Consider the following 102,047-nt stretch of genomic DNA (forward strand, 5'->3'; position numbering starts at 1 on the left):
ACATTCTCTTCTCTGAGCCAAAGGACAAGATAAAACACGGGATCCATCCCTCAGCATCCATCTCACGGTCCTTTGTGCCTATTTGTACCTTGCAAACTCTGCTTACAGCATTCTGATTTTAAATGAGATCTCCATGTCCCTGTGCTGATCAAAGACGCTGCTGTGAAAACTGCACCATGTCAGCTGCAGAGGCTTCACTCCCCACAGCACAGTGCTGAATGCTGAGATATTGAAAAGCCTTTTTTTTCCAGATCTGCAACTAAAGTGGCTTTTCCTGCAGGGCACTAAAAATGGCATTAGTGATTATCATTTCAGACCTCGGCGGATTCTGTATGCAGGGGCCCGCCAGCATCCGAGTCCACATCTTTAGCCTCAGACGACAGCACATTCTGGAGCCCAGTCAGGGATTACGCTGCAGCCTCACAGCAGATGTGACATCTGGGATTACAATTAGAGTAATATCACCCATCATGTGAAAGCTTGTTATGTTAACGTAACAGGAGAGCCTCTGGTTTTCCCCCCATGTGTCACACGTGGGGCATTGTTGTTAATGGAAATGAAATAAGCTGTTTGCATTGTGCAGGACGTTGATGTAATCAGGATGATGGGGGTCTGACAGTGGATGCACACTGGGGCTTTTTTTGTTCCTTGTATTGCAAGTTTACTTTTCGATGCCCTGCTAACTTTAGAAATCAATATGCTCTGAGCTGATTTTCACTCTCATGACAATTTTCCTCTTGTGGTGTCTTCTCTTTTTACCACCCTTTCCCCCGTGCGTCCTTGTTTGTCTCCATCCAACACACCCCCTTTATTTTTCTCATGTTTTGCCTCCATTACAGGCTGTAATAGGCAGCTCCAACATTCTCTCCTCTCTAATTTTATCATCATCACTGAGTATGGTCAAAGACGTGCATCTGATGCACTGATGTCTGTTTTTTACAACCCTGTCTTCCAGAAATCACGTCTGTATACAATGAATTTGCAACAGCAAGTTAATATGTTTTGGAAGAAATGCAAACAGAGTCATTTTATTGGCAAAGTATGCACACAAAAACAAAGAATTTGACTCAGAAATAGACATCCAGGTTAAATAAGACATTTGGGTATTGTTGACCGGATTATACTTTCTATTAACATAATGGGAAAATGTTGTAAATTAACGTAACTGCCAGCTGATTTACTGATTATACTGAACATAACACTAAAATATAACCCTTGACAACATTATTTAAAGTTGCAGTGTGGAACTTTTACCCCCTGCTCTCTGGCAGTGAGAGTAATTACATAAACACAGTGGACTCTCAGTGGATTTTCCGCCATAGCTTCTGCCATATTTCTAACCGTCACTATGGTCTCTTTCTCTCCCCTTTTCCTCTTCCCCCTTTCATTCTGGTTGACTGATGTAGAACGCATCACCTCCAACAAACCAGGGCAAGCGAGTCACCTCAGATAACTCACAACAGTGTACTGCAAAATACAGAGCGCATTCACAGGCGGTGTTGCATGTGAGCGGAGTGGAGTGGTGAGAGTTTCCATCCAAAGCCGCAACAGAACAGGTCGCTCACTGCTCAGTTTCCTTTTGAAAGTGCTTAGTAAACTCCATTAAACTCCAGCTGATTTTTGAAAATTGTGTGTGCGCAATAGACAGATGCATTCTAGGTCGGACATGCTTCAAACTTGTGGTGTAACAAGCACCAGAGCAAAATTGGATTGGGTTGGGATGAAGCAAGAGACAGGGTGACGCTCAAACTTTGTAAAAAAAATCCACTCTGCACCTCCATCCTCCTCATTCTGCTCTCACTCCCTGCTCACACGTTCATTTATTTGTAAAAGTCTCACACTTCAGCTGTAAGTTGTTTTCTGACAGAATATCCAGTCTTGTTATACACAACTTGTTCAATGTTTTATTCAATCAGAAGCCAGAGCAGACTGCAGTCAATATTGGCCTTAATTAAGCATCCCTGCTATGAACCTGAAGAACTGCTTATCCTTGGCAAATCAAACAAACACTGTCGACACCTGGGGGAGCGGCGTTTGCGTCCTGTAAGATTATAAAGCCAAACACTGTTCTTTCGTCCTAAACCTAGTACGTGTTTTTGTTGCTTGAACACAACCACGTGCATTTGTTGTTGAAGGAAAAAACGTCAATTTGCGGCGTTGTACCAATGTAGTGTGTTTATTTTTAAAGAAAACATGAAAACAGACAATGCATGTAACGGGCCAAAGCTGACACAGCATCCCACAATGTCAACAACCAAAGCATCCAGGGTACCTTGCACGTCATATGTGGATGTGGAAAGTAAATATATATTTATCTGGCTTTACTTTGTGTTTGCTGCCAACAATCTGCATTAAACTGTAAAAGCATTTCACCTTGAAAAAGAGTTCAATTCCTATTGTATTTTCAGCAACAACGCAAAAGATTCATCAGAAGTACTTATGTGTTGCATGTTATGCCACAGGCTACATACAAATATTTCTCTAGATTATAAATCGTTCCAAAAAACAAATTTGTACAATATCAGTGTATTATTTATTGATACTTAAGGTGGTCTAAAATCTGTTTTTATTTCCTTTGGTTCAGGGGTTGTCAGTGGTTGACCAATGACTGTTTACATTGAGCTAAAGTGCTGATGATGACCAAAAACCCTCCTGGCTATTTTACACACAGTATGGTCTGATGGCCTGTACTTATTTATCTCATTATCTCATCTCACATAGAAATTCTAAGTTAACCACCCATAGCCATCAGGCCTCCATTAGATTTAATGAAACAATATGGGGCCCCCGCAGTGGAACATTCATTTATTATTTGTGTTAAGTCCTCTATGTTCCTGAGACATCATAGGAGCTATTCGAGGAGCTCCTTTGTGGATAACATGCTCTTCATTACAAGTGAGGAGAAGCTGTCATTAAGTCATTAATGAGGTGTGTCGCTGGCTTAGTGGTAGAGCAGGCGCCCCATGTACAAGCCTGTTGCCGCAGCGGCCCAGGTTTGACTCCAGCCTGTGGCCCTTTGCTGCATGTCACTCCCTCTCTCTCTCTCCCCCCTTCACACTTGTCTGTCCTATCAAATAAAGGCTAAAAATGCCCCCCCCCCCCAAAAAAAATTAAGTCATTAATGAGCTTCAGGCTTTTTGCCTTGAGGGTAATTTACTGACATTTCAATCAGGAGAGACTTGTTTTTTAACGTAAAAAGAATATTTATTAGCATGTGCACATAAGAATGAAAAATGTGAAACGTCTTTGGCAATTAGACCACATCGAGATGGTGTGATTTAAGGAGGGTGATGAGTCCATAGTCAAATAGGGAACACCCCCGCAGGGTCTAGACACTAGTGGTGGTAGAGGTGGTGAAGATGACGAGAAGAAGATGCTGATGATCTGGATGAGTAGAGAAAGTAGATTCATTATACCCTATTGCCACTTGATCAGTGCCTTTTATGTCTGCATATTACGCGCTAGGTATCCTGCTGCATTTGTTGTTGACCAACCTAGTCTCACTCCAAGGTCACTGAAATTCAGCATTTGGGCAGTGACTTGCAGCGTCAGACACCAATGAAAAAACCTGTGGTTTAATGTTGGTATGATATGTGGCCAGTTGCCATTATAGTTTAAAGGCGAAACAACAAACACCAACACCAGCACCCAGCAAACAACAACTTTCACACCAGGAGAACAGTTTTTGTGTCCTGTGCAGTGGCGTGCACATACTTTTTGAAGGGCAGGGGCGAAAAGAAAAAAAAGGGCACTTTAGCACGCATTTTGGCTCCCAGGAGGGCACTTTAGTGAGCGTTTTTCAACAACTGGGCCACGAGGGGGGGCAACCGCCACATATCCACCAAACGTCGATATGTGGCGAGGTCAGAGCGACAATGTGTTGTCTGGGATGGGTCATTTTACACCTGTTAAATGTATTGTGTCTTTTTAAAGTACGCTTCCATCAGACGGCGCCTGTCCACATATCATTCTGCTGTGACAGGTGTCATGTGGCTGACCGGCGGCTTATCATAACACTGTGAAAGGTCCTGGCCAGTCACATTATATGAATACAATTCTGCAATTAATGCCGTTACTTCTGGTTTAATCCATCTTATTATGTTTTGGTGAAGGAAAAATCCCAGAGGCTCCATTTGCATTGATTTTGAATGGTATCAACATATTTGACGTGTATCTCATGTGTTGTTGTGTTCTGGTTTATACCTGACATTTTTTGTACGTTATTTAAACTCCATGTCGCCAACTCCTTGTGTCAATGTGAAGAACACTGAAACTGTTGTAGCTTGTGGTTTGTTTTTGTTTGAATATATTACAGAGATGCTCACATTATGAAAATTAAAAGATGCAGAATGTGTTCTGGAACAGAACGTAGTGTCATGTTCTGTAGAACCTCTTTGTGGGGCCAGAAGTTGGTAAGTACAAGTGGAATGTTGCAACAGACAGTTTGACTACAGCAGTCAAACAGTGCAGACGGACATCACAACTTGACTCGAATTTCAAGAGAGATCCACAACACCGCGAAGATGCTCGGACAACGTATTTTTGGCCGAAAGGTTTGTCTCTATCTCTCTTTCTGTAGATCCACGGCTTTTAACGTGACCTTGTGAAATGAAAAAGTTTCCATGACTTCAGTGTGTTTTTCGATACTTGCAGTCAAATTATAGTCTATCTAGAGGTTTTTTGGTAGTCCAGCACAGATGCTAGTGTTACCCTGATTCCCTCGACAAAAGCAGAGGGGATTTTCCCCTTATATTCACTTACTACTTACTAAAGGTTTAAAATTTCACAAGAGGGATATTCACTGACATATCTTATGTCCTAGAACAAAATGTGGAAGTCTTTGGTGCAAAACCAGATTCAAAAAACTAATTGACCTCAAAACAAGGAAACCAAGTGTGCAAAAATGCAAACTCATTTTCAGGGTTTAGGACTCATTCCCAGACTACTCTATAAAGGCATTTTAATTTTCAGTCAGTGTTCATCTTATTTTTCTTCATTCTTAACAGAAGAAACAAGGATCTGTGAAGACTGTGTCTGATGAGAAGAAACAGCACTCCAGCCATCAGACAAGGTAAGGACATACACTTCAGTACAAAATACACTTCAGTGGTCTGTTTCATTTGCTGCCTTTATTAAGGGTTTAGAAGGATTTTACCAGAAATAAAGTAGTATTAATACAAGTATTTACATTTTTTAGTATGTAGTTTCTTGGTAGTAATCCAAACCTTTAAGAGTTAGTGCCAGAGCTGCAGACCTGAGATTTGAAAGCAAAATTCTCATTGTTTTTTAACTGGTAAAATCTTGGAGCGCTAAAAAAATAAAATAATAAATGTACAGGCAACATGTACAAACTGTCTGAGATTAGTGTTTTTAGTGTCAAGTGTTTAAGTTTGACGCAAATTGTTTCTGATTGTGTTAACTGTGAGAGTGATTTTTTTTCTGGAAACAATTCTTGCAAATGATTTATGATTCATTTATCTGGCCTCGAAAGCAGAAAAACTAACTGTGTCTCTCTTAACCACCAGTGGCGGTGTCCAGGATGTACCTGCTGCTCCAGGCTCAGCAAAGCCAGCTTGGGAGGACCGACAGCCAAAGAAGAAGAGCTGGTGGAATCGCCTCTTTGGTTACCTTGACGTATGTTTGACGTCAGAGTGTCAGAGCTTCACATTAATCTCATTTTAGTAGACTGTAACATTTATATTTAAACATTTTAGTTGGAAATGGCTGCGAAAAAAGAAGTTTAAAACAGTTTCCTCATAATATTGCTTTGGTTTTCACTCTACAGAAGAAAAGTGTTCCTGGTAGGAGGCCTTCAGCCCCACAGGAAAGGTAAGACCATTCAGAGTGCGTTTTTGTTTCTACAGACATGTTGTTTGCTAACTCTTTCATTTTCCCCACAAAACTCCAGAGATGAGCACAAGGACACAGCGTGTCTGTATGATTTATCTCTGTAAAATAACCAACCATGTTTCTCTTTAGACCTACTGTCACCACCTCAGACGCTCAAACTGCGTCACAAAAGGAAGCCGTGAGGAACTTTTGGCGTTGGCTGTCAATCAACGGCAGGGTATGTTTCACAGAAAAGAGCCAATGTCACCAGATATTCACCAGCCAGGACTCAGTGAGAGTACTGATATAGTTAATTGTTATGTTTGCATTATTGAACAATTCAAGTTTGTTTTTCCTCCAACAGAGAAAACGTGTCTCACCAGCCAACATCACCAACGACAAAAAGACGGACTCACCAAAGCCTGAGAGGAGGTAGTGACATTCATTCCATGCTGCTTTCAGTGTCTGTCAGGAACATAAACAGTTGATAATTTTTCTTAATTCCTCTTATATTCACTGACTAATATTCTCACATAGATAAACTTTTCCTAACATATCATATTTTTAACTATAAGTAACCTTAATGAAATCATGTTCTCCCAGTTTTTCGGTCAACTTATAAACACACACACTGCTCTGTCAGCATCTTGCTTGTTTATTAACCCTGTGTTTGTGTTTTTTTGTTTTATCTCCATAGCAATAAAACAAACAACATCAAGTGCTTCGGGTGAGTACATCTGCACATGAATCAAAGTTGTAATGAGAGATGAATCCATCAAATCAAACTGAAATACCTGTTTGTGATTGGTCAGTGAAGAATGAATACTGACGTGTGTTTTGACTCGCTGTGTTTCTGTGTCAGATTTCCAAACATTGGGCAGACCTGCTATATGAACGCAAGCCTGCAGAGTCTCCTAACATTAGAGGACTTCACTGGGGGCATCAGTCGCATGGAGAAGGTCTGGAGCTTAGTACCTGAGGCTCAACTGATGAGGTACAGCAGCCACACACACACACATTCACACTTACGTCATTCTCAAGTTTTTCCACAAACCTGAGTACCAAAATGAAACACATGCAAAAATGTCTCTTTTTTTTTCTTCTCGCCTTCTGCAGAAGCTTGATGGATGTCAGGGACGTTCATTCGTCCATAGACGCACGAGTTAAAATCCCCCTCCTGAAGTCCTTTAAGGATGTGGTCTCTGCCCAGGCACCTGAGTTCTGGGACACTCAGCAAAAGGTGAGTCAGCGGCCTTCACATTCTGTTGTTTCACCTCCTGACTGTCTGGGCTCTGTGTTTAAACTCTTCTCTGTGTATTCAGGACGCTCATGAGTTCCTGACTACAGTCCTGGAACAGATGAGAGGTCTGGCCCCTCTGCTGCAGGAGACAGCAGCTTTCATGGGCACACATTATACCTGCCCTGTAGAGGATAACCTGGTGATCACAATAGAGAACACCAGGACATGCAAAAGGTGAGACGGCACAGTTCAGGGTCACACACAGTCAGTTTTTAATGGTGTCACCTTAATGATCTGTTCTTGAATAAGCCCTGCTCTTGTCCTGTTATGAAACAAAACTGTGTTGTGACCACTGCAGCCAATATTAATGTGTATTGTCTCTAATGTGCAGCTGTGGAGCACAGTCAGTGAGACAGGAGGAATCCACAAACCTGTCTCTAGACCTCATCCCTGGAGGCTCTGTGGAGGAGATGCTCCAGGAGTACCTTAAGGTAAAATCCACAAATCCTCCTTCAGTCACATGATCACTGACTGATCTAAAACATCATGCAACAAGCACTACACACACACACACACACACACACACACACACACACACACACACTGCCTCTGTCTGAGCATGTGGACGTGTTGTAGTTGTGTTCATAACACACAGCCTGTTTTTCTGTGCTGCTCTGCAGGAGACGGAGGTGGAGTTCAGGTGTGACTGCGGAGGGAACAAGTCAAGCTGCAGATCATCCTTCCTCACTCTGCCACAGTAAGTGACATCACATCTGACATAAATGATCACCTGACCTGGGTGGTTCCCAAACTAGGGTCCACTGACCCTGAGGGACCCTTGAGAGTCAGTTGATCTCAGCGTCAGACACCGACGCACAGAGGCACCCTTTGTGGCAGTATGACACGCAGCGGGCAGCAGCAGTTTGTGACGCTGCCTGCAACAACTGTAATATAAAGGGAAAGAAAGTCTGTATAGGGCAGGCAGGAGGGGAGGTGAATGGGTCAAACAGACTCTGGACTTTCAGCTCTGAGCCAACTGTTCACTTCCAGTGTGAAACCAAAATCAGTGGAGTTATTTTGATAATAACATAGTGTGCTAGCGTGTGTAGCACGCTACACTACTGATGTATGTCACGTGACGTATGTAACATAACGACATTGGTAACGACTGAACCTATTTTAAGCCAAACCATGTTGGTTTTTGTCTAAATCTAACTTTAGTTGCCTAAACCTGAAATAGAAAGGAAGTAAACATAAAAAGGAAGTCTTTTACCTACGTTTCAAGTTTATTTTGAGAGAGAATGTATGCACGTAACGAGCAGAAACTGCACATTTCCTGTGAAAACAGAAGTGTATTTTGAAAAGACACAATGCATGTAAGGAGTGTAGATTATCGTGTCGTCCCTGAATATCCAAAGCTGACGCAGGGGGGTACCTAGGGTGTCATATTTTGAGGTGTAGGTCCACTGACAAAGCGTCAGTATCTGACGAGTTAGGATAAGAATGTGTTGCTCCACTTTGTCTTTAGGCTCAACATTAATCCTTTCATATTTTCATACCTTTTCCCTCAGAGTGCTCATCCTGCAGCTGAAGAGGTTTCGCTACTCTCCCTTCTTTGAGCTTGAGAAGGTTGATGACCCTGTCAGGCTGACAAGGGACCTGCCGGTCTCCTCCACACAGGTAAAGAAAAACAGAAACACAAAAATCAGGCTCACGTGAAAGTAAACATGTGTACAGTGTGTGCTGTTGTTTTGTGTGTGTACGTGTGAAGCTAACTCTTATGAACTGTGTTCCTTCACAGGATGGAGGCTGCTACAGCTTGGTCAGCGCCATCAGCCATTTTGGCTCCACAGAAATGGGTAAGAGAAGCACACACTGAAGGCTGAATGTGACCGTCTGTCGTCCTCTGTCATGTTGTAGATAGAAACGTTTCAGGTCCTGATGGAATTAACCAATTATAATTATTCACTTTATTTATTCTGAGTAGTTTTAGTGGAACTTTATCCTTTTCTGTGTGAAATTGATGGTTATTTTTTCCTTTTGATTGATGAATTTAGTTATTAGCACTCTGCTTTATTTGGAACTCTTTTCTGCTACGTTCTTATGTTTTATGTAAAAAACCATAAAAGTTTTAAACATCATGTCATATTCAGAATCTTTCTGATACCACTCTCTAAGTTGTAACTAATGGTTTTATGAATGGTTAAGAAATAAATAATAATGCTTTCTAGGTGAGTTATACGCTGAGCTGTCGTGATTCTGAAAAATTCCACTTAGTATGTTATCAGTTAACCTTCATAACATCAACTTTGTTTCAAGATATTAATAAAAATCTCTCTCTTAGGACACTACATCAGCCAAGGCATCCACCCAGACCACAATCCGGACAAACCAGATGATCATTGGCTCACCTACAATGATTCAATGGTCTTTAAGACGTCCGGCAAGTTAGTCTGTGAGCAGCGGAAGAGGGGTGCTTACATCCTGTTCTACAAGAGAAGTAAGAGGACAACACCGTCACATCCTTAACTCAAGTCCTGAAGAAGAGAGAGATTTTTAAATGCGCCAACATAGTGTTTATATCAAGTGTGTTCTCTTCATTCTCAGTAGTGTAACCCAACTGACGACGTGATGTCGGACTGAGTGACCTGCCACAGTCAAGACGTGATGTCGGACTAAGGGACCTGGACATAGTCAAGACGTGATGTCGGATTAAGGGACCTGGATACACCATACGGAGACAGGATGACCATCATGGAGCCAGGAGACCCGCCGCGGGACAAGGAAGGTAAGTGAGTTCCTAATCTTGTCTGTTTTCTTGGTGCAGTTGTTCAACGTGACGGTGGACAACAGATGACCAAGAAAGACGACTGGAGGATGAACGAAGAAGATGTCCCGTGGCCAGGAGCAGCTGATGGTTCCCTTGCCCTTAGGAGGATGGGCCCCCCCAGAGAGCCTGGTTCCTCCCAAGGTTTCTTCCTCTTGTGGGGAGTTTTTCCTTGCCACTGTCGCCTCACAGTCACTGGACAGCAGGACAGACCCAACTCATCTCTTCAGCATTGACACCACAGTTGTAGAGATGGTCCTGCATTGTGCCAGAGTATGGCTTGCTCTCTGGGGAGAACTACAAAAAGAAAATCAAAGAAAATAAATACTATTGGACTTTAGGATTTTGTTGGTTGTATTTTAATGTATTTGTCAGTGGGAGTTTTTATAGCTCCATAATAAAGCGCCAATTCCAAAAAAGTTGGAACACTGTGTAAAATGTAAATAATAACAATCAAATCCTTTTTGACTTATATTCAAAATGAATAAAGTCCAAAGACAAGATATGTAATGTTCATGTGGCATGTGTGCGGACCCTTAGCTAGCTAGCAAATTGACAAATGGGGATGGGAATGGGCTGTTAAATTTAAACAGTGCAAAATTCCTGAGCTCAACTTGCCTTGGAAAATTTCCAGAAAACATCCACCCCTTTGCAGCCTAGCTATTACACTATGATAAAGTAAATTCCAGCAACATTGAGCAGAGGCATTACATTATATCCCGCAGCAAGGGCTATGTATTTAACCAAAAGAGACAACTGCACCAGGAACTGTGTACTTCAGTTTAGAGGTGACAGCAGATTCAATAAAGTACTGTATTATTTACATTTTTATAGATGCTGTTCAGAATTAGTCTTATTGTGAGATGATTACAATTCATCTCCCACTGACTGGAAACCGCAGGGTTTACTTCTCAAATAACGGCAGTGTTCGCCTTCAGTGTGAAACCCCAGGGACTCGTCAAGTGCTGATTGCTTGCTTGTTATGCATAAAATAGTAGTAATAGATCTGCTATTTGGGTTCATATCAATAAATTGACCAATAGGTCTTCACACTCTTTGTACTCATTCAATTACAATTACAATTTTTATGTCTGCTAAGGCACTATCTTTAGGCTATTTTTGCAAAACTGCACACACTAACCACAAAACCTTACACCAAACTAGCAAAACATGATATATCCCTTGCAAAAGCAAGAGACTGCACACGGATGGTATTAATCAAAAACACTTGTGGCTTTTTCTGTCTGAGGGGTATAATGTTTGTGGGTATAATTGTGACGAGTGTATTTAGGGCCCAAATACAGCACTCTGGAAGTCAGCGACAGTTGTTTAACACAGGCAAATAAGAAACTTGGGCAGATGAAGACACACAGGTAACAGTTTGTTCTTCAGGCTGGAGCCCACTCACATTCTCTGGGGTTCAGGCTTGACAGTCGAACCCAGAAATGGGGCCATGAGCCCACGGACCAACACGGTTCATACTGTTGGGGGGTGACGGTACCTGAGAGGGGCAGGCAGGGGACATGGATAGAGGAGTCAAGGAATGAGAGAAAGTGGATGCAACATTTGAGGTGGAGCCCATAAACTTAAAAAATAACTGATGTAGCTACTGTTTGGTCACCTTTTGGTTTGTGGACATTTTGAAGCCTTGAGTTCAGCATTTTGCCCATCGCCATCTTGGCCATCAAGAGCCAGAAGTGACCATATTTAGACGAGAGGTTGGAGCTGTGGAGGAGTGAAGGACTGATTTGAGTCATACAGTGTTTCTCAAAGTCAAGGCAGGATCCTTGAGTGGCTAAGATTCAATTAAGATACGTCATTGAATTACACTGAAGGATTGTTGCAATGTGAAGGATCCTTCGAATTCTACCAAGGACCAAGTCCATCCTTCAGGATGCGTGTGTGTATCCTCACCCACAATTCTTTGCACACAATGTGCCTGGGCTGTTGTGGATCAGGCCACAAGACTTCATCCACATCTCTGTTTAATACTGGCCTTCAACTCCTCAAGTGTTACAGTAAAATGTTTCTTTACACGTGTAAGGTTCTAGGGCAGGGGTCGGCAACCTGCGGCTCTACTCAATTGCCTGTGATGAGTCAAAAGATGTCAGCGATATTGAGCAAGTTGCGCTACTATGCAGATATGTGAACTCTGCTGGGCCACAGGAGGAAATAATTGAGTTGATACCACTTAAAGGCCAAACACAGGGGGAGGACATCTGTGAGGCTGTGTTGGATTGTTTAAAAACCAAAGAAATAAACACCAACCACCTGGTTTCAGTGGCTACTGATGGAGAACCGAGTATGACAGGAACACAGAGGGGGTGTGTGAGTTTACTCCAGAAGTCGCTGGATAGAAAGCTGCTGACGTTTCACTGCATCCTGCATCAAGAGGCATTGTGTGCTCAAACATTCTATGCAGACTGCACAGAGGTGATGAATCTTGTCATTCAGATAGTGAACAACATAATGGCAAAAGGATTAAACCACCGACAGTTCCGTTCATTATTAGAAGAAGTTGAAAGCACATATTCCGATCTCCTGCTGCACAACAGAGTCTGGTGGCTGTCCAGAGTGCAAGATGACCGTGTTTGCCAGAGATGTACAGAGAGGTACGCTGTCTCACTTCCCCTTGTTAAGAGAGTTCAAAGAAGCACACAGTGCTCAGATAAATTATGGGCATTTACACCGTGCAATCATCACAATGCAGACTGCATTTGGGAGAAGATTCAGCGAGTTCAGAAAGGAAAAAAAACACACTATCCTTCCCCATCACTCCCCTGAGCATCGACCCGGCTCTGTTGAATATGACTGCATTTGCAAGTGTGAGTCAACCCAATCTTGAGATCGAACTGGCCAACATAGCTGACAAAGACATATGGGTGTCTAAGTTCAAAAGCTTGACAGCTGACCTTGAAGATGTTGCTCGTCAGAGGGCCAGTCTTGCTCAGGGGCGCAAATGGAGTGATATTGAAAACCTGCCCAAACTGGACAAACTTGTGTTCGAAACATGGAGTGCCATTCCCGACACTTAAATAAACATGAAGAAGTATGCGTTTGGAGTCCTGTCGATCTTTGGATCCACATACTTATGCGAGCAGATCTTCTCCAGCATGAACTTCATAAAAAGCAAATATCGGTCTCGCCTCACAGATGACAGCTTGCAGTCCTGTGTGAAGATCAAAGTGACGTCCTACACCCCCGATATGGATAAGCTGTGCAGCGAAGTTCAAGAGTAGAAATCACATTAACCAGGTGAAATAAATTATTTAATGAGCTATTATTTTGCAAATGTATATTTTTATATTGGTTCCTGAACTGATTGTGTTTTTATATTCAGGTCGACGGTTGACTGCTGTACATGACGAAGAAATAAAAGGACCACGGCACACTGAAATAGACTTACGTCATAATAAAATATAAACTGGCATTTTTTTGTTTTCCCTTTTTTAGTTAAAGCGAATATGCCGCAGCTGTATGCCTTCAGAATACTGGAGCGAGTTGATTTTTTTTAAATTCATTAATAAGGGAAGGACCAGTGTATTTTTTTTCTAGAGTTCAAAAGAATTTGGTGTTTTGCTCCGTTACACCCAGAAATAAAATGTGAGTCATTTTCTGTCTAGTTTTTGATTTCATAAATGCTATAGCATAAGTGTAATGAAACTATAAATGGTGTTATCGTCATTTTAGGGATCAAACAGAGTTTGCGGCTCTAGGTGGGTTTTATTTGGTGGGAAATGGGCTCAAATGGCTCTTTGTATGCTGAAGGTTGTCGACCCCTGTTCTAGGGTTTGCTACTGTGGGCTCCTTAGTGTACCTTCAGAATAGTATATGAGGCAGTTGTCAGTAACATGAGTAACACAGGCTTACATCTCACCCTCACTGAATTCCTCCTTATTGCTTCAATTCCCCTTTCATTGCCTACAGACATCAGTATTTGGTCTTTGGATGATATCATTCGGGAGAATAGATGATTTCTCAGTGATGTCTCACGCCACACCATTACCACACTTTCCATCAGTGCTCAAGGCCCCATTACTGTGACATTTGCTTTACACACATCTCTTTTCCAGACAGTATCCACACTTTGGCTGCAATCAGAGTGCAAGCAAAAGTGGTCTCTTTTTTTTTTTACTTATATGTAACTCAGATCAGATTTTTTTTAGAATGTGAACATCACAAACCCCACAGACTGATATTTTCTATTCTGATTTGGGCCACTCTTATATGTGGCTCTTAAACAGATACAGGTCGGATTTTTTTTTGCAGTGCAACCTCAGTCTGAAAGTCATATTAGAATTTGTGCAACTTTTACACACCTCTATAGTTTCATGCTGAGAGTCTTTTGGAGAGGTGCTGACAGATGTAGTTAAAAGCATCCTGAATTTTTGGATTAAATTGGTCTAAGTGAAGCCATTTATGTCACGATCCCACCACTCCTGGCTCCAAATCTACATCCACACACACCTCCGTACAGAAGTTGCAACCAACTGTATATTATTTGTACTTGGCCACACATGAGCACATCAGGGATGTGTCTGAATCTGAATACGTTGTCCAGAAGAAGTACAAATAAAGTGTCATTATTATCTGAGAAACAAAGTTGCCATGTTTGTGCATAATATTTTTTTAGATTGATTCGTGTCATTGTGGATGGCCACAAGATACAAAAGACCGTTCTTCTTGAAACATAGGGTTTTGATCTCAAACCAGTTGAGTGAGTGAGTTGAGATTTCTTTTTTTTTTTTTTAATGAAAATTGTAAGTAATTACTTTATTCTGTAATAGCCCCCGCTGAGTCAGGGCACAGCAGGCTGGGAGCACATTGGAGGAGGAATAGCGAGACAAAAGCCTGGTGTGGGAGCTGGATTTCTTTCAAACCCGTGCAAATTAGACATCCAAATGAAGCATAGAAAGTTTAGCTCGATTTAAAAATCTCAGTTGAAATATGACAAACACTCTGCTTTACCTTGTATTTCATTCAATATTCATCTGTTAGATGTAGCTATGGGTTTAATGGAATTTTGACTTTGCGTCCACAAACACTCTGCATATAATAGGAATATTAGGAATAAAAGTCCCCTGAAATAAGAAGAAACCCTTTGAGAAACACCCTTTAAAAAAAATAAATTTATTTATTCATTTATTGAACTATACTGACTCATTTGTATATTTAAATTTACATTTATAAACATGTATTTATTCCCTCATTTATCTACTTAAGGATTATAGCAACTCTTACCTTTCTTGCATTTCACACAGCACTTGGAAAAAATCTTAACATCCACACCTCCCGCCTCCCTCCAAAGGCCTAGTCCCCCCTCCTCCATTACATCCTCATTACGTCTATGATAGACGTAGGTGTTGGCAAGGTAACGTTAGATACACGGAAGAGGAGAGTGTAACATTACAACCAAGACAGTCAAATGCAACCCTGGAGTTTTAAAACTCAACCGGAGTCAGTGATGACTGATGATGGTGGGGGAGCGAGCGGTTACATCAGTCGAAGGCCTCCACGTGGGGAAGACAGACAGAACAGGAGAAAACTCCGAATGCAATGGTTGGTCTGAGTTTTCTTAGAACCATATGAGAATGGTATGATTATGAGTTTTTATTTCTGGTGGAATTCATTTGTTAGTGTGCCATCAGTTTATTAATAGCATTTTAACCTAAACAAAGAAAAGCATAAAATTTCCAGAAAGGTAAGTGTTGCTTTAATTTCATATATTGTAGGCCTAACTATCGGACAGAGCTGAGAGCTCTATCCCCTAACTCCCCTAACTCAGGTTGCCTGTGAATGCTTGGACTTCGGACCATAGCTTCGGATGCAGAAGAATGGTGTCCCAATGCCATATTGGCCAGATACTCTGCAAGACTGAGGTAAGGACAGTTGATTGTTTCTGGTATTCAAACTGCTTCCTTGGACGTTTTTAGGGCTGTAGTCAGCCAAAGAAAATCTTGGTCAACTGAAGTCGTACATAATCTTAAAATGATCGATTAGTCAAGGGAAAAAAAAAATCTGCACGTTATTTTTACTTCTTTGGTGGTGCGTCTGTCACTCTGCAGTTACACCTCCAAAACACTAGTCGGCGGTGGAGGACTGTGTTAAGTGTTGTAAAGTAACCATAGACTGTATAAAAATAAAAATTAAAATTAAAAAAAAAAGGAAATTAGCTAAAGAGACCAAAACCATTATTGTACCAGGCTGTAAACATGTTTATTTCTGCTTTAAAGTTGGGCATTTTAACATGGGGGTCTATGAGGATTGACTCACTTCCGGAGCCAGCCTCAAGTGGACAGTCAGTGAACTGCAGTTTTTGGCACTTCCGCATTGGCCTCACCCGTCTCCCCCGGAGGTTGGGGCTTGAAAGTAACACACATTAAACATGGCTTAATAGAGACAAATTCAAACACAAGTACACAAATCAGCTTCACTATAACTCTCAGCATTGACAGACAAACACTTGTTTTTATCTGGACACATTTCCCCCACCAATACAACATGCTAACATTATTAGCGCAAGTCTATGGCATTTTACATTGTGTAAATTAGCCTAGCTACTAGCGATCTTTCCCTCTTCTCATCTGAAGCCAGGGACAACAGCAACATTTACCAAAGGTAACGGTACATAATCTGGCTCCATTACAACTCACAAGATTAACCAACAAAACAACTGTCTTATACTAAACACGTTTTCCATGCAAATACTACATGCTAACGTTAATAGCGCCAGCCTATGGCATTTTACATGGTATACATTAGCCTAGCAACTAGAGATCTTTCCCTTGTCTCATATAAAGCCAGGGACAACAGCGACATTTAACAAAGGTAAGGGCACTCAATTTGGCTCCATTACAATTCACCGACAAAACAACTGTCACACTAAACACAGTTTCCAAACAAATACAACATGCTAACGTTATTCATTTGCATTTTACATTGTTTAAATTAGCCTAGTGACGAGTGGAGATTTCCTCTGCTCATATAAAGCCAGGATAAATCCCAAAGAAGATAGAGCACACACAAGACTTAAAATGCTATTTTAGTGGAGGCTTTACTGTCTTCACAATTTATTGTTTCTTATCTGTGAAATACAAGTAAATGCAAGCTTCGTTTCTACTGAGGGAAATGGTTTCAGTATACAGAAACTGGCGAGTTCAACGATGTGTAAACAAAGGAGGTATTTTGAAAACACCCCCATTTTCACAGGTAATTTAGCCTGTCCCTCCCGCTGCAGGAAATGATGGATTAATCCTGAAAAGCTATTGATGTATCATTTTTCTCCTTGTGAAAGTAACACGGCGATTATTCGAACAATGAGAATTTGGTCAGACAAGAGCATATCAACCAAATCATTGACCAGTCAACCAGGAGACTACAGCCCTAGACATTTTTAAGAACATTTTTATGTGTGCCTTTATATTTTTTCATGACTACATTGCATTGTTTTTTGAGTAAGTAGTATTTTAGTAAGTTAACTCATTGCTTTCTTTAGGGTCCTATCAACACCACTCGTGGGTTTTAAGTAACTATAACTATTTTAATTGTTGTAATAAATTATTCTTTTTAACTTGACTTGGACTCCTTGGTTATTTCAGTGTTGCTCTCCACCTGATTTTAAAATCTACTTGGTATACCCTACACCCCCCTTACACATGTATGCATCGTGTTCATATCTATGACGAGCTCGCTTCTTCAGCTGTCCAATTAAGAAGAAAATGAAGACACTTTCAATAAAGTGAGTGGTAAAGAAATTACTTTAATGACTTAATGTTGCACATTTTGATTGACACTATCATAAGTATAGAGTATTACTAGCCTTATCACATAAAACCACATTAGTGGTTATCACTAATATCACCTCAGTACACTCAGCTCACACTCTGTATGTAATGGATTGCCACACAGTATAAAAGATCTCTAATATATATTCATGATGCAGCATGTTTGTGTTGGCATGTGTTTTTACCTGACAACATTATACAATTAGTGGGCAATCACCTGAAGACATGCACTAATGCCATGCATATATATTCATTTTTTTTTCTCTCGGTTGTGTCATCCCTGTCACGTTCAATCATGTGTGCTGCACCTCTGTGAAACATAAAAACAGGTCAACAACTAACCAGCATTGGAAGTCCCTGTTTTTGTTTTGTTATTTACCTCATGTCACTTGTTGTGCAATTTATTCCCTTTTTTTCTTTTTCGTGGTCTGGAACAATCCGCTGTCCAATTGTTCAGAGAGCTCTCTAATCCAGTCTTAGATCTGAGTCGTGCAGCGCAGCCTAATAGGATCGTAGTATTAACCCTGATGACAATACCACCAGCTGTCGCAGGGCCCCCTGTTGGCCACCAGGAGGACTGTGTCAGTAGGGGTTGGAGAGACGGAGAGGGAGGTGACTGACAGGGAGCGAGACAGACACAGATAGACAGAGATAGAGTGTGATGCTCTTAGTCTCATGTGGAATAATCACGGGAGCAGTTTGGAGGAGGAGCACAGAAGCATCTAAAGTGCTTTATTTTTGGACGACTACCTCTTTAATTTTACTCTTCACCCCTCTCCCTTAATCAAACCCCAACTTTTTTTTTCTTTCTTTAAACTTTTTCTGTCCCATTTGTCTCTTCTCTCTCGAGCCCACCTTCGCCTCCATCAGTCTGCGTCCATCTATCTCTCCCCACCTGCTGCATCCACTTTCTTCCGGAGTGGTGGTGTCGGCAGCTCTTGGCTCTGTGCTGGTTCTATATGGCTGAATAAGTGGTTAAAAAAGGGGGGGGGGCTTGCTCTGGTGGTTTTCTCCGCGGGGGGTTCGGAAGTTGCAGTCAGGACCAGGACAAGCAGGAGGAGGAGGCGGTGGAGGAGGATGGCGGTGGCTCTGGATGAAGTGTGGGGGCGGGTGAAGAATGTCTGCAAGCAGAACGGACTGCTCATCCTGTCTGTGCTGGCCGTGGTCATTGGCTGCCTGCTGGGCTTCTTCCTCAGAGGCAAGCAGCTCTCCGAGCAGGTCAGTTGGTTCAAATGCCTGGTGGTGATTGTAACGCCTGGTCCCCCCCCCCCCAAACCTCCTCACAACACACACTATCCACCTGCCCAGCTGCCTGCCTGCCTTATCTCCCCACTCAAGTGTGTCTTAAATGCTGTGATGGATTCAGACTGCCACAGCTCCTAATACAAGAGATTACCCAATTCCCTGTTCCCTGCATCTGCCTCTTTTACTCAATTCCATGTGCTACACACCAACCCAACACTTTAACACACTCAAGCGTGAACATCTATCTTTGTGAGGACACTGTGTTGACATTTACCCTCACCTCAACCTGGACACGACTCCAACTTTAACCTTAAAACTCAATCTTAACCCCAAAATTAACCATGTGGGGACTCCATTTTGTCCCCAGGTAGGAGAAACTGCAAGTCCTCACACAGGAAGTTACGTCAAATAATAATTTGTTCACCTTATCTTTATAAACCAGCCTCTCTTTGCCTCTCTAAGCCCGTCTGATTCCACCAAAGTATAGGTTTCATCACCACGATCGGCCCTACTAGGACCATTAAGGCAAAAGACAGGACGATGTAATCAATAGTAGACTGCCCTTCGGATAGCTGGAAAAGACTTGGTTGATGGTGGCTGCTCATTCCACCTAAGAGACTCCCACAAGGTTCTTTATCTTGCTCACACTGGAATTGCAGTGTGAGCAAAACGTAGAAATACAGCGTTAAGAAGCCTCTGGGGTCGTCTGCTTTTGATGAGAGAAGAAGAAAAAAGCGCCACATGAGAATGGTAAGCTGGCTTCAAGAATGGAATTAAATTGCCTCATCTAAAAGCCAATTTGCCTGCTGCAGCAGGCACATTGTAATGGCAGAAGACGTCCCCAAGAGCAAGAGAATAGTTGTTGTTTTTTTAATGTGAAACTGTATCTTATCAGTCGCTCAGATTGCCTATAGCCTCTCAGATGGACTCCACGGAAAGGGATTGCCGGTGGGGAGATTAGTTGTCAATCACTCACAGAGACATGAAGTCAACAATTCATGTTCACTTATATAATTCACACATGACTGAATGGGAAGTGGAATTAAATAGTTGGAATTCAGAGAATGCTAAGAGGTTGCAGATGAACAGAGAAATGACATTTCTGCAGGCAACTGGATGATTATTCCTCTGAGTGCGTTGTGTTTGATAATGACTGAATTTATGGGTAGAAAGACATGAAAAAATGTTACAAAGTCGTAGCAGAGAAAGCATGTGCAAAATTAGATTCGACAGAGAAGCTGCTCTTTAAAGGGTGCTTGATCAGTACAGAAACAGGAAATGCATTTGAAACTGGATGATGAAAATATTGTCCTTTAAGAGGTGGTTGGTGTATGTGGGATTTTGTATGACGTAAGGCATGTGTAGGTATTGCCATTGATGTTTGAGCATGCCTGTGATGTCAAATGAATTTTGAGCGAGACACGGGGGGCTTCAGATGTGTGCCTTCATCCATGATCCATGTGCACTGCTCTATTTAACCTTTATTAAACCAGAAAAAACCTCTTGAGATTCAACATCTCTTTTCAAGAGTGTCCTGGCCGAGACAGCAGCCACATAAAGTTACAGACTGACAATATAGACCAAAAAATACAACATATAACTCCACATTACAAAAATGAGAACACAAAATGAGATTACTACAAAGAAAAAACAAAAAAGGACATTAATACTTTAGCAGCTGTCTGTTTAATATGGAGCGCACATCTCCTTTTTGCATGTGAGCAAACTCGCATTTATAGAAATGGAACATCGTAGTATCATTGGTATCCTTCAAGGGATAGTTCGGATCTTTAGAAGTGGGGTTGTATGACACAGAAGCTAAGCAATGCACTGCTGTGGATGGGGGCAGCAGCAAAATGTATTTTAGCTGCTTAATAAATGCCACAGTTACACAATGACACAACCAAACTAACTGTTCGAGGCAGTGGTAGACCAGCAGCTGTGTTCGGCAATGTTAAACTACTGGTTTTCTTCAATGGAGTCTGGCTTTGGTGAGAGTGTTATAATGGCTTCAGTTCCCCATCAGAAATCACTGACTGACAGCAAGGTAAAGTGGTGAAAATATTCCGAATATAGCACACATAGACTTCAACTGATATTGATTTTTTAGGTGGCTAAAATAGTTTTAGCTTCCGTGGTGGTACTCCAGCCTGCTTCTCCAAACTGGGGATGTGCCGACTGCCATCTTGGTAATAGGTCTACACCGACCATGGAGAAGTATCTCATGCAACTCCAGATGCAGATGTTTGGCATCGTGGGGCCCATAGAGCAAGTGCACTACAGGCTTGGCTCCTTTTGAGTCATTATCTCTGCTAACTTGATTGGGGAAAAAAAAGAAATGTCATCAGACTGAATGGATCAAATCTCAATAGTGAAATGAGTCATTTCACTGGGACTATGAGGCTAAAAAAATCTAAGGCTAAAATTTCTTTCACAGTGTCTATTGGAAAAAAAATTTGCTGGGCCCCATGGCATCACAGAAGAGACCCAAATGTTGTAATTTCACATTTGGTTGTATGTGAAATTGGCTTCAAAGCCTGGCGCTGTTCCTGGGGGCTTGATGTACAAATGACAACGCTAACTCGCAGGTATGATGTTTAGGATGTGAGGGGAAAATCATAGTCGTTAGCACTCATCCTCTGGGTACCACGAATGTCTTTGGACTGCAAACTTCACCCAGTAGTTGTGAAGATAATTCCATCTGGACTAAAGTGGTGGACTAACTGACACTTAGCATGACTAAATACCCTGCAGGTCCCTCCTATATCTACACACGCTCACTCCGACCTCGTCACATTTCGCCACATTGGCTTTATATTGATATGGGAAGCGAAAACAACGTTGGTGACTGTTCGACCCATCCACCACCTCTCCCACCCACTTTACTCAGACTTTTCATCCCCTAACTTACACTGTTGTCCCACTGCATTTTCCTCTGATGTGTCAGAGGTAATTAACCCTGCCAAAATACACGGGGTTGAATAAAGCTCACTTCTGTGACTTTGTGACAAACACAGTGAGCTGGGACTGTGGTCAACAAGACAATCTGCCCACACTGAGCCTGTCAAGGACGATTTTTACTCTCTCAGCAGGTGAATTACTGCCTGAGTAGTGCCTCTCAACATCCCTGACCTCGAGGTGAACAATTCGTGTTCAATTTAAAAAGTCAAACATGTGTGGTTCCCAGTTTGTTTTTTAATTACAGGTCACGGATGGTGAGAAATTCATTCCCTTGAAAAGAGGAGAATACGTCATTGTATGAGGAAGCACTGCACTACAGTGAATAGTGTTTTTCAGGGTTTTTTTTATGTAGAATAAAAAGGGTGGTAGTGGATTAGAGTCAACTGTGTGGCAGCTGGCAGGGTGAAGGTGAGGACAGTCATGTTCACGCTGCATCCATGAATGCAAAGTGAAAAGTCAGAGTGTAGGGCATAGGGGTAGGGGCGTGTATGTTACAGTGTTACACATGCTGCCATTTATACACAGCATTCATTAAATGTGCTGGCCTCTCTTTATATGCTTTTAAAAAATGTTGTCAAAGTAGTTAAAGGTGAGTATTTTTTTTCAGTGTGTAGTTTTATTTACACAGACTGACTGGACCAGGTGATTTAAATGTGCAATCAATCAGCAGAGGTTAAGCACCACAAAGTGATTTTTACTTGACATTTTCTTTCAGTTCAAGCTGACAAAAATCTTTACGTAAGTCATCAAGACAACATAACAATAAATGGCATCGTAATGACAGTAGTAGTACAAAACTGGGACTCAGTTGCAGCAGAATACACAAAACACCAAGAACAGTTTATCAAATCCAAATCTTTACGCAGGGCAGTCAGCAGAGGCAGAAAAGTAAATTCAGGGAAATCACCCAAAAACCAAAGCCTATAAATCCAAGCCGAGTCAAAAACCAAGGAATCAAACACAAGGAAAAGACTAGAAAGCATGAACACACTAAAGCGACAATGACAATCTGGCAACTAAATGGGGGAAACACTGGGCTTTACATACACATGGGTTGATTACTAACTACACACAGGTGACTGGAACAAGACACAGGTGAAACACATGAGGTTATCAACAAAGGCGGGAAAACTCAGGAAGTAAAAGAAACACTAAACACAATGAGAACACATTTCAAAATAAAACAGGAAGTGGACACAAACACATGAGCATAAACGTGACAGAATATCACAGGCGTACGTTAAAATGATTAACATGGCGAACTGAAAAAAAAAAAAACAAAGGTGCAGAGTTGAGGAAAGCAATGGTATTTAAATGGACAATTTAATTCAAAGCTAGGGGGGTTAAATTGTATCAGGTGGGCCATGGCCCCCTTAATACGACTGCTTTTCCCCCCACTTGCTCCCCCCTAGCAAAAGTAATTTGAGGCTGACATTACTGTGACATGCTCATTTTTTAAAACTGACATAGGTATCTTATCGTGGTATTTTGTTAAACTAGTCAAGTTGTAACATTCATATGGGTACAGTTTGTTGGGACAACACATTCTCACTCCAACTTCGTCACATATTGACGTTTGGTCATGGACTTTCCACGTCCAGATACAACGTGAAAGGTACCCTGGGTGTGTTGGGGGTTGACGTTCTGGGACGCTGTGTCAAGTTCTGCCTGTTGCATGCATTGTCTTCTTTCAAAATACTAAACGCACGTCGGTAAAACACCACGATTTACCTTTTTTTGCCTTTAACACCTAATGCATGTGGTTGGGTTGAGTTGTGGTTGGTTGGACCCATCCACCCTCCTTCCTGCTCACCCTATTTGGACTTTCGTCTCCTTAACTTTCATTCATGTCCTGCCAAATCCCCCCCTGATGCCACTTAGTGCCATTAAACTATAACAGCAACCGGCTGCGTATCATGCCAATGTTAAAGGACGACTTCTTCATCAGTGTCTGATGCTGCTGGATTTCGACAACTTCAGAGTGAGACCACGTTGGTTGGGAAGGGGGCTGAATGAAGCTCCAAACTTAGGCCAAAGTTGATGTGGGATCATCAGGCATTTTCAAAATGGGTTCTATGGGTACCAACAAGTCTCTGAACTTGAGGGGGCTTCTTCCCAGTAAATATTTTGTTGCTTACAATTAGTATACTCCTTCAGATTAAAGATGTGCATTTGTATTTTAACTGATAGGACAACCAGCCTATTTGAAGAACAATGGATCGCCTAACATGTAAGCATACATAACACAGGATTTTTGTGGAACTCAAAATGTAAACTGCACCGGTCTGCACATCAGATAATTAGCAACATTAACTGTAAAATAAGAAACCAAAGCATATCAGTGCGGTTCCTAAATTTTCATATTGCCTCTGGTTTTGGTGTGCCTACCCAAGATTTTCAGTGGCCCCATCTAGACACCCCTGTGGAAAATGTCTAGGGGCCAGCACACACTTGCGAAAATAGATTCAATTCAATAAGCTTTATTGGCATGACATTCCATATGTGTTGCCAAAGCACAATCACAATTTAAAAGAGTGAATCCAGAAACAATTAATGACATTAAAAGATACTTTGAAGGAGTAAACAGAAAGGCAGAGTGTGATCTGTGATGAGATGAACTTTATGTTGTGCTGTGACATGCACTGACATATCTTGCTGAATCTATGGTGCTGACGCTATTTTCTCCAAGTAGATGTTGCATTTTAGCCTGCTAACAGAGTGAGTCACAATGTTGGAGTTCACACTGAATGTTTGTAAAGAACTTTGTTCTGATGTCTTCATATGTGCGACATTGTAGCAGGAATTGTCGCTCTGTCTCTCAGAAAATTTAACAATGCGAAGTATTCAAGGGCAGATTGTCTCTTTCTTTTGTGTCCCTGTTGTCTACCAGCTCAAAACATAGTTGTCAGGTAGAAAGTTATTTTTCTCCATTGAAAAACTTATATGAGCATACCACACATCTTGCAGAAGCAGCCAGTGTGTTTGTTCCACTTTTAGCCGCTGGAGAACTCAGTGACACCTTTCAAACACACACTTTGGGGCAAATTCCCCAAAACACTGTGCAGCTTTTGTGGACACACCCGCACAAATAAAACTAAACTAAACTGTGGCGTCCTCAAAGCATCTGCAAAGGGTGAAATGCACCCTTAACTGTGCTGCTAAGAAAAACCGCCTCTGTGCTCCGCAGCTTGCATGTATTTAAATGAGATAACATGCATACATTTGACACAACATTTCCCCTTTCTATGCAAATAAATCTCATTGTATAAACAGTCCAAATCACTAAAATAAGCGCTAACAGCCACATGCAGTTACAGTGAAATTATTAATGTCTTCAGACACTTGGTGGTAACTGAAGCATGCTGACAGACTGACATATTAAATCCCAGATACAGTTTCTCAGTCATGTTGTCGTTCCTTGCCTAATGTTTTGAAGAATGCCTCTGCATGCCGTTGATTGGGACCTGTAGTTCATTGTCTGAAAATATCTTTTATTTTTCTTTCTGCTGTTCTACCTGCTGTGCTCTTGATGCAAAGGCGATAATTATACTTTGCAACATGGATAGTTGGAAAAAAGGGCAAAATGCACTCGGCTGCAAAACTTTAAGACCATGTTTGCACTTTAGTATCATCGGCTCAGAACCTTTTGTGAATCTGACCTTAGGACTGGGCAGGTAGCGGTTGCAAGTGGTGCGCAATTCATGGTGCTGTCAGCAGGCAAGTTCTCTCATCAGAATGCTATGTTCACAGACTGACAAACAACAACACAAAACATAGAAATGTACCCACACCCACTCTGCACTCCACACACACACACAAACATATTCACTCAGCCATTTGGCCTAAAAGCTCTGTCACTCCAACACAGACTCAGGAAGCTTTTATTGCTCCATCTCACTGCACAGATGTGCTGTACTTAAATTCCTATTTTTTTTTTTTTTCAAATCCAACTCTCCACCTTTGTTTTGTTTTTCAACTGGCTTTTACCCCCTCATGACGTACTGTCATCATGAAATAACATGTTTTGGTTTTGTTGGGTTTTTTTGTTTGTTTGTTTTTTTTGTTTTTTTACAAATCTTGCATCCACTTTTTAACTTTTAAAACTTTTACTTTTAACTGTGTTCAGTTAAATGCTTACTGCATTTCAGATTCATACGTCCTTCAATTCACACAAAACATCCATTGTTAAAGATATACTAAACAAGATTTTTCCTAAAAAAGAAAACAATAGACTCATACAGGAGTAATCTCTCTCCAACACATTCTCAGTCCCATCGTGTCACATACATTTGGTCATGGCCTTTCCACGTCCAGATCCGATGTGAAAGGTCCCCTGGGTGCGAAGGGTGTTCTGGGACACCTTGTCAAGTTCTGTCTGTTACATAGTACATTGTCTTCTTTCAAAATACACTTCTGTTTTCACAGGAAATTTACCGTTTACATACGGTCTCTTTCAAAATAAATGCACTACGTCGGTACAACACCCCAACTTAAAGGACAGCGTTTTTAATTAGTGTCTGTCAAGTCACTGCCCAAACACCAGATTTCCGTGACTTCGGAGTGAGACCAGGTTGCCTTCTCAGTCATCAGACCGACTAGTTGTGGTGACTGTTTATATATCAACACAGACTTTGAACTCTGCCTTATGCTTGGGATGTTTATGGACATGTACCCCCACAGCGCTCAGGTGAGGTCGGGGTGAGGTCTAATAAAAAAGGTAGCAACCAGGTGACAGACTGTATGCAGCAGCCATAAGAGACACAGCGCCACAAAAAAAGCAAACATAGCAAGGTCAAACGCCAAATAAAGGTGAATCTGGGGTTGGTTTTTACTAACACTTTCACAGGTGGGCGTGTTTACAGACAAGAAGTTATAATCCTGCATAGTACATCTTTAAGTAAATGGTAAATGGACTGCACTTGTATAGCGCTTTCTAGTCTTCCAACCAATCAAAGCGCTTTTACACTTCATCTCACATTCACCTATTCACACACTGGTGGCCGAGGCTACCATATGTAGGCTACCATACATGGTGCCACCTAAACATTCACACGCACTCACACACTGATGAAACAACCATTGGTAGCAATATATAGAGTTTTTTGGCAACTTCTTTTTGTCTATTTTCTTTTTTGTTTGGCCTCATCGTACTATTACCTTCAAAGTTGTTTTGGCGAACATGTTAGGAAAAAAGTTTCCTATTTACACACCTGGCAACATTAACCAACAGCCATCCAATATTCACTCTCCTTTGGTCTCCACCAACTCCTAAGAGGGATATCTGGCTTTTTAGCTGCTAAATGCTCCGCTATGTTTACCAGCTACAGACACCAACTGTGTCTCTCTGTCATTTTGTGCTGGGCAGATAGCGTGCATTGGAGCTTTTTCACTGCAAACTGCTGCCTGGTGTGACTGGCAACGACAGTGAGACGAGACCAGTGTGACAGAACCAAAACAGTGAAGTTGCAGGTTGAAAAATCAAAGCCAAACTCTGCAGTAGAGTAGACTCGAGTGATGATGATCTGCAAGTTCATCACTGCTGCTGTTAATTACACATAGTTATTTGCTACAAAATATTGCTCACTGCAGCTTTAAATGAAGTTGACCTCAGCAGATGGGGTTACGTCATGTGCTAACGTTATTCTAATGTCACTCATCCTCCTTTTCCAACACTCCTCTGTGTTCTGACTTCGCCATCTTGTCCCTAAGGGAACTCATTTTGACTTTTTCTGCCCATATACAGAAGCATGACCATAGCTGAGAACTTTTATGTAAGACACATTAACCCACCTTTTTACAGTAACCTTGCACTCCAATTTCAGTCCGTTTACAGGTGCTAGGGAGTACTACTGCATGAAAATTTGTAAAAAAAAAAAAAAAAGCCTTTTGTGGTTCCAAAGCAGTTTATCTAATTTAATGTCACTTGCGTCAGCATGTGTTGGAGGCTGCCGTCTACAAGTTTGAAAATGAAAAAAAATCTGTGAATGTGGAGTTAGAAAGAAGTGCACTTATCAGATCTCTAAAGCCTGTTACTCATCAGTTGCTATTAGCCACTTTGGATGACTACCAAGACTCCACTCACTGAGTCCCGAAAATTGCCATGAACTAGATAGTAAAAAATTGTCATTTTAGTGTTGCATACTGTTAGCTCTCTCAGTGACAGCTTACCAGCTCCAAACCATAGTCGGGAACACACTAGCTTACTAACACAATTTAGCTTTAGCCTATCCCTGCCAGCATGACTACAAAACACCCACGCTTGGACCAAAAGGCAGGATTTATACTTCTGCGTTGTATTGATGCCATACCTATGGCTTGGCCCTGAGTAGACATAGAGCCTACGGCGTACCCTACACCGTAGCCTGACATGAAACTCCCCAGAAATGTAACTACACGTCACTGCGACGCAGACCTCCTGTCCGTTTTTGTAAGCTGAAACCATTTGCCTCAGTGGAAACAAAGCTCTTATTTACTTTAATTTCACAGATAAGAAACAATAAATTGTGAAGACAATAAAGCCTCCACAAAAATAACATTTTAAGTCTTGTGTGTGATTTATCCTTTGGTGATTTATGTTTCAGGATTTATCCTGGCTTCATATGAGCAGTGGAAATTTCCACTCGTCACTAGGCTAATTTATACAATGTAAAAATGCCATAGACTTGTGCTAATAACGTTAGCATATTATATTTGTTTGGAAAACGTGTTTAGTATAAGACCATTTTTTCGTCGGTGAACCTGAGTTGTAATGGAGCTGAATTTTGTACCGTTACCTTTGTTAAATGTTGCTGTTGTCCATGGCTTCATATGAGTAGAGGAAAAGTTTGCTGGTCACTAGGCTAATTCATACAATATAAAATGCCATAGGCTTGTGCTAATAACGTTAGCATGTTGTATTTGTGGGGAAAATGTGTCCAGATAAAGACAAGTGTTTGTCTGTGAATGTTGCGAGTTACAGTGAAGCTGATTTGTGTACTTGTGTTTGAAATTGTCTCTATTAAGCCACGTTTAATGTGTGTTTTGAATCAGCTAAACTGTACAGCACTTCACAGAAACCTCCACCGCCAATTAGTGTATAGGAGGTGTAACTGCAAAGTGACACTGACACCACCGCAGAAGTATAAATGCTCACAACGGCATAGGCCACGTGCATAGGCCACAGCGTAGGGTCTGGTACACAAGTATAAATCCCGCTTAAGAAGTTCATGGAAACACAACGATGACTCGCTGAAAGACAGCCGGTTTTGTTGTTTGTTGGTCGCAAACAGTCATCAGCAGTTTCCCACCTTGCCTAGGAGTCACGCCGTCCACCATCTCCTTGACCACTAGATGACAAATCAGCACATACAGTATATAACATCACTTTAAAAACATTGATATAATACGTATGAAACATGCAAGTGTAATGTATTTATGGTTTGAAGAAACATACTGTATAATGCTAACTGGCAACTTTCTGGCAACTAGACTGTGCAAATTTCGTCATATATCATATCTGACACCTCTACGCAGATGATTGATTTTCACACAAGTAATTAAATCACACTTCTGTGCGGAGTTGGCATGTGCTGCATATGTGAGCATAGTTTTCTCCGGGTTCTTCAGCTTCCTCCCACAGTCCAAAGACTTGCAGGTTAGATTAACTGGTGACTCTAAATCGCCTGTAGGTGTAAATGTGAGCGTGAATGGTTTTCAGTCTCTATGTGTCAGCACTGTGATAGTCCCCAACCCCACCTGTCACCCAGTGTCAGCTGGGATAGGCTCCAGCCCCTCTACAACCCTGTACCAGGATCAGCAGCTACACATAATTACTGAATGAAAAATCAAATCAACTACATTACTCTACAATAGTAATATAACTTTTAATATAAATGTTTTATTTCACTGTAAATGTGATAGTAACCACTATCAAGGAAGTCTCTGCAAGCTGTTTGCCATGCAGTACATAAACTGACACTTGTGTATCACACTCCTCATGAAAGTATCATGGGACTGATACTTTGAAACTCTACACAGCACCATGTCTGTGAATACAGATGAGGAGACAAAGATCAGTCAATACAATGGAGAATTTTTTATCATGTTTACCTTTATTGATTTGTGATCTCGAGGAAGTCTTTGCAAGCTTTTTGCCATGTCAAACATAAACTGAAATCAGTGTGCTGCCTACAAAGCAGACTCCTGCAGAATCAATTACTTTCACACAGGAGCAGAATGTCAATATGCTGTAACTGAAACCACAGGTATTGCACACACATTGAAAAAGTTACAGGACTGAAACCTGATGAGATAGTACAGCCTAGTACAGCCTTTATGAATACAGATGAGGAGACAAAGATATCATTTAATACAATGAACAAGCGTGACTATGTGAATTGGTCCTTGCCTGATTTTGAAGCTCTCTTAAAGGGGAACTAATGTTTTTTCAACCTGGGCCCTATTTTCTGATCTACTTTTGTCTAAATGAGTGATAGGATGCTCAATATTTGACATTTCTCCAGTACGAAGCTAGGGCAGACCTGCCTGCAGCCTGTGAGCGCAAGCTTTATTAAATAATAGGGCACTCAGACCGTGTAAAACAACGTCAAAATACGTCAACTAAAAGTGTTTTTTTTCCACACAGATAGGCTCAGATTATTAGTATAATTATCCAACAACATAATGGAAAGGAGAAATGACCGTCTGTGTTTACCTTTAGCTGGATGTTCCTCTGCCTGTTGCTGCTCCCTCTCTCTCTCCTCGTCTGCTCCTCAGTTTCAATGAGCTCTGCATCTGTGTACATCCGTGTACTCCATGTTCAAAAAAATACGGGCGGTCATCAAATTCAAATGGCTCATCCAGATCCAGTCGGTCAAAATCGGGTAAAAATTCAGACATTTGTTGTGGCAAGTCAAAACACTCACTCAGAGAGTGAAAGTCTGGCTCTGAAATCTCAAGTCTCGCGAGATTCTCCGTCTTCTTTGGTGTTTTACTATACAGTCTATAGTGTTTTACAGCAGTTGGTCTCGCAAGACTTGAGTTGTTGCAGGAAGTTACCGCAGGAGCGAGCTTACAAATGCGACTGTTTGGAGTAGTCATGGCTGAATTTTTACCCGATTTTGACCATCTGGATCTGGATGAGCCATCTGAATTTGATAAGGGACAAGGGGAGAGAGGGAGCAGGCAGAGGAAGTGTTTTGACTTGCCACAACAAATATGTCCAAATCCAGCTAAAAGGTAAACACAGACATTCATTTATCCTTTCCGTTATGTTGTTGAATAATTATACTAACAATCCGAGCCTATCTGTGTTTAAAAAAAAAAATGCACTTTTAGTGGACGTATTTTGACGTTGTTTGACGCGGTCTGAGTGCCCTATTATTTAATATAGCACGTGCTCACGGGCTGCAGGCAGGTCCGCCCGAGCTTCGTACTGGAGAAATGTCAAATACTGAAAATCCTATCACTCATTTAGACAAAAGTAGATCGGAAAATAGAGCCCAGGTTGAAAAAAAACATTAGTTCCCCTTTAAGTACAAGGATGGATGAATTGGTTGGTTCTTGTCATTGTGCGAAAGTGTTCTAATATTTCCACGTTACTGTATATCTTTTTTGTATGCTGCTGTCTTGGTCAGGTCCCCCTTATAAAAGAGATTGTTGATCTCAACAGGACTTACCTGGTTAAAAATGGGTTATATAAAATTGAGCATAGCGTTAGTTCAGGCAGGACATTATGTCACGCTCAGCCTACATCCCACCTACATCAGCTGATCTCTAACAGCCCAATCAACTGATGGAGCAGCTGATCAGTGGAAGGGAGTCAGCTGATAGATCACATGATTCCTTTCTATGCAACCAATTGGTGAATCTCATTCACGGCACCCTATATAAACTGCTCTGGCCCACCTAATGTTGCTGCTTCCTCTGCAAGCCACTTTGCAACCCACCTCCACCCCAGCTCCTCCTTTTCATGTTGTGTCTGACTTATCAGTGTCATTTCTATTTGTCATTGATGCTGCTCTGTTGTGTTCCTGGGGGGTCTTTGCTAGTGCTCTCCCTGCCTTAGGCTTTCCATGTAGGCGCATGGAAGGGCAGGGAGGTTTGCTCTCTCTGCGTCAGGATTTCCTTGTTTGCACGTGGAAGGGCAGAGAGGTGTGTGGTTTCTCTGTCTTCAGGCTTTCCACATAGGCACGCAGGAGTGCGGAGAGATGTGCTCTCTCCACCTTCAGCTTTCCATGTAGGCGCGTAGAAGAGGCTTTCTGTGCAGGTCCAAGGAAAGGCAGAGAGGCCCCAGAAAGGAGCCATGCCACCAAATATAATACTGCAAATGGAAATAAAGTTTTCTTTGACTAAAGTGGTCGTGACTGAGCTTAAATAAATAAAAAACAAGCCTTGAATATGAAGAATTCTATTCAGAGTTTCTCATTTGACACATGTAGTTGTGCATCTAATAATAAGGCTATTTCATAAATTTATTTATTCAGTTTTTTTTCTTTATCCCTCAGTTGACATGTGACTTTTTTTGCTTATCACACAACACACACTTGCATTCCAGTTTAACAGTGGTAGCACAGGGTCAGCCATAACATGCTGCCTCTGGAGCAGTTTGAGGGTGTCTTGGCACCGCTTCAGCAGCCATACACAGTTCGTTTGGAGACTTGTACCGACGACCTTCCATTTCCCAAGCCAAGGCCCTAGGGAATGAGCAACTGCCTCCTGTTTTTGTGACGAGTTATGTAAATGCAATTATATAATCTAAATACACACTGCGGCTCAGTGCTGTTATTTTTAACAACAGTAAAACAATGTAATTAAATAACAAGTGAAGCTAACCGAGGTTAAAGGTAAAATCAGGACACTCTCAGTTTTGTTCTTTTGGCAGTATCTAGAATGAAGAACTGAATGTTTGTTGGCTTGAAACCAGGCTGGTGAATTTATTTATATCAGCTTGTTTCTATGAGCCCTGCAGCTGGCGAGATAAAAGGGTTACCACAGGATAGACTGTGTGTGTGTGTGTGAGTGTGTCTGTGCATGTATGTAAATTATGTTTTAGTGTGTGAGAGAGCAGATTAATAATGAGTTTGCAGCAAGTTTGTGACTTTTCTGTGAAATATTGCCACTGACACTCAGTTCATAATATTGCAAATTGCAAATTCAAGGGTATTCATCAGTGGTCCATGGGCTCAGTCACCATTGTGTTTTCTCATTCAGCAATAAATAGTGATTTTACAGACATTTACTGAAATCTTTGCGATTAATACTATAAATTGACACTGACATTGTGTCAAGTTCAAGAGTGCTGTAGCAGACGGCTGCTCCATCTCTAATCACAGTCTATTCAAACATAGTAAAACATGCAGAGACACTGACATTTATGTCAGTGATTAACTACAGCAGCTACATACATACACAGAATGGGGTGAGATGTGCCAGTTTTTACTTGAGGTGACTTTAAAGAGAGAGCATGGCAGTAATGCCGCCAACTAAAATATGTACATATATTTCAGGATGTGGGGCATCCCTGGGAACAACCACTTTGGATCTTAAATAAACTGTTTAAAAAATATGGCTTTCCAAAAAAAGTGGTCTTGTGGCACAATTTGCCCCCGATGCGGGGTGAGTGGTGCCTTGGGAGAAAATATGTTGGGGTAAATTGTGCCATTGATTATTGAAGTAAAACAGAACATTTTCATCTCATATAATGTAATGCTATATCAAAGCAAGACAAATCCAATACCATATTACTTATATATAACATCAAAGGCCAATTTTAGCAGCAGATAACATGTCGAATACATGAAAGATCTTAAGTAGGCCTACATAATATTTAACATTTTCAGAATAAAATTAAGTTAAACCTGAACAACATCAACTGCAATTCTCAGAACCAGGCGACAACACAACATGCCACTTGTCAATGCTGCAATATTCTTCAACAAGGCCTATCTAAAATGTTAAGAGTAAAATGAAATAAAAAATGAAGGCTCCAGGTCATAAATGTTAACTCCTGGCCAGTAGGGTGCAGATCCTGAGGGGGACAGGGGTCCCCCCAGTTTTATGAAAAACACAGCATTGGAGATGAAACTTTGTTTATTTTTATGAAAGCTACTCAGTGGAGCACAAAGCCAAAATCATTCAACTGCCATGTAGAAAATTACACAGATGATCAGCACTGCTTCTGCATATTTGGGCCATAGAGCAACCGCACTAGAGCCTTTTGCCAGCCATGTCAGCTGCTTCCAGTTTAACGCTCAGCTAATTGAAATGGGGAGAAATGATTTAATCATGCGGATCTTCTGAACTTTCCAAATATTATTGGACCACATGGATCAAAGCCATGGTGCAGCCTCATAGGGCTGCTAACATGGCTGTTTCATTCTCAAACAATTTGTTTTAGCTAAATTAAATGTGGGGAAATTTGAGGAAAGTAATGTTCTTCCATCAGCTTCAAATCAAAGTCCGTCAACATAATTTGAAAAGGCTAAAACTTCACAGACCTTGCAAATAATGAGACCCTTTTCTCAACCACTCACACAGACATGCAAGAAGCATATTTGCTCAGTTTCTGAAAGCGACACGTGTTACTGACAAACGGAAAAAGAAAAGGTCAAGGTTATTCTTGAAAGAGGAGAAAATGTGGACATCCAAGTCCTCTGGGAGACCGCTGCAGTAAACAAAGAGCATAAAAGCTAAAAGCAGTTTTAGACGCTTTTTGGCAGGAAGTCAGATGGCCAGAGGTCTTGGTTGCTTTTCAGTGGATCTAACACTTTTTGATAGGATGGGCATTTTTGTTTCTAAAAGTCAACTGTGTACTGAAAACCAGTGCACAACGTGTTGTCTCCTTTTTCTTAGTTTCTGTCAGAACTTTGGCTCAGCATGCAGAGTTACAACAGCCTCTTTTCAAAGTACATCCGAGTTTCTTTTACACAAGTTACAAAAACAGGCAGAAATCCAGTTTTGATACAAGCTTCTTTTTTAAAAAAATCTTTTTTTAATTGCAGCATTGTTTAAGTGATAAAAAACCCAAATCTTTCGATACATGTTTGTGAAATTGACACAAATATAATTGAATATAATTACGTTAAATGTTTAATATTGTATGTATTAATATAAGTCTCTCTCTGTCCGTCTCTCTCTATATGTATCTTTTTGTCATATGGATCACTGTACATTTACCATGTTAACCTGTCTGAGGACAGAGGGGATGTCGTATGCTGTAAAGTCCTCTGAGGCTAATTGTGATTTGTGATATTGGGCTTTATAAATAAAACTGAATTGAACTGGAGAGTGCCCAGGATTGATCTCTGTGGAACTCCACAATAGACAGTTTACAATTAAATATATATGTAGCAAATAGACCTTGCCAGGCAGTCACATGCATTTTTTTTTTTAATTTGTCTAATTATACTGTGGCACATGTTGGTTGACAACTGATATCTTGGGCATGGTCAGTCTTAAAATGGTTTTGCTAAGGTTTCCAGGTTGAACGTGTTGAACATGTTTCCTTGAAATGGTGTGAAACTGCGTACAACAGGCTTTTAGGTATGTTTTCTCTTTTTTGGTGGGTAGTCAGCAGCGATGTATACATGAACTAATATTTGGTATATCTTTACCAACTGCAATTTTTTTTCACACTTGCTTTGGTGACGTAAACGTGTTTATTTTACATACCAATAAAGCCCATTTTAATTAAATTATTGTATTAAAAGGCATTACGTCTGCATAATACAACAGGGTGTTCAACGCATCTATGTTTCTACTAAAATAGACATTTTACTACATTTTGGCAGGACTAAACACAGCCCTGTTTAATGCAGTAAAAAAAAAAAAGCAATTGAGAGGTTACACTACAGATAACAGTTAGTAGTACAAACAAGAATAATGCAGGTCACATAAGTGAGCAAAATACTTACATAACATATTTTGCTTGTTTTGCACATATAACTCTCTTTGTTTTTCTCTGCCACATTCAGGAGGTGAAGTACTTCCAGTTTCCCGGAGAGCTGTTGATGAGGATGTTGAAAATGTTAATTTTGCCCCTCGTCGTGTCCAGGTAAGAGCAGCATAGTTCCACACACACACAACCATTTGCATGCTTTATGAGCTAAATGCTGAACTTGATTAAAGAGGTACTCAATTATTTGGAAGAGTTGTTAATTTTCAGTGCAGAAATGTGCTTGACAAAGAGAGTCAGGTTTTAACAGAGAATTAAAAGGAGCAACATAAAATACAAACAGTTATATGTCTGCTTTGATATTCTTTCATCTCCATCACATGCTGCATTTATGTTTGGTAGTTTTGTTGCACTGATTTGTCTCTATACTGACATGAAATGAACCAAATTAATCTAAATTGAACTGAATTGCAAAGAGCACATACCTGCAGTCACTCTCCACCTACGTACATATAAAGTGGAGTTTGCTGCCATATGCTGCAGAATCATTTTGCCGCTGGCTGTGGTTAGAATTACTCAGATTACCATCTGAGAAATCGGGGCTGCTGAACCTGCGTGGCTCACCTTTTCTTTTGATTAGATGAAACATAAAATTTGACCAGCCTTGGAGCTATTTGAATGTTCGGTTGAGGCTGCATCAGAATGAAGTGTTTGAATTTACTTTGTAGTGACTTCAAAGAGAATTGATTATGAATGTCTGACCTCAGATATTGACTACTGCACAGCAGAGAGTGTATCCATTTGAGAAATCAGGAACCACAGTAAGACATTTCCTGAAATGAATGTGAATTAGTCTATGTCCTCCAGAGCTGCAAAGTACTTTTTTTATTGCCTCAGAGATACCTTGAAACACACCAGTTTGCGGTGCTCAATGACAAAAACAAGTCATTTACCATCTGGTGACAGCAGGTGTTTTGTACCGAGGATCTGCACTGACTGGATGAGATGTATCAACACTTAAAAGCATACTTCACCTCCTCATGACCATTTGTGTGTCAGTACTTCACCCTGTGTTGCTCTGAATTCATGACAAAGAGGCTGTTTTTATGGCATGCCCACAGTGATCATGACACTAAAAATAGAGATTATTCTTGATGACTTCAAGTCATTGGGTTCCACATTTAACAACAGCAAATCTACGTCAAAACACCTGTTAACAAACTCTCACACAAGTACTGCAGTATAATCTACGTCTCATTTATGCAGCCATATGCTCAGTACCTCCCAAACAGACAGCTCTATCCTCAGGGAACTGAACTCAAAGTGAAACTTATCTATGCTCTCTTCAAACCAGACTCCTTTGAAGAAAAAATAAATAAATTGACCGTGCTAAACACAGGAGCTGCTGTTCTTCTGTTGCCTCAATCAGTTAGTTAGGTTGTCTGTGTTGCTGTGTGGCTTTGGTGTTTTAAAGGGTTAGTTCACAGTCAACAAGGTCACACAATAACACAAACTACCGATTAAGGCAGCAGTAGACCAACGGCTCCTTTGATCAGTTTGGTGAAATCACGATTTTGTCAATGGAGTTTGGCTTTACAGAGAACATTAAAAAACGTTTACTTTTAATAAGGGCTGCCCCTAACTAAGAATTTTCCTAGTCTCCCAATAGCTGTCATTAAGGGCCATTAGTCGACTAGTCGTCCACATGTTTACAATATTAATTTAATTAATAAATTATATATTTTGGGCAGGGCAACACAATGGTTTGAGTTCAAGGTCCTAGAAAGAACAGTAGAAGTAACATTGTTAACACTGTGCTACATTACAGAGAAATACAAAATCGTACGAATGACCCCTTTTACCTCAGTTCATCAAGAAATGCCTTAAAGGCTTGCAAGTTTTCTTCACAAATTCACCATAACACAGGGTGAGTAATTGATATACACGTGAAGTTTTCATTCAAAGCAAATGGATGCAGCTTTGTTCATTGACATACATACCCCGATGTATGTCGTTGACATTAGGGTACCCTAAATCCCAATATGTATGCACTAAAACATATTTGATTCAGAGCCACAAGTTAAGTTTAGTGTTATTGGAAAGGCGTTCTGGTGAATGTAGGAAATTACTGTTGAAACGAGCACCACAACAGGGTAGTAGAGCTTTACACAAGACATAAAAAACAACACAAACAAAAGGCATTAAGACAGTACATAAAAGAAACACAAAACAATAGTAAAAAAAAAAAAAACAATTAGGATTTAAATTAGTACAACAGAGAAGACAATACAAATGTGCCTAATTTAAATAAAATGGATTAAAAAGGATTTTCAGTGCCGTGTGAGATATGAATGAATAGTTTCCCATTTAATTTAATGAGAGGAAGTGGCAAACAGCAACATTTATAAGCCTCAATTTAAAAGAACTGAGAGTTGAAGCAGACCTCAAGTACACTGAGCAGCCTGGAGGAAAATTTAATCACAAACACAAAGACATTGAATGGTCCAAATCAATTACTGCACGAGTATCTGAGCATTGGCTTTTCACTTTAAAAAAAAAATCCTCACAGTTACAGCTCTGATCTGAGTTTAAAATCATGTTTTTTTTCCATATGGTCTCATATTTTTTTTTTTATGTATAGCTGATAGGATGTGCATGACCTTATGGTGATTAATGTAGATGAAAAGCATGACCTAGATGAGAATTTTTTTTTTTTTTTTTTTTTTTTTTACTGCACCCAATTACTTTTTTCAGCACCAAGGATTAAAAACCTGTTGAACCCTCAAGTCCCCCAACTGGGGGACCTCTAGAGCTGCTAATAAAGGCCTGGTGTGTATCAATACACTGATCAGAAGAATATAGTGATGTTGCCCATCAAATTTAACAGCAGATCCTCAGCTACAAGGCTGTAAAAAAAAACTTTTTACATGCCCCAAACTCAGTTTTAACATCAACTAAATAAACAACAACAACAACTAACTCCAACAACTCCAAACAGCACCGATATCCCGACCCACTCGGTATATAACTCGGTCTAACTCGACCACATGTTATTCAGAACGCACACCATTCATCTCAAATGAAAGCTGAGACTCCACTCTTTCCACATGTATACTCCAAATCACTCTCCCTTTAACCATCACAGAGCTACAGCCCAAAGAACAACAACAGCAATCTCTTTGCCAAAATATATCTGTAATATGGCTCTTATCTTATTAATTTCGCTGTAAAATGCACATTCTGCTGTTGTTTCACGCTCCGTTCGCGTACTACCGGAAGTTGTCCGTCATTCAAATGAATCCGGGCAGAAAAAAAGGTTCCGGGGGAACAAAAACAATGACCACTCACAGCAGCCGACGTCTCCCCACAACGCGTTCTGCTGACTCTGAGTCGGTGCATATTGATCAGTTTGGAGTGGGAAATAGAGTAAAAAAAACAAAATGGACAGTTGTATGTGTATACCCTAAACATCAGTGGGGATTTATAGAAACAAAAAATGAAAGATATGGGATTGTACGTGACAAAAATCATATGCAAACATGGAGCAGTTTTGGAGAGCTCGCCTGAATTTTCTGTACTAAAACCTCTCTTATATTGTTCTGCTTCACGTTATCAGAATCAACCTTTGCAGAGTTAATGTTCACATATTGTACTATGATGTGATGGAGGTTAAGAGCTGCTGCTGCTGCATCATTCCAAAGGGATACTCATCCTAAAAATGATTTTTTTTTTTTTTTTTTTTTGTGCTGTGTGCCATCTTCATTTACTCTTCACATGTAACACATATACTGATATTTACACATCTTAATAAATCTCACAATTGTTCCCTTTACCATGACACCAAAAGTATTCAAATAGACCTTGTGGTTGCAGAGATATATTCATTTCATTATGAATATGCAATTTTCGAGCAGAGGCCTATAAAATAGACTTAGGGTTTATAAGTTAAAGAGTAATGTGTGTATGGAAGTAAACCTGTTGCCCATTTTTAGCTGTGGATGCATTCTTAGAAGCGCACAGCCTGCCAGATTCTCCAGTTTGACTATTTTAGGCCCAAAGCTCTTAGTTGCCTGCATGAGGTCAGTGATGTCCACCACACATAAAAAAAGCTCCCAAAACAAATCATACAAACGCACCGGTTACATGCAGGGCGCTTTGTGCAATAAGCTACTTACAATCTATGCAACAGCAAAGACTGGATGAGAAGTTAATCCTCCCTCCGTCACTCTATCTCTCTCTGTCTGTCGCTGTCCCCATCGCTCTGCGCTTCTGTGTCCGTCTATTGTATGTTTTTTGATTTCTGTCTTAATCTATGCTGTTTAATCACATGGCAAAGGACAGTAAGAGTCCATGTTTGTGCACTTACTTATTCATGCTCATCATGGTCCACTCCCCCAGTTTCACAGATTCAGAGCAGGAGATCACTTCAGTGCATGTTTCCTGCCAAACACGAGGCACGTGTGGGCAAGAGACATTAATTACAACTAATCTGAAACAGTGTATGCAGGCAGGGGGCCAAGCGCAGCCAAGTTAAACACACCACTTCAGCACACAGGAAGGTAAAAGCAATTAGGGCAAACATTCAACAGGCTACTGGGGCTCCTGTTGAGTCTGCAAAACACTCAATGTTCCTGGTGTATGCCTGCGACTCGATAGAGGCAATAAAGGATAATGAGTGTGGAAGGCATGGCTTGTTACTTCACAGCTGATGTGGGTGTACTAGTGTTTATCCATTCACATCCATCTGCACGGACGTGACTTAGGGAATATCTGTATATCTTTGCAACCCTCTGTAGACACGCACGTGAATCAAAACAGCAAGCACAGTCTCGGTCGATATTCTGCCTCTCTCTCCCTGTCTCTCTCCTCTGCCTTGCCAACTGATGACGGTGTATCTAGATTGGGATGCACAGACCGGCTGGTTGACTTGGTGCATGGTACAGCAGGGCTTATCTAGGGGTGAATATCCGCCCCAGCCCTATAGCCTGCCTGTCCCCATTTTTTTCCCCCCTCCCAGTGCCATCTGCGCACCAGCCAAAGCGGAAACCAGATTATCCCATGAACGCGTCATGCAGAATCAATGGCCACTCCACTTACTGCCTCCTTATGTTCCATGTTTCTTTTATTTTGGGGATTGGAATCTAAATGATGCATTACAGAGAACTAGATTTTGGAAAAACTATATGTTTATTCTTTTACTTGTGGTTTCTACTCAAAGAAAGCATTCATATTTTTGATAAAGCCCTTTAAAGCTCTTATTTACCAATGCTGTGACTGAGATCTGAAGGTCAAAGGTGAAGAGGAGTTTAATGATATGCAGCAGCAGCCACACAAACATATGGCTGATCCAATCGTATGCAGAGTTCTCATCATCTGATAGTGAGGGTTGGGAGTTGTTGCAAGTGGACCTAAAGGGGTTTAATGTGGAAATCAGTGAAGCAGGAGATGACCAAGGTGAGTGAACAGGCTCGTTCAGGATGAACTATGCCTCGCCTGGAAAGTGAGTGAGATAAGGCGGCTGGAGCAGGAGGCTGCTGAGTTTTGCAGTGAACAGTTTCCAGCAACCTTTAGTCTGTACAGGAAGTCACAGAAAAATTCACATCCCATTAGATCTGATTTCAACATTAATAATCCTCAAGGACTGTAAAATGTTCCAGATCGAGGTCGGTCATTCGTAACTGGACCAAGACCACCTCTTCAAGAAGGTCTCGGTCTGATTGTTTAGGTGCGCACCCGAGTGCGCTTGCTGTGTTCACACCTGCCCAAAAGAACCGCACTTAGGGAGCAAACAAACTTGAGTCCAATTGAACCGGTGTGAAAGCACCCATAGAATCACCAATTAGCCTAACTAGCATGACTGTGGGAGGAAGCCAGAGTACCTGGAGAAAACCCACGCTTACATGGGGAGAACATGACTTTGCACAGAAGGGCTCACTCTACCCGGGGTTCAAACCCCAACCCTGGGTTCGAATCAGGAACCCTTTTGCTGTGAAGTGACAATGCTAACCACTGCACCACCATGCCGCCTATTTAAAACAGTTAAAATACAAAAGACTACGTATAGTGATGAATGTATTTAGTCTGACTACTAGCCTCACCATCAGTAACACATGTATTCTGTTAACAGAATAAACCTATAAATCAGACAAGTAACATCTAAATCTCTGAAAGGGTGAGAGCCAGACGTTAACCGTCATGCCCTGGGTCTTGCAGTCAGTGGAGAGCAACTGCAGCGGTTGGCTCTGAAAACTGCAGTTGCCTTGATCTTGTGAGAATATCATTGTCAGATACAAATCTAACCGGCATGCATTGTGTGGCAATCACTGGTGATCAGATCTGTGCAGGCCTGGCTCATTTCTAACGAGCCTAATAGCAGGAGAACAACAGGGATCAGAGAAAATGAGTTGGCAAGCAGGCAGGAAAGCAAGTCAACAGGTTGTCTGGGGCTTAGAGAACAAACAAACACATAGCTAAATACTGAAGGTAGCTACCCAAAAAACTTGAACAGCAATCTAACAAAGAGTGAAACAAAAGCTGGGGTTGATATACTGTGGGCTGATGGACTGATTGTGGCCAGGAGTGCGGTAGGAGAGGGGATAAGCTGATTGCCAGCAGGTGTGTTGGTAGGCTGGGTCCAGGATAGCAGCAGGACAGGGATGAGACTCACACACAGGCACACGCAGATTGGGGACACGAGAGGAGTGGGTGACACGGGAAACTCAAGGCAGAGACAGGAGCACCTGTGTGGCCAGCTGTGTTCCCATAAAAGTTTCTTTATGCACATTTTAAAGTATAGCATGAGAAAAGCTGAGTGGAAACCAAACCAGTTGATGGAAACGAGCCTGATTCACATTTCATTTTCAAGATATTTCAAAAGTCCACTTTAAAATTTGCTTGACAGTTGGGGCGTCAGTAGCATAGTGGATAGTGCCGGCGCCCTATGTACAGAGGCATTGCCTTGCTGCAGCGGCTGCGGGTTCGACTCCAGCTCGCAGCCCTTTGCTGCATGTCAGTCCCTGCTCTCTCTCTCTGTCTCCCCATTTCACTCTCTGTCCTGTCAATAAAGGCAAAAAGCCCATAAAAATAATCTTTAAAAAAAAAATTTGCTTGACAGTTGAATGGAAACACGACTAATCTCTCTATGTGGCTCCATATGTGGCTTTAAGCTGAATGCTTAGTCACACACAGCGAAGAATTGGTATGGAAGATGAGTTGTGAAACAGCTATGAGTGAGCGTATCTTGCAAGTTGTGTACAAAGGTTTGAGAAATATGGATATAATAATAATAATAACAGACCCTGGAGCATGTTTTATTTACATATAAAAAGGGCATTTTGCTTTAGAATATGACAGTAAACATACAGTAATTCTTAAACCATGGGCGTTTTCTCAGGCGTTTTGATTAGTTTTCACATTCTTAGAGAAGACTGAAATTAAAATACCTGATTGACAGTCTTGAATATGGCGCACAGCATCCCCTGAGGATTAAAAAAATGATTTTGTGCATCTCAGACATTTGTACTTCTTGAAGCAGCATGTATTTTTAATTCAAATATAAGTTCACCCTGTATTCGTCTCCATTGTTTAGGGCTTTAAGATTAAAGTAAGAGGATGTTTGTCTGGTCACCGCCTAATTTCGATCCTCACACAGGAGTGGGGTGAACAAATGGCTCTGTAGTTAGATAATTCCCTGTGAATATTTATTGGACTAAAAGAAGAAAATAGAGATAAATGAGGTACTGTAATTATCTTGAGACTGTGCATAGAGCATAAATGACTGTGATAATGGCTTACCATTTTCTCTGAATGTCAGGGTGACTCAGTGGCTGCGGGGCCATGTGCTCATCAAGTCACATTGTGATGTGTAGTTGTCAGGCTATGGGAAATGTCATATTGTAGTCGTGCAGGTTATGATGTGAGCGTCTCTTCAGCTTAAGGGAGCCTAATTTGTTTTGCAGGTTCTGCTGCAAGAGGGCCTGAGTTCATTCTAGATTAATTCAAGATATTTCATCTTTCCGTGGCGCCATTTGGGAACAATGTCTCATCAACTAGTGGCAGTCAGACTGCAGTATGCATTAGAGAGTATACAACACTGAAAAGTATAAACTTACAAGTGAGATCTCATTAAAAAAGATGGTGTAACAACATTTTAATTTTAGTTCTAAAATGCTTCAACCAATGCCAGGACGCTGACATAAGTACATGGTTAGGTTTGGGCAACAAAAAACATCATGGTTTGGCTCTACGTTTATACAGGAAGCGAACGCCAGACTCCTGGGTGAAAGACCGAGGTTTGTTGATTACGTGCTAGGTATATTCCTGAATCTGCTGTTGGTGTTCCAAGATGCTTCAACCAATGCCAGGACATTCGCATGAGTACATGGTTAGGTTTAGAAAAACATCATGATTTGGCTCTACGTTTTTACAGGAAGCAAACACCAGACTCCTGGGTGACAGTCCCAAGGTTTGTTGGACCCATTCGGCACCCCTCCTTCCTACCATATAGGGACTTTCCAGCTCCTTTTATTACATCGTCACTGGCGACTGATGCCGCCCGTCTGTGTATCATACTGCAGCATCCGTCAAAAGCCTTGAGAGTTGTCTGACCAAGAAACAGTGAAGAAAATGTGGTGTAACCTGCAGGACACGTAGCTACATCCACAAGAGAAAGAAACGAGGTGCACAATATTATTTCATAAATTTAGATTAGCCTTCTTTCAACAAGTGAGATAGTAACATTCAGGTAATTATAACAATAATAACTTGAATTTATATAGCGCCTTTCAAGCTACCCAATGCCACTTTACAGAGTAAGTAAACAAAAGTAAATGAATAAATAAAATAGAAATAGAATGAAAACAGGAACAGAATTGATAATAGCAATGATTGCAGGAGATGAGTGAGCTATAGGGCAAAAGTCCTGCTGAAGAGGTGGGTTTTTGGCGGTGCACTTCTTGGAGGCCTAGTTGAGATTGATGAAACATAGAGAACACAGGGTGTTTAGTAGCACAGCACACTGTATTTTGTATCTATGTTCATTACGTTGAAATATAGAAATGTACTTTGTGTAGTTTCACAAGGTCTTTTACTGACTGCTGGGTTTGTTACTGAGTATATGATGCTATTTTTCCTGCCTTTTCTGGGAAGCAGAAACCTAGCATCAGACAGCAGTGTCAAGCAGCAGAGTCAGATAAACAAGAGGTTTATAGTGAATTGGTTTCCTTAATCTCGGTGTACAGAGAGACAGACAAACACACAGCAGTACAGCAAGGCACTGAGGATTTCGCTGATCCCTGACCCTGATGGCTGTAAAACCACAGTCACCCAAACGAAGAGCACAATACTCATCTGAGAAATCATTAAATCAATTGCTCATCAGTTCCTCAAATTATGATGTCAATTTTAGTCCTCAGTATTTTTCGCGAAGCAGCAGCTGGCCTCCCCACATCCCCACGGGACAAGATCGATACACGTCTAAAAACAAACATCATAACACTCAGCAGCCCTGACCTCCATTTGAAATAGCTGAACTGTGCTTGCAGACACTGCCTTGTATTGACTTCCTAGCAGTGAAAAGTACAGTATCCTTGTCAGCAGGGTGACAAGTGTGAAAATGATGAGAGCCATTGAGTTAACGACACACACTGACGTCCACCTGATTTCTCACAAGAGCAGCCGTGTCAATTTTCCACAAACAAATCCAATCAGTAGGGTTCCAGGTCAGGGCCTTCTCAGGGCTGCTTCAATTCACAGATTGGCAAGGGATTGATTTAGAGAGGCCTTGAAGACAAACATCCTCAGAGAAAAAAGGAAAGATGCGTTATTACAGAGTCATTATATTTCATTTTAGCCCATTAATAATTGCTTCTTGAGGCATGTTCATGAAAATTACATGTTTGTGAGCTTCTTGTTTGAAGCTTTCTTCTCTTCACCTACAGTATGCTGATTATAAAGCTGTTAACATCTAGAGACTTGAAATAATCCTGGAACATCGAATGTCATGAGAGAACATCGATGTGGCCTGTAATGATCAGAGCTGCTCAGACAAAGGCCACGGTGTCACTACCACATGTCATGGATGTCATGGATGGATAGCCCCCCCTCCAAGGAGCCTCGGCCTTCTTTTTTTCATCTGGACGAAGGATTACTGTAATGCTCTTGCTCAGCGAAGGTGCAGCAGGGAGGACTGTAAGCCCCATATGGTCCAAAAGTCCTGTGGCAGATCTGTTGTACGTGTGCTGGAATCCTCACGATAGAGGCAGTTACACATGGCAGGTGACGCACTGTAATCCCACTTTGACTCAGATATCAGAGAGAAGGACAGAGAGCTCAGTGGAGCTTTTGAGTGTCCAGTTATTCAATTTCCTGCTGTGAACAGAAGCAGAAAAGGAACAGCTCAAGTGCTTAATGTTGACCACTCAAATATGTTTCAGCATTTCTGCAAACTACGGATGCCAGTCATTTGTTTCACATCATATCAATGTTTCTACAGTGATGTTGTTCTGATTACACATTTATGACCTGAGTTTCTTATTGGTTTGTGGAGGGGATGGTTCATTGTGTGACACAAAGGTGAGTCAGCTGCCAAGCTGCAGACCCAACATATTCTCAATCTGACCTCATCACATATCGATTTTGGTCAGTCGTTTTGGTCATGAGATTTCCATGTCAATATATGACGTGCAAGGTACCTTGGGTGTGTTGGTTGTTGACGTTCTGGGACGCTATGTCAACTTCTGCCTGTTACATGCATTGTCTACTTTCAAAATACAATTCCGTTTCCACAGGAAATGTGCAGTATGCATACAGTCGCTTTCAAAATAAACACACTGCGTCAGTACAACAATGCAAATTTACATTTCTTTCTTTCAACAAACACACGTGGTTGGGTTTTGGGAAAAAGAACAGGGTTTGGCTTTATAATCATATGGGAAGAGAACACTGGCCTCCCGGGTGAAAGTTGGAGGTTGTTGGAACCATCCACCACCACTCCCACCCACCCTACTCAGGCTTAACTTTCATTGTTGTCCCCCCTGACGGCGCCAAGTGCCATTACGCAATAACTGCAACCAGCCGCGTATCATGCTGAAATACAAGTGTAGCTTTATTTGTTGATGTCTGATACTGGAAGTCAATAAGCAAGTGCTGGTTTTCGATGACTTTGGAGTGAGACCTGGTTGGCAAACCACTGTTCGAGACCAGCAAACAGCTGGTTGTTTTTTAGGCACACATTAGTGGCTTTTTCCAGCCATGATAGTGAAACCAAAACTGGATGTTTTTTAGCAACACATCCACAGCATTGCTAATTGAGATTGTGAGTCCAAACCCAGTGCTTTTTAGCGCACAATTAGCAGCATTTTCAGCTGTGATTATGGAACCAAAACTGGCTGTTTCTTAGCAAGACATCCACGGCATTTCCAGTCATTGTGCAACCAACACCGGTTGGTTTTCAGTGCAATATTGCAGCATTTCACACTGTGAATGTGCCATAAAAAAAAAACGTAAGACTTACAACCCCCGGCCATGGTCAGTGGAAGTAAGTCTCTGGCACGCCTGCTCTGTTGGGCCAGTGATGCAGAAGCAGCGCCAATCAAGTTCATACCATGGAAAAAGAGCTTTTTTTGCTTCACAGCACTGTTGAAATGTAAAGTTTTAAAATATCAGCCACATAATTACGTAAAAATGTCCATGGTTTGCAGAAACGTACAATGCCGACTTTTTTTTTTTTTTTTCGTGATTGGGTCAATCTACAACTGGTTTCCAACCTGGGAGTCAGAACCCACAGAGGGGTGCTAAAGAACATCTAAGGGATCCCCATATAATTAAAGTGATAGAAAAGATACTGTTATTTGTGACTCCTATTTCATTTGTAATTCCTTTTATGAGCCATATTTTTGTGGCGAGGGGTCACACATAGATATAACTTGATTCTAAAGCTGCTATTATCTTTTTTTGTTATTATTATTTACAGTGGATTACATGACTATTTGTAGTGACACATCCCAACTCTGCAGTTCCTCTCAGCTCTGAGCGTTGTAGTGTCTTTCAGTCCATTGTTTTGATTTCTAGACCCAGAACTTTATTGTTTATGGCTCTTCTAACTCTCACTCTGATAATATCATTTTTGGCTACAGCAGGCGATTGTTTTTCAGATTAAAGCTCTACCAACTGGTGAACACAGTAGAGCATTCAGCAGCTAAAGTGCCACATATATCCCTCAGGATATAGGGCTAAAAGGAGTGAATCACCATATTTACTAAAGAGAAGATAACATGTGAGTGTGAGACCGGAAGTGAGCTACCCGGCCACCTCTGTAAGTTTCCAGTGTGCTTGCTCAATTACCCCCACAATGCGGAAGACAGGCCTTTTTTCCCTTTTTTCGGAAGTAGGAAAGGCACAGATATAAAGAATGAAATTAATGATGGCCCAGGGTCCATGTATTGTGCATGCTTGTTCATTCTTGCACTCACTGGGACTCTTAAACAGAACAGAGCCATTGTTCCAGTCATTTGTAACACCTGTGCTTTTCTGACTATTAAAGGTCAAAATATCTGCCGTGGAAAAGGTCTATTAGGTTAATTTCATACCACAGAAACTGCTCTTTTTTATTTTCATGTGCCACACATCCGTGCTCAGAACCCATCAGCTATCATCTGACAACAACGCAGCCGAAATGACTGGCGCACGGAAGAGGAAGTCTTGCCCAGGCATGCGCTTTGTACACCAGAACCCCTGAAATGTCAACCCTTGCCTCCAGAGGCTTTATCATCGTCATAATGATAGCTGATGGGTCCCGAGATTGTGCGCGAGACGTGCAATTAGACATGAGTGAAATCATAACTGGATAATCCATCAACAGGTGTGATAGAATGAAATTGTGTTTCTATATTTCATTATAAAGCATATATTTCCCTTTCTGATAGTCAGTTTGAAAGAACGTGTGTGTGTATGATGTGTTTCAATGAGTCAGTGGGTGTGATTTAAAACAAAACAGTCTTGAAAGTATTCATTTATGCAGGCGAATAAAATACAGAACCCATTGGAATTACAAAGAGTACAGCCAAGGTAGTAAATTCAATTTTAAAACTTCACTAACTAATTTAAATGATCTGGCCTGAGATATAAAACAATGTCACATCTTGTTATATAAACTCTGAGGGTTTTATCAGGTTCATAGTTTCATCGTGCCACCTCAAAAGACAGTGCCACATGAAAACTCAAGATAAGACAGGAGAAAAAGATGACATTTGACTGTGACATTATTGTCAGATTTAAATGCACAGAGTAGGGAGGAGGAGGAGGAGGAGGAGGTCATGAGGTAAATCCCTGGAATAGCAAATGTAATTTTTTCCCTTTTTGATCTCCTGGCAGCAGTTTCTGGTTTCCCAAAGAGCTGCAGTGAAAAAAAAGTCAACTCTGCACCAAACATCTGGACATACAATTCAGTTGAAACAGTTTGTCAGCCATTTCCCAGAAGATTGATATTTTTTGGGCTGTCAGTCCATTTCAGTTTGACTTTATGTTTTTGACCTTCTGATTTTTCCTACAGACGGTCGTCTAATCCCTGACCAGCACAGGGCGAGCCCTTTAGTTATCACTGCTGCAGCTGTGCTTGTTGTTCAATATACCAATAGGGGAAAAGGTGTTTCTTTCTGGTTTTGTAATTCAGGTCACATCACAGCTCTCGGTCCAGCAAGCAAACAGACAAAGGTGGAGCACCTTTGGTTGTGAATTTCAAGAGCTTGTCTGTTTAATAGTTGGGAACAACACTGTGGGTGGAATATTTATGACATGCACTTCAGTCCATTTGCTGCAGTCGGTAAATACCTGTGATAAGAATTCAAATCGTGATGGTTGGTGACGACATCCTGGCTGACCAGCTGCACCTCCTTTTGTTCTTATACCAAAGGAATTATTGGCCCCATAATAGCCCTTGTTTATACAAACTAATGCATATAATCTAAAGACCATTTTACACTGCATGTTCAAGACAGGACTATCACGCCATCATGGCACCTCACCGTGCTGTATACGAGGTACAACTGTGAAATGGGGGGACAGAGTGGCGTTGCCTTTAATCCATCTCGGGAGGTGGTAACAATGCCGAGACAGTGTTCGTTTAAACCGGACAGTCTGCCAGGTGGGATCACAGGTGGCACAGGTGTTTGATGATGTGTTATGTATGCGACCCACTGCAGGAGATTTAAAACGTAACTGTTAGCAACCAGCAGCTGACTCAAAGACAAAGAACAGCAGCCGTAAATGTCGGCAAATTTGGAAAACAACAGGGTCCGGGAGCTCCTTACTGTCCAAGCAGAGGATGAGATCAGCTGCCATATAACAGAGAGGATAAATGATTCTTAAGCCCCGTTTCCATCGAGCAGTACTGTTCATTTTGGTATGGTTTGGTACACGTTTTTTCCATTTTCCACTGTGAAAAGATGGAACTGTTCTGTACCATCCCCATTTTTGGTCCCCCCTCTGTTGGGGTACCTAGCACACAGATCTGGTACTAAAAGGTGGAGCTGTGAACACTGCAGTCTGTTGATTGGTCAGTAGACGACGGTCACTCTGCTCAGGGCTGAGTTGTGGCTGGTTTAGAAGCTTACGTGGAGATTCTTATCACTGTAACTATAAATTGAAAGAATGTTTTGCTGCCTCTCACAGCAGCTGGAGTCGGAGAAAAAATAACTTAAGTCACTGAGCCGACTGCCGGTGACTTTTAAGGACTTTTAAGTGAGTGCTGGACGGAGCAGTGAGTGTCAACATTCCTGCCCACATTTAAGTGTTTGTAGTGGAAATGCTAGGGTCTAGGTACCATGTCTGAAGGGTCACTTTTGGTTCCAAAGGTACCATACCAAAAGTGTTTGGTGGAAACGGGGCTTGAGTGGCATGTTAATGCTATTGCTGTGGTTTAAAAAGCACTGCCAACACACATGTCATCATAGCAGTGCCTGACACTGATGTGTTACATGTCACACCCTTCATGCCTGTTTTGAAGCCCTGATGCAGCGTGTAATCACACCCTGGAGCAGTATGATGCCGCCGTCATATGGCTCTATGTGAAAATGCAAAGGAGGCATAAAGAAGGAATCTCGTAGTAAAGCACAGTGACTAAAGAATGCATTAGAATGGTAGCAACAGTAATATTTTCATCCACAATTCCTGTTTTTAGCTCTGTGTAAAAGAAAAAGAAAAAAAGAAAAAATTGCAAAAGGTGCGGTCGAGCAGCAGCAATGTTTTAGGTCAAAACATTCATTGGTATTGAAACACAATTCCTCAGCATGCCTTCAGGACAGCAAAGATTAAGTTCACTGAGATTGTGAAAAAAGGCATGCTAAGGTGAAGAGGGAAATATAAAACTCATGAATAGAGAGCTGGTTTTGTGGTAATGATGATGGTTTTCTTGGCCTCATTGAATTACAGGGAAGAAAATGATTTTTCAGGAAAGCTTTACTCAACCTGAAAAAGAAAGGCCTGATTACAAGATCAGTGGGGGTGATGCAATTCACCGTGTGCCTTTGTGCTGCTTAGTTCAGGGTCAGCTGCTGACCATCACGCCTGCAGCAGCAGGACAGTCATGTGGTTGGATACCTCGCTCTTTCTATGAATGGCAGAAGTTGTAGCACTCATAGCTGTTGCACTCAAGGTATAAAGAAATCTTATGTAACGTGAATACTCAGAGAGGTTGAACGAATAGATTCCTTGTCAAAGCCATGGTAACACGACAGAGAACATTTTATCCAGCTGGATATTTAATTTGATTGACATAAAAGGCCTTTTGCAGCAGCTCTGTAGCAGCTTCACTGCTGAGAGGCTCCACTTCAAGGAATGAGAAGGCGGACATCACTCTCATGTCTGTATGTAATGCTGTGTTTGCATAACCAAATACTGACAAATACAGAGGAGAAATGCTGAACACTGGAGGGGGACAGGCTTGGCCTTGTCACTCTCTGCAAACAGATCGACAGTATATGCTCCTGGAAGATGCATTCCCTCCTCAGGGCAGAAACTGCAACATCTTGCAGACACAGCACCTCTAAAAGTCACTTTGTTTGAGTAAATACTTTATCTTTAGGTTTTGTGAGATCCGTGCCAGACTGTTTCTTCTTCTCATTTCCTAGCTTCATATTTAGTGTGCACGCATGAGTGTGGTATCCATCTTCTCATTAAACTCCTGGCAAGAAAGCAAATACTGGTCGCCATAATCCACAAATTGCCAAGCTGTCCTTTAAAGCAAGACTATTTTACTTTTATAAGATGAAATAACACATTCTCTCTCTTACAAATTGAAAATTGAATTCATAATCCACAAATAAACCACTGCTCAGTTCAAGAAACTCAAAGGTTTTCCTCCTACAGCCTTATTTGTTCTGATAGCTTACAGTGGCTGATGCTAGCTAATGTTAGCAAACTTAATATCGCTGTGTAGTTGAGGTTACATGACATTACTGGGTCAGTTCACGACTTTTTACAACTTATTTTACTTATGTGTTTGTATTCACTATCATCCTGGAACTATTGTGGCTACATTTCAGCAAGTTAGCCTTGCTTAAAATTCCCCATGAAATAAAAATCAGTTTCCCCAGTTTTAATCCTCTACGTCCCTGTGTTAACTGTTCAGTTATCTCAACTTGTTCTCATTGCGAAAGTTGACGAATACCAGCACTTGGGCAGCCATCCTTTCATGTCTGCTTGATACAAAGCGCCTGAAGGCATCAAGGGAAACGTGAAGAGTCAGAGTAGGGTGGGTGGTTGAGGTGGTGGATGGGTCCTACAGTCACTGTCTTTCACCCCAGGAGGCCGTTATTTGCTTCCTGTATGAATGTAAAGTCATACCCTGGTATTTTTTTCTAAACCCAACCATGTACGTTTGTTGTTGAAGGGAAAAAAAAACATTTATTATGCATTTATTTTGAAAGACACTGTATGCAAACTGTACATATATATATACTGTATTTTGAAAAGACACAATGCAGGTAACAGGCAGAAGTTGATAAGGCGTCCCAGAACGTCAACAACAGATGCACCAAGGCCACCTAGCACATCATATGTCGACGTAGAAATTCCAAAACCAAGTGGTGTTAGGTCGGAGTGAGAATGTGTTGGATATCTCTTGTTCTGTATCAGAGTATTTGCACATTAAAATTCCTGTCTCCTCCCTTTTTGTGAAGTTGTTTCAAATGTTTGATGACTCATCCTGCACCCAGATGTTTACAAAAGTTAAGGCTCATTTCCAAAACAGCTGAGATCTACTTCATTCATCTCTTTTCTTCCTCCTCCTGATCTATCCGTGAGGGAGGTGTGTGTGGACCCAACAGTCGCTGAAAAACTCTAAGCCCACTGACTTTTTAGCAGTTGAATCAAATGCAAATGATTTCATTTAAATCCCTCTCCTAACTGTACCCCGCTCAAATGTTTCAAGTAGGTAGGCTGTAGCTGTGGTTAGAGCAGCTGTGTGACCCACCCACTAGCCACATGGCTCGCCCACCATGTCTACAGGTTGTACCACAATACCTACGCTCCTTGGTCAAGAAGCAAAAGTGCTGAGAAAAGCTAAGTTAGCATTTAGCTAGCTATGAAGTGTTAGGTCAAAGGGGAGGCAGTTAAGGTTCAAGTAATGGTGGGGTTACGGATCATTTGGCCTCATTCATTCACTACAATGTCATGTAGCAGCAGGTTCAGGGTTCAGATTGGTGGGTTTCTCTTGTACTAGTGATGGGTGCAGTCTGTAGGGGCGTGTCATGTAGGCTCCACATGGAATATGTCTGCAGCTGTGCCCTACATGTGTGAAATATTCTGTTTCACTGGGAAATACATCACAGTGCAGAAGCTAAAGATGCTCTAACTTCCATTTCATGGGGACTCTAAGTTGAATTCTCTTTTCAAGGGTATGTTAACAAAAATATTCTTGCCCAGTCCAGACTTTGCTTGGATGAACATGAATCTGTGACCATTTGGACACTAGTCTTCATCTATATATTTTAGCTGAAAGAGTTCCTTGCCTCCCCTCCAGCTCAGCTTATGTCAGGCAGCTGAGGACACTCATGTTGTGATCTCAGGCTGCAGTCCAAACCTAATGTGGCTTTATATCTTGTAAAAGTGTGACAGCAGCACTGAGTCATTTTGTAGCAGTAAAAAAAATATTCTGTGGCTGCAGTGCAGTGAAATATTTAATCCTGCGCCTCTACAAGCAGAAAATCACTGCTGCTGCTGCTGCTGAATCCAATTTCATACATACTAGTTCAATATTGGGGAAATCAATGTTTTCTGTGAGTTAGGTTACTCAATTATTAGTCTCGCTCACCAGACCTTTCTCAAGAAAAGAAAGGTCTGGCTGGGCCGACTCTCACTTTAAGATTGGAGAAAAAAATGCCCCGGCTGCTTGTATCAAAGAGCCGGTTCAAAGACTCGGCTCGTTCGCAAACATCACATCACTAGGAAACAGGTTTTGGTGTAACACACCACAAAAATATCACCTACAGGACGTGAACCATGGCAGAAAAATGGCTACATCCCCGCAAGATCAAACACCACAAAAGTTAGTAAAGGGCGTGTTGAAAACTGCAACCGGAGGTGGTAGGGCGGGACTTCAACGGGTGGCTCGTTCCGCCCAATGAGAGGCTGATCTTGGCAGTGAACTTCCACCCACTCAGACTACTCAATTATAGATAGATGGTCCAAAATTGGGTTAGTGACTTGCAAACGTGTCAAGTGTGTAAAAAAACACACTTTATCTTTAAGTACAGCAAATTTCCAGAATAGCTTTGATTTTGAAGTGCCATTTTCTGCTGTAGAGTGAGCTGACATGGCCAGACGCAAGCGTTAGGCTGAATATATTTAACTTTGTGGACCTTGAATTAATGACTAAGGACAAATCTGGACCTCGTGGCTCAACCAGTTGGGAACCACTGCAATAATATCACACACACTTTTGTGTCCTGGTGACACAGTTTTGCATCTTTCAAAACTGTGTCAATAGTCACACACTGGCTGAAAATTTTGATTACACACTTTTTAAAGAGTCAAACACTGGGCCTCACTCAAAGACCAATCTCAAGAAGAAAGCCACCAACTCAGTTTTCAGAAATAATCTGACGTTCACCAGTGTTTTCTTATTTGGGATCTGAGAATCTACACACTCAAGAGCACACATACACACATTTGAGTGCTGACATGTTTGTGCAAAATATTTGTTTATTGTATTTTCTTCAATTCCACATCTGTGGGATGTAAATTACAATAATATTTTGCTTTTTTGTAATATTGTTTTGTATAACTGCTCATTCTAACGTGATGAAAACACAGCAATGCTTATTTTTAGGTAAAACATACTCACTATATTATATTCTATTTCTGCCAATATATCCCACTGAATCCTACGCACTGGACCTTTAACTACTCCACTCTGCTTCTACTCTGTATTAATTATGCTGACCCTCCTCCTACCTTCGTTTTGAGCACACAGATATGAAAATGATCTCAACCTTCTCATTTGATCTCTTAGTAAAAAAAAAAAAAAGCTAATAAGTGTATTTCCCAAAAAACTATTCTTTGAAGTGCAGCCTCTCAGCAGTGAAGCTGCTAAAGAGCTGTTGCTGTTGAGTGGTTAGAAGCACCGTGGGTAGCTCTGCAGCATTAATGTGTCACCATTTGCCTTTCTGTGTGAGTGAAAGTGTGAATGTGAATGTGCCTGATTAATTAGAATTAGAATTAGAATTAGAATTAGAATTACATTAAAAAATATATTTTTAACCAAAAGGCCTTTTACATAAATTCAAAAATGTGGATAAAATGTTCTCTGACATGTAACCATGGCTCTGACATCTATTCCTACAACCTCTCAAGTAATGGCCAGATTCTTTAGTGCAACACCTTCTGCCACTCGTAGAAAGAGCGAGGTATTCAACCGACTGACTCTCCTGCTGCTGCAGGCTTGATGGTCTGCAATTGACCCTGAACTAAGCACAAAAGCACCCCACTGCTATTGTAATCAGGCTTTTCTTTTTCAAACCTTTTCGGAAAAATCATTTTCTTCCCTGTAATTCAACTGCACTAAGAAAAGCATCATAACCTGCTCTCTACTTATGAATTTCTCCAGCAGACTCTGTGGGTGAGGACCCGCTCCCAGTGTAGATATAAACTGCTCAATGTAACGATTCTTATTTTCAGGTGATTATACACTAATGAAAACATACTTATTGTATTATATTATAATTCTGCCAATATATCCCCCTAAATCCTACGCAGTGGAACTTCAAAATACGAACATTTCAATTTGCATTAATTATGTTAAATGGCAACCCTACCATCCAATGATTAGTGACTGATCACACTATTTATAAGCCTAAATTAGGCCTATTAGCCCGATCTCGCTCTAAAGTCATTGAAATCTGACAATAGGAAACCAATGAAAAAAGGTGTCTTTTAACATCGGTGTGATACGTGGCAATGGCACTCGTGGCATCAGGAGGAAACGCAGCGGGACAAGGACGAAAGTTAATGCGGCAAAAGTCCGACTGGGGCAGGAGAGAGGGGTGGTGATTGGGTCCAATAAACACTGACTCTCACCCAAGAGAGTGGTGTTGGCATCCCGTAAGATTCTACAGCCGAACCCTGTTCTGTTTTTTACTAAACCTACTCTGAAATCGGCGAAATCCAGCACTTGGGCAGTGACTTGTGGTGTCAGAAACCAACGAAAAAGGTGTTCTCTAATGTTGGCATGATTCGTGGCCAGTTGCTGTTATAGTTTAACGATGCCCAGTGGCATCAGGGGGAGTCGCGGTGAGACAAGGACGAAAGTTAAGGCGGCTAAAGTCCGAATGGGGTGGGTGGGAGTGGTGCTGGATGGGTCCAACAAACACCGACTTTCACCCAAAAGAGAGCTGTGTTCGCGTCCCGTAAGATTCTAAAGCTAAACCCTGTTGTTTTTTCCAAAATCTAACCACTTCCTGTTCTTGCCTAAACCCAACCATGTGCGTTTGTTGTTGAAGAGGGAAAAAAAACGTCTTTGCAGTGTTCTACCAACGAAGGGCATTTATTTTTGAAAGAGACGTTCAATTTCTTGCAAAAACAAAGTGTATTTTGGAAGAAGAGAACTTGACATGTGAACGTGGAAAGTCCATGACCAAATGTTAATATATAATATATATAATAATAATTTGAATTTTCACCGTCTTAATTAGTAATTGTGCTTTGGCAACACATAAGAAATGTCATGCCAATAAAAATAAAGCTTATTGAATTGAACTGACAAGGCCAAGTCTGTCTTCCTCCAGTGGTCAGCGTCTCTCTTCTGTATTTAGAAATATTTTTTTTTTGACCTCAGACTTGAGATTGAACCTTTTCTTGACTTCATCTGTCGTGCACCCTTCTGCGGGTACAGCATTGATTGAACAAGTAATAGCATCCCATGCATTTTCTTTTGTTATTTCATATCCAATTTTGACTTTACTAACTGTGGCAGTACTTTCGGTGCTCACTTCCTGTAGAAGTTTGATTTTTGTGCATGCGTGTGTGCGTGCGTGCGTGCATGCGTGCGTGTGTGTGTGTTTGGAGTCCGGTTCTCCACCCTCTTTAGATTTTCATTTTGGCATTTTTTACTTAATCCTCTCAACTTTGATTTTTAATATCTGTGTCCACACAGCCCTGGAATCTTATGTCCTTTCATGGGAGTACTGGGTAGTCATCGAAATCCGACACTTGGGCAAGGACTTGCAGCATAAGGAACCAATGAAAAATAGTCCTTTAACGTCAGCATGATAGACAGCTGGTTATAGTCTAACGGCTCTCGGCAGCGTCAGGGGGAAATGCAGCGGGACAAGAACAAAAATTAAGGCAGCAAACAGTCCGAGTGGGACAGGCAGGAGGGGTGGTGGATGTGTCCAACAAACACCAACTTTCACCCGAGAGAGCGGAATTTGCATCCTGTAAGAGTCTAAAGCCAAACCCTGATCTTTTTTCCTAAACCTAACCACGTGTTTTTGTAGCCTAAACCCAACCATGTGTGTTATTGATGGAAAAAAATGTCAATTTGCAGTGTTGTACAGACATAGTGTGTTTATTTTGAAAGAGACTGTATGTAAATGTTAAATTTCCTGTGATAATGGAAGAGTATTTTGAAAGAAGACAATACATGTAACAGGAAGAACTTGACACGGCATCCCAGAACGTCAACAACCAACGCACCCAGGGTACCTTGCACGGTGTATGTGGACGTGGTCCATGACCAAACATCGATATGTGACGAAGTCGGAGTGAGAATGTGTTGCATAAATATGACGCACACTTTTCCCAGGAAATTGCTCAAGAACAACTTTAGGAAAAAATGTAGGAAGATATTGGTGAATGAGGCCAATTGATCATTCTCTATGTGACTGTGAGAGACGGGAGATGGATGCTCTCTGTTGCACATTTCAGAGATAATAAAAGGAGATATGGCGAGATGAGGTGGAGCCCAGGCAGTGAGTGCATGGAGAGACTCAGTGGCTTCAGCCGCGCACTTGCCAAGTCGAACCAGATTACACTTTGAACAAGGAGAAAATCTTGTCACCCCAGCTCAAGAGACGGAGTAAAGAACTCTCTGAAATCTCTCCCTCTCTCTTCTGTCGCTGGCTTCCTCCTCCTGCTGCACCTCCATTTCAACATCTTCCCACACATCTTCCCACAAATGACATCTGCTGCCTCTCTCCACTGGCTGAGAAGCAAACAGTGTTGGATGAGTGCTTCCTTTTTTTATTCTCTTTTGAAAACTTGCAGTGAATGTCACCACGTCGGTGCAGCGAAAATGAATATCCGAACATTAGGACTCCTCAGAGCAGCCCATTTAAATGCAAATGACTCTCCTCTGTTTTTAATGTTTATGAATGCAGTACAAGCTCTCTATGATAAATGCGAGAGTGATACAGAGCTCTGAATGGCTTGATTTACATTTCACAAGTAACAGAAGAGGAGAAATGAGAGACAGATTTAGGGGAAAAATAATTTGCTTTGATGCTTTCCTCTCTTTGTCTTCACTGCCTTGTTTGAGAGCCGGTATCTTATGGTAAATGGGCCGCGTTTATACAGTGCTTTCTAGTCTTAGCAGCCACTCAAACTGCTTAACACAAGCACCATTTTGTATCTCGTCCAAGGACATTTGACATGGAGATTGCAAGGGCCAGGGGTTGAACCACCAACCCTCCAACTGATGGATGACCACTCTAGCTCCCAAGTCACAGCTGTTCCATTAAAGACTGCTGGTTTGAAATGTGGCTTACTGAGTTTTTACCCCAATGCAAACCACAGATTTGTTACATCTGCATGTTATTATGCAATGAATACATTGCAACTTTAGGCAGTTGTTCATTTGGTCAGGTTTAGGCACAAAAAACCACTTGGTTACAGTGAGACAAAAGATCATATTTTGGCTTACAATTCCCAGTTTTGGGGGCACAATCCCTGCTGGAAAACATTAACTTTTCCTGGCACTATCACTAGTGGAAAAAAAGCGACAGGTTGCTACAAAATGCCTATGTTTGGTGCCTCAAAAGTCCCACAGTGATAGAAACTAACAAGCTAATTGAGGCAGCAGTAGACTAGCAGCTCCCGTTTTTAACTGGTGCAAAATATACACAGTGGTGACTTTACAGGTACAAAACAAACCAAAAAAATGATCATACAAGGACAAAACAAGAAAATAGGGTGACATATAGAGCTTGACTTGGTATAAATGTAAAGAAAACATAGCAAACCAATTAAGGATAATTATTAAGAAAGAAATAATAGAGATTATAATAATACATGTACATGTTGACAAATAAGTGATGAATATGTGATGAAAAGGGAGTGTTGAAAAAATGAATTTAAATAAATAAACTAGTCCATACCCATTAGTAGCTTTGTCACCTTCTACCTCTGCCAATCCTCAATGCCTCTGTGCAGTTTCACATAGATTGACCACGTCAGTGAGTAGAAAAACTTGGGACAGACAGAATGACTGACTGACAGAATGACACACTGACAGTTTCCATGATTATGTACAGCATACCATACCATGACTTACCATACCAAAAATTAGAAAAAAAACATTGGGCCACAGGGGGAGCCACAGCGATCATTTTTAAGCATTTTTCTGTTGTTATAGCGCCACCCAGTTGCCAATTAGAGTTAAATTTCTCCAGTCACCTTGAGGCGTCCTGTTCTACATATCTACCAAGTTTAGTAAAAATCGATATGGCGGTTAGGCCTAGATAAGAAATTAGCTCTCTAGCGCCCCCATTTTGTTTGATGGGGTCAGTAATGGAGGGGTCCCCTCAGATTATGTGTGATCATATGTCTACAAAGTTGCGTGGTGATCGGTGAAACCCTTGAGATGTTATACACCTTTATGTGATGAGCCACGCCCTCCACAACATTCATTGCCTTTGTTCACCGAGTTCCATGCAGATCGGTCAAACTTCCTAAGAAGAGATCAATTTTAAGTATTATTCAAAAAATTCAAAATGGCGGAGAATCTGTAGAACCGGATGGTATGGGTCCTTAGGTAAATTTGTTCCTCATGAGGAGAGGCATCTCTGTGCAAAGTTTCATGTCTCTACGACATAGGGGGGATGAGATATGCCCATTCAAAGTTTGCAATTGCAATCAGTTGCTATAGCGCCCCCCTTTGGCCAATTGATGTAATATTGCTTCATTCGCATCCTCCCATGACCCTCTACCACTGTGCCAAATTTCACATGGATTGACCAAGTCAGTGAGGAGAAAAACGTGGAACAGACACACCCACACACAGACAGAGTTTTTGTCATTATATAGTAAGATAGTAAGATATAGTAAGATATTCAGCTGCTGTAGTATGAGGTCTGGGGGCATCTGGCAGGTGATGTTGAGGGCTGGCTGCTCTATAGTTGAGGTATGTGTAGGTGTGTGTAGATGAGGGCATCAGTGTCACCGGCAGTAGGAGAAGGTAGTTACCAGGGTAAGAGTGTGTATGTATATGTCATAAGGATATTTTATCTGTTATGTTTGTCTAAAATGTTTGAAGGGGGGGCAAAGCCAGGAAAACACAACTTCAATGTAACTCGTGATGACTAATTGATATAAAAATGCTCATTCAGGGGTTCCTTTAAATGTGCAATTTGGGGCCATTTATTTCTTTGCTCCATGAATGCTTTGAGTGCAGATGGACACTAAATGACCAATGACCTAACATTTTTTTATTCAGCCTGTCTCTGCAGGGAAGCTGAGATTCAGTTTTCAAAGTAGCCACTTCTAAAAACTGAGGCAGAACAAAGTAGTTCTCAAGCAGTGATTTCACAAAGTGCTTCTCGCTTTTCTAACATTAACGTCCACATCCCCTGTCTGTCTTTTTGTCCCCCTGCTTTTCCTTGGTGTGTGTGTGTGTGTGTGTGTGTGTGTGTGTGTGTGTTCCCGCTTCCTCTCCTTCAGTTTGATGTCAGGTCTGGCTGCCTTGGATGCCAAGTGCTCTAGCCGCCTGGGCATCATGACCATCTCCTACTACCTCTGGACCACCTTTGTTGCCGTGGTCGTGGGCATCGTCATGGTGTACATCATCCACCCGGGCGGAGCTGCTCAGAAGGAGGACTCTGAGGACAGCAAGAAGCCGATGACCAGCTCTGCTGACGCTCTGCTGGATCTCATCCGGTAAGCGATTGTCACATATTTTCTTTGACATGTTAGCTCAGAGGAAACTGTCACCATCCTTGTAGGAACGTTTAAATATAATTTCAAACTGGGGTGCCATGGAGTGGCTTGTCTGATTATGTGTTGGAGATGTAAAAAACACTTAAATAAATTAACTAATTGACCATCTTTATTATTTTTTCCATCTCTCCAACTGTGGTCCACCATGAGGGCCTTTAAAGTTCCATGTAACACACCACCTACTACTCACAAGATGCATAAATATGAGATAAACAAAGTCAGACATGGAGTTCAGTGTCAGATTTTCCTCCTTACTGGTAATTGCTTCTCTCTGCACATCTAACAGGTGGGACCTAGAGGTACCTCTGTGGGATAGCAGTTGATAACGAAGTTGAGGAACTATATTATTGACTCAGCTTACTTCTTGAAATATTGATCTCTGCACAGACGCTCTAACTGGCTTATTTATGCACATGTTTTAGAACTTTTCTCCTATTATTTTACTTCTTAATGATGCGTTCAGTTTAGTTAAGTTTAGTTTATTTGCACATATATGAATAGAAAATACAGAAAAAAAAATTTAAAGTTCAAACATGCCATACAAATAGCTTATGAAGATACCGCCCCTATTTAATAACAGCAATCACACATTAAAAGAAAAACATAAAAGCAAAGACTGCACAACTAAACAAAAGTTCCAGACTAAGACGTATTGCAAAATTGCTAAAGATGTGCAATTTACAACAAAAAACAACAAACAAATTACAATTGAATCAATGAAGTGTTGAGTCTTTGCAAATCAGAGTCCTTTTCAGATGTTTTCCGAATAACAATTATGTAGATGTTGATTGCAGAGATGGAGGAAGGTTGATCCAAAGAGATGCTCTCCTGTATTTCAATGAACACTGATTCAGACAAGCCAGACAATATGACGGTGTCTTGTGGAATCTTTTTTTCCTAAACCTAACCACGTGCTTTTGTTGCCTGCACCCAACCATATGCATTAGTTGTTGGAGGGAAAAAAAAGTCACTTTGCGGTATTGTACTTACATAGTGCTTTTATTTTTAAAGAGACAGTATGTAAACGTTAAATTTCCTGTGAAAATGGAAGTGTATTTTGAAAGAAGACAATGCATGTAACAGGCAGAACATCCAAGAACGTCAATAACCAACACATGTCGTATCAGGACCAAACATTAATATGTGACGAGGTCGGAGTGAGAATGTGTTCCAAATACAAGGCAACATCCACTGGTCCTGGGGCAAATGATTGTCAATAGAATGGAAAGGCTCAGAGTCATCAAACTTTGGTCAGAATTTCAACAAACTGGCACAAGATCATTTTCATAAAAAAGAAAAAATCGATAAAAACATAAACACGTATCGACTATCAGCACAAATGAAAGCAGACTAAAAAGGTATTTTAAGCCCTGAGAGTAAACAGTATTTTCTGCTCTGTATGTTTTTCTGAGAGATTGTGTGAAAGAGGGCACTGTGCAAATGTCAGCATGTTCATTACAGATGCTGCACACACCACACGTTCATTTAAAGCTATTTTATGTAAATGTCTCCCTCTGCGTGCCGTTTCACGAGGACTGAAGTCGAGGAAGTGCTTGAGGTCAGAGCACAAAGCCTGGAGCCTCGTGTGCCAGTGGGTTATTGTGCTAAGCTAATTAGCGCTGCTGAAGGATGGAGCGGGTGTGTTTGAGGTGAACCTGGGTCAGCCGTGCAGTGAGAAACATGACGGTGAGCCTCTGAGAGCCACTGTGTCAGTGTGACAGTCGGTCAGTGGGATAAAGACGACGGCCTGTAACGCAGAGAGCAGCTGAGCTGCGACTTCACCACCATAATATTTAAATTTATCATGATATTTGACCACAAAATGCACAATGAGCTACAAACAGTGTGTTTTAATTTGAAAGATAATTCATGTTGTCATTTAATTCTTGTAATTCTTTTTATCCTTTGTTGATTTTGCTATTGTCTTTGACATGCTTGAGAATTTTGAGAACAAAATTAAATCATTGTGAGAATAACTGTTTTTTGAATGAGTCACTCTGAATCTGAATGTAAAAAGAGGGAGCAATAAACTGGCCAAGTCCATGAAATCCAACTATGTACTGTACTGTACACTCATGTGGCAGAGGTGAAGCTCTGTCGTTCACGGTTCTCAGTGCGTGTGTGTGTGTGTGTGTGTGTGTGTGTTTTACAGAGCACAGCTGTGCTTTGGATTTATCCGGCAAAGCTTCTTTACAGCCTTCATCTATCGTGCAGGCATACTATATCGGTGCACTCACAAATGGGCCCGCACTGGGCCTGCACTCGTGTGTGTGTTTGTGTGTGTGATGATAATGCATAATAAGCACAGTATGCATGAATGTGTGCATATTTCGTTGTATTAAAGGCACTGGAGTCAAGTGCTTCATTAGCCTGCTTTGCTCTGTCTCGGACACACGATACGCTACTGAGTGGCTAAGTGGTCAAATCCACAGCGAGCTGCACCATATTGTCCCAGTATATCTTCGCCATATGTCTTTCAAGTAAATGCACGAGCTGCAAAACACAATATGCCTTTAATCTCTCTGCGTCTGAAATGTGCTGTCTGAGTTTCGATTGTGATCCGAGCTCTGTGTTGATGTGGGATTGACACCCAGCGCTAATGCAACACAGATTCTGTTGTGATTGACAGACACTCTCCTGAGCATAAAGAATGAGCATGATGTATTGTATTCAGGGGCGTGCATTTAAAAGGCAGCAGCCTTCACCACAAACAAAACACCCCATAGAAAGATGGAGACAATGTCGCTGCTGATTCAATGTATATTTTGTACATTTTTTGTTAATTTATTCTTGTTGTCAAAGATTCTCACCAAAGTGCTAATTATTATTTAGAATGAATTAATCTAACACTGAAAGGCAAATATTAAAAATCTGTGTTTTTGTGTCACTGCTAGTGTTATTGGCCCTTATCTATCAAACTAACGTAGAAACCAGTGCAGATCTGAGGGCAGAAATCATCGTACGATCAGGTCCACATGTGATTCACTATAACTCGCAGCATTCACAGACAAACGCTTGTCTTCATCTGGACACATTTTCCCCACAAATACAACATGTTAATGTTATTAGCACAAGCCTATGGCATTTTACATTGTATAAATTAGCCTAGCAGCTAGTGGACTTTTCCTCTACTCCAGGTGTCTAAACCAGGGACAACAGCAACATTTAACAAAGGTAAAGGTGCAAAATTCAGCTCCATTATAGTTCACAAGGTTCACTGACAAAACAACTGTCTTATACTAAACATGTTTTCCAAACAAATGTAACATGCTAACATTATTAGCCCAAGTTAGGGTGACCATATTTTGATTTCCAAAAAAGAGGACACTCACCCCGGCCACGAGATAGCCTACTTAAATGATACTCGCAGTTTACTCAAAGATGCCTTACAATTTTAATATATTTAAAGTTTATATGTATGGATAGAAAATTCAGTTATATTACAAAATAATATCTCTCAAAGACAGAAATTTAGATAGGCTTCTCAGAGGTTACTCAACTTGCTTTTATTACCCCTAAAATAATAATCTTTTTACAAGTTTCAATTGTACAAAAATAAATATAAATGTAAAATCTCTGGAATGAAATAATGATAGAAATAATGTCTCTTCTGTATTAGAAAAATCAACTTGTAAAGTTGTCTTACTGGACAAATAAATAAATAAATAATATGAAATAATGGTCTAAATAATACCTCTTCTGTATTAGAAAATCCAACTTTGAGCTCCCCGGCACCTTTATTAGACACAGAATCATATGTGCCAGCTTTGCACTCGGTGCACTCAGCCTCCCATATATCCCGACCAGGTCGGGACGGTAAGTTGGGAATTTTTTCTGCAGTTCATCTGTGAAGCTGCACTTGTGCTTTGGCATCTTGGAAGAATAAGAAGAATAAGAATAAGAATAATGCTGCACCGCCGGTGTCTGCTGTTTCCTCGTTGTGAGTGTTGGCGATCCGCCGATAAGGCAGCCCTTCGGGGATTACGCACACACACACACACACACACACACACACACGGAAAACCGGACATTATCATCAATTTATAAACACCCCCCGGACGCCCCGGACAGGACGTGAAAAGTGGACATGTCCGGGCAAAAGAGGACGTTTGGTCAGCCTAGAGCCTATGGCATTTTACACGGTGTAAATTAGCCTAGCGATGAGTGGAGATTTCCTCTGCTCATCACCCTGGACAGATCTCCAGACTATCTCAGGGCTGACACATAGAGACAGATGTAGAATGCAGAAGAGAGAATTTGATTCCTTTGCTGGCATTGATCCTACCCAAAACTGGAATCAATCACTCAGAGCACTTGTGCACCATCAATTTATGTCCCCTAAAGGTGCTTAGTTTTGCTACCGACGAGCTCGGACTGTTATTCCAAGTGTCTGACTGCAGAGTTAGACCTTTTTCTTAAAGAGGAAGATCCTTTTTGTTGAACCAGAAACAGCTCCACAATCGCTATTGCCACACCAACCAGACTCTATTTTGATAACCAGTAATTTTAGCGTGCACAGAGGCAGCATATTTTCACATCTAACTGGGTGAGTTAAGGGTTTATTTCAGCCAAATTAGAAGTGGTGATTGTTGGAACACTGGAAAGATGAATCAAGACAGTTCAAAATGAAGAGTGTTTTACAAAGATAAAATTGTTATTTTATAAAATTGTTTATACCCGTTTGTTTTACTGTATTATTATATTGGTCTTTGTTTTCATTGCAAAACACTTTTTAATTTTTTTAAAAATATACAGTACATTAAGGGTTTGCTTTCAGGGCTGTGAATAATCTGCAGCAAATACTATATCGACTGGGAGTACTTCAACATTTCTATCTCAAGGGACTTCCTGGTTAAATAAAGGCTTAATTGACAGATATTAAGTTCTTTATTGTTGGTGAACTAGTGTCCTTCCCAAAGACACTTTAACATGTTGCCTTGAGCCATAGCAGCCTACAAGCAGCAAGAGACGTTCATTCTATTTGTGTCCATCTAATTATCATTCCAGTGTAATAAACATACACCTGTGGTGGCCTGGCCCTTTTTCTCTGCCACGTGACAGCACTACAGTGCTCTGTAGCAATGCAATGTAAACGAAGGTCCAATTTAATCATCTGAAAAGAGCGAAAGCACACATAAAAATCATTGGAGTATGTGATTTAAATGGGATGACAGTGATTACAGTATATCTCCGCCCATCCATACATTATTCATACAGTGCAGGGTCACAGGGAGGCTGAACCATATCACTCACATTGTGCAGGAGTTGATGGAGTACACCCAGCACATGTCACAATCACATGTCACAATTATACTATATTGTATAATTAGGCCAATTAGCATGTCTTTGGACTGTGGGAGGAACCTGCAGGAAAGTCACACATGCACATGGATATCCTGCAAACTAGGTTCTCGATTTTTTATCTCAGCACTGGTTTTTAGGCATCCATTCTCTTTCCACTCCACATATCCATAGTTCCTCTTTTTATTCACTTTGCCCACATCTCTTTGCTCCACCTGCTCCTCCATCTTCAGGTTTCACTCCTTCCTGCTCCTTTGTCACTGAGCACCTGAGTCCTCTAAGCCGCAGTTACCCCTTGCAGGCAGAGCACTCGATATGTTTTTGCTCGGCTGAAATATCACAACAAAAGTGGGCTTTACAGGACAGTTATTTAAGTGTATTTCCTTCCTACTATCTGAGTAGCTTACAGCGAAAATAATGAAAATTGTTAAGAACTTCCTGTGCCGGGATCAATGCAGAAAAACATGCAGACTGACGGCACAAACCATTGGGGACATGGGGAGCATTATTGAGCTGGCTCCTGGTGAAAGCTGCCATCCCTCAGTAATTTCCACATATTGATTTAATGCCAGTAACATACGAGTTGTACAGAAGAGAATCAATACGTGTTTTAATTTTCAGGGGTAGAGGAGATACAGATTAAGTGATATTGCTAATAATGTTTCGCAGAGTACTTTGTGGTCACGGACATTTCATGAATAAAAACCACGCCAATAGAGTTAAAGGTTGCAATTGGTTTATTACACAAAATGGATGATGGGCATGAGGGGATGAAGGGACAAGGAAGGAAGGAAGGTGAGGGGAATGATGGGAGAAATTAGGGTCGCTGATAAGGTGTGCTTAAATACTTTAAGTGCAGAAATGGATGAGATTGAGGTGTGGTCTTTGTCCCCAAACGTAGTTATAAAACTTCATATTGCATGGTTTCATGATGGCATTAATAATTCTGCTTCAAAACATATTTCTTTACATTCAACAATTGTTTCCTTGCATGTGTTTCTGTGATATTTTACCTAAAGAATACTTATATATAGATAGATAGATAGATATAGATATATAGATATATTTATATCTGCCATCCACTAAACATTTCTCATCATTCTCTCCCCCAGCAACATGTTTCCAGCCAACCTGGTTCAAGCTACTTTTCAACAGGTAAGCAAAAATGCTGAAGGCAAAGACACACTAAAAATAAAATCGGAAAAAAGATGTTCAAAGTGCAAACTGTCACAGCTGGCATGTGGGCCAAGAGAGATTGGACCCACATACAGACAGATGAGGAGGCAACAGGACAAGTCAGTGGTTTATTGGACAAACCAGAATATGGATGAGGCATAAGGCATCAATGGTCCAAGTGAGGCAGTAGATGCTGCAGACGGGTAACAAGCAGCAGTCCAGTCACCAGAAGAAACCAGAAATACAATAGATTTGTATGGCTGATACATATTACATCAATGTTTTGAAAGTGATGTAGCTTAGATTACATGTACGAGCTGACTTAGTCATTGGGATGGTGGATAACATGACCCCTTGGTGAGACCACTGCCAAGCTGCAAACCACTGTTCGAAACCAACAATCAACAAAAACGGGTGCTTTTTAGCTTGATATCAGCAGCACTTCCAGCTGTGATTGTGCCACCAAATCCAGGTATTTTTAGGTATTCCGTGTAGGTGAAACAAAGAAATATAAATTTCCAACACATCAGCTACATAATAATTGACAAATGTTACGTATGCATGGCTTGCAGACTTGTACAATGCCAATATTTATTCCGGCAACTCGGTTGCAAGCAGACAGGTAACGTGTAGCAGTCAGCTAACAGGAAACCCACATTGCAATCAATGATGATTTGACAAAGGAACAAAGGAATTGGACAGGTACTTGTGGAGACTGGCTGAAGAGGGAATGAGACGCAGGTGAGGAGTTGAGTAGGAGAGACAAGGCAGAGCTGTTTAGGGAAGTAGGAACAGGTTTAGAAGAATGAGATACTGTAGTAGCGTGCTCAAGGACCGTCTTGATCATATGGCACTCATGCATGGAGCAGGAACAGATGCGTTTCAATTAAGTTAAAAAGCCTTTGTGAGCAGATTTCTCAGGAGTCGGCTGATGAGGAAAGGAAGCAAAGTCTAAGGGATGAAAAAAATGGAGGGGCCCGGAGAATAGAAAGAAGGGACAGAGCAGTAAACAAACTTTGACACAAACAGCACCAATAGTTTAAAAGGTTAAAGGGAAAAAACTACATATTGTTCCTCTTACCTGTAGAGCTGTTTATCAGTCTAGATTGTTTTGGTGTGAGTTGCAGAGTGTTGGAGATATCAGCTGTAGAGACGTCTGCCTTGTCTCTAATATAATGGAACTAGATGTTTGTATTAGGATCGACTTTAAAATCCTAGTGATTACTTTTACTTTTTAATTTTTACCATTAATACGGTTAGCAGGTGTAGTTTGGTGGAAAGAAAATAGTTCCTACATGAAACTGCTCACAACAAGGTCTGTGGATTATCTTGAGTAACCAGGTCATGATTTCTGGAAAGAGACACATTTTGGCACTTTGAGCACCACAAGCTGAGTGCCATCTAGTTCCATTATATTGGAGAGAAGGCAGACACCTCTACAGCTGATATCTCCAACACTCAGCAACTCACACCAAAACTATCTAGATTGGTAAATAGCACTACACGTAAGAGGAAAAAGATGTATTTTTTAATTAGGGGTGAACTGCCCCCTTAAAGCAAAGACTGCAAACAGCTAGCAACAAATTACTTCTCTAAAGAATGAACATGTTCTTGTTTGTTTAAACTGTACAAAAAAAAAAAAAAACTGGGCCAGCTGTTTTCCATTTCCAGTCATATGTAGACATGTGGTCTAAAACTTTGCACCTAACTGTCGGCAAAGACAGCGAGTAAGTGCATTTACCAAAACTGTTCCTTTAATGGTCACTGTTGAGCATGGATGAATTACTGAATGGGCCTAATAGATACAGTCCCAGGGGCCCAAAATCTCAGGGGACCCCTGGCTTTTGATTGCAAAATGTCACCAAAATAACATGTACTGACCGGGAAGAGACTCAAAATGACCACAGAGAGACAAATAACAACCAAAGGAGACAAGAGATTACCTCGGAGAGACACAAAACAGGGAAAGACTGCAAAATGTCTATGTGTCTTGCTCCTCCTGTAGGAGAGGTGGTTGGGACCTTTGCATATCTGTGCAATATTTCTTGTTTTCTCTTTCACCAAGCAATTATTTGTTTCAGATAAACAGTAAAAATAAACATTAGCACATAGGGGGAGAAAGAGCAATCACCTTTATCAGAAAATACCATAGAAACGGAGATTATAAAATAACAGTGTCTACTGCAGTTACTGTCATTTCACCACTGTAATGTGCCTAATTAAATGTTAACACCTCTGATATGAGCTCACGCTTATGCCATTATAATGTGCGAATCTGCTGCTTTAAATATCCATGTTTTTATCATCCTTGTGCTGACGTTGGGGCCTGTGCTCTGTTTTGATTTCAAGTATCGAACCCAGAGAGTCCCAGAGCTCATCCCCAAACCGACGGTGGCTCAGCTCTTGGATGAGACCACCACTCGCAGGGTCTACATCTACGGCATCCAGGATGACAACGGCACAGACGTTCAGAATTTCTCCCTGGATCTCACGCCGCCTCCTGACGTGATCATGAAAACATCCCCTGGTACCAGCGAAGGCATGAATGTGCTGGGGATTGTAATTTTCTCCGCCACCATGGGTAAGTGGTTGGCATGGATACTGCACACCACTTTGAGTAACATACACAATAAATATGTAAATAAACGGCATAATAGAAGTCTTGGCACCAGCAGTATATATTTGCATAATTTAGTTTATATTGTGTTGTGCTCTCACGAGGAAGGCAGAGAACAAGTAAAATGACAACACTCATCACTCTTCACTTTTGAGTGCTTCGTTGCATGTGTTTGATTGATACATTCATCCATTCGTGAATGCAACATGTTTGTTTTTTAATCCAGGGATAATGTTAGGAAGGATGGGACCCAATGGAAGCGCTTTGGTCAACTTCTGCCAGAGTTTGAATGAGGCCGTTCTGAAGATTGTCGCCATTGTCATCTGGTAAGAGTTGTATATTGGAAGTAAACAGCACCAAAATAAAGTAATAAAAGAAGTCGTTTTGGCCCAAACATTCTGGGGACTCCCTAAGAAGAACTGCCCCGAGAAATATATACCCTCAAGGGGGTTTTTTCCATTTGCATACTCACCACCAGTAGGAAAACTGAAGTGATATAAGCCTATATCTACTTCATTTAGGCCCCGATCACACATAAAGCGTTTATTTTTTCCACATTAATTAGTATCTAGTTCCTAAAATACTGAGGCAGAGGGTACTTGCTGTAGCTCCGGTTGAGAGTGAGAGGCTGTCAGCAAATAGTTTGTTCGGCACAGGGAAACAGAGATCTGTGTGGGTACATGAGACCCTAAAAAAGAGGGTGGATCATGGGGAGTACCACCAGTTGGTCCAGGAGCTTCACCTCCATGATGGCTGTTTGCAGGCACATTTTAGAGAAAACTCAGGGGCAGTTTGACAACCTGCTGTCTATCATCGGGCCTTATACTGTAGCTCTGGGTATCGAGCAACCGCTACCATCAGTTTCTCCTCCATTGTTTACCAACTATAACCCTGTTGTCATGACCACCGCAGAAGGCCCGCCTCTCAAATCATCCAATTGGACAATGGGGAAAACAATGACGAAGAAAGAGATGACGTGGGGCACTTTTCCACTCTGAGTTGAAGTTTTTTCAACTCAAGGAATTCAGAGCGCTCCAGCAAAAATGCCAGCGTGAGGCACATTGCAGCGCAAACACCACAAGCACAAAGCTTCATTCTCCTTAAAAACAATTACAAAAATGTGTCTCCAACTGCCAAAAACCTGTCTGTGTGATTGGGGCCTTACTCTGCTTTTAATCTCACAATTAGCTTTCTAACCAACTGATGTTAGTTGGGTGCTAGATTAAGCAAACACTGAAGCAAGCAACCCATTCGGTGCTTTTCTAAGTTATATAACGTTAACTGTGTTACTCGTACGCATTTTCTTTATGTGTTGCCACATGTACAAGGAGCTGCAAACCTTCTTAAGAGACTTCCACAGGCAGACTGCAGCTCCCGGTGTCACTGGAAATGGCATCCAAGGGCCCGATTGCTGAATCCTTTGTGCCCATCTTACCAGAATATGTTGGTCTGGGGCCAAGGATGGCATCTAGTTTATTATTCCACTTGATCTTTTTTGGTTGTTGGAGTCTTAGGGTGCTTTCACACCTGCCCTGTTTGGTTCAGTTTAATTGAACTCAAGTTTGTTTGCCCCCTAAGTGCAGTTCATTTGGGCAGGTATGAACATAGCAATCGCACTCGGGTGTGCACCAAAACAACAAGCATGATCCGACCTTGAGCTGAACGAACTGCAGCCGCATGACACATTGTTTGGATTAAACATGAGCATGTTACAGTCCTGGAGGTTTATTAATGTGCACCTCCTCCTGTACTGCCTTAATATGCACATTCAGCACATCCAATGCATCAAAACATTGTTTTCGTTTCGTTTTCAAACTGTATGGTTTGACTAAAATGAACAATGACAGCAATATAGTCCACGATGAGCAGCGCTAAAATCGACCTGCGTAGTTGTCCCTCCACTGTGACATTAGAAAGTGTCACATTTATCTTACAAGTGTACTCAACGTTTTGTTTACTTCCTGGATTTTTCCCACATGGAAATTCTGACCAATCAAGAGCAGCTTTCTCACACAAGGCATTTTATCTCCACTTGTAAATGCTGCCGTGAGAAAACAAACCAACTCTAGACAATTATGCAACTTTGTGACAAAAATCAGTCCCTGATTCGAACCAAAGCAAGACAACTCAAGGTCTGAAAGCACCCTTTCCTTCTTGTAATCCTGTTTAAGTGTCTTTATTTTATCTCTACATTGCCAGGATGGATGTAGTGGATTCCTAAGATAGCAGATTAAGAACAAATGCTATCAAATATTCTTTTATTTTGCTCTGACAAGTCAAAACCGTGTTGTATTTCTCATGTCACATATATGCCGAGTGAGGCCTTGACTTTAGTGTCGGTCCATTTGTCCATGTTTTCTTCATGGTTTTCTGTCAAATGTCAGATCAGGAAGGACCCAAATGCAGAGCAGCAGGCAGGTTTGAGGTCAAACAAAAACCGAGCTTTAATAAAGCTGATGAAAAACATCCAAAATTGATGAGGAACAAATATACTGACTGACTGAACTAATCACACAGTTGGAGTAGGAGGACACGGGCAAGAGGAGGGAAAAGGGGACTGGCTGACAACAAGGGTGTGGTTGGAAACACTAGGGTGGAGCAAAGAAGACTGATACAGAACAGGTGTGAAGGGAAGACTCTGGGAACAGGGAAGGACTAACGAGACAGGTGTGACAGACAACAGGCAGGAAACACACAAAAAACAGGAAGTAAAACTGGACATGACACAACAAAATAAAACAGAAAACAAGAGGTTCAAGAAACACGAACAGAAAACTCCAAAACAAAGTCTATAGGATGACAGAATATGAACAAAAACCCAGGATTGTGAGTTTTGTTATTCTTTTTTATGAGCTGTTGTTTGTGTTATCTGTTAACAGCCAACAGGTTTTTGAAAATGCCAGGTGCTGATGCTGATTTGGCTCATGTGTTGAACCAGTCACCGTACGCTTATGTTACTCAAGCTTCCTTCCTCTAAAGTAGCAGCAAAAAGGCTCCAGGCTGGAATATTCATGCTGAACAGATATTGGCTCCTGCGCTTCAGGCTCTGGTGGCTCATCTGTGGAGAGTTGCAGCGTGACTCGCACTGGCCCCCAGGTTTCACTCCATCTCTCTCTGCCGTAGGCCTCGGTGTTGAGTCCCCAGCTTGCCTGTTATTCCTTTTCATGCACATCCCACACCTGTTGCTTGTTTTGCTGATTACAGCCTGAGTGTTGTCACTGTGCACTTCAGGGACAGTAGGAAAAAAATGCTGCATGCAGTAACAGAGACACAGCGTTCTCAAGCATGCATCTGATTAAATGATTAAAAGCAATTCAAATAAAAACACTCAAAAAAACACATGGTACCTAGATGATGTATCTTCATTGTCATGTGATGTATGCCTACCACATACTAAAAGACTTTGAAAAGACTTAAAAAGACTGGAGTCTGACACCCTGTGACATCTAAAGACAAAGTGAATTTTTAGTCATAGACTGTAAGATTTTGCAGACTGGGGATCTTGCAGTGTCACTATTTACAAGACTACAACTAGATTCCTTTTGAGATTATTTCCCATCCTGCTTCAGGTGGAAAATACCACACCAAAATCCCTTTAAGAAATATCACAAATTTACAATTCCTCATGTGTCTGCAAAAACACAAAGGCGTCATATGTCAACAGTTTTCTCATCAATTCGGCATCAATATAACCTATAAAAACAAACTGTATACATGTACAAACTTTACACTACCATCTCCATTGGAGGCTGAGCTATTTTAGCAGGAGGAGAGCATGGGAATGAAAGGTGAACCATTTCAGATATTAAGATTTTTCACTAAAATAACAGATACATGCCGAATTAAACACTGCCTCTTGTTCACTCCACCAGTTTCTCCTCCTTCTCTACAGTATAAGAGAACCAAAACTTGTTCACATTCTTATACCTCCCTGCAGTCCCCTCCATGTTTATGTCTACCCAGTTTCCTGTTTGGTGTGAGAGAAAGTGCAGCTATTGCTTGTTGTCAGAGTTCACATCATTAGACTTCAGTATTTGCAGGAGCCAAGGCTAAAAATATATACTAATACTAAACATGTTTGATTTTATCGGAATGTTAAGACGAGAAAAATACTGACTTAAAGGAAGACTTAACCTGCAAAATGACCCTTTGCATATCAGTTATTCATCATGTGTTACCTTGAAATTGTGAAGAAAACTTGACTCACATGCCCCCATAGAATATGAATTGGAAAAAGGTGAACATTCTACATGAATTGAAGTGAACAGAAATCACATGTAACAACAGCAAAACAATATCAAAACGTCTGTCATCATTTTAAATAAAAGCTGATACTGTAGCCATCATTTTGTGAACGTGCACTCATACCTTCCCTCCGTCCGTCACAGGTATTTCCCCTTTGGCATCGTGTTTCTGGTTGCCGGTAAGATCCTGGAAATGGACGACCCTTCAGCCATGGGGAAGAAGCTGGGTTTTTACGCCATTACGGTGGTAATGGGCTTGGTGCTGCACGGTCTATTTATCCTGCCCGCCATGTACTTCTTCATCACTAAGAAGAGCCCTATTGTTTACATCAGAGGCATCCTGCAGGCCCTGCTCATCTCATTGGCCACCTCCTCCAGGTAAAAGTGTCAGATCTGACTTTTCACAAATTAAACTCTGCATTGGATTTGTATTTATTTATAAACATAGTGATTTATAAATGTGGGGACTCTGTGAACATACATAATTACCATGTCAGGTCACCTATAGTATTTGTGTTTCCGTCATGGTGTTTACCGGAACATCTTTAAACGAGTGCAACCATATAAGTTTATGGTTCACACACACACACACACACACAAAAAAAAGAAAAGTAACTGAGCAACTAAGTGCCGAATATAGACATGCTTTTAAACTATTTTGTGAGCATGAATGGAGTGGATAATGGAGTTGTCCTTGAATGAAATGGATGTTTGTTGGGTTTCACTGCGACCCTTTTAACCTCATGCACCACCTCAGGGCTGCCTCGTATGCTATGATTGGCTATCTAACCACACTCACCTTGCAGCCTCTTTAAGTGTCAGAGGGTTTACTCCTCTTCATATCTTCTCCTGATAATGGGAAATACTATGAGGGTTGTGTGAGTATGTGTTGCAACAGATGAATGAGAGGTCAACGTAAATGAAATATTTTTGGAGCATTCAGGTCTCCCCTAAGCAGCACTGGTGACATAATGAAAAACGTAAACAAAGCAAAGTGTTTCCAGATTTTCACAGCCCAGTTATCAGAAGAAAATGTTGATATTGCACGCTTATGGAAATGAATATGTTATAATTGCGCATTCTTTACGCACCATATCAATGTTTCAGCGACAGTGATCCTTTGTCGTGTCCAGTTGGCACCAAACATTTAGTGTTATGTTGTAATCCCTCTGTGTTTTCCAGTGGCTTTTAAGGCACCAAATGTGGGTGTTTTATAGTCCTCCATCTGTGTTTTTCAATTGGCTTTTTGAGGCACTGAACATGGATCTTTGGTGCCTAAAACACTGCTGGAAAAACAGACAGGCCGCTACAAAACATGGGTGTTTAGTAGCCCCCACTGGTGTTTTTCTATTGGCTTTTTAGGCACCATCATGGGTGCTTTGTAGCAACATGTCAGTGTTTTCCAGTGGCTTTTTCAGCACCGAACACGGGTGTTTTGTAGTGACCTGCCTGTGTTTCTCTAGTGGCGTTTTAGGCACTAGACATGGGTGTTTTGTAGCAACATGTCAGTGTTTTCCAGCGGTTTTTTCAGCACCGAACACAGGTGTTTTGTAGTGACCTGCCTGTGTTTCTCCAGTGGCGTTTTAGGCACTAGACATGGGTGTTTTGTAGCAACACGTCAGTGTTTACCAGAGGCTTTTTCAGTACCGAACACAGGTGTTTTGTAGTGACCTGCCTGTGTTTCTTCAGAGGTGTTTTAGGCAGTAGACATGGGTGTTTTGTAGCAACACGTCAGTGTTTTCCAGAGGCTTTTTCAGCAACAAACAGGGGTGATTTGTAGTGACCTGCCTGTGTTTCTCCAGTGGTATTTTAGGCACTAGACATGGGTGTTTTTTAATGACCTGTCTGTGGTTTTCTAGAGTCTTTTTAGGTTCCAAACACTGGTGTTTTATAGCTAGCTATCAGGGTTTTTTCCAACTGGTTTTAAGGCACAGAATGTTGGTGTTAGGAAGTGCCCCGTCAGTGTATTTCCAGTGGCTGTTTTGTAGCTTCCAGTGACTTTAGGCACCAACTGTGGGTGTTTGGTAGCAAGCCATCTGTGTTTTTCCTTCTGCTCCTTAGTCACCAAACATTAGTCTTTTGTCTCAACTATTGAGTGTTATTCTATCTGCTTTTCAGGTACCAAATGTAGTTGTTATGTAGCGACCTGTCTCGTCAGGGATAGTGGAACAAAAAGCAGGTGTTTTTTTGTTTGTTTTTTAAATCAAGACAGCAGGGATTGTGCCCCCCAAAAAACATGTATTTTAAGCCTGAACATGATATTTCCCTCACCATAATCAAGTGGTATTATATGTTATTAATTATTGTTTCCTGCTACAGCTCTGCCACTCTGCCTATCACCTTCAAGTGCCTCCTTGAGAACAATCACATCGACAGACGCATCATCCGCTTCGTGCTGCCTGTCGGGGCCACCATCAATATGGACGGCACCGCACTCTACGAGGCCGTGGCAGCCATTTTCATTGCCCAAGTGAATAATTATGAGCTTGACTTTGGACAGATCATCACGATCAGGTAAGGCAGGTTCAATTTAGGCCAGAACTGGCTAATATATCATTTCTATCTTGTTCAAAAAAACTATAATAAATGTCAGCAGGCAAGAAAGGACAAAATGAAATATATTTGCATGCACAGATGAAATCCTCCTGGATCCTTTCCCAAATATCTGCAAGGAAATTACTGCCAGACCTTTTTTAACAGCAGTTTCTCAATTGTAATGAATTTGTTGGATGAATACTAACATCCTACTTATACTACATATGAAATATATGAAATAAAACTGAGTATAAATTGCGTCCACACTGCAAAGTATTTGGATTTTGTGTATGTGAGAAATGCCCGGCTGTACATCACATTAGCACAAATTTCTCAGTATGAAACATGAGCTTACTGGACATACTCAGCTGCCCCACGGTGCAGTGCTTCTATTCAAGTGTGTTTTATGCTCACAGTGGTGCCTTGGGTGTGAGGTTAACACACCAGAACATGACATAATCATCCTCTTCACATTGAGCATGAAGGCTTTAAAAGTTTTGCAGCACACGGTCATGCGCTTCTCAAGATCTGTAACTAGGCAACCACCATGTGTGCTGCACTTCCCTATGACCACAGGGACATCACCACATTGGGGAAAGAGGAGGCTGGATGGCTGTAAAGGCCAAAAATACAATCATGGAAAGAATAGCCACCCAGGGGAAAACAAAGCAGTACAACATAATATACCGCCGACAAAAGTGAAAGTAAAAGCAAACCCCAGATTCACTCTGTGTCTCTGATGCCTGCTGCTTACGGTCTAACACCTGGGGTCTCATTTATAAACATTGCATATGCGCAGAACGAGGCCCGAAAGAGGCGTACGCTACTGCTCACGAAAAAGTTGTGATCAGTAAAAACAGATTTGATGGGAGAAACTTTGACCCATTATGAACAAACTTTTGTTTGTACGTACATTTTTAGTATAGATCCTACGCATTGTTTTATAAATGAGACCCCTGGTCACCTTCTTTTTGTAAAGCCCTGACCTCACCTGAGCACTGTGGGGTATCACGGCCATAAACGCCGCGAGCATAGAAAATACAAGCAGAGGCAGGGACTCTGCAGAAAAATACACCGCCACATACTTCTAGTTGGTCATAAGTACGATACGATACGATGCAATATGACATGATGCGATTTACCTTTACGTTTAAATATTTTTCAGGTGAGAAAATAACTATCTAGATTCCCAGTTATCTAAATAACATCTGTTTGGAAATTCGATACAATGTTTTTCAGAGATGTGAGAGCTGCACACAGTAGGAAGTACGCAGTACATACTGATCAAATATGTAGCGCGCTGGCTAGGCAATACATTAGCATGCGATTCTGAGCACAGCCATTCTGTAGCTGCTGGCAGCTGCAACTTTAGCTTTAGCATTAGCAAGCCTGATGAACGCCAGGAAAAAATTTGTTGTACGTGAACAAGATTTATTCCTCTTCTGTAAAGTAAATGCAACATGAGCCCCCAGATAACGGTGCTATATTGAGAGCTTAACAAGATATTTTGGGCAGACAAACAGTAACGTTAAATGCAACAAATAGCAGGACTACAGCTACAGTGACACTTCAGTGGAGATTAAAGGAATATTTAGAGGACTAGTTTGGGAAATGTGCTTAGTTGAGAACATCGATATCACTTGGTCTTTTGTTTGGTATCAATCTACTCATTAAACTTTCCGCAAGCACGTATCAAACTGTTCCTTTAAAATTATCCATAAACAGCTCTTTCAGATTCTTATCTCAACAGCAAATTTTACGAATGAGAAATAAAACCTCCCAAAGTGTGACAATATAAGCAAGTTTCATCTGGGTCAAAAAAATGTTGCAGGCATACTCGAGTTTTGAGTGTGACATGTGAATTAATCTAACGTCACACATTTAGTTTAATTCTGAATTAATAACAAATATTATGGGATTTACTAGATACACATATATGTAAATGTCACACAGATTACGCCTCATATGAGCTTCTTAGTCTGATCTGATTTCTGCTAAATCAGTCTGGAAGCCCTGGGGACGCAGACAGGCTGACAAAAACACCCACAGTCCGCTTCCCACAAACGCCACCACCGTGTAACTTTTAACCACAGGTACACAAGCCCACCCAGGTCGAGTGAAATGTCCTGCCCCTCCTCTGATTTCATGGCATGTCACATTGTAATAACATTAAGCAGACCTCTCCTCACGGCTGCAGTCTGTGCCCATTCCCTCATAATCCCTTTGGCGGTAAAACCCATATGACCTGTATTACTCATCTCCCTTGTCACGCCAGAATTATAATAATTTTTCCCTCTCTCTCTCTGCGTCCTGTTCCCGTGCCGTTTGGCTGCTGACCATGGAGCTGCTCCATCTGCATGCTAACCCAACCCCAACCCCCCCTTTCAGCCCTGCAGAGGGACAGTTTGTCAGTCTGTGCTCAGAGGTTTTAGACAAAACAATCACTCAATCATTCTTCCTACAGCGTGACGGAAAAAGTGTTCATATACTCTTCAAATAATTGAAAGGCATAAAATAAGGAAACCATACAAAAATAAAACCTTGAATTATACTTATATAACTTCATAGACCGTTTTCTCTGTAATTGCCTCTTCACTAAATCCCACAGTTGAGCCCTTTTTGAGGGTTCTTATCTTAACTTGAGATAGCATATATTCTATATTTTACAATCCAAATGACCAGTTTTATATCAATAACTCTCCCCATGTTATATTGAATATGCAAAGAAAACTTTGCTGTGTGCCTCCACTAGCCATGTTTCCATCAGCCTGTTTAGATGTGCATCTAGAAGTATCGCATCGGAAAATTATGATGGAAACGCCAAAATTCGAATTAAAATCCCCCGATTCACACAAACTAAAATACGCTCGCTTTAGCCGGGTTTTGGTTGATTCGAAAAAATGTTGATTCGCAAAACGGGGGATGGAAACAGTTATGTTCGAATTAAGTCTGACGTAGCGCACCTCTCTCCATGGTGATATCCACACTCCGGGTCAGGAAGGCGGTAATGTATTTACAAGCTGGTTGCCAACTGACAGAAAACGTAGAAGAAGAAGAATGCGAGACTTGTTTGTTTCCGGTTCTGCGGAAAACTTGCGCGAGTTCATAGTTTTCACCAAAGTCCGTACATTCAATGCAAACACACAGGATTCGTATTTCTTTTAAAGCTATAGTGCGTAACTTCTGTCGCCTCCCAGCGGATAATGCGTTATTACAACTAATAAGCTGGCGGCACTTCCATGTACACAGAGTAACACTCGCCACACACCGTACACAGAGTAACACTCGCCAGTCGCCACACACCGTGTAGAGTAAGACTCACCACGCACCGTGTACACAATGCTACACAACATGGCGAACACCAGGCTGCTAACATTACATTACGTTCATAGCACCATTTCCAAGAAAATAATAAAGTACTAGGTCCAGTACATGTAACAGCAACACACACTACTTATAATATAATTATAAACCAAGTCACTTACTTATCCAACAGCAGCAAGGCAACATCCGTGTCTGTCCTCAGCCCAATTTCTTCCTTCAGGGCTCTCCACCGAGGAAAAGCAACGGCAATACAAATCCTTGTTTGCCTTCTCCGTCGGTCACTTTCCTTCTTTGCTAATAGACCTTCAGACGAACGTCCAGGCTTTTTCTTTGTGGTAAGATCCACTTCTGAACCGTGTCTCGGACGCTTCTCCACCATGTTGCTTTCACTTTCTACCTGCGCTCTACCTCTTGCTGTGACACTCTCCGCTCGTCCTCCCCCTCCCTTCTTGTCGGCTTAATCAGCATTGTGTCATCTCCTCAAGTAGTGGCTTGGGTGAAACGGACATTTACGGACCTGTAGAAGTTACGCACTATAGCTTTAATGTGCATTTCCAAATGATTCGAATCACTTTTGGATGGAAACATAGCTACAGTGAACTAAGATTCCAAAAATGGAGAAATTCTCAAATAAGCTTTTTTCATGGAAATGATGGCTGAATTCCACTTACCTGCTTTGATTTTAGGATCCCAATATCCTGCATGCTCACTGCCACTCTCATTAGAACACCTGAATAGATGAAAGCTGTTGTTAGCGTTATTAGTAACACCTGTGCTTTTCCTATCACAACAAGTCAAAATGTCTGCTGTGAGAAAGGCCTATCAGAGTAAAGATGGACAAATGTTAAGAACAGCAAAACTATCACAACATCATTTTACAAACTTTAACAATCTATGGAGTATGCTTTCCGTGCGAAGCTGAACTAAAAGTGTCATTTTGTCATTCACATTTTACCTCACTGAACACTGCAGCTGCTAGTCTGTCACAACCTTGACTATTTTGTTTGTGTTCTTATAGCCCCGTTTGCACCAAACGCTTCCAATATGGTACCTTTGGAACCAAAAGTAACCCTTCAGACATGGTACCTAGACTCTAGCGTCTCCACTGCAAAACAATATTCTTTAATGTGAGCGGGGTTGTTGTCACTCACTGCTCCATCTAGCTCTAACTGTATTAACTTCTTTATCAGTCCGCACCTCGTTTATCGTCCACAGAACGAGGCTGCATGCCAACATTTTCAGAACAAAATAGATGAGGCTGCAGTGAGAGTTCTTCTCAGGCAAGCTTGGGGGTTTAGTGTTGCTGTACCCCACAGGAACGACGCTCTGCAACACTTTTCTTTCTTCTCCAAGTGAGGATTAGAATATATGCAGTCCATATAATCCGGTTGAAATTAATATTCATTTTATTAACGTTTGAAGATCCACTCATTACTAAAAGTGTATGTCATCCAAGAGACACAATAAAAACTTATGTAATGGTCAAAGTTGTCACACTGAAGTTGAAGGTGTTTTCAAGGATTCATGTCGTCAACCCATACACTGAGTAACATAACATGTAAACGTTCCACCTTGAAAGTTGCTGGCAGTTGACCCAGCAAATGTTACTAATTAGGTTTACTAATTAATTTACTGAAATAGTTTACTAATGTGTGGAAAACCCTCCACGGCATGAACAGTGGTTACATGAGCGTCAAAACCAGCCACGACTCAGCCCTGAGCAGAGTGACCGTCCTCTATTTACCAATCAGACTGCAGCGTTCACAGCTCCACCTTTTAGTACCAGATCTGTGTGCTAGGTACCCCAACAGAGGGGGGACCAAAAATGGGGACGGTATGGAATTTTTCACAGTGGAAACAGAAAAAAAGCCTACCAAACTGAACTGAACTTGACCATACTGCTCTGTGGAAACAGGGCTTTTGTCATTTTCATGTTTTAACAGTTTATGTCAGGTTCAAGATACACAATAACACAGACTCACTGATCAAAGCAGACCATTATCTCTAGTGTTCTGTGAGGAAAAATCGAGTCTGGTTTTGACGAGAATATAGCTAGGTTTCACATTAGTTTCCCATCAGAGAGATCTGTCTGTTTGGGAAGTACTGAGCAAACGACTGGGTAAATGAAACTTGGATTGTACTGCAGGAGTTCTGTGAGAGTTTGAAAACAGATGTTTGCGATATGTTTTGCCTCTATGAATTCAATTCATCAAGAATTTTCTTTGTGTTTTGAGTCTTCATTCAATGTGAAGGCATGGGACTAAGTTTTCCTCATGAATTCAACATAAGACAAGGAAAGTAACTGACACATAAATGGTCTTTTGGGGGGGTGAACTATCCTAGTGTGTAATCAAGCACCAATTGTTTTAAAATTATGAAGAATTTAGAGTGTACAAACTTTAAGTGTGCTGTGCCAGAATGAAATGCTTGACAGGCCAGCAGACAGTCTCACTGTCCTTCAGTCCATAATGTCATATATACACCTTTAATGAGCACTTGTTCCTGGCACTGCACACCCATCAAACACTTCTGGAAAGATGTCACTGAGTCACTATCCCGCTTATATATAGACTTATTAACATTCAACCTAGATGGAACAAACCATAGACTTCTCCTTGTGGCCCTACTATCGCCAAGAAAACTATCCTCATGAACTGGAAATCATGGAACACCATACATCTGGCTCACTGGAAAAACTTACTCACTGACTACATCTCCCTGGAATATGCATCCTCCCCTCTCATTAACACAACAGAACCTCACTGAACCTGTGTGGGCCGGGCCTGCGTTTTCTGCCCCCTCTTGGCCTCCCCTCCGCCCTGGCTTCTACCCTGGGCTGGGTCCATGTTGCACGCCTCGCTTTTTTAATGCATCACACACCAGCTCAGGAAAGGAACAAAAGAAAACCAAAACCAAAACAAACAAACAAAAATAAGAAAACAGCAAGTGGGGCATGCAGGTGATGGCCAGCTGTATATATATATATATTTAGGGCAAGTGGGGAGTGTGGCATGGAGCCTGGGGTGTCTGGAGGTGGAGGGGGTGGCCAAGGAGAGGAGATTGGTGGGCGATTACAGGCCGGTGCCGCATGGTGTAGTCTACTCCCCTTGTGTCCTGTAGCAGACATGGGCGGGGGTTGGCCTGCTCTGTGGATGTGTGGGGATCCGAGGCAGATCCTTTGCTTCTCTTCCTCCCTTTATTTTTATTTATCCCCCCTTTATTTATTTATTATTGTCATTATGACGATGATGATGATGAAGATGATGGTGATAATTATTATGTGTGTATGTGTGTGTATATATGTTATGTGTGTATGTATATATACTTTTATTATTATCATTATCATTATTATTATTATTATTATTGTTGTTTTTTTTCTATTCGCTTATTTTGTTTATTTTCTCTTTCGTCTCCTCCCTTCAATGCCTATGATGATAATGATGTTGTTGATTATTACTACTTTTTATTATCATTATTACTATCATTACTATTATTATTATTATTATGTATGTCGTTGTTACCATATTTTTGTTCATTAGTTACAATACACGCACGCACCCACAGTCACTAATTGTTGTTTCGTCATGTCATGTCTGTTTATGTATGTATGTAGCCTTATTGTACGTGCCCTTACATGTATCTTGTCTTGTTTCACAATAAAAAAAAATAAAAATAAAAATAAATAAATAATGAGCACTTGTTCCTGTATGTTATAAAATAATAATAATAATAATAATAATAATAATAATAATAATAAATGCCCTCTGTTCCTCTGTCTGTTCTCTCAGCATCACTGCCACAGCAGCCAGTATTGGTGCAGCAGGAATCCCACAGGCTGGACTGGTAACCATGGTGATCGTGCTGACCTCTGTGGGCCTGCCCACTGATGACATTACTCTCATCATTGCTGTTGATTGGGCTTTGTAAGTAAGAATTAATCTTTCTGCCACATCCTGGGATCAATTCAGGATGTGGTTATGACATTTAAATATCCTCCAGTAGATTTTAATCGGAAACATTTTATCTGGAGATTATACACACTGTAGATCACTAAAATACACTGCAGTGCACAGGTACCATACTTCTCTACATACCATAAGCCTGAACGTCTCAGTGTACCACATGGCAGCCAACTCTATAAACGTGAAATACATGTAATGAAATACGGTTTTTGGATTATGAATGTCTTCTTCTCCCAGGTTTCATTAACACTCTGAATGACTTTTATCATTCTATCATGTAGGGATCGATTCAGGACCATGGTCAACGTGATGGGTGACGCCCTGGCCACAGGCATCATGGCTCATATCTGCAGGAAAGATTTTGTCAAAGAAGGGGAGCAGGTGAGAGCCTACAAGGCCAACAAATTTGATTCATGAGCAGCAAAACACACTTATGCTCAGTTCAATACAATACCCCCGTTGACCCTTGTATATGAATATTTATCTTAGTTAGAGAGATGGAAAAGTGGCTCATGGTAAAGACTGAATGCTTATAATTCTTTGCATGTAGAGGGTCAATTTAATAGGCACATACTCTGTGTTTTGGAGTGTGTTTGTGTGTAGTTCACCTTCAGACTGATACCAGCTCTCACCAGGAGGTCCAGTTTTTGTAGCTATTTCCTTAAACCAGTTCAGACAAAAGATTTGTGATGAGACAAAACCATTTTGCAGAAACGTCTGCAACGTTGCAGACAGGTGATGGTGTGCAACTCAGCTGGTCAAATCTCCAGCAGCTGGTTTTGATAACAAATAACTTGTCACCTGTTTAAACAGCCAGTCGGTCTGCTGGTCAAGTCAAAATGGCCGCAAACGTTGTGTTTGCTTGCTGCAGCAGGTGCTCATCGACTGATTCATTGGCAATACAGTCCATCTGATGCTCGTTTTGTTTCTGTTTTTCGCCGTTTCATCACCACTACAAATGCAACTATAGCCAGTATCTCATTATCACTATCCTCATTCATATATTAAGAATCTACAAATTATATTCAGCCACAAAGTGTGTTTGTGAAAAAATGCAAATCAGAAGAGAAGTACAGAGAGTTGTTGCATAGAAATGATACACAGTCTCATCTAGTTGCATTGGTGTGAACCAGCAGGTTTTCAGAACACTGCAGAACGGCGCATTGCAAGAAATCACCCATTTCAACTCGTCTTGTCACGAATCTTTGGTCTGCGTGTTTCTGAGGCAGCTCCAGGATTAGTGCAAATTTTGCTTTCGTGTCATTCGCAAAGTAGTGTCTTTCTACTGACTTTGAATGCAACTGCAGGGATTTTAAAATTCACATCCTGTCTGAACATGCAGTCAGGCCAGCTGGTATTCCTGCATCCAGTTGTTATGCTAAGCTAGGCTGATCAACTCCCAGCTCTAGCTGCATGGTTAAATTGAAATTTGCCACCTTTTACATGAATGCCCAGTCAGTGCTGATGGTAAATGTAGTCAACCAAAGCAATTAATTCCTCCGTTCATGCTTTATTGCCAGAGAAAACTTAGCTCTCCTGCTCGCAGGGATGTGTCTGCAATGCCTACATGTAACAGGATGTATTGGGTACAAGCTTATGACACCCATAGCTATTACTAGCCTACTATAGCTATTACTTTGTTGGCCAAAGCATAGTGTTAGATAACAAAATTACTAACTCAGTGGTCCTCTGCCCTCTGGCCCTGCTGGTCTTTTCCACTTTATCTCTGGGGATCATGAAGAAGGTCTCCACACACCTCTGTGCAAGTGAGGAGTAAAACTTTAATGCATAGCCAGCTCACTCAGTGCAAAAGTCATAGTGCAGGCAGGCAGTCCAAAATGCATCTGAGGCACTCTGACTGTAGTTAAAAATCCTTTAATATTACATGGATAGACCAGAGCGTTTCAACTAGAGAGTCTTCATCAGGGTGTTAAATGTATTGGAAACAGGTGTGCAATCTAAGAGCTCATGTGAGGGTCATGTGACACAGGTCACCTGATGTATTAGTGTAGCCCTACTAGACAAAAAACACATTGACAGAAAGGAGGGTCTCTGCCAGCTATATTCTCTGTGCAGCCTTGGCCTCTCTCAACTGAGCTTCTTAGCCGTCTACTCTGGCTCGAATAAATACAGTTAGATATCCGAGTCGGCCAAAACACTGTAAAATATATCCATAACATCTTCTGAACTCAGATTTTGGGATGGTGTTTCCCCTGTTGGAAACATAGTTTGCAATACAAGCAAAGAGAACAAGGAAGTCCTGTTTTTGAGCTGCATTGAGAGCACACGCCCTGGAGACAAACTCCAGCCTGTAGTTCTTGCAGGAAAGAACAGATTTTGCAGCTTGATAGACTACATCTGTTATTGACGCTGATTGGACATACACAGATATGATGTGGAGTTATCCCTTTAACACACAGAGATGACAGTTATATTGATTGTTTCATTAATTCACAGCCAGAAAGTAATAACCATTTTCCCCGAAACATTACCTTAAATATGTGCATGTCTTACCTGATCATCTAGGTCATATCAGCATTTATTAACATTTATCATGCATAAAAACTGATTTCATTTAATATATTTCATCAAGGTTAAATACATTGTCAGAGGAAATTGTACTGAATGCATGCCAGCAAGTTTATCCACATTAACCATCTATGATAATGGTGAATGTGTAAAGAAGTCATTTTCATTTTCATTAACATGGCATTGTCCCATTGTAAACTCTTCTTTCAATGTCACAGCAATTCAAAATCCATGCATTAACTTTTCCACAAAACATGTCACCATCTAACCTTGGATATGTTAGCAGGAAAAATACGCTGATCGGCCACAAAATTAAAACCACTGACAGGTAAAGTGAATAACAAAGCAATGCTCTGCTGGAAAGCCTTGGGTCCCTGCATTCATGTGGATGCCACTTGACACGCATCGCCCACTTCAATACCATTGCAGACCTTCTCATGGTAAGACTATCAGACTGGAGCAAACAAAGAAAGGACTCAGATGCAGGACTCAAAAAACACAAGGTGTTTTACTGAAAAACGAGGTCGGAGCACAAATAATCAGTCCTAAAAAACTAACAAAGGTATCCAAAGGCAGGAGGATTAAGCAGGGTCAAAAATGCAAAAACTCTGGTCTAATCCAAATAAAACACATGGGGAAATGGCCAGAACACACACTCAAACAACTGAGAACTATCTGGCAACAGACAAAGGACAGCACAAGGAGGACTAAATACACAAGGGAGGAGGGGTAATGAGGAATAGGTGAAACCAACCAGGGCGGGGCAGCTGATCACACAGGGGCATGAAGTAAGGTACCTGAAACGAGAGACGAGGGTGAGTATTGAAATAAAACAGGAAATACTTACAGCAAGGAAAACATGACCTTAATGGGGACCTCAGGGTGTAACAATGATGAAGTGATCAAGATGCCAAACTGGCCTCCATATTCCCCAGATCCCAATGTGATTGAGCATTTGAGGGGTGTGCTGGTATCCCAGAGGTCCCGTGTTCATGCCTCGAAAGGAAACGAAGCATGGACACTGGAGGAGTCTTGTAGGCGTGGGTGGCAGATTCTGTTGCTGGGTGGGTCATCAGCACATCCCATGGATGCGGGATATTGGGAAGGTAGAGGCCAGGTCGATGCCTTGTGCTCTTTGTGATGTTCCTTGGGCCATTCCTGAGCAGTTTTTGCATTGTGGCATGGTGCATTTTGCATGGGGAGAGCTGTTGCCATGGGGAACAGGTACTTTGTCTGTAATGGTGTTTGGGTGGGTGGTGTGTGTCAAGTGGCATCCACATGAATGCCAGGAACCAACGTTTCCCAGGTGAACATTGCATTGTTACAAGATGACCAATGTGTCGGTGTAGATTCTCAGTCATCCAGGTCATGGTAATCATAAGTGCTATATCGTAGATGGGACAAGGTGTGAATGGGTCCCATCTAACCCTAACGACACACATGATGGCCAGGTGGGTCAACGGCTCACATGTGGCCCTAATGACTCTGAGTTTAAAGCCGTCAAATTCGCACCAGTCATTTAGAACTGAAGAAGCTTCTTGAATGAGAGGCGAAAACGCAAGCAAGTCCAGTTGCCTACGATACTGCACTTGTAACGATGACCAATGTTACTTCATCTGACAGAGGATTTAATGTTTTGGCTGATTGGTGTATATTTGAAAATCAAAAATTAAAATGATACTAATTCCTCCTCTTCTCCACGATGATTGTTTCCACCAGGTGCCTCTGATCTGTGAAACTAAACCCATGATCAGCATCCAGCAGATGATGACCTACCAGAACCAGAAGAACGGCTGCTACCAGCCGCCTCCGCCCGGGAGCAAGCAGGACCACATCTCCCCAGACGTGGCTCGCCTGATGCAGCTGGAGGAGGGCATCCGGCCGCTGGAGAAGAAGAAACACGCTCACTCCTCTCACCACAAGAGAGAGCACAGGGACAAGGACCACTGTTCCATTGACATGAATGGGCTGGAGACTAATGTATAAAAGCAGCCGCCCTGCCGACAGCCACTGGCGCGTCCACGGCTGCAGGAGCGGCAGGTGAAGAAGACAAATTAAAGATTGAGGTGACGAAGTTCACACGCTTTTCCCCTCCGAGAAGGAGAGCAGGGATGAATGCAGATAACCCTGGGGGAAAAAAGACAATTTTTCTTTTTCTACATAACCTAATAACGACCCACATTTGATTGTGTGTTTGTGTGTGTATATATTTATCAGAGATGTATTATGTGGTATCAGCAGTGACAGTGTGCTGCTCTAGCTGACAGACATTTCAAACCGGAGAGCTGTCTGAAGTTTCATTAACATCCCCCCAGATCTGTGAGTCAGCCCATCTCAAAAGAGCATAATACAAACATCAGATATAATTAAAGGAACCTATCCCTCTGTGGACTGTGGAACAGCAGAAACATCCGCTCATATCTCTTTTTATTCATTCATGATCTGGTTTGGTATGTTTTCATTATTATATTGGTTGGGGCTTTTGTATATTTCTTTTTTTTCTGCTCTCTATAATGAAACTGAAAATGTTGCCTGTTTGGAGCATTCTTCCAGTAAAATCACTGACGCAATAACGCACACAAAGAGACAAAGTGGGACAATACAACATAACTGAGCTTTAACAAGAGACCTTCACTTAAACACACATAAGCAACAGTTGGTTCACATTCAGGAAACAAAATGTCGCAGATTTTCGGCTACAAAGGGGGATTATTTCCCAAATTTTCTCAGCCACACCTTTCCCTACACTTCTCTTCTCTGCCTTGTTGTTCCAAGTCGAAGTGGGTGCTCTGCCTCATACCTGCAATACTGTACGGTCATCGCCAGAATCAAGACAAAGAGATGATAAAGGTCAGGATGAGAGTGAGTGTTTGCCCTTGTGTTGAAGTCAAGTTGTCTATGCACCCCATTGTATTTCCTCTTTGCCTTAAGCAACCAAAGGAGAAGCACGCGGGACCAGAGTGCTACTGACGTACGCCGAAACAGCTGAGACAAAACGACACAAGCGGACAATCACGGGTCATACTCAGAACTCTTGTCCATATGTATGAGATATACGCTGTACATGTATGTATTTCAAAAAAAAAAATGTAGATTTTACGATTGTCAGTATGTTTCAAGAGCTGCCATTCTGTATTTGTAAAAAGAAACACTTCACTGTAATCCACACTTTATGAAAAATGTATCAACTCTGTAAAAAAGAAAACATCAAGCAATGAAAAATATATATGGAAATGTGCAAATAGTAAACTATTGCAGGTACTTTTAATGATTTGAGAATGTGATGTTTGAGTTGCAAGAACTGCAGGTGCAATAAAGGTTCAAGTGTGACATTTCAAGAACTAAAAACTGCAAAAGGGCACCTTTTATTTAGAAATCTGACGAGCTGCATCTTCTCTCCTAAAGGAATACTTCACCCCCCCCCAAACGACTGTTTGTATATCAGTTACTCACCCCGTGTTTTGTTGAAATCGTGAAGAAAACTTTGGGTTAGGGTTAGCGCATGCCTCCACTGTAAGAATCCAAAAACAGATAAATTCTTGATGAATTAAAGTCATAGGGGTCCATGTTTAAAAAAAGCTAAATTAAAATGAAACATACATCTACAAACTCTCACACAACTCGTGCAGTATAATCTAAGTCTAATTTAGCCAACTGTATGCTCAATACTTACCAAATACACAGACCTTTTGTGACACAGAACTGAAAAGACAGTGAAACTTTATCTATGTTCTCTTGAAAGCCAGACTCTATTGACAAGAACAGTAATTTAACCTTACTGTACGGAGGTGTTGCTGGTCCACAACTGTTTGTTTGTGTTACTGTGAGACTTTGGTGAAGCTAAACTAACCCTTTAAAACACCAAAGTCACACAATGACGAGAAAAACCTCATTGACTGAGACAGGAGTAGAGCTCCCTTGTTTAGCTAAGTAAAATTACTGTTTTTGTCAATAGGGTCTAGCTGAAAACACAACATCACCACTGTGGTGCGTTGTGTCATGTGACACGCACACACTGGACGTGTCGCCCTGCAGCTCATCAACAGATGACTACTGAAAGATCCTGAAATCCTCCATCCATGCATTACCTTAAAATTATGTGTGGACAGCCCCTAATTAAACTTTCTCACCTGGACTGCCAATCTCCAGAGCTACGACTCCCCAGGCAATATCTTTTTGGCCATTGTCTTTATAATGACAGAATTGTGGGTTGTTTAGCTCGGGATATTTCTCGACCTAGACAACGAGTCTCTCCTCATCCAGGCTTTTTGCCTTTAATGTACAGGGGCCTTATTTATAAAGCTTGCTTACGCACAAAACGGGGCTTGAAAGTGGCGTATGCCACTTTCCATGGAAAGGTTGTGATTTATAAAAATAAACTTGGCGGGAGAATGTGTGCACTTGTAAGCAGACTCTGAGTCATGCATGCGCACATTTTGGAGACACTGGGAAGTGGCGACACAGACGGTGAGGTGGAGAAGTGGAGTCAGATTTTTATTGATGTCTCACACAAATTTAATGTCACACTATATCCACCTTAGATCCACGTTATCATTGAAATTAAATCCAGCAGCATTATTTTGTGCTTGGAGTATGGGGTGCCGTTTGTAAAGTGTCTCACGCTGAAAATAACATCAACATTTTGCCACATTTAGCTTCAAACAATGTTTAAAAAAGTATTGTGATTTTTTTAACGTCACCTTTTACCACATTTACAGCAATACTTGTTAACTTAGAAATATATTAAATAGTTAAATCTAAATATTAAATGTGGCACCTAAATGTTAAATGTTAAATCTAAATATTAAATCTAAATCTAAATGCTAAATCTAAATCTAAATATTAAATCTAAATCTAAATCTAAATGTTAAATCTAAATGCTAAATATAAATATAAATATAAATGTTAAATCTAAATATTAAATCTAAATCTAAATCTAAATGTTAAATCTAAATGTTTTGGGTGAAACTAAATATTTAGCTAATATGCAAATTCACACTGCCGGTCACGGAAGTACCAAAATAAAAGCTCGAGATGGTCAGACTGTTTATAGAATCAAATAACAATTAAAACCAACTTATCGAAATGGACACTTGAACATACATTAGCGTGATAATAACTACCTAAAATAACAAGAAACGTGTTTGGAGAAATTTTATTTGATGTGTACTTTGAGCTGTTAGTGTCCCTTCTGAGGGAATCACCTTGTTGTTTACAAATACTTCCGGGTAGAAAACCAGCGGAGTTTAGCAACATATATATATGCATATCTCACGTGTTTCACGTCACTGTATCACCGTTTAGACTAATCTGGTGTTTGTAAAGCCTATAAACACTATGACTGAACAAACATTACTATCACGGTCTGAAATTAATAACATGGTTATCGTAGATTAGCGGGGCTAACTGTTAGCTGTTAGCCCAGTTAAGCGGTGTCTGTAATGACTCACTAACTCTAAACGGTCCGTGAAGAAAATATAATTTCATGCGTATGTCTTAGTTACAACATGATTGAGCTAACTGGAGTAGTTTAATGTCGTATCCGACAACGGGAGGCTTTTAACAGATGACGTCCTGATAGCTTTGCTGCTGCTGCTGCGGCCACTGGTGCTTTCTAGACATCGTGATTTCCCAAAACTGAATAAATACCACACATCACAACACAAAACTGCTTTGCTAGCTCAATCATGTTGTAACTAAGACATCCGCTGGAAAAAAATATTTTTTTCACGGACCGTTTAAGAGTTAATGAGTCTTTACAGACACTGCTAACGGGGCTAAGAGCTGACGGTTGTTAGCTTAGCTTAGGTTGTTAATCCCTCAGAAGGGACACTAACAACTCAAAGTACACATCAAATAAAATTTCTCCAAACACGTTTCTTGTTATTTTAGGTAGTTATTATCACGCTAATGGATGTTCAAGTGTCCATTTCCCCCGATAAGTTGGTTTTAATTCGTTATTTGATTCTATAAACAGTCTGACCATCTCGAGCTTTTATTTTGGTACTTCCGGTGACCGGCAGTGTGAATTTGCATATTAGCTAAATATTTAGTTTCACCCAGAACATTTAGATTTAACATTTAGATTTAGATTTAGATTTAATATTTAGATTTAACATTTATATTTAGCATTTAGATTTAACATTTAGATTTAGATTTAGATTTAATATTTAGATTTAGATTTAGCATTTAGATTTAGATTTAATATTTAGATTTAACATTTAGATTTAGATTTAGATTTAGATTTAGCATTTAGATTTAGATTTAATATTTAGATTTAACATTTAGATTTAGATTTAGCATTTAGATTTAGATTTAATATTTAGATTTAACATTTAACATTTAGGTGCCACATTTAATATTTAGATTTAACTATTTAATATATTTCTAAGTTAACAAATATTGCTGTAAATGTGGTAAAAGGTGATGTTAAAAAAATCACAATACTTTTTTAAACATTGTTTGAAGCTAAATGTGGCAAAATGTTGATGTTATTTTCAGCGTGAGACACTTTACAAACGGCACCCCATATTGGAGTGAGTGATAATTGTTTCATAAAAACGTTGTAAAATCCTGAATTGAAATTCTTTCTAAATACGTATTTAATCTGCATTGCCTCTAACGTCTCATTGTCCACTCTGTGAGCGCAGGAGGGGGAGAGGATGGCGCGAGTGCGTGGAATATATTTATTTATTTAGCTAAATATTTCCAGTGCATTTATCATGTCTCGAAATACAGCCATTAAGCACAACCGTTACACTCATTTCATCAGCCCTACTTAGACATTTGCTGTTCATGACAAAACCGGCATGAAGAAACGCGTTCGCCTATTACACTTTCATCTTTGAATTGTATTTCAAATTACACGTTGTATTTTGGGACAGGGATACCACTGGTTCATGCTGTAATTCAGGCCGGGTGCCTGATCAGACTAATTGCCATAAACATATAAATACTGCGGTATTGGCATTGGCACATACTCCTTTTTGCCTCCACCTTTAATAAATGTGATCTTTATGCCGCACATCAATGTCAAACATCCTCAAATTTAAAAGCAACACATTAACTACATGTTGGTAAAGGAGTAGAAATATTTGGTCTACCTTTAGATCAGACCACTTTTTTTTGTTCTGTCAACATCATATAGTCAATCAACATACATATAGTCATTTGGGTGTAGAAGTATTCCTTTAAAAGGAATATAAACACGCAGCAGCTGTTCACTTACTAACCTGAGTCAGTGCCATGTTCAAATATGAATAATTCCCAATGTAAACTGAAGCCAACTGAGCTGGTAAATGAGTAAAGAGAAGAGATTTAAAAGATTGCCAGAGAGTCTTGGTTCAATCCAAGCCAAGCACACTTGGGAGCGTGGACAGTTTATTAAAAATTGGCTTAGAAAAAAATCTTCATATTGATGTGCACTATGCCACGTGGTCCATTCTAAAAAAAGACAGCATCAATAAATGACACGTCAAGGACTTAATTACACCAAAAATCTATAGCATGTATTCTACACACTGCATCCATACAGCAGGTTACTGTGCAGGCCATTAGAGTGGTCTCTCAGGTCTTTAGGTGTGCTATAAAGTGTAATTTAACTGGTTGTTCTGCTGGTTTAAAGCAAAAGTTATGAGCAGGAGCAACATGAGCAGCCTTGGAGCAAGATCGAGTTAATAATATCAGAGAAACACTTTAGCAAAGCAGGTTTAGGGGAATTGTGTGTAATTGCCAGCCCACTGACGAAACAATCAGGAGAGACAGATCGAAAGGAAACTGCCAGAGGAGTGTTTCAGTATATTTAAAGGAGCTATATGCAACAGTTAGAGCATATTGTTGGCACACGGTTCTGAACACCAGGTAGCTAGCTAGCTGGCAGCTAGCAGCTAATGGTGCTAAGTCAATAAACAATGATAACAACAGCTAACTAACAATGCTGGCAGAGCTATAGGTGTTAACCAGGGGGGATACTGAAGGGTGGGTGCAATGCCACTATCCCAATATGAGTGATAACTGCTGTGTGAGCGCAGTGGAAAAAAGCAGTGATTAGCTCGCCAGTGGGACTCACCCACAGGAACATGCATTAGCATGCATGTGCAGCCAGACCATCTACCACAACAAAGAACAGAGAAGCTTGGATTACATAACACAAAGGCAGCGTAACTTAACTTTCTACTCAGGACACCTTTACTCCACTTCATCTTTACATAGAAAATATGTAAAGCTGTGTTAGTGTTCCAAATGTCGCATACAGCTCCTTTGGGAAAGCTTTACTTGTATCATTCCAGGTCACTGCAATTGTCAGAGATGCATAAATCAAGCCTGGCAGTTGTCCTTGGTTTGATGTTTAAGTTGAGAGTGAAAATATGAAGCAATGTGTTGTTGTTTGTTTGGTTTCTCCAGACAGAACAGACATGCTCTTGTTTGGCAGCACCTCCTATCACTCTTATGAAAAAACATTTTTTTTAAATTCTACTGGATACAAAATGTGAACAAACTCTGGAGTCCAATATGCACTCTGTTGTTATAGTTTCAGGATATTTTATGTGTATACATATACAGTACAGGCCAAAAGTTTGGACACACCTTCTCATTCAATGCGTTTTCTTTATTTTCATGACTATTTACATTGTAGATTCTCACTGAAGGCATCAAAACTATGAATGAACACATGTGGAGTTATGTACTTAACAAAAAAGGTGAAATAACTGAAAACATGTTTTATATTCTAGTTTCTTCAAAATAGCCACCCTTTGCTCTGATTACTGCTTTGCACACTCTTGGCATTCTCTCCATGAGCTTCAAGAGGTAGTCACCTGAAATGGTTTCCACTTCACAGGTGTGCCTTATCAGGGTTAATTAGTGGAATTTCTTGCTTTATCAATGGGGTTGGGACCATCAGTTGTGTTGTGCAGAAGCCAGGTTAATACACAGCCGACAGCCCTATTGGACAACTGTTAAAATTCATATTATGGCAAGAACCAATCAGCTAACTAAAGAAAAACGAGTGGCCATCATTACTTTAAGAAATGAAGGTCAGTCAGTCCGGAAAATTGCAAAAACTTTAAATGTGTCCCCAAGTGGAGTCGCAAAAACCATCAAGCGCTACAAAGAAACTGGCACACATGAGGACCGACCCAGGAAAGGAAGACCAAGAGTCACCTCTGCTTCTGAGGATAAGTTCATCCGAGTCACCAGCCTCAGAAATCGCAAGTTAACAGCAGCTCAGATCAGAGACCAGATGAATGCCACACAGAGTTCTAGCAGCAGACCCATCTCTAGAACAACTGTTAAGAGGAGACTGCGCGAATCAGGCCTTCATGGTCAAATAGCTGCTAGGAAACCACTGCTCAGGAGAGGCAACAAGCAGAAGAGATTTGTTTGGGCCAAGAAACACAAGGAATGGACATACATACACACAAAAGACCATTTCCCTCAAATATTGTTCACAAATCTGTCTAAATCTGTGTTAGTGAGCACTTCTCCTTTGCCGAGATAATCCATCCCACCTCACAGGTGTGGCATATCAAGATGCTGATTAGACAGCATGATTATTGCACAGGTGTGCCTTAGGCTGGCCACAATAAAAGGCCACTCTGAAATGTTCAGTTTTATCACACAGCACAATGCCACAGATGTCGCAAGTTTTGAGGGAGTGTGCAATTGGCATGCTGACTGCAGGAATGACCACCAGAGCTGTTGCCCATGAATTGAACGTTCATTTCTCTACCATAAGCTGTCTCCAAAGGCGTTTCAGACAATTTGGCAGTGCATCCAACCAGCCTCACAACCGCAGACCATGTGTAACCACATCAACCCAGCACCTCCACATCCAGCATGTTCACCTCCAAGATCGTCTGAGACCAGCCACCCGGACAGTTGCTGCAACAATCGGTTTGCATAACCAAAGAATTTCTGCACAAACTGTCAGAAACCGTCTCAGGGAAGCTCATCTGCATGCTCGTCGTCTTCATCGGGGTCTCGACCTGACTGCAGTTCGTCATCGTAACTGACTTGAGTGGGCAAATGCTCACATTCGATGGCGTCTGGCACGTTGGAGAGGTGTTCTCTTCACAGATGAATTCCGGTTTTCACTGTTCAGGGCAGATGGCAGACAGCGTGTGTGGCGTCGTGTGGGTGAGTGCTTTGCTGATGTCAACGTTGTGGATCGAGTGGCCCATGGAGGCGGTGGGGTTATGGAATGGGCAGGCATATGTTATGGACAACCTGATCAACTCTATGCGAAGGAGGTGTGTTGCACTGCGTGAGGCAAATGGTGGTCACACCAGATACTGACTGGTTGTCTGACCCCCTCAGAACCCCCCAATAAAGCAAAACTGCACATTTCAGAGTGGCCTTTTATTGTGGCCAGCCTAAGGCACACCTGTGCAATATTCATGCTATTTAATCAGCATCTTGGTATGCCACACCTGTAAGGTGGGATGGATTATCTCGGCAAAGGAGCAGTGTTGCGTTTATATTTTTGTTCAGTGTACATTTATACAACAGGACTGAGTAATTTGATTGGATGAGAGGCATTCTGTGAGTGCTGATATAGAGTATAACATCACTGGGACATGTAACAGTAAAATCAGTCCGCTCACATGTGTTATAAATATAAATAAAACCGTTAATTAACCAGCTGTCACACTCACTACATTGACGCAAACTGACACTATAACGTTATACCAAGAAGATGGATATTTTCCCCAAAAATACATTTGAATTAAATTATGTGTGGTTGTCAGGAGAGGACGAGGAAAAGGAAAGCCAGGACTCTTCTGTGTAGACCTCCAGGTGTGTTTGAATCCGGCCGTGCCAACATCCAGGTTTGCCGACATTTCATCAGCCGAACTGGCCGAAGTTACACAGCTGCAGGTCATTGTAAATACAAAGTAGCTTGTGAGTTCCTGGCGTGTGTGCTGCGCTGCCTGGCAACAGACCGGGGGAACTGTTTTTTGTTTTTCACAGAGCTACATAACATACTTAAATGATTTATTTCATCACCTTTTGTTAACATTTCCTTACTCAGCATTGCTGTTTAAGCTGTTGTTGAACTGTTGTATAAAAGCAATATCACATGAGAGGTCATGACGTTGTACTGTATATCGTCACGGCTGTAATTGTCTTCGGCACTCGGCCTATACATATATATATGTTGAGTGTGTGATGGAGGAGTGGGATGCATGTTAACTCAACATAGACTTGTCATGAGAAAACCCATTAACATAGCACAAAGCATCTGTGTGAGGTTGCTATGGTTACATAATGTTTTTTTTTAAAATTAATGTTTCTGAAAAGCTTCCTCAATGCAGATGTTTGTAATTGATTATAGACGTGATCACGGTTGATCCATTTAAGCTCCTGCTCTTCACAAAGATGATGAAGAGAGACAAACATCCTGTGAAAACAAGGAAGCAAAGATGTACTAGAGGAAGTCCACTTTGTTCGCCAAATCCACTTTAAAATTAGTAATGTCTTGGGTATTTGAGGATAACACAACTTTCCTCTTAAAACAAAAAGATTAATTCATGAGCAATGAAACACAGTCAGTTCAATACACTCAGGAGTTTTGCTGCTATGGCCCTACTTGGTTTGGTTTGACCAGTATCTTAGCTAACAGTTAGCTATTAGCTGCTTTGCCTGCATCGCACGCACGTCACATCCAGTAGTCCTAATCTTTAGAACATAAGGACAATTCACTGTGCTATTATCCTGCAACAGAGTGCAGCAAAACAACTCAGAAATAAGTTAGCATTTTAGCACTTCTGGTTCCCTCATGTTGAAGTCATGTGTTTCTTAATAGGTTTTTGGTGAGATCCCTAAAATAAGGCCTGTGGTGACATTCACGTTTTGTTCTGCGACATCAAATACGTCAGTCCCTGTTACGCTGCTTTGCTTAACCTGGCTCGTAAAACGTCATCAACTAAGGCTAGCGTGCCCGTAACGTGGTGATCTCAGAACCTTTGTCTTCAGAATGTCTTGCCGGTGTCTCCCTTGTGGCGTGCCCGCTCAGCTCAATGGCCTCTCCAGCTCTCCTTCCAGGTGTGGCTAATTGCAGCTAATAAGTTATTACCACCAGCCCCCAAGTGTGACAATAGTGCTGACCCTGCCTCCCACCACCCACAAGACATTCATTACACTACCAATAAAGCTATCATAACAGTCCCACTCATGAATTTTAAATTAGGCTACAGAGAGTCATCATGCCAAACATGGCTTTACAGCCTTGTTGTAGGGGACAACGTTGAAGTCGTACATTCTTTTGACTGTATTTTATAGTGCCCCTTAAAATCTATAAACAGGTGTTCATGTGGTGTTGTTCGGTTATAGCCTAACGTTAGCTTTTTGCTTCTGGCAATTGCATTTACGCTTCAAAAATCCTAAAAGTGGAGTTTATATGTGAAGTTTATCTCGCTGAACAAAATGTGTAAGATAAACATTTGTTTGCCGAAGATCTTATTTTCTTTCGACGGGGAAAATGCCACTGGCGTTTTGTTGGAGGAACCTAATATAGACCCCAGTGTCAAAATGCCCAACATTACAGCAGAAATAAACATGTTTACAGCCTGGTACAAAAAATGGTTTCAGTCTCTAAAGCTAATTTCCCAGTCTCAAAAATCAAAAAATTAGAGAGCAATTATAAATCTAACTTCCTGTCCTCAATCTGTTCAGCTTGCTGTTTGACACAGTCCAGCTCCGAATGCTGACTTAAACTGACAATATGTCTGCAAGAAAGATGCCAAAGTCAGAGAGTCTGTCATATTACAGAAGTAGTGACAGGTGGTGGGTGAACTTTGGTGGGTGCTTTTTTACACTGTATGCAGAAGGTAGATCCACTGAACAAAAGTCAGAATTGATGGGTCTCCTTCAAACACAGTCCAATATATACTTTACTTTCTAGGAAAACTTTGAGACCAGGTTATGTATTCAAGCACAGACTGAGCTTCTAAAGTTGACTTAAGGCAAACAGAGCCTGAAAATCCTCAGCTAACACCACCCCGCTTCACCTCATCCCACCCCTTCATGCTGCGCTTGTTACAATATATCTCCCAAAGACCCATTAGCCCACTGCTAATGGTCAGTGAGGCAGGCAGGCAGGCATTGCAGATTGTGCGGCATCTGAACATCACCATTTGGCCAGCCGGCCACCTGGCAGACTGACAGGGTGGGGGGTGGGCTAAAGGGAGTTGGCTGGATAGGAGCAATTAGGAACGCAAGCTGGATCTGGCAGAAGGTGCACAGTGGTGGGCGGAGGAGGGGAGGCCTGCAGGGAGAGGTCGGGATCAACTCGAAAATAAATAGTCAAATGGAGGGGAAATGGAGAAAGAGGGAAGTAGGGCACAAAGGCTAAAAAAAACAAAAACCAAAAACAAAACAACTAAAATCCCTTTGTTGAATTTCATCCAGTGAGAACTAGTGGAGAACTGTGCTGCAGTTATAAGCCCAATAGTGCGTGGGTGTATGCTGTTACGTGCACAAGTATTTCCTCTTAAATCTGATTAGTGTGAAAGATTAATGCAAATAAAGTAGATGGCCTTATTACAAGCGATGAAACTGTGGCGGTGCATTGTCACACCTGTGCAGCATCCTTGTGCACTCAGTATGGGAAACTATTGCCTGTGATTCAGTAGATGCTGTTTTCATACAGTCTGCATACATCAAACTTGATGTCGTACCCCAGTTTATTGGATCAATGTTGCAGTGTTGCTGCACTAAACGTATCCACCTTATTCCTAGCCCCCATGATACCTTATATGAATTGTGGGAGCAACCTCCGGCGTTAAACTGACACCGGCGATTTCCAGTGGTAACAGTTTGTTTACAGTACTCTATTATTCTTTCCAAGAGCAAATGGGAAATAAAACATGGAACACACCACCTGTTATAGCTCAAACGGGATTATGTGATCATACCTCTGCCATCTCTGACCGCCATCTCAAAGCATTGTTTTTTTCCTTTTCAACCAAGCACACTAGCAATTAGCTGTAGCTCCATGTAAAGTGAATAAATGCGATGTTTCCCATGACTAAATATATATTTCAAGTTGCTGAGTTTATTTTATGACAAGCAATTTTCTAATGTAGGTTGAGAATGAAGTCAGACGGGGAAAGACAGGGATATCATGTACTGACGTTGAGTGACGGACCTGTCAGTCTTGGGGTCATTCTTTTCTGCAAATTCTGATTTAATACTTTTTCGCTATGTCTCGTGAAACTCTTGTGGTTTTATTTCTCATATCAACGGTACTTTTGGCAACAGGAACAATCCCTTTTTGTTCTGGTTACATGTTCAACACACAGTTGCCCAAAGACAAAATTGAGTTTGGACTGGTTGTTACAGACAGGGACAGTGCAACAGGTACCAGAGCTCTGCAAAGACATTTTAAAACATGCTAAGTTAACATTAGTTAAATATTTGTTGAAAAATAAATCTGTATTTGCTAAACTGAAGGCAAATTACTTTCGAAAAGAACCAGCCACCAAGAGTAGCTACTGGGACTAACCAGTCTATGGATAAACTAGCTTACTGCTACTTCCGCTATCTCACTGTAAGTTGCGCCCATAATCATTTCTATAGTAGTGCCCTCAGGAATAAGGTGGATATGATTGCAAAAATTTCAGTCTGTAGGAGGCTTTGGGCACGGAGCTGTCCGCCTTCCACAGGAGCTCCTAGCTGCCTAGGTCAAAGGCAGCTGCAGAACCCAATCTGGGTCTTTCCACATGCTTAAGATGCATCAGTTGTCAACAGATGTTTCAAAACCAGCTAAAAACTCCTTGTACTCACGCTGAATAGCATCCACTATCATCTTTTGGTACAATTGGTGTTCACACTTGTTGCATACTGTACCTGAGTACACATGAACCATACTCAACACGACCTTTTCAACCACACT

At 41.2% G+C, this 102,047-nt stretch overlaps 2 protein-coding genes across 2 annotated transcripts; both read left to right on the plus strand.

Moving 5' to 3' along the window:
• The first annotated feature begins 4,179 nt into the window (after window positions 1-4,179).
• LOC125902014 (ubiquitin carboxyl-terminal hydrolase 37-like) lies at window positions 4,180-10,133 on the plus strand. The gene is made up of 16 exons (XM_049598100.1): window positions 4,180-4,553; window positions 5,007-5,071; window positions 5,526-5,634; window positions 5,786-5,829; window positions 5,980-6,067; window positions 6,194-6,261; window positions 6,527-6,556; window positions 6,692-6,823; window positions 6,946-7,069; window positions 7,152-7,303; window positions 7,461-7,560; window positions 7,750-7,826; window positions 8,641-8,749; window positions 8,871-8,928; window positions 9,414-9,569; window positions 9,677-10,133. Exons 1-16 carry the CDS (start codon window positions 4,524-4,526, stop codon window positions 9,682-9,684), a joined length of 1,350 nt encoding a protein of 449 aa, XP_049454057.1. The 5' UTR covers window positions 4,180-4,523; the 3' UTR covers window positions 9,685-10,133.
• An 8,624-nt stretch (window positions 10,134-18,757) lies between these two features.
• Window positions 18,758-90,312, plus strand: slc1a7a (solute carrier family 1 member 7a). The gene is made up of 11 exons (XM_049598166.1): window positions 18,758-18,898; window positions 35,839-35,918; window positions 61,188-61,403; window positions 67,877-67,919; window positions 70,290-70,521; window positions 70,784-70,883; window positions 74,946-75,179; window positions 77,121-77,315; window positions 84,449-84,583; window positions 84,904-85,003; window positions 88,871-90,312. Exons 1-11 carry the CDS (start codon window positions 18,758-18,760, stop codon window positions 89,135-89,137), a joined length of 1,743 nt encoding a protein of 580 aa, XP_049454123.1. The 3' UTR covers window positions 89,138-90,312.
• The last annotated feature ends 11,735 nt before the right edge of the window (window positions 90,313-102,047 follow it).

The sequence above is a fragment of the Epinephelus fuscoguttatus genome, linkage group LG15 (genome assembly GCF_011397635.1).
Source record: "Epinephelus fuscoguttatus linkage group LG15, E.fuscoguttatus.final_Chr_v1".
Classification (NCBI taxonomy): domain Eukaryota; kingdom Metazoa; phylum Chordata; class Actinopteri; order Perciformes; family Serranidae; genus Epinephelus; species Epinephelus fuscoguttatus.

Bases quoted from the DNA above. Each gene is read 5' to 3' on its own strand.
- LOC125902014 (XM_049598100.1), top strand. From the start codon at position 4,524: ATGCTCGGACAACGTATTTTTGGCCGAAAG. The intron at 7,304-7,460 runs GTGAGACGGCAC...TCTAATGTGCAG, and splicing joins AACACCAGGACATGCAAAAG to CTGTGGAGCACAGTCAGTGA. The intron at 8,750-8,870 runs GTAAAGAAAAAC...GTTCCTTCACAG, and splicing joins TGCCGGTCTCCTCCACACAG to GATGGAGGCTGCTACAGCTT.
- slc1a7a (XM_049598166.1), top strand. From the start codon at position 18,758: ATGGCGGTGGCTCTGGATGAAGTGTGGGGGCGGGTGAAGAATGTCTGC. The intron at 70,522-70,783 runs GTAAGTGGTTGG...TTTTTAATCCAG, and splicing joins AATTTTCTCCGCCACCATGG to GGATAATGTTAGGAAGGATG. The intron at 77,316-84,448 runs GTAAGGCAGGTT...CTGTTCTCTCAG, and splicing joins GGACAGATCATCACGATCAG to CATCACTGCCACAGCAGCCA.